The 138,939-nt window shown below is 46.7% G+C and overlaps 9 protein-coding genes and 2 pseudogenes across 24 annotated transcripts; 5 read left to right on the top strand and 6 right to left on the bottom strand.

Annotated features, from left to right (window-relative positions):
- Positions 1–5,201: 5,201 nt before the first annotated feature.
- Positions 5,202–11,963, bottom strand: Nlrp6 (NLR family, pyrin domain containing 6). The gene is made up of 8 exons (NM_134375.5): positions 11,807–11,963; positions 11,000–11,271; positions 10,727–10,762; positions 8,764–10,516; positions 7,925–8,017; positions 6,727–6,897; positions 6,484–6,651; positions 5,202–6,061 (listed from the first exon to the last, which is right to left on the bottom strand). Exons 1-8 carry the CDS (start codon positions 11,833–11,835, stop codon positions 5,938–5,940), a joined length of 2,646 nt encoding a protein of 881 aa, NP_599202.4. The 5' UTR covers positions 11,836–11,963; the 3' UTR covers positions 5,202–5,937.
- A 26,210-nt stretch (positions 11,964–38,173) lies between these two features.
- Cox8b (cytochrome c oxidase, subunit VIIIb) lies at positions 38,174–39,634 on the top strand. Its single transcript, NM_012786.3, has 2 exons — positions 38,174–38,341; positions 39,484–39,634. Exons 1-2 carry the CDS (start codon positions 38,231–38,233, stop codon positions 39,583–39,585), a joined length of 213 nt encoding a protein of 70 aa, NP_036918.2. The 5' UTR covers positions 38,174–38,230; the 3' UTR covers positions 39,586–39,634.
- A 287-nt stretch (positions 39,635–39,921) lies between these two features.
- Psmd13 (proteasome 26S subunit, non-ATPase 13) lies at positions 39,922–52,199 on the bottom strand. Its single transcript, NM_001108925.2, has 13 exons — positions 52,083–52,199; positions 50,992–51,070; positions 49,063–49,097; positions 48,896–48,951; positions 48,615–48,658; positions 48,352–48,438; positions 46,509–46,680; positions 45,569–45,648; positions 45,368–45,493; positions 43,441–43,503; positions 41,106–41,186; positions 40,879–40,995; positions 39,922–40,377 (listed from the first exon to the last, which is right to left on the bottom strand). Exons 1-13 carry the CDS (start codon positions 52,175–52,177, stop codon positions 40,282–40,284), a joined length of 1,131 nt encoding a protein of 376 aa, NP_001102395.1. The 5' UTR covers positions 52,178–52,199; the 3' UTR covers positions 39,922–40,281.
- A 102-nt stretch (positions 52,200–52,301) lies between these two features.
- Sirt3 (sirtuin 3) lies at positions 52,302–74,744 on the top strand. Of its 11 annotated transcripts, none has more exons than XM_063286528.1 (7): positions 52,302–52,320; positions 61,060–61,248; positions 61,326–61,558; positions 62,689–62,789; positions 68,982–69,143; positions 73,316–73,525; positions 74,305–74,744. In XM_063286528.1, the coding sequence occupies exons 2-7, from the start codon at positions 61,202–61,204 to the stop codon at positions 74,323–74,325; spliced, it is 774 nt and encodes a 257-aa protein (XP_063142598.1). In that variant the 5' UTR covers positions 52,302–52,320; positions 61,060–61,201; the 3' UTR covers positions 74,326–74,744. The 11 variants fall into 11 exon arrangements, with proteins under 11 accessions (XP_063142598.1, XP_063142595.1, XP_063142599.1 ...); XM_039107846.2 differs by lacking the exon at positions 52,302–52,320 and adding an exon at positions 52,344–52,482; XM_063286513.1 differs by lacking the exon at positions 52,302–52,320 and adding an exon at positions 52,570–52,697.
- Positions 74,745–75,344: 600 nt separating this feature from the next.
- Ric8a (RIC8 guanine nucleotide exchange factor A) lies at positions 75,345–81,651 on the bottom strand. Of its 2 annotated transcripts, none has more exons than NM_001100520.1 (10): positions 81,337–81,651; positions 81,001–81,048; positions 80,321–80,911; positions 79,933–80,024; positions 79,311–79,461; positions 77,936–78,031; positions 77,694–77,838; positions 77,471–77,615; positions 76,551–76,670; positions 75,345–76,183 (listed from the first exon to the last, which is right to left on the bottom strand). In NM_001100520.1, exons 1-10 carry the CDS (start codon positions 81,418–81,420, stop codon positions 76,063–76,065), a joined length of 1,593 nt encoding a protein of 530 aa, NP_001093990.1. In that variant the 5' UTR covers positions 81,421–81,651; the 3' UTR covers positions 75,345–76,062. The 2 variants fall into 2 exon arrangements, with proteins under 2 accessions (NP_001093990.1, XP_038963752.1); XM_039107824.2 differs by having other exon boundaries at positions 75,399–76,183; positions 81,001–81,147; positions 81,337–81,477.
- Bet1l (Bet1 golgi vesicular membrane trafficking protein-like) lies at positions 81,411–85,406 on the top strand. Of its 2 annotated transcripts, none has more exons than XM_063272012.1 (5): positions 81,411–81,549; positions 82,545–82,673; positions 83,723–83,814; positions 84,039–84,095; positions 84,237–85,406. In XM_063272012.1, exons 2-5 carry the CDS (start codon positions 82,655–82,657, stop codon positions 84,402–84,404), a joined length of 336 nt encoding a protein of 111 aa, XP_063128082.1. In that variant the 5' UTR covers positions 81,411–81,549; positions 82,545–82,654; the 3' UTR covers positions 84,405–85,406. The 2 variants fall into 2 exon arrangements, with proteins under 2 accessions (XP_063128082.1, NP_062241.2); NM_019368.4 differs by lacking the exon at positions 81,411–81,549 and adding an exon at positions 81,741–81,899.
- A 2,158-nt stretch (positions 85,407–87,564) lies between these two features.
- On the bottom strand, positions 87,565–90,846 carry Cimap1a (ciliary microtubule associated protein 1A). 3 transcript variants are annotated; one of them, NM_001108924.1, is made up of 7 exons: positions 90,642–90,772; positions 90,111–90,227; positions 89,778–89,978; positions 89,303–89,404; positions 89,020–89,147; positions 88,218–88,358; positions 87,565–87,885 (listed from the first exon to the last, which is right to left on the bottom strand). In NM_001108924.1, the coding sequence occupies exons 2-7, from the start codon at positions 90,217–90,219 to the stop codon at positions 87,796–87,798; spliced, it is 771 nt and encodes a 256-aa protein (NP_001102394.1). In that variant the 5' UTR covers positions 90,220–90,227; positions 90,642–90,772; the 3' UTR covers positions 87,565–87,795. The 3 variants fall into 3 exon arrangements, with proteins under 3 accessions (NP_001102394.1, XP_006230625.1, XP_038941313.1); XM_006230563.5 differs by having other exon boundaries at positions 87,570–87,885; positions 89,026–89,147; positions 90,111–90,233; positions 90,642–90,846; XM_039085385.2 differs by having other exon boundaries at positions 87,570–87,885; positions 89,026–89,147; positions 90,111–90,233; positions 90,426–90,792.
- Positions 90,847–90,988: 142 nt separating this feature from the next.
- Positions 90,989–125,616, top strand: Sec61g-ps3 (Sec61 translocon subunit gamma, pseudogene 3; annotated as a pseudogene).
- Scgb1c1 (secretoglobin, family 1C, member 1) lies at positions 91,791–94,231 on the bottom strand. 2 transcript variants are annotated; one of them, NM_001107561.1, is made up of 3 exons: positions 92,926–93,010; positions 92,320–92,519; positions 91,791–91,964 (listed from the first exon to the last, which is right to left on the bottom strand). In NM_001107561.1, the coding sequence occupies exons 1-3, from the start codon at positions 92,978–92,980 to the stop codon at positions 91,932–91,934; spliced, it is 288 nt and encodes a 95-aa protein (NP_001101031.1). In that variant the 5' UTR covers positions 92,981–93,010; the 3' UTR covers positions 91,791–91,931. The 2 variants fall into 2 exon arrangements, with proteins under 2 accessions (NP_001101031.1, XP_038934839.1); XM_039078911.2 differs by having other exon boundaries at positions 91,794–92,519; positions 92,926–94,231.
- LOC134478892 (protein transport protein Sec61 subunit gamma-like) lies at positions 97,899–107,601 on the top strand (annotated as a pseudogene).
- Urah (urate (5-hydroxyiso-) hydrolase) lies at positions 107,652–111,048 on the bottom strand. The gene is made up of 4 exons (NM_001134507.1): positions 110,812–111,048; positions 110,305–110,444; positions 109,176–109,311; positions 107,652–107,977 (listed from the first exon to the last, which is right to left on the bottom strand). The coding sequence occupies exons 1-4, from the start codon at positions 110,869–110,871 to the stop codon at positions 107,888–107,890; spliced, it is 426 nt and encodes a 141-aa protein (NP_001127979.1). The 5' UTR covers positions 110,872–111,048; the 3' UTR covers positions 107,652–107,887.
- Positions 125,617–138,939: the final 13,323 nt, after the last annotated feature.

The raw sequence follows: 138,939 nt of genomic DNA, 5'->3' as shown, positions 1-138,939 counted from the left end.
TATGACAACATTGTATCATATAGACATTTACCATATTTTATGTATCACATGTATCTATGATTATACATCATATACATTTACATATTATATATTTATGTATCACATCTTTACTGAATGGTATTCATAATATCTTCTATGTACTTTTTGTCTGTCTCTATTCTAGGTCTAGAACACCAGGCCCAGAAAGACACGTATGGTGGTTTGTTTTTTTGTTTTTTTTTTCTTTTTCTTTTTTCTTTTTTTCGGAGCTGGGGACCGAACCCAGGGCCTTGTGCTCGCTAGGCAAGAGCTCTACCACTGAGCTAAATCCCCAACCCACGTATGGTGGTTTTAATTAGAAATTTCCACCATAGATTCAGGTATTTGAACACTTGGTCGCCAGTTAGTGGCACTGAGAAGGTATAGGAGGTGCAGCCTTGCTGGAAGAAATGTGTCACTGGGGATGGGCTCTGAAAGATTCTATCTTTGCACCATTTCCAATTTGCGCTCTCTGATTCATGCTTGCCACAGAAGACGTGAGCTCTTAGCATCCTGTTCCCACCACTGTGTCTGCCAGTTGCTGCTCTGCTGTCCTGCCACAATGGACTCTTATTCCTCGGGAACAATAAACAAAAATAAGCACTGCCCTCCTTCAGTCACCTTTGATTATGTTTTTGTTGTTGTTGTTTTTTATTCTTTTGCTTAATCACAGCAACAGAAAAGTTGCTACCAGGAATGGGTTTTTTCTTCAAAGAACCTGACCACGATGGGTTCTGGAATGTGGAAGACTTTGGAACTTTGGCCTAGAAAAGTGGTTGAATGTGAAAGAGCGTACCCCTAAATGGGGAGCCGTGTCTCTCGCTCCGATCGCAGGGTGGGGTGCCCCCAGGAATCACGAGGAGCCATTCTTGATGTAACAGCAAGAGGTAGCTTTATTAACGAGATCCCAGGTCTTAGCGGGATCCCGGGTCGACACATATCTCACACAGGAGACAGAGGAATCGACCCCGAGCTTCCAAACTCGGGGGTTTTTATAGGGGAGGTAAGGGGCATTCGCGCGGTTACACATGATTGGTCAATTCAAATGGTGCACAGTTACTTTCGGCGCGAAATTACATCAGCAAGGAGTACGCGCTCTCCAGCAGCTCGGCAGGCAGGTGGGGTGGCTCATCTCACTCAGGGGGGTAAAGGAAGGGGAGGGGGTGGCTACGGATGGTCAGTGTCCTTGGGGCTGATAGCTGGTTTGGCAAATCCTGTCTCTGGCTCTCCCTCAGGCACGTCCGGCCCTGCACATCCGGACTCTGACAATGAGCAACCTTTATGAAACTCTAGTTCTGCACATCCGGGCTCTGACAATGAGTAACCTTTATGAAATTCTAGTTCTACAAATGCTCTAAGTGGCACTTAAAGAGCTGTTCTAGGGCTGGAGAGATGGCTCAGCGCTTAAGAACACTGACTGCTCTTCTAGAGGTCCTGAGTTCAACTCCCAGCAACCACATGGTGGCTCACAACCATCTGTAATGAGATCTGGTGCCCTCTTCTGGTGTGTCTGAAGACAGCTACAGTGTGCTTATATATAACAAATAAATCTTTTAAAAAAAAGAGCTGTTCTAGTCAGACCCTGTAAGACAGCAGTACTGAGAACAGTTTAGATTGTTGAGGCCCAGCTCAAGAGATTTCAGAGGGGAAAAATGTTGCCAACTGAGCAGAAGAATTTTTGTAATATTTTGGCAAAGAATCTAACTGCCTTCTGCCCTTGTCCTAAGAACTTGTCTGAGGTTAAATTTTAAAGTAATGGGCTCATTTTTCTAGTGGAGAAAATTATGAGACGATAATATTGAACTGTGCACGGTGTTACTGATAGCACTTATGCAGATGTCTACAGTGATAAAGGGCAAGTGGGTCAAAAATAATTACAAAATGCATAGTTTAGACAGGGACACCGAGAAATCTAATGTAGCCCGGGTTCGTGCTAGAAGAGAGACTGTAGTTGGTTTTTTGTTTGTTTGGCTGGTTTTGGTTTTTTAAGATAGGGTTTCTCTGTGTAGCCCTGGCTATTCTGGAACTCACTGTTTAGATCAGGCTGACATCCAACTCAGATTTGCTTCCCTCTGTCCTGAGTGCTGAGATTAAAGGTGTGTGCTACTGAGACAGTTGAGGAGTGGACCACTCTGCCCTGGAACAAAGAGAGGGGTGCCCCTAAGACAAGACCTTACCCAGCTAAACTTCCAACTAATCAATTGTCTGTTCCTAAAAAGCAACTTAAACAAAAAGCGTCTGCTAATGTGATCCATGCCAGTCCTGGCAGTTGTCCCTGTGGCACTCACTACTCTTAGAGTATGAAGGACATAAGTGTAAAGTCGTGAATTCTTTTTTTAAATTTTTATTTAGTATGAATGGATGTTTTGCCTGCACATATGTCTGTGCACCACATGTGTGCCTACAGAATCCAGAGAGAACCCTGGATCCCATGGAAAGAGCTACAGACAGTTGTGAAATATCTTCTAGGTGCTGAGGATTGAATCTGGGTCCTCTGGAACAGCAGACCTGACTGCTGAGCCATCTCTCTAGTCCCAGGCGTCATGAATTCTTACTTGGCAGTTTCAGAGAGACCCTGTGGCTGGGCAACATGTGGCAAGGCAGTCTCTACAAAGGGACAGTGAGAGACCATTGTGTGAAGCTACGAAACTGAAGCCTGGGTTGCAGGGGAGACCTAACGATGTTGGAGATCCAGAGTTGCGAGATATTTGCCAAGGAGAGCTACATACTGGAAGTCTAACCAGCCCAACACAAAGACACATGTTTCAGGCAACAAAAACTGGAGGGGCAAAACAATCTACGCTCTTTAAAACTTTAGTCCCAGGGGGAGGGAAAAAAAAAAAACTTTAGTCCCAGACACTTCATATTGGGTTACAGGATTGAATGTTTTCTCTGCTGAGCGATGGTTTTGCTTTGGCCTAATATTCTGTCACTATGCCAAATTCTTCCCTTTTGCAATAGTAAGGTGTATTCTGTGCCATTGTATGTCAGAAGTTTGTAGATTTTGCAGATTTTCATTTGCAAGTTTCAGATTTTGCAGGGGACTAAAAAGTTGCCTTGACTCTCAGAAGAGAATTTGGACTTTTAAACAGTGGTTAGACAATGAAGGACTATGGAGTCTCTTGAAGTTGGACTAAATGTATTTCGAATTATCATGTGACCTGGAGCTTAAGAGGGTCAGGGAGTGGTGCCGCGTGGCTTGAATGGAGAGTGTCCCCCACAGGCTCAGGCATTTGATCACTTGGTCCCAGCTGGCAGTGAGCGCTGTCTGAGGGAGGTTTAGGAGGTGCCTCCTTGATGAAACAGCACAGAAGACAGCTTTGGGAGCTTGAGTTCTTTCTCTATTTCCAGTGTCTTCTCTCTGCTTCATGCTCGCCTTGGAAGATGTGAGCTCCCAGCTTCCCGTTCCTGCGGCCATGCCTGCCAACTGGTGCCATACTTTCCTGTCAGGGATTCGTCTCCTTCTGGAACCATGCGGTGATTTCAATTATAAATGTCCCATGTGGGCTTGGGTATTTGTCTTAGTTGCAGGCCTACTGCAGTGAAAGAAGCACCATGATCAAGACAGGTTACAGAAGAAGGGCTGTAATCGGGCTTTGCTTGGGGTTTCTGAGGATTAGCCCGTGATCATCATGGTGAGTAGGAAAGCAGCAGGCACGGTGCTGGAGCAGTAGCTGGGACCTTGCTTCTGATCTGCAAGTTGGAGGTAGACAGAGAGCAAGGGTGGGCCTGGCATGGGCTTCTGACACCTCAACCCCTGCCTCAGTTCCAATGACGTGTCTCCTCCAACACCACACTTTCTGATCCTTCTCAAACAGTTCCACCATGGGAACTAGACATTCGAATATAAGCCTCTGAGGGCTTCTCATTCCAACTCTCAAAATAATTTCACACTTAATTTTCAGTTGATCGCACTGTTTGGGGGAATTTTAAGGGGTATGGCCTGTTTAGAGAAAATAGGTCACTGGAGGTGGGCTTAGAGCATTTATAGACTTGTCCATTTCCAGTTCACTCTTGGCTCTGTGCCTGAGATTCAAGATGTGAACTCTCATCTTCTGCTCCAATTGTCTTGTTGCCATACGTCTCAGCTATGCTGGCCCCTTAACCCTCTGGACTGTACGCTAAAGTAGACTCTGTACTCTGTGCATTGCTTCTGGTCACGGTATCTTATCACAGTAACGGGAAACTAACTAAAGCAGCAGGGTTTTGTGTTTTTCATTTTGGGGGTGAAGGGATGAATTTATGAAGGGATTGTGGAGGGAATGTACCCTGAAAAGTAAAGGGGCTCCCTGCAGAGTGCTCTGAGCCCAGCAGTGCTGGGCAGAGAAGATTCAGTTTTGAGGTATCCATGGCTTGCCCTAGCTCTGAAGGCTAAGCCTTTCTTGCAGACTTTCTGCAGTCAGGTCAGATGCCAAACCCATTTCTTCAGTGGTGGAGTGTGGATTAGACTTTGGCCTGTATTTGTGTATAGGAAACACCATGTTAACACCTACTTTGACACCTTGACAAGCATTGCAGAGACCAACAAAAGGGAATCCAAGAGAAAGTTTATTATGTTGGGAGAGATCCACCGTGTTGTGCCAGCTCCCACCATCATGGAAGCTATTGTTCTTCTGGCTCCTTTCCTGTGCCTCTCAGGCAGCAAGTGGGTTCCTCTGGGCTAGAGCCCTAAGGTTTCCGGGACGGCATTCTTCCAAAAGCCAATACCCAAAAATCCACACTGGAATGGTGATCCACCTATCTTCCGCCTCTAGAGGGTAGAACTCTGGGGTGCAGGGGTGGGGGACCACATCCACCCATAAGACAACTGGGTGCCAGATCACAGACGAGTGACATCATTAAACAACATGCTCAGTTACTGAATACTTGTGGTTGTAAAAATATAAAAAATAAAATGCTGTCTTTTATCCCCATTAGGTCTACACTGCAATGCCCCACAATATCTGCTAGATATCTTAATTCTCAGTCAGCAAAGCCTCTCACCCGCTCTGCTCCATCCCATATCACACTGCTGAAGGCCTCTCTCTAAGCCTGGCAGCAGTCTCTCTACCCATCTAGTTCCCAAGGCAGGTTTCCATGCCAGAAACGCACATCCCAATTCTGTGGCGGCCCAGCGTCTCTAGCCCGCTGCACACTTTCTTACGTTTAAATCGCTACATAAAAGAGCACACAACACAATAACCTCTGATCCAATTGATAAGATATATTTGCCCACCTAAACATACAAAGCCCCATACACATCCATCCCTTAAGAACATTCATAACAACCTGTAAAGGTACAGCGTGGGATCTTATTGGAATCTTAACATCAGCTTCCACATTGTCCCGCCATGGCTACTTTCTCTGTCCCTCCTGTCTCTTTCTCCTTTCCAGTCCAGTCTCCTCCTCTTCCTTCAAACGTTTCTCCCACCCATCCTTTCTTCTCATCCAATGACAGGCCTCCTTCTATCTTGTACCTGCCCTCATTGGTATTTTACAAATTAAATAGGGAGAAGGTTCTGGTGAAGTCACCCGAGTCCTGAGTACAGACTAGGCAGCCGTCCTTGGGGCAGTGGAAGTAGCATCAAAACACAGAGAACTCCAGGGCAAGCCACAACAAATACTTCTGTTACTGTTGGGATTATCTTCAAGGGACAGATTGGTGGGCCCAGAAAGGGAGGTATTGGCGGTTATGGGGCTGAGGGAAGACTAACCTCCGAGTGTCCGGGGCAGGACATGTGCCAGGTCTATATCCAGGGGCTCTTAAGTGCCTATATCTACCTGGGTCTTTTGCTTGCCCTTCTGTGGCTTCTTGGCTTGAAAGACTTGCCTGGAGGGAGAAGCTGGCATCTACTTGCTTTTGAATGGGGAGACATATTCAGAAGAACGTTGACTTCAGCAATATCCTGTTCTGGACTCCGGGGCTCAGAAGACACTGCTTCATCCCTTCAGAGGCTGAGGATGTGTGCCCAATTTTGAATGTATGATGGCCAGATCTGGCTTTAATGTCTTCACAGCTTGAAGCTCTCTCAGTGGATTCTCAGTCAGCTCCACAGAAGTCAGACTGCAGCCACATGTGTAAGACAGGGGGAACAAGGATCAGTCAGGGGCAAAGGCCGACTGCCTGTGGGGAGAACCCAGGGCTTGAGGTGAGAGCGGGGTGGTTGGCACTGCTTGCTTAGGATATAACAAGTACAAGGAGGCAGTCGGTTGGAGTCTATTAAAAGCTGAGGCCCTCTGAGGGGATACAGAAGAGAGCTATGCTCAGACTGTGCCCACAGCTTAGGGCCCTTTGTTTGAGAGCAGGAGCTTTGGATAGGGCCTGCAGAAGGTAGGTCTTTATGGGCTGGTCACCCAGAGCTGTGTGAGCTCAATCATGATCTGTGTGATCTGTGTGAGGTCTCAGAGAGGACGCCGCCAAAGCACCTTCTCCCACTCAGGGTTCACTGGCTCTGTCCTCAGGACCATGCGTCCCCCTGCCTTTACCTGAGGGTCTTTAGGCCACATTTAGGGTGCTTCAGGGCTGAACACAGAGGTTCCACCACAGTGCCAGGCAGCTGACAGCCACTGAGGTCCAGAGTGGTTAGGACTGGGCTCTGCTGGAGCACAATGACCAGGTAGTGGATCACCTCTTGGAGGCCAGGCATCTGTATCCTGTGGGGAAAGCCAAACTCAGGGGTTGCTGTTGGGATGGTTCCCTACCCCCATCCTTCCAAAACCAGGCCTTACCTGAGTGTCTGCACCTTGCATTTGGGCCAAGCCAGGCCTTGGCTTAGTAAACGCAGGCCTGCCTCAGTGAGTCGGTTCTGGAGGAGGCCCAGCTCCCTTAGGGAAGGAGCTACCTTCAGAGCCTCAGAAAGGTCTCGACAAACTGCATCAGGGAGTTTGCAGTGTGACAAGCTGTGGTCAAGAAGCATGGAGACTGTAAGACTGGCCACTTCTCTACCTCCAGCTGAACAAACTAGCTATTCACTGGCAGACTGATGTTCAGTCAAGAAATCTACAGTTCTTCATAATTTGGTTCGGATGGGCTGTCAGTCATCCCCAATGGCTGAGCAGTCATCCCCAGTGGCTGAGCAGTCATCCCTGTGGCTGAGCAGTCATCCCCTAGTGGCTGAGCAGTCATCCCCAGTGGCTGAGCAGTCATACCCAGTGGCTGAGCAGTCATCCTCAGTGGCTGAGCAGTCATCCTCAGTGGCTGAACAGCTCTGCTATTTCTGATTTATTTATTCTTTCCCATTACAAATTATGAAGTGAGCACCTCTGTATACTTGGTTTTCTGGTAGAATTCCTGAGCCCAATGCGACTGCCTTTTCGGCTCCGTTTGTTTTATTTTCACGTTGCTGGGCCCTGACCCCCACAGAGCCAGTTTTCCTCCTCATCCTCTATCAATGCATCATCCCTGACTGTCTGCTTCGACATGGCCTGCCTCTATTGGTTCCTGTAATTGTCCTTACTCTTCGCTCACTGAGGATAGCTCACAGTAATAGAAAACCTAGCATATCTTAAGAACTATCTCCGTGGAGCCTCAGTAAATCTTACACTAATCCTGTGAGCTGGGATCAGCTGGGTATGTTACAGGGAGGACACCAGTGCATGGGCAGACTGACTTGCTGCAAGGCACAGAGAGGCAGGGTGCACCAGCTTCTGAGCTCCCTCAACACTTTCCTGCATAGGGGTGGCCGGGCAGTGTCCTTCAGCACTTAGGAGCTGTCTTCAAAAGGAAAACACTGTTGCTTTCTCTGCCCGTCTCCAAAGGCAGTGCAGCTTTCTGATTCCCACAAGGTCTTGCACCAGCCCTCACCTGACAGCCCCAAATAGTGGTGAAAGCCAGGTAGGCCTATGTCCTTACCCTTCCCTAGAAGGCAAATTCTGTCCCTGTCCAGACCACCCAGGTGTAAATCCCCTCCAGAGCATGGTGACTCACGTCAGAATACTCAGACCACATTGCTGGGTAATCATTGCCTCACAGAGTGGACGCAGCAAGGAGGCTGGGGGTTGTTTCCCGGTGCTTTGAGAACTGGAGGGAGAGAAAGAACAAGGTTGACGTCTGTAGCACCCCTTCCAGGCCTTTCTGGAAAGGCCTCAATCCTTCCTGAGGTTCCAGAACATCATTTATCTCACATCCCTTGCATCCTCTCCCCCAACCAATTTGAGCAAAACCCAAGTGTGGGCTGCAGATCCCAAGGACCAGGTCCTGCCATTATCCTGGTGTATACTCTCAACAGTGGGCGAGCCTTGGGACAAGCATTGTGTAGAGCTGAGCTCATAAAAAACAAATGCCCATGTCGGTGAACCTAGGATCAGGTGGACGATGGGCAAGGAAGAAGATATGAGAATAATGTGGTCAATGGGGGTGCCTTGGGGCCAGTAGTTGGACCCAAGTGGTGGAGGCAGAGTAGGCATTGAAGACAGACAGCAAATAGTGTTGGGATGGAGGGAGCGCCAGGTACAAGGCTCAGCACACAGAGGACATGGCATATTCCAGAATGTATGAGAAAGTGCATCAGAGAGGGGGCTCGGTTGCTTCGTGGACCTACGCTGGCTGAACTTGGAGGGTTGCCTTGATCTGCATGACTGAGAGTACTCGTGGTGAGGTCATTTGAAGAGGAATAGAGACGGCTGCCTTGCAAGGGATGGGTAAAGCAGTCCTGAGGTCCGCTCTGCCATCTGGGTTACCAGATGTGGAATGCTTCTCAACCCAGTGGGCATGGGCGTGTGGGCACAGGTAGCATCGGCGAGGACGACCTCACCCTCTAGACTCACCCCTTCAGCCGGTTCATGAAGCTCTTCTTCTTCTTCTTCTTCTCCTTTGCCGCCACCAGTCCACAGCTCACCAGTCTCAGAGCCTGGCCGTCCGGGCAGCACTGCACGCAGTAGCTCAGAACCTCAAGGTCCATGCGGGTCAGCCTAACTCGCTCCAGTACCATCTCTGGAAGGCTGCTGAGAGCCTGGCGAACAAAATCATCCTCTTGTGTCTCATACAGGCAGTACAACAGCTCCAGTCCAAAGTTGAGTTCCTCCTCCTCTTCTTCCTCCTCCTCCTCCTCCTCCTCTGCTTCCTCGTCCTTCAGCTCATCCTTCTTTTCTGCTCCTACTGTCGCCACCTTGGGTTGGCTTTGTCCTTGTACCCACCGCAAGGTGTCCTGTTTCACACGCCCTGGCACCACACAGCCAAAATGGTTTCCAATGTCACGAATCCTCTCTGTACTTAGCAGTCCAAAGAGGAATCTAGTGGTGAGTGCCAGATGACCACGCAGCCCCGCGTCAGAGTTCAGGAGCATCTGCACACTTCCTGCGGAGTTCCCTGGGGCTCCCTCAGCGTCTAGTAGGTATGACAATGCAGCCAAGAACTCCTGGAAGCTCTGGTCAATGAACTGGTAGGTGACCACAGTTTCTAGCACTCCTGGCAGCTCCTTCTTGCTGAGAAACATTGTCTGAACTTGGGAACCCTGAAGCTTCAATCTCTCCAGGTCCTTTTCTGAGAACTGTGCTTGATGCTTCAGGATGCCCTCCCGGGCCAGGCGGCACAGCATTCGCAGCTCTCCCTGAACCCGGGGTCCATTGGTACCTGCAGACTTCAGCATGCTGGTGATGAAGAGCAGGTACACAGATGTAGTGGTCTTGGAGGTACGAGACAGATCCCGGCCCAGCTCCATTTGCTGCAGCAGCACGGTGCACACGATCCAGCACACAAACGGCACAAAGCACAGTGCGTACAGCGTCTCATTCTCTTTCACGAAGCGGTAAGCGCGCTCTGCCTTCCTCTCGTCCCGGAAAAACTTGAAGAAATACTTTTTCTTGTCTTTGTCTGAGAAGCCGCGCACTTCTGCGCACTGTGGTGAGCAAAGTCTGCCCTGCAGCCTCCCGAGGGTGGCGTTGCGTGAAGTCACCAGCAAGCGAGCCGATGGTAACAGCTCCTGGCTCAGCAGCCCGCTCAGCACTCTCAAGCCACTCGTAGCCTCGAAAGGGTCTCTGCAGGGAGTGGCTTCTGGGGCTGCTAAAGTAGGCAATTCGTCTGCACCGTCCAGGATGAACAGTAGACGATGCGGTTGCGCTAGTATCCGCCGCACCGGCGCGGTGCGGTCCGGGCACTGTTCCAGTATCAGGTCCGCCAAGCTGCGCGTACCTGGCCGCTCCAGCAGCTCGCCGCACGGCATGAAGAAGGCAAAGTCCACTTGGCTGTGGTATAGCTTGCCTCCTGCCCAGTCGTAGAGGATTTTCTTGGCGGCCATGGTTTTGCCGATGCCTGCCGGGCCCTGCAGCACCACGGTCAGCGGCCGCGGGCCCTCGTCATCATTTCCTCGGAAGAGCCGATTGAAAGTGTGTGTGTCCGAGCGCCTTGCGCGCTCGGGCTCGGGCTCCCCCGACGTTCCCAGCAGCTCGTCCTCCCCGGCGCCGCTCCCCGGCGCAATGAGCAGCTTGGTGAAGCGCTTGTTGATCTTCACGGAGCGGGCATTCCTCTCCTTCACCTTAGCATGCTGTCGTAGCACGTGCTCGCGGTACTTCTTCTTGTACTCTGTAAGGTGTAAGGCCGGGGAAGGCAGGGATGGGCTTGCCGCCACTCTGGAACCAACGCCCTGCCTGTCTAAATCTGGGCTTCCTTTTCTCTATTGTGCCATAGCTTCCTCCTCCAGCCATCTCACACCCAAGGATTCCCAAGCTGCGCCAGGAAAATTGGGCTCCACGAGGAGCCCAATAAGGACCTTGTGTGCCCCAACGAACTTACCCGACACGGTGAGAAGCGCCGAGCTGGAGCCGAGCCCTGGAAGGCAAACCTGATATGAGGCTCTCTAAGCATGAGGGATGTGGCAAGGAATTTGCCTGGGAGCTTCTGGAACTATCCCCCTGTGCATGAAACTTTGGGCAGGTTCCCGGGAAGGGGAGGGAGCGGTACAGTCTCAGGAGGTGGTAATGTGGACAAAGTTGATCTTCACAAGGAGAGCAGGAAGGATCAAGGTCAAGTCACCGATTCGACCCCATCCTCCTCTACCCAGCTTACTCTGCAGCTGCTGCTCCTTGAGTCGCAACGACACATCTCGAATATCCGCCTTCTTCAGGATCTTTCGGGTCACATCTACGGCTGGCTCTGGCGCATAGAACTCAATCAGCTTGTCTGTGAGGTCCACAGCGTCTGAGTGCTCCAGTCGCCCCCACGGGATGCTGCGGCCATCCAGGGGCGCATCCCGGAGCTTGTGGCGAAAACGCTTCAGCTGCTCCTGGCTCAGATCCTGCAGTGCGGCCAGAAGCAGTTCCCTTGCCACCGCCTCCGAGCTGGGGATGGGCAGGGTTATCACTGAGGCGACCTGAATGGGACCTGTCCCTGAACCTCCCGGGTCACACATCGCACATTCTCCACACGGAGCCCCAGGACAATAATATATTGTAGAGACCCACCCGGGTGTCCCAAGGCTTCACCTCAAATTACTAACTGTGGTGAAGGGGAACACCCCATGGCTAATGGTTTTCCTGCATCTTTCCTTTCTGGCCACACCAGATAAAGTCAGTTAAGGTCCCTACCTGGGTCTGTGCTCTCCCGTGTCACATCCTCTGATAGGGCTCTAGCACTGGCCAGGCCCTAGTGAGGGTCCTGAATTCTCTGCTCCAAGCTCATACATAGCACCCTTGAATGAGTCCTTTCTGGACCACCTGCAGCAGGGGCTAAGTCTGACTACCTTGTGAGGAGCAGACTCATAAATGCCCTCGTTTGCAGGGTGGGCATAAAAGATGGTCTTGAAATCCTAGCACAAAACAGGCTGTAGGGGTGAGGCCACTTAACTTGAAAGTTCTCCCTGGAAACCACACTCACCTGGAGCAGGAGGCTCCAGCGGCATCCATGGAGTCTCAGGATCTAGCTCTCAGATGCAGAGGCTGGGAACAGAGGTGAGCCTTCCTGGGCTAAACTGGTCTCATCCTGGGAGTGGCGGTGTTTCTCGGTCTTGTTCATTCTAGCTCAGCGGCGTCTTGCTGACAGTCAAGAGGCTCCCACACTCAAGCACAGTTTGTAACATCATATATGTGCTGGACTAGTGACCTTTGGTTTTCTTTTATTTTATTCTATCAATACTCCTCCCGCTGGGTGTGGCGTCCCATGCAGCTGTGAGATGATTTAGACTGAGTGGCTGACTTAAAACCGGGTCTTCAGAAATGGCCTTATGGTGCCTTAAAATTTGCCAACAGGGTGTGAAATTCAAGGGAGCAGGTGTGTGTGGGCAGGATAAGGGTGGATAGAGAAGGGGAATCAGGCCCTCAGCTCTGTAACCTGTTAATCCTCCCATGTCCAGCTAAAGGACAGAGATTGGATGTTTTTGACCCTAGGACCTGCAAGTGACTGCAGGGAAATGGAGTTCCACTGTGGTGACAGGGACGTGCATATAGGCAGGCATATATATCCCCACATGGCTAAGTTAACCCTGTACTTAGGTGACTGCTGTAGTAGACTAAATAAAGTCCGTGGAGACACAGTTCAGACAGGCATGGCTGTGTCGCTCTGCAGCGCATACATTTATTTATTTATTTATTTTTATAAATTCTCGAGAACAAGTTTGCTTTGTCCCCTTGTCATCATTGTAGAAAAGGCAGAGCCAGGACCTGTGAGACGGCTTGTAGGTTAAAGGTGCTTGCCTGACAACCAGAGTTCCATCTCTGGAACCCATGTGAAGGTGGAAAGAGAGAACCAGCTCCACAAAGTTGTCCTCTGACCTCCACACCCTAACCATGGAATGCATTGCACCCTCCCCTCCAACAACAAATGTTTCAAGGTGATGGAGGGAGGCTGGAGAGATAGATAACACTTAAGATTATCTGTCTCATGTGCAGAGACTACACTCTGGTTTTGAGAACCCACATTAGGTAGCTATCAACCACCTATGACTTCAGCTTCAGGTTATTCAACTGTCTCTGCAGGGACTCACGTGTGTGTGTGTGTGTGTGTGTGTGTGTGTGTGTGTGTGTGTGTGCGCGCGCGCGCACGCGTCTAACACACATGTCTAAATAAAAAGGAAGAAATACAAAGCCAAGCTGGTCTCGAATACACCACTCAACAGATGTGTGACCTTGTACAGTTTGTTTAACCTCTATGCCTTTATTTCTTGTTCTGGGAAGTAAAACACTCACTCACAGGGGGTTGGAGAAATGGCTCAGCAGTTAAAACACTGACTGTCCTTCCAGGGGACCCAGGTTCAATTCCTAGCACCCACACAGCAGTGTAAAACTATCTGTAAGTCCAGTTCCAGTAGACTAGACACCTTCTTCTGGACTCTGCAGATGCCAGGAATGCACATGGTGCACAGGCATACATGTGACAAGAAACACATACATATAAAATAAAAAAAGAAGAAACGCTTCTGTATTCCTATGACATGGTTTGAAGTATCAGATGGCTCAGCCTGTTAAGCAGCTTCACTGTAAGTCTGGCATAAGCTTGAGGAACAGAGTTTGAATCCCCAGAACCCATTTTTAAAGGCATGGTAGTCACCAGATATGAAGTATAACAGTGACAGTCTCTGGGTGACTCTCCCACACTGTTCCTTAGAAGTTGTGTTTTCGAAACTTGAGCCTCGGGACCACAGGTAAGACCAACTTGTCTGCTGCAAGAGAGCTGCCTGGTGAGATCGGGACACACAGAGGCAGAGTTCATCTAGGACCAGGCACGTCCTGTGTTTGCCGGAGGTCCCACGCCCGCAGATCCCGGGCCCGCAGCAGCTCTCTGCTCCCAGACCCTGTGGGAAAGACACCTCACTGCCTGATCAGGTGGGCACTCCTGAGGCTGCAGAGCAGAAGAGACCACCAACACTGCCCACCCCTGCCCACATCCCTGGCCCAAGAGGAAACTGTATAAGGCCTCTGGGCTCCCGTGGGGGAGGGCCCAGGAGCGGCAGGACCCCTGCCTGAGACACCGCCGGAACCTGAGGGAAACAGACCGGATAAACAGTTCTCTGCACCCAAATCCCGTGGGAGGGAGAGCTGAACCTTCAGAGAGGCAGACAAGCCTGGGAAACCAGAAGAGACTGCTCTCTGTACATACATCTCAGACGCCAGAGGAAAACACCAAAGGCCATCTGGAACCCTGGTGCACTGAAGCTCCTGGAAGGGGCGGCACAGGTCTTCCTGGTTGCTGCCGCCGCAGAGAGCCCTTGGGCAGCACCCCGCGTGCAAACTTGAGCCTCGGGACCACAGGTAAGACCAACTTGTCTGCTGCAAGAAAGCTGCCTGGTGAACTCAAGACACAGGCCCACAGGAACAGCTGAAGACCTGCAGAGAGGAAAAACTACACGCCCGAAAGCAGAACACTCTGTCCCCATAACTGACTGAAAGAGAGGAAAACAGGTCTACAGCACTCCTGACACACAGGCTTATAGGACAGTCTAGCCACTGTCAGAAATAGCAGAACAAAGTAACACTAGAGATAATCTGATGGCGAGAGGCAAGCGCAGGAACCCAAGCAACAGAAACCAAGACTACATGCCATCATCGGAGCCCAATTCTCCCACCAAAACAAACATGGAATATCCAAACACACCAGAAAAGCAAGATCTAGTTTCAAAATCATATTTGATCATGATGCTGGAGGACTTCAAGAAAGACATGAACACACTTAGGGAAACACAGGAAAACATTAATAAACAAGTAGAAGCCTACAGAGAGGAATCGCAAAAATCCCTGAAAGAATTCCAGGAAAACACAATCAAACAGTTGAAGGAATTAAAAATGGAAATAGAAGGAATCAAGAAAGAACACATGGAAACAACCCTGGATATAGAAAACCAAAAGAAGAGACAAGGAGCTGTAGATACAAGCCTCACCAACAGAATTCAAGAGATGGAAGAGAGAATCTCAGGAGCAGAAGATTCCATAGAAATCATTGACTCAACTGTCAAAGATAATGTAAAGCAGAAAAAGCTACTGGTCCAAAACATACAGGAAATCCAGGACTCAATGAGAAGATCAAACCTAAGGATAATAGGTATAGAAGAGAGTGAAGACTCCCAGCTCAAAGGACCAGTAAATATCTTCAACAAAATCATAGAAGAAAACTTCCCTAACTAAAAAAAGAGATACCCATAGGCATACAAGATGCCTACAGAACTCCAAATAGATTGGACTAGAAAAGAAACACCTCCCGTCACATAATAGTCAAAACACCAAATGCACAAAATAAAGAAAGAATATTAAAAGCAGTAAGGGAAAAAGGTCAAGTAACATATAAAGGCAGACCTATCAGAATCACACCAGACTTCTCGCCAGAAACTATGAAGGCCAGAAGATCCTGGACTGATGTCATACAGACCCTAAGAGAACACAAATGCCAGCCCAGGTTACTGTATCCTGCAAAACTCTCAATTAACATAGATGGAGAAACCAAGATATTCCATGACAAAACCAAATTTACACAATATCTTTCTACAAATCCAGCACTACAAAGGATAATAAATGGTAAAGCCCAACATAAGGAGGCAAGCTATACCCTAGAAGAAGCAAGAAACTAATCGTCTTGGCAACAAAACAAAGAGAATGAAAGCACACAAACATAACCTCACATCCAAATATGAATATAACGGGGAGCAATAACCACTATTCCTTAATATCTCTCAACATCAATGGCCTCAACTCCCCAATAAAAAGAAATAGATTAACAAACTGGATACGCAACGAGGACCCTGCATTCTGCTGCCTACAGGAAACACACCTCAGAGACAAAGACAGACACTACCTCAGAGTGAAAGGCTGGAAAACAACTTTCCAAGCAAATGGTCAGAAGAAGCAAGCTGGAGTAGCCATTCTAATATCAAATAAAATCAATTTTCAACTAAAAGTCATCAAAAAAGATAAGGAAGGACACTACATATTCACCAAAGGAAAAATCCACCAAGATGAACTCTCAATCCTAAATATCTATGCCCCAAATACAAGGGCACCTACATATGTAAAAGAAACCTTACTAAAGCTCAAAACACACATTGGACCTCACACAATAATAGTGGGAGATTTCAACACCCCACTCTCATCAATGGACAGATCATGGAAACAGAAATTAAACAGAGATGTAGACAGACTAAGAGAAGTCATGAGCCAAATGGACCTAACGGATATTTATAGAACATTCTATCCTAAAGCAAAAGGATATACCTTCTTCTCAGCTCCTCATGGTACTTTCTCCAAAATTGACCATATAATTGGTCAAAAAACGGGCCTCAACAGGTACAGAAAGATAGAAATAATCCCATGCGTGCTATCGGACCACCACGGCCTAAAACTGGTCTTCAATAACAATCAAGGAAGAATGTCCACATATACTTGGAAATTGAACAATGCTCTACTCAATGATAACCTGGTCAAGGAAGAAATAAAGAAAGAAATTAAAAACTTTTTAGAATTTAATGAAAATGAAGGTACAACATACCCAAACTTATGGGACACAATGAAAGCTGTGCTAAGAGGAAAATTCATAGCGCTGAGTACCTGCAGAAAGAAACAGGAAAGATCATATGTCAGCAGCTTGACAGCACACCTAAAAGATCTAGAACAAAAAGAAGCAAATACACCCAGGAGGAGTAGAAGGCAGGAAATAATCAAACTCAGAGCTGAAATCAACCAAGTAGAAACAAAAAGGACCATAGAAAGAATCAACAGAACCAAAAGTTGGTTCTTTGAGAAAATCAACAAGATAGATAAACCCTTAGCCAGACTAACGAGAGGACACAGAGAGTGCGTCCAAATTAACAAAATCAGAAATGAAAAGGGAGACATAACAACAGATTCAGAGGAAATTCAAAAAATCATCAGATCTTACTACAAAAACCTATATTCAACAAAACTTGAAAATCTTCAGGAAATGGACAATTTCCTAGACAGATACCAGGTACCGAAGTTAAATCAGGAACAGATAAACCAGTTAAACAACCCCATAACTCCTAAGGAAATAGAAGCAGTCATTAAAGGTCTCCCAACCAAAAAGAGCCCAGGTCCAGACGGGTTTAGTGCAGAATTCTATCAAACCTTCATAGAAGACCTCATACCAATATTATCCAAACTATTCCACAAAATTGAAACAGATGGATCACTACCGAATACCTTCTACGAAGCCACAATTACTCTTATACCTAAACCACACAAAGACACAACAAAGAAAGAGAACTTCAGACCAATGTCCCTTATGAATATCGACGCAAAAATACTCAACAAAATTCTGGCAAACCGAATTCAAGAGCACATCAAAACAATCATCCACCATGATCAAGTAGGCTTCATCCCAGGCATGCAGGGATGGTTTAATATACGGAAAACCATCAACGTGATCCATTATATAAACAAACTGAAAGAACAAAACCACATGATCATTTCATTAGATGCTGAGAAAGCATTTGACAAAATTCAACACCCCTTCATGATAAAAGTCCTGGAAAGAATAGGAATTCAAGGCCCATACCTGAACATGGTAAAAGCCATATACAGCAAACCAGTTGCTAACATTAAACTAAATGGAGAGAAACTTGAAGCAATCCCACTAAAATCAGGGACTAGACAAGGCTGCCCACTCTCTCCCTACTTATTCAATATAGTTCTTGAAGTTCTAGCCAGAGCAATCAGACAACAAAAGGATGTCAAGGGGATACAGATCGGAAAAGAAGAAGTCAAAATATCACTATTTGCAGATGATATGATAGTATATTTAAGTGATCCCAAAAGTTCCACCAGAGAACTACTAAAGCTGATAAACAACTTCAGCAAAGTGGCTGGGTATAAAATTAACTCAAATAAATCAGTTGCCTTCCTCTATACAAAAGAGAAACAAGCCGAGAAAGAAATTAGGGAAATGACACCCTTCATAATAGACCCAAATAATATAAAGTACCTCGGAGTGACTTTAACAAAGCAAGTAAAAGACCTGTACAATAAGAACTTCAAGACACTGAAGAAGGAAATTGAAGAAGACCTCAGAAGATGGAAAGATCTCCCATGCTCATGGATTGGCAGGATTAATATAGTAAAAATGGCCATTTTACCAAAAGCAATCTACAGATTCAATGCAATCCCCATCAAAATACCAATCCAATTCTTCAAAGAGTTAGACAGAACAATTTGCAAATTCATCTGGAATAACAAAAAACCCAGGATAGCTAAAGCTATCCTCAACAATGAAAGGACTTCAGGGGGAATCACTATCCCTGAACTCAAGCAGTATTACAGAGCAATAGTGATAAAAACTGCATGGTATTGGTACAGAGACAGACAGATAGACCAATGGAATAGAATTGAAGACCCAGAAATGAACCCACACACATATGGTCACTTGATTTTTGACAAAGGAGCCAAAACCATCCAATGGAAAAAAGATAGCATTTTCAGCAAATGGTGCTGGTTCAACTGGAGGTCAACATGTAGAAGAATGCAGATCGATCCATGCTTATCACCCTGTACAAAGCTTAAGTCCAAGTGGATCAAGGACCTCCACATCAAAGCAGACACACTCAAACTAATAGAAGAAAAACTAGGGAAGCATCTGGAACACATGGGCACTGGAAAAAATTTCCTGAACAAAACACCAATGGCTTACGCTCTAAGATCAAGAATTGACAAGTGGGATCTCATAAAACTGCAAAGCTTCTGTAAGGCAAAGGACACTGTGGTTAGGACAAAACGGCAACCAACAGATTGGGAAAAGATCTTTACCAATCCTACAACAGATAGAGGCCTTATATCCAAAATATACAAAGAACTCAAGAAGTTAGACCACAGGGAAACAAATAACCCTATTAAAAAATGGGGCTCAGAGCTAAACAAAGAATTCACAGCTGAGGAATGCCGAATGGCGGAGAAACACCTAAAGAAATGTTCAACATCTTTAGTCATAAGGGAAATGCAAATCAAAACAACCCTGAGATTTCACCTCACACCAGTGAGAATGGCTAAGATCAAAAACTCAGGGGACAACAGATGCTGGCGAGGATGTGGAGAAAGAGGAACACTCCTCCATTGTTGGTGGGATTGCAAACTAGTACAACCATTCTGGAAATCAGTCTGGAGGATCCTCAGAAAATTGGACATTGAACTGCCTGAGGATCCAGCTATACCTCTCTTGGGCATATACCCAAAAGATGCCCCAACATATAAAAAAGACACGTGCTCCACTATGTTCATTGCAGCCTTATTTATAATAGCCAGAAGCTGGAAAGAACCCAGATGCCCTTCAACAGAGGAATGGATACAGAAAATGTGGTACATCTACACAATGGAATATTACTCAGCTATCAAAAACAACGACTTTATGAAATTCGTAGGCAAATGGCTGGAACTGGAAAATATCATCCTGAGTGAGCTAACCCAAACACAGAAAGACATACATGGTATGCACTCACTGATAAGTGGCTATTAGCCCAAATGCTTGAATTACCCTAAGTGCCTAGAACAAATGAAACTCAAGACAGATGATCAAAATGTGAATGGTTCACTCCTTCTTTAAAAGGGGAACAAGAATACCCTTGGCAGGGAAGAGAGAGGTAAAGATTAAAACAGAGACTGAAGGAACATCCATTCAGAGTCTGCCCCACATGTGGCCCATGCATATACAGCCATCCAATTAGACAAGGTGGATGAAGCAAAGAAGTGCAGACCGACAGGAGCCGGATGTAGATCGCTCCTGAGAGACACAGCCAGAATACAGCAAATACAGAGGCGAATACCAGCAGCAAACCACTGAACTGAGAATAGGACCCCCGTTGAAGGAATCAGAGAAAGAACTGGAAGAGCTTGAAGGGGCTCGAGACCCCATAGGTACAACAATGCCAAGCAACCAGAGCTTCCAGGGACTAAGCCACTACCTAAAGACTATACATGGACTGACCCTGGACTCTGACCTCATAGGTAGCAATGAATATCCTAGTAAGAGCACCAGTGGAAGGGGAAGCCCTGGGTCCTGCTAAGACTGAACCCCCAGTGAACTAGACTGTTGGGGGGAGGGGGACAATGGGGGGAGGGTGGGGAGGGGAACACCGATAAGAAAGGGGAGGGGGGAGGGGGATGTTTGCCCGGAAACTGGGAAAGGGAATAACACTCGAAATGTATATAAGAAATACTCAAGTTAATAATAATAATAAAAAAAAAAGAAGTTGTGTTTTCTGGTCTACCAAGAACGCTGGGTTTCTAAACCTCACTCAGTTCTGATTCTACTTCACCAGCCCTTAGCACTGTCTTTCAAATGTTCTTTTCGTTGTCAGAGAGACCGAGACGGCTGCGCCTTAGACTGGAGACCGGTCCTGCTTTGGCTCTTGGGCATCTGCCACAGGATGTCTGGGACCCGGGACCCCGAGACTGTGGCTAGACTCCTCCTCTGCTTTAGAGGAGCCCTGTGAACTTTGTGTCCCATGCACGCTCAGGATTGCTGGTAACGGCTGTGGGAGTCCAGTTCCAGGGGACCAGCCGGCCTTCTCCTGATCTCTATGGACACCAGGCACAGGCATACATATATGACCATACACATAAAATAATAGTGATTTAAAAAAGAAACTAGGAAAGCAAAGGCAAATTAAGTTCAAAGTAATTAGGGACCAAAGACAATAATAAATACCAGAGCAGAAATCAATGAAACTGACAATAAAAATTAATAAAAATCAAGCTGGTTCTTCGGGAAGAATATCATAAAATCCTAGCCAAACAAAGGTAGAAAGAGGGGATCAGATAGAAGTTACCAGAATTAGAGCCGGAGAGAGTTGATCACAATTGATTTCATGAACTAAAGACTATTCAAGGAGCACTGTGGGCAACCTCTGTCTATAAATTTATCAAATGTGCCAGTCTTCTCCCTCTTCTTGTTTTGAGACAGGGTCCACTATGAGCCCCGGTTGACCTGGAACTTGCTATGTAGATCAGACTGGTGTTGAATATAAGAGATCCACCTGCCTCTGCCTCCCAAGCGCTGAAACTAAAGACAGGTACCACCAAGCCTGGCTATGCACCAGTTCTTTTGAAGAATAAAATCTTCCAAACCCATACAAGTGGTGGTTTGAATAAGGTGTCCTCCATAGTTTTTAGTTTTGACTGCTTAGCCCCCCTTTGGCAGCCCTGTATAGGCAGGATGCTGGAGGGAAGAAGCATGTCACTGGGGATGGTTTAAGAGCTATTTCAAGTTCTCTGCTTGGTGCTTGCAGTTTAAAATATGACCTCTTCGTTTCCAGCCTCAGCTGTCATGTCTGCTACCTGCTGTCCCCAACATCGTGGATCCTTGCCTTGGTCATGGTGTTTTATCACAGCAATGGACAGATTACTAATATAGCTTTATCCATTGATAAACAAAATTGGTCAATATTTTGTAACTTTCCAAACATAAGCATAGGCTGCTATTGTTTCTGATGAATCCTGTGAAACAGTTGAAGAAGTGAATAAGAATTTTCTAAATTCTGTGTGTGTGGAGGCGTTTGCCTTTAGTCCCAGCACTCAAAGGCAGAGGCAGGCAGATCTCTGTGACTTTGAGGCCAGCTTGGTCTACAGGGCAAGTTCCAAGACAGCTAGAACTGTTACACAGAGAAATCCTGTCTTAAAATCCGAACCAAACCAACCAAAGGAAAAAAAAAAAAACCCCAAAAACCAAAACCAAAACCAAAACAAAAAACAAACCCACAAAAAAAAAAAAATCAATCAAAAAAGCAAAACAAAACAAAAAACCAAACCAAACCAAACAAAACCAAATGAAACAACAAAAAACCCTAGGCCACCACCACAACCAACAAGAAAAGAATTCTTGGGTTGGGATTTAGCTCAGTGGTAGAGCATTTGCCTAGCAAGCGCAAGGCCCTGGGTTCGGTCCCCAGCTCCACCCCCCCCCCAAAAAAGAAAAAGAATTCTTTAAATATTAGGGAGAAAACACTTCCTAAAGCACTGAATGAAGCCACTAATGCCTTAATATGAGAACCTAACACAGATCTCAAGACAAGGAAACTGTAGACCACTGTCTCATGGGAACACAGATGCAGGTCCAACGGCCGGCCTACGGTTAAGTATAATAAATCCGACCCACCTGTGTAAATAAAGTATATAGTACAATCAAGTGGGCTTTTCTCTGTCAACAAAGTCTGGTTTAACATTCAGATATCTGTTAAGTCCTTGCATCACATGGCGGTACCAATAGAGGCAGGGAAGAATTTGAAGCTGTTGTGTAATCTCAGTTTTCAGGATGCAGAAGGATGAAAACGGAAAGTTTGAGGCCAGCCTTGGCTACTTAGTAAAACTCTGCCCCAAACAAGTGAAAACTTAAGAACAATTCTTAACTTAAAAACAACTTTTTTTTTAGTAGAGTAAAACTGAAATGGAACTTCCTCAACTTTGTGAAGACGATCCGAGAGACACCTATGGTCAACATCATGCTTAGTGTTGACAAACTGGAATATTCCCCTGTAAAACTGAGACTAAGACAAGGCTTGTCTCTTATCTTCATGCCACACAGTAAAACCCTGTCTTAAAAAAGAAGGAGAGGGGGGTTGAGGATTTAGCTCAGTGGTAGAGCGCTTGCCTAGGAAGCGCAAGGCCCTGGGTTCGGTCCCCAGCTCCAAAAAAAGAACCAAAAAAAAAAAAAAGAAGGAGAGGAAGAGGAAGAGGAAGAAGAGGAGGAGGAGAAGGAGGAGAAGAAGAAGAAGAAGAAGAGGACGAGGAGGAAGAAGAAGGAGAGGAGGAGGAAGAAGAAAAGACAGACTTGTAGATTGTAATAGTAACACATGGTGGTGGCCTATGATAAATCCATGTTCTCACACATTACTGGTTGTTGTGAACAATGGCATAGCCATCTTAGAAAACAATTTTCTAAAACATTTCTTAAAATGTCAACCTGTTGTTGGGTGTGGCAATGCATACTTTTAATCCTAGCACTTAGGAGGTAGAGGTAAGAGGCGCTCTATGGGTTCAAAGTCAGACTGGTTTGAGAGTTCGAAGCCAGCCATGTTCCATAAGTGAGATGCTCAGCTCAGCAAACAAACCCACACTGAGCTGTTCTCAGAAAGCGGTATGTTTGTAGTTTGCAAGTGACGGTATTTCAAAAGGTTTTTAAAAACAGAACCAGCTTTATATTGTCAAAAGGCCTAAGGCCCATGTGGTCACCCAGACTCCTCAGATTCCTCTTTCCTTGGCTTCTGCGTTCTTCCCCTCAGCTGAGGCAGCCTTGGTGGAGAGGGCAGGGCTGTCTTCTGGTGAGGCTCCAGCGCTAGAGCTGGTCCACCTGCTCTCATGGTGCCTGTGAGGCTCCCAACATTGGCACTGGCCAGGGCCTTTGCAAATAAAGCCAGGCCACAGTGGCTCAACATTGACCCCAGCTTTTCCGGTTTCACTGTGGGTCCTTCTCCTTTGAGTTCTGATGATGGAACCCAGGGCCTTGTGCTGACTGTATCTTTACCCCTTTTGTTTTTAAAAAAACTTACTTGGGCTGGAGAGATGGCTCAGCGGTTAAGAGCACTGACCGCTCTTCCAGAGGTCCTGAGTTCAATTCCCAGCAACCACATGGTGGCTCACAATCATCTGTAATGGGATCTGATGCCCTCTTCTGGTGTGTCTGAAGACAGCTACAGTGTTGTCTTCACTTTACTTTAAAATAAGTAAATCTAAAAAAAATTACTTATTTAAGTAATTTTAAATTACTTTAAAATTTAAAGTATGCTTTTAAGAGGGCAATGATCCCACCCTCTGTGGCTGACTGTTGCACTACAAGATGAAGGTAGATGCCTGGAAAAGGAGGCCTGGGTGAGGACCTCTGGCTGTGGTGCCACCCTGGCAGCAGCTGAGGAAAGTTTTCGAGATGTTTTCAAAAGGCTGTTTCTGGTCTGCAGTTACACAAGGGTTTCCACAGCTGAAACCCAGTGATCACAGAAGGCCCGGGAAGACTCTGTCTCCATGCAGCAGACCTACAGATCTGTAGCTGGACTGTCCACTCAGCTTGGGTGACAGCTCTGTCACCTGACATTAAGCCAAACAATTGGGCCTGAGCAGCATAAGGTCAGGGTCTAGTATGGCATCTGGGGCAGCTCCCTCCTCTGGGGACCAAACCTCAAGCCAGTGGGGAAGAAGAGAGGAGAGGGGCATGGCATCCCTTCCCTGTAGGTCACAACCAAGAATCACACAGGTTGCTTCTGCTTGTATCAGACCAGAATTACTCCTGGCCTACAAGACATGTGCCAGCCTGAATGTCATGAGTCTAGCTCCCTCACAAACCTGTCTCTCAAAACGTCACAATTCTGACTCCTTCTGGCTTCTCACTCTTGTGCATACTCGATGACCCCCATGGTTCCACTCTTGAGGAGTCAACATGGGTTCTAGCCTGAGTGGCACTGGAGATGTACTCCCCAGCTCAGGTGTAGTACGCTGCTCGAGAGGCAGCCAAGAGCCTGGAGGATAGTCCAGGGAGACCCACATATTCTGAATAGTCTCATGGAAAAGGGTATGGCCTCCTCTAGAACACTTGGTCCAGCTTTCAGCCTCGGGGCACCATGGTACCTGCATCCAAGCATCTTTCAAGATCCCAGAGAATGTTCCCCAAGAGAAACCTTGTCCTCAGAGCTCACTTTCATGCCTCCTCAGACGGTCTCCTCTGTCCTCTCTCCCACCCTACAAGGAATGCCAAGTAGCCTCAACGGGAGGAACTCATGTCTTCAGACAACCTTGGTCTGAGCTATAGCTCTGTGGTAAATCCTAGCACATGCCTGGACTTGATCCCGTGAACCCTAGAATGGCTAAATAAGTAAATTAGTAAAACAAATAAAATAAAGGACAGCATCAGAAAGAAGGAATCCATGTTTCAACCCTGATGGGCCTTGAGGATAGTACACCAAGGACATAAACCAAACACAGGACAAGTACTGTAGAGTTATTCTAGAAGTTTCCTGGAATCTTCAGAGCTATAGAAACAGAAAGTGAGACTGAGTGCAGGAGCTGGGAGGCTGGGGGTGTGGTGGGGGGTGGATTAAGTGTTTAATGAGGACAGAGTTCAGCTTTTGAAGATAGCAAGTTCTAAGGTGGCAATGGCCTCACGGCACTGTGAATGCACTTTCCAGACACTGAGCTGTGCACTTAGATGTGGGCAAGATGGAAAAAGTGTGTTTTTATTCTATTTATATTTATTTGTGTGGATGTTTGTGTGTCCACGAGAGTGTTGTGGTGTGGGCACACATCCCACGGTGTATGTAGAGGTCAGAGGATAACTTGCAGGAGTCAGTTCTCTCTGTGATGATACGCAGAGAGAGTTCTGGGGATTAGATTCAGGGAATCAGGCCACAGCGGCCTTAACTCACTGAGCCATCTTGCTGGCTCAGAAACTTTTCTTTTTGCCAGTATTTTTTTTAAGAAAAAAATATGTACATATATATTATAACTCCAGCTCCAGGGGACCTGATGTCCTCCCATGTCCTCCAGGCATGGGTACACACACATACCCTACACCCAAACTCATAAACTGAAAATAAGCAAATCTTTTTAAAAATATGTAAGAGGTCATGGGTTTCATTACAGGATTCCTTTGTTTTTGTTGATAGTCTCCCCAACTTCCCCTGTCTGCTGCCCCTCCTCCTACCACTGACTCTGCCTTTGTGTCTCATGTTCTGTTATTTTATTTTTATCTCTCCACACACTCTTCTCCTCCTTAGGATTGCTTTTCTCCTTCTCATGGTTCCCTTTCCAGCATCTTGACCTCTAATCTAGATTCCCTCATCACACACACACACACACACACACACACACACACACACACACACACTCACACGAATCAGGATCCACAGAAGAGAAAACATGCAGTATTTGCTTTCTAAATCCGGGATACTTCAGATAATAATTTCCAGTTATACCTATCTTCCTGTTAGTGGTATGATTTTATTTTTCTTTAAGACTGGGTGAAGGGCAAACTGACACCCAGAGAAGGCATGTGGGATAACAACAGCACCCACCACCTGGAGATGTGAACACAGGGAGGCAGCCCTCTGAAGGCCAGCGCCAGAGGCCAGCGCAGAGCCGGCACTCAGTGCAGGTCAGCACTGCAGTTACACTACGGGTGATAACTGAAGACCGGCCCCTAGGAAAGGGGTAACCTGGGATATGAGCCTCACACTGCCCTTTGCCTCTGGCTGGCCAGGGGCAGTGACAGCACAGACATTTTTCCATCAGCCCTAGGGTTCAGTGGCAAGGGAGGTGCATCAGGCCACACACACACAAGATATGCTGAAGCCACTTAGTGGTTCCCAAGTGCTCCAGATAAATAAAGCTGTGGGGTTCTTCAAAAAAAAAAAAAAAAAAAAAGACTGGGTGAAACTCCTGCTATGCTATTTACTGTAATCGGATCAAATGTAGCTCCTTGGTAGACTGCATGCTCTATATGCCCCATACCCTAGATCCTGTCCCAAGTACCACGAATGAATAAAAAATACAAGAGGAGCCATTATACACGCAGTCTTGTTAATTATTAGTTTGGGACTTCTTCCCAGGGCCCCTGCTGCATGTCCGACCAAAGGCTGTAACCAAGACCTTGGGTACAGTAATTGTGCTATCCCACTGGGAGAACAGGGCCATAAAGTCGACGGTTATCACCCTCAGAGGGCAGGAACAAGTCCATGCCTGTCTTTCACTTAGTGCTGGCTGGCAAGGACCCTGAACCCTCCACAAAGTTGAATTAGTAATCACCATTGCCAGCAAAGCACCCTCCATCAACTGGCAGTTCCTGTGGGTGGGGTCCATGGGCAGGTGCTGTCTTTATAGGGATCAGACTTGAAGCTTCTGAGGACAGACATCCTTGTTTGCCTTAGCAGGTGAACAGAAGAGAGGTTCCTTTAAAGTGCCCTGGGTCAGTCCCTTGTACGTCTTAGGACAAAGGGTGGGAACAAGTGTCCTGGTGCTGTCCTGTGCACCAGGACAGAATGCCCTCAGGGTGCACAGAGCCTTTCACTGGGATAAGGGAACCACACCTCCCCACCCCCACCCCATGTTGTATAGCAGGACTGAGGATCTCCAAGCTGCTAAATTTATGGGGACTCTTCCTGTCCCCATACTGGAAAACCACTCCAAGAACCAAACTTTAGCCTCCCCTTCCTCACAGAGCTGGGTGCTCAGGGCCTCTGATTTGTCCTCCACCCCTTGGGGTCTTCTGGGCATAGTGGTCGCCATCTCATCCCAGAATGGCACTGCAGGATGAAGGCATCCAGCTTTGTGCACCTGTTCTGAGAGTGTCCCCACCTTAAAGCCCTGAGTCCTGTGTCTTCCCATGTTCACCAAGGTGCTCTGTTCCTTCCTCTCCGCTTACACCCACTTCACCCCTAAAGGCTTCTGGCGCCTACCCAAGTTCCCCTTCTAATGCTGCTGAGCGGGCAGCTGGAGATGGCTTGGGGTTCTGACGCTCATTGCTGATCTGAGACTCGTGAAGTTCTCCTGACCCGCCTGGAGTGATGACAGTTCCTCTCTTTGGTCATGAGTTTGAAGGAAGGAATCCTGAAGCAGCTGAGACCTGTTCCTGAGTGAAAAATGTCCCTCACCCACACCATATAAATCAGCTCAGCAACCACAAAACCCTTAGCAAAGAACATCTTAGAAAATCTTGTCTGGATTTGACAGTAAATGCTAAGATATTAAAAGCATCGGAGAATGGCCCATAAGAACCTCAGTAGATACAGAGCTCATCATATAACCCCTGAAGCCACATGAAGGTGTTCTTCTCTGTCCCCGCACATCTGTATGGCATGGGGATGTGCATTCATGTACACAGTAATAATAATAATAATAATAATAATAAAAATAAAAGTATAAGTTATTGGAACCAATGTTATTGCTTGATAGTAAAGGGTCTCTGTGCTAAGAATTTTATAAACATTTTTTACAATATTTTAAATGTAATTAATGCATATGAACTACATAACTCCTCAGTTGGAGGATGCAATAAAGGAACAACGGGAGTTCGAGATCACCCTCAGCTACATAGCAAGTTCAAGGCTAAGCTTGACTTCACGAGATCCTGCCTCAAGATAAATAAATAAATAGTGATAGCATGAGACTGGTCCCCATAGGCTCAGCTGCTCGAATGCTTGGCCCCCAGTTGGTAGAACTGTTTGGAAAGGATCAGGAGGTGTGGCCTCGTTGGAGGAGGTGTGTTAAGGACAGTGTGCTCTGAGGTTCCACATGTCCACATCATTTCCAGTCAGTGCTCTTCCTTCTCTCCTGTCCCTGCCTGCCCCCTCCCCCTGTCCCACCCTGTCTCTTGCCTGCAGACCAGATGTAAGCTCTCAGTTACTGCTCCGGAGCCATTCTTGCCTGCCTGCTGCCACGCTTCCTGCCATGATGGCCATGGATTCTCATCCTCTCAACTCCGAGCAAGCCCCCAACTAAGCGCTTTCTTGTAGAAGTTGCCCCGGTCGTGGTGTTTTAACAGCGATAGAAAAGTAACTGATACATTGAAAGTATTTCATCAGAATAAAAACCAGTGTGCATAAAAGGACACTGGAAAGACAAGAAAGCACAAGAAAAAAAGAAAACTTTGAATCTATCCACCTGCCATGAGATTAATACCCAGATGACACAAATAATGCCTCCCAGTCAGTATCAACGCCACCCCCCACCCCAACAATCAAATTTAAAAATGGGTGAAAGGGAACTGGAGAAATGGCTCGGGAGTTAATAGCACTGCTCCTCTTGGAGAGGGCCCGGGGTTGTTTCCCACATCCACATGGTGACTGACAACCATCTATAACTTCAGTTCTAGAGGACTCGTGCCCTCTTCTGGTCCCCATAGGCACTGCCGTATGCCTGTGCACACTGGGGCAAAACTCTTATACACTGTCTTAATCAGTGCTTCTATTCCTGGGATAAAACACCATGACCAAAAGCAGCTTGGGGAAGAGTTTACTCCATCTTTCAACTCTCAGGTCGTAGTTTGTTGCTGGGGAGTCAGGGCAGGAGCTCAAAGCAGTAACCTGGAAGGGCGACCTGAAGCAGAAGCCATAAAGGGATGCTTCTTGCTGCCTTGCTTCCCATGGCTTGCTCAGCCTGTTTCTACAGCTCAGGTCTATCTGCCTAGGGTTAGCATGATCCACAAAGGGCTGGGCCTTCTAACAATCGCCAGTCAAAAACTATCCCATAGGTTTGTCCACAGGCCAATCTAGAGGGGGTACATTTTCTTAATTGAGGTTCCCTCATCACAAATGGCTCCAGTGGTATCAAGTTGACAAAACATTAGCCAGCACACACACATAAAACAAACAGTAAATAAAAATAAAAATTCTGAGCAGTATGTGCTCTTTAAAATACTGTTGTTATTATTATACGTTTTGATTGTTTTGCCTACGTGTAAGACTGTGTACTATGTGTGTCCCTGGTACTGGAGAAAGCCAGGAGAGGACTTTTGAACCTCTGGAACTGGAGTTATAGACATTTTTGAGCTGTGAAGTGGGTGCTGGAAATCAAAGCCAGGTCCTTTGGAAGAGTAGCCAGTACTCTTAACTGCTGAGCCATCTCTCTGGACCCTAATAAAGTATTTTTTAAATGGGGAAAAAGAAAAAGGCAACAGACTTGAAAGGGCATGTCTACTGGGGGAAGACCATCGTTACAAAAATAAAACAGCAGGACATGGTGGGGTATGCCATTAATCCTATCACTTGGGAGGCGGGGCAGGAGGGAGGGGGCAGGGAGCAGGGGGCAGGGGGGAGGGGGTAGAGGCAGAAGCAGGCAGATCCCTGTAAAGTTGAATTCAACCTGATTTATATAGTAAGTTCCAGAACACCCAAGGATAACATAGAGAGACCTGGTCTCAAAATAAAATAATATAAAATAAGGCACAAACCAAACATGGGCAAACCTTGAGTCAAGGACAAAGGAGCAAATGTAGAAATCTCTGACTACATAAGTGAAGCACACAACAGACACATTCAGAGATAAAAAGTAGTGAGAGGTTGAGACCCGAGGATTGCTTTGATTTAGAGGCCAGCCTGGACTAAAGAGTGCTTCTGAGGCCAGCCAAGGAAGGATACATAGTAAGACCTCAAGCAAACAAACACCAAATCAACCTAAGGGTGACAACAAAAAACCCACAAAGAAACCACACAGCAACAGCCAAAGCAAAACAAAGAAAACCTGGAAGTGACAGAAAGCAGGGAGAGCCTGGAGTTACTGCTTTATGGGTAAGGGATTTCTGTTTGAGGTAATAAGAGTTTGATAAATAGTAGTAATGACTGCACAATATTTTGGGTACAGTTAAGGCCACTTAAAATGGCAAAAACATGCTTCATGCTTTCACCGTCACTAACGCTCCCAAGCACAAGCGCACTGGCGACCTCCACTGTTGGAACAGCATCTGTGTTTCTGCACAAGTCTACCCAAACCCTCCCAAACCGCAGCAGTTCCTCTGTCCAGAGGAACTGTTTCCTCTGTTTCTGTCACTGTCACGGCAGGATGTGCTGTCAGTGTGAACTTTGCTGAGCGCGCTCAGTCTCTTCACCCTGCAATTTGCCTTATTCTGCAGCACGCTGTGCACCCTGCAGTTCCCGGCACTTGGGCACACACACGCAGACTTCTCTGAACCCTGACCACACCCCATATTCTGCTGGTGCTCTCCAAGATCAGACAACAGTTCCACAGCGCCACCTGCAGGCCGCAAAGGAGAATTCCTGGGTCGCAGGCAGAGCTCATTTTATGACGTCAGTATTCCTAGATATTTGTGGCAAAGTGTTGGATTTCTCCTCCCTCCATAACACCCTATTATTTCTGTTCCCCAAACAGATTCACAGCACCCCCCTACTCTTCCTTGGCTTATACCTGAGCTAACATTTAGGAGAACAAGGTTGTAAATGTGGTTGTCCCGCCACACATCTTTTCTCCTCAACCCTTTCCCTGAGCAAATTCCACAGATCCTGTGACTCAGCTCTCCACTGTGCCTCTATTTTGTTTTATTCACAGGCACAGTCCCTGGTAGGCTGTAGAAACACAGGCTGGGTTGTTGCACAAGTGAGCCTAGTGGCTCCAACAGTCAGGGGATGATGGATTTGCCCTTGTACATTTACTTTTGGTGTTGTTTAATGGAGTTTATTTGGCTTACGGCCGGGAGCCATTGCAAGAATGGTTGCAGTGGGGGCAGGAGTCAGAAGCGTTTACATCTTCAACTGCAAGCATGAATCCGAGACTGACATTTGAAATGAAGAGACATTTTAAAGGATTTATTCATGTGTATGATTGTTTGGCCTACATGTCTATATGTGTACTGCGTGTATGCAGAGTGCCCATCAGAGGTCAGAAAAGGATGTAGAACTGGGGTTACATGGCTGTGAGCCATCATGAGGGTGCTGGGAATACCAGCTGGGTCCTCTGCCAGAGCAAACAAGCGCTTTACTACTTAGCCATCTCTGCGGCCCAAGTGCAGACTTTTCAATCATATAAGCAGTGGCTGTATGTATCAGTTTTAAATAATACACATGAAATAAGAAATTAGTTGTTATTTTTATAAATTAATATGAAGAACTAACATAAAAACCCCATAGCTTTGTTGGTCTGATTCTGTCCATGTTCAAGCCTGCCCCAGTCCTCTGTGTCCTCTGCATGCTTGTCTTAGAATCCACTTTTAATTTCCCACGGATTGAAAAGTCTTTTGGAATTTTCTTAGAATTGTACTCACTAAAGTCATGGTATAATCTGTGGGAACTGGCATTGGTAAAAGTCACATTTTTTAAAGTTCATGAACACAACTATTTATGGCTTCATTAGCTTTTCTCCGGAATATTTTGTACACTTGTCACGTCTTAGAGTTGATATTTCTGATGTTTCAGAAGCTGCTATTGTCTTGCTGATTTAGATATTAATCTTATCCAAAAATACCCTCAAGGACTTACTTAGAACAATAACGTCTGAATGAATGTCTGACACACGATGAGTCATCACACCACTGAACGTCGCTTCTTGCTTTGGGCAGTGCTGAGCACTCAGAATTGGGCTCTGCTGTGTGCAGAGGAAGGTGTAATGGGAATGGTACCAACTGCAAGAAAACCCTGTCCTAATTCGCAGCTCATCTGTGTACCTAAAACCTTCTTTAAAAACAAAGCAAAACAAGCCAGGTTGTGGAGGTGCATGCCTTTGAGTCCAGCACGTGGGAGGCAGAGGCAGGTGGATCTTTGTGAGTTTGAGGCCAGCCTGGTTTACAGAGCAAGTTCCAGGACAGCCAAAGCTACACAGAGAAACACTGTCTCAAAAAATGAAAAGAACAAAAACAACAAACAAACAAACCAACCCCCAACCTTTTCAAGAACCCAGAAAGCGCATGAGAGATTCGCTTGCTTGTCTGGATCTAGCAGTACCGCCTGGAGCCACACATGGCCAGTCCCTTCACTGAGGGTCTCAGACAGCCTTATCAGCTAGGAAATAGGGCTCAGACTAGTGTGTCAATAGTGAGGGCTCTGCTGGGACAAGTTGCTGGGAAGCGGACCTTAGGCTTAGGAGGAGCACACAGCCTGGCAGATACGGTGAATCACCTGGTGGTCCCGAGAAGGGACCCAGCTCACCTGGATTTGGCTTTGGCCCACAGGAAGGCAGAATTTGCTAAGCGCACTATGTCTAGTCGATGGGTTGGTGGCCACTTGCTGTACAGGAACTGGTGTTCCCTGGTACCTCAGGTGTGCGTGACCGTGGAAGACGGGACGCTCTGCTCCTGCAGTGCGTGGGGCATCCATACAGCATCTGACACCGTTTACCATGTGGCAAACAGAAAAGGAGGATGGATGGGGCTTCATTGCAACGTGAAAGGACAGAAAAGCTACCCTTTTTATGGCTCACTCTCCCCAACTGTGACAGTTCAGTCAGGACTCTGCAGGGCCACAGACCCAGTGGGGAGGAAGAGCAGGAGGAGCAAGGGGAAAAGGAGAGAGGTAGGTTAATTTTAGGAACTAGATTCCTTGATTATGGGACTTGGGGGCCCGGGAGGCTGATGGGGAAGCAGTATATACCCAGGGCAGTGCTAACTTCGCATCTGCACCCGAAGTTGTCTGGAGGTAGAATTCTCTCTTGCTCAAGGATATGTCAGGCTTTGTTTCAATCATGCCTTCAACTGACCACAAGGACCATTCACGTTATGTAAGGTTGTTTGCTTCACCAAAGTTCACCAACTTGCCTGTTGATCTCACTCCCAAAACAGTCTTGCAGAAATATCTAGAATCATGTTTGACCAAGTCCTGGACTTCAGAGTCCAATCAAATTGACACATAAAGTTAACCATTACATTAACAAAACAGGGTTTTGAAGCTCTGTGGCAGGCCCATAGGGCACGTCCCTGTGAAGAGAGCTTGAATCAGTCTGTCCTTCATGAAAGGAAATCATAACATACATGTACAGGGGTTAGAAGTGCTGTGCTGAAAAACGGCACTGACAGGCTAGTGACAGGCTGGGAATAAGGTTACCACAGACAGAAGGCCACAGCTGCTTACTAGATACACAATAGCAGAACAAGATTCCCAGACAGCCAGCAGCTTATTAGATACATTGCCCCAGAGCAAGCCAGGCAGCAAAGGAAAAAGCACACAGGCTAACAACTCCTTTAAAATCTTTGTTTGTTTTTGAGACAGGGTTTCTCTGTGTAGCCCTGGCTCTCCTGGAACTCTGTTGGCCAGGCTGACCTCAAACTCAAAGATCCACCTGCCTCTGCCTCTTGAGCCCTGGGATTAAAGGTGTGCGCCACCCATCACCCAACTTTTTAATGTTTAATTTTATCTTTTAAATTTTTAAAAATTCATTTATTAACTTACTTAGTGTGTGTGTGTGGGGTGCTGCACAAGCCATAGCCTACCTGTGGAGGTCAGAGAATACTTGTGGGAGTCTGCTTCCTCCCCCTACCAAGTCGCTTGCTTCTAGGGACTGAACTCATCACTAGGCTGATCCATCTCTCTGGCTTCTGTTTTATAGTTTTGGAAACAGGATCTTTTGCATTCTAGGCTGGCCTCGTGCTCTCTATGTAACTGAGGATGATCTTGAACCTATGAACCTCCCCAGTGCTGGGATAAGTACCTATCACCACACCAGGTTTATGTAGTGCTCGGGATGCAACCCAGGGGTTTCCACATGAAAGCCCTCAACCAAAGGATTCTCGTCCCTCCCTGAAAAGGCTCATCTTACGTGGGTGTCTCCATATGTGCTCTCGGTTTCTGTTTCAACGTCACAGGGCCTCGGTGTTATCAAGTAGGGCTCGTACCTGGACGACTGGTGGACATCGTTATTTGCTGAGTGCCTGTTGCTCTTCCGGTTGATTTGACAAACTGACAGCAATGGCTTAAGGATGGAAGTGCTTTACTTGGCTCAGTGTTGGAAGGTACCGTCCATCATGCTGGAGAGGCATGGCAATGAGAACAGGAGGTAGCTTGTTGCATTAATCCAGTCAGGAAGCAGAGAGAGATAAAGGCTGACACTCAGCTTCCTCTATTCAGCCTGGGGAGGTGCAGTTCACATTCAGAGCAGATCTTCCTCTCCACTTAAACCATTCTAGAAACATCCACACAGACAAACCCAGAAGCATATTTCTATGGTGGGTTCAGATCCAGTCAATAATTATGATTAACTTCACAACGAGGAATAATTTTTTTACACAGTGGATTGTATAAACTGGAAAGTAGCAGATTAGTTTTGAGTCCATGGGAAGCACCAAGTTTTTAATTAATTATGTACCTAGTGTATGCACCCATATGTGTAGGCCACACACACTGTATGTTATGGTGCACACACTGAGGCCAGAAAAGGGCTTCAGACCCCTCAGAGGTGGAGTTACAGGTAGTCGTGAGATACCAGGCTGGTTACGTGGGTGCTGGACTCTGAAGTCCAGTTCTTGTGATTGTGCGGCAAGCGTTTTTAACCAAAAGCCATTTCTCTAGCCCAACCATCACGTCTTTATGTAAATGAAGACAGTGCTGTGACGTGTGCAATAACCCTTGGGCCTATACATTCTAGTTGTTGAAAATGCTTCCAGGAGAGCCTGCTGTGCCCAAGCACGGTCTTAGTCCAGAGCTGAGTCCCCTCTAGCTGATTTCCAGCTGCTGCTGGCTTTCTTCAGAAAAGCAAAGAAGCGCAGTGTAAAGCACAGGGAGACTATCAGTGACCGCTGGGTAAGGCACCCCTCTGGGGTCGGGGAACACCACCCCATTCCTGCTCATTACCTTCCCCCAGCAGCTCCTGTACTTCCAAATCTGGGCACAGGGTGGTGCCCTGCGTCCACGATTGTCCACTCAGATCTCAAGCAGAGGGGAGCTTCATTTTTATAGGAAGAGTGTTCAGGCTGAAGACCTTCCTAGAGCCTGCACAAAGGACAGGGCCAGAATTTTCTTGACTGCTCCTTGGGGCCTTCATTTTTATTCTGTACTGCACTTTGCTGTTTTCTCCTTCTCCTGACAAAGTCATTTCCTTTAAGTATAAGGCAGACCAAGGAGGAGAAGCAACCACTTCTCTACTCTGAGTAGTAGGACAGAGACCACTTCAGTGGAGGAATGAAGAGGGTTGGGTTGTGCCTGGAGAGTTCTGGAAGGTCAGAAAGTCTGGGGAGGGTATGGGGAAGGAGTGGAGGGCTTCACTGCTGTGACCACTTGGGTTCTAGGGGGATCTGCAGATTCTCTGTGAATTGTCTACTCCCTCCAACCCTGCCCTCACTGAGGCCTAATCCACCACGGCAGGGCTAAGAGATGTCAGGAAGAATGAAGCCACGGAGGGTGGTGGCTCGCTCTAGCCTGTATCCCATTTGAAGTGCCTTTGCAGCAGGACCTGGTCTTACTCCTACTACTGTATTAGGAATGGGGGACAGTGTGGGTCACATGAAAACACTTTATGCTATTTTCCCAACTTTTCTATGAGCCTAAACCTCGTAAAAAACAAAGTGCCAGACAGATCTGAAACAGGAGAGATTCAGCTGTCTTGACATGGCTAACAGAACCTGGAGCTACTCTGAGAAGGGTGGCATGACCTGGGTCTAGGGCAGTCTTGCAATCTGGGGATGTTTCTGCCGCTAGCCTGTCAGAAAATGGCCCAAGTCCTAGAAGGCAGAGATGGAGAGCTGGGCAGAAGCAGGCCCGGACAGGTAAGAGACAGGTCTTATTTGTGAAAGAAATAGCAGTGGAAAACTGAGCCTCTGAACAAATTGCTTGGGTCTACTGCCTTATCCAAGACTGGACCCCAAGGCTGTAATTAAAGGCTTAGCACTGAGGGATTACACCAGAGGAGAGGAAGAGGCCCCCCACAGCCTGAGGCTGGAATCTGGAGCCTAGTACTGGGGGAAATGATATTCAATTAACCTCCCCATTGGAGCCCTCCCTCTGACCTCCTTGGACTTGTCTCCTTGCTGGACTGGCCTGGGCCTGCAGGGTAGGTGGTGTTTAAGGTGTCCCAGGTACACAGCCTATTTTTCTCAGGAAGAATAAAAGTAACGTTCCTAGTAGAACAGACTCACATTGTATGGTCTCCAGCAAGGGTTGTGATCTGGCTAACTTTAGGGTGCAGACAATGGCCAAGGACGAGGCTGAATGTCCCGTGACTACATTTACCATTTGAGCTCACACCAATATTGTCTAAAAGTGACTACGGGGCACATGGGGCCGTGGCCTTTACCAGCCATGACAATACCTTCTGATAATGGAACATTTTCCCGGAAGATAACCCAGCTTTTATTACCTAGTCTAGCTCAGAGCCTGGTGAACGATGGGAACATCATCCATCCTTACATCTTCTTGCCCAACTGATACACATGTACTTACTCATCCATGCATCCACACATCCTACCTGGCTGAACATTCTGCTAGGCCAGAAACTGTTCTGGTCCTAAAGACTCCGTGGAGAACATGGAGTTCCTACTGCTCACGAAACTTCTACTCTAGTCAAGGGAGGACTTGCTGGAGCAGATACACCTCAGATGCCATTAGTGACCTGGACAGATAGGAGAGAATAGAAGGGGGTGCTATGCACACCACTGAGGCCTTGGGGGCTGTGGGAGAGGCGTGGAGCCTGGAGGAGGATGCAGTGGTGATGGCTGATTTACAGGAATTGTCTGAGACAGTGTGTAGAGAGGCCGAAGTAGAAACTTTAGGGGTTAGAGTTTGGGAAGAAGGGAGCTAATCTCTGCGGTGTGGTGCTATTGGTGGGTTGGAAGCAGAGTATGAATTCCAGAGCAAACAGAGGCTGCTGCTGGAGAAGGAAACTTCGGGGTCACAGAACTTGGCCCTGCGGTGGGCAGAACCATCGCTGGTTAGTCTGTCCTGATCACAGTCAGTCTCAGATGACTGAGAAGCTGGCAGTGCTAAAGCACAGTGGGTCAGGGCCAGAGGAGGTCTGGAAAGAGAGAGACCCAAGAACTTGGGGCTGACCAGAGGTCAGAAGACGGATGAGATGGAGGGAATCCAGCAGCCGAGCGACACAAGGCTAACCACACAGTGCTGAAAATGGCCCTTTGCATTTGGTAGGAGTCAGCTGGGCTAAGAGGACAGCTACTGCCTGGGGATAGAGGAGAGGAGCACATGGAAGGGAGAGTGGGGTCTGCAGGGTGATAGCCTTCCAGGGAGCAGGATAACAAGGCACTAATGCAAGTCTGGGGAGAAATGGACAGCACACTATCTGTAGAGAGGCCTGAGTGTTAGAGCTCACCCAGCCTGGTACCCTGACTGGGGACAAGGGTCTGGGGACAGACATGGTTCCTGCCTACAGTTAGCACCCAGAAAGTACCTGGTCTATACTCTATTTTTGTTCCTTTGCAGCACAACTGTGAGGCCATTCACCACGCAGGAATATATGGAGCCCTGGAGAATCCCCCAGCTACGCCTAGACCTATGAAGAATAGAACATGACTACTAGCTCAGTGTGCACCATTTGAGAATGGGAGAGCTGCCTCTCATCCAGAAACCAGGTTGTAGGACTTCAATGCAGGCTCTGTATGCATTGTTGATACCCCAGGATTTCTTTCTTTAACGTATGCTGCATCTCTTGCATTTTAAAGCCTGACTTTCCTGGGCTTATCCCATTGAAGTCTCTTTCTGCAAAGAAGTGAATCCTATATGGAAGGGCCCAGCTCATCACCTACGTGTTGAGGGGTCACAGCACGTTCCTGGGGCAGACTGGCTCTCTCCCAGTTACCAGCTGCTGTCCTTTCTGCCAAGTCTTGTGACAGGAGACAGCTGCAGTTCTCCGCCCCAACTATAAAAAGCCCTAGCTACCTAAGTGAGCAGAGGACGTGCAGCAGACATTCAGGGTGCCTCTTTGGGGCCAAGGAAAGAGTGCGACCCCGAGAATCATGCCAAGGCTTCCCCCTATCCTGCGGCTGCTCCAAGCGCCCGAGAAGTACACAGTGATTCCTAAAGCCCGTATCTCTTCCAAGCCAGCCAAATCTCCCACTTCTGCCATGGTAAGTAACTCCTAAGGTAGGATTCCTTGGGCTTCAGGGCAACAGGGAAGATTAAAGTGATAAAGGAGAGGGGTGGGTGTGGTGCTAGGTTATCAGTATTTTATGCAAGATGGTGTCTGAGTGCCAGAAGAGCACCCTGGCACCACTGCCCGTGGGCCAGGCTCTCAAAGGGCTACAAATGGTGGGGTAGGGACGTCCTCAGACCTCACATACCTCTGGGCCAAGGTCGACAATGACAGAATTAGGGGGCAGAGTTAGGATACAGGACTCATATCGGTTTGTGTTTATTCCTTTGTTATGGGGCAAGGAGGGCTGCTCTGAGGGGAAAACTAAAATGGCAGCAAATCTGATGAAATTTGACATATAAAGTAGGTCTGTCTCACATGTACAAAAGACTCATGCATAGAGCTACGGCTCAGCCCAGACTAAGATTCCTAGTCTAGGCTGAATTTGCTTAAACTCGGGATTAAGGTTAATAGGAAGGACTGGTTTTCAAATGAAGTACTGACTCAGCTTCAAGAAGGCCTGGACACAGGCCTTGTTTTGAGAGAACTCAGGGTGTCACACAGTTGATAGCTCAGAATGTGTCTCTACCTAAAGCTACTGAGAACACAGGGCTCCTGACGGGGGTCATCACTGCACATGGGACACTCAAGGCAGGTGTCCGACCTCACTCACTGTGGCTTCTGAATGGGGCTGCTTTTGAGAAAAGCCCAGTGTTCGTTTGTAACAATGGAAACCTTAGCTGCTCTGCTATTCTGCATAGCCCCCTGGGACATAAGACTGGACAGGAGCTGAGTGAACCTCTGCCTCACTGGGAGCTGCTTCAGCTAGGCAGGATCCTGGTTTCTGAAGCCCAAGGTCGTTGCTCCTGATTTCTGAGGTCACTCTCCCTGCCAAGGACTCCGAGCTGCCAAGCTCTCTGACACGCAGAGCCTGCTTGCTCACAGACTGCCTAGAGAAGCAGAAGGGAAATGGGGACTATGGCTGGTCAACATGCAGAGAAGAAGAGCAAGGGCAGTGACCTCTGGTTGCTTCTGACCGAGACAGAAGCCCCACACAGCAGGATTCTAAGGATGGCCTATGGCCAAGCCCAAGCCTTCTAATGGCCAGTGGACTCATGTTTGGTTTTCTTTCCACAGGATCAGGCTGTGGGGATGTCAGTCATAATCGCTGGCTTCATGGTTCCAGCAGGATGGGTCTTATCCCACTTGGAGAGCTATAAGAGAAGCTCCGCAGCATGAGGAGCTCGGCGCATCCCTGAGAGGCCAATTAAACGCTTCCAGTACCTCCTGCTCGTGTTGATTCTTGAGGGTGGCACTCATAACACCCAGTGCCTTAGTGATGCTCGGCAGCGAGTGTGGATGCCCGAGTCTGAGAGAGCACTGATAAGGACTGCAAGGAGGAACCAACGCCGCCTCCTTGTCTGACAATACAGGGCTCACTACTTTGGTGGCGGTCCTGTCATATAGTGACGGGGGAGAAGGCGAGCCCCCACCAACCTGAGTCCCAGCTTACATGCTCATTTTTTCTTTAGGCACAGGATTGGCTAAGAAGCTAAGTTCAGGAACAGAAGCACCAACAGAACAATGCAAAGGCATTTATTATAGAAGCACTCTCAGACCACACTGGAAAGGTCCACTCAGGTGGATTTGGGTGGAGACTACTCTGTCCCCATTCCCATTCATGCCCTTCCTCATCACCTAGGCCTGGAGCCCCCCTCCCACGGCTTGCGGGCTACAAAAGACCCCACACAGGAGCCTTCTCCAAGTAGTCACACCCCCATCAGTGACAGATCTCTGCATTTATAGCAAGAACAGTTCCCACTCCTAGCAGGATCCCAAACTCCATCCCAAATGAATACAGATCTCTGCTGATGGTTTCGGGGGTCACCTTGCAGGGTGAGGCAGGGTGAGGCGGGTCTGCAGGACCCTGGGGCGTTAGGTGAGGATGTCTTGAGCCTGGTGTTCTACCAGCAGCTCCATGCTCTTCACATCAGTGCACCAGAGCTCCAGACGGTCCTTCATCCCCTTGATCTAAAGGCAAGTCAGGATCACATGGGTGTCAGGCTGCACGGGAGTCTGTGTGGGAGTGCTAAACCTCTAATGCCTTTTGGGGAAATGCTAAGGGCGACAGAGCTGAAGGTGGGGGTGTGATGGAATCACCGTGCCAATTCTGATCACGAGGACATTCTAAAAACTCACATGAAAGAAAAAGAATGGAGGAAATCACAGGATTAAATGTCCGGAAAATATGATAGGGCGTGGGATCAAATCACAAAACCAGGAACATGTCTGTGCAAGCACCAATTTGAGGATTAGGAGGCAGCAGCAGCACAGCAGCACTGTTGTCACAGTAAGCCTGTAAGTGCAGGGCTCAGGCCTCAGGGCTGCTCCCCTAGGCCCCCACAGCAGTAATCCCATCTGCAGCACCTTGTGTGGGACAGTGTCCGCTTCCTAAGTGGCTTCCGTCCACATAAAACTAGGACAGCACTGGTGTACCCAAGTCCACAAAGGGCAGGGGCTCAGCCCCCTTACCTGCTGCAAATCCAGCACTCGAGGCTGCACCCACGTCATGTGAACCCGCTTGTCCACCTCGTCTATGCTGCCTCTCACCAGCCCCACCGAGAGTGCCTTCATCACCAACAGCTCCACCTGTGCAAGGGGCACATGAGACAAGCTGGGAGCACGGTGCTCGCTGAGACCAGGTCTCTGTTGGGGGTGGTAGCATTGCTGCTGCGAACCCCTAAGTCCAAGAACCATACCTTGTTGACAGTGATCTTGGCACTTTTGGCAATTTCCTCAAAAGTGAGTTGTCTGTGGTTGGCAGGCCGTGTGAACGTCATCTGAAAAAACAAAACTATTTTTCTAAGCAAAAGTGGTCATCAGAGAATTGGTTTTTTAAGATTTTTTTTTTGGGGGGGTGGGGAGTAGTCAGGGCTGGAGATAGGGCTCAGTAGTTAAGAGCACTGGCTGCTCTTCCAAAGGATCCAGGTTCAATCCTAGAGCCCACATGGCAGCTCACAACTGCCTGTAACTCTAGTTCCAGAGGATATGACACCCTCACACATACATACATGCCACATATGCAGACAAAACATCCATGTATGTAAAATAAAAAGTTTCCGGTTTCTAGCTGTTGTGAACATAGCTGAGCAGTGTTCTTGTGGTGTGGTGGATGGGGGTGCAGAGGGGGGATGGGAACAGGAGGGATCAGGTGTGGGGAGGATGAAGGGGGAAAGTACTCGGAGAGAAAACTGGAATGGGGGGTGGGCATCCCTGGGATAAGCTAGAAACCTAGAACAATGGGATCAATGAGGTGACCCTAGGGACTCCTAGCAATGGGGGGATATGGAGCCTGAACTGGCCATCTCCTGTAACCAGGCAGGACTTCCAGTGGAGGGACTGGGACACCAACCCAGCCACAAAACCTTAGATCCACAATTTGTTCTGCCTACAAGATGTGCAGGGGTAAAGGTAGCAAAGAAATTATGGGAGCAGCCAACCAATGACTGGTCCAGCTTGAGACCCATATCATGAGAGGGAGTCTACCCCCCCCCACCACTGCCCAGAGAGCCAGGGGCTGGATAGTCCAGAGAGCTAGGAGACAGAACCAAACATGAATGGTGCGCGCACACACACACTCAGTGTAATGATTCCTAACGATATTCTGTTGTACTCACAGATTGGCATGTAGCCCAACTGTCCATCAGAGAGGCTCCACCCAGCAACTGATGTTGTACAGACTCAAGAGTCAAACATTAAGCAGAGCTTGGGGAAATGGCAAGGAAATATGATGAAGACCCACAAATTACCCGACCTGAGCCCATAGGGGCTCAGAGACTGAACCACCAATCAGGAAGCCTGCAAGGGACTGACCTAGGCCCTTGCACGTTTCAGTTGTGTAGCTTGGTCTTCCTGTGGGACTCCTAACAATGTGAGGGGAGCAGGAGCTGTCTGAGTCTGCTGCCTTCCTCTGGGACCCGTTCCCCTGCTGGGTTACCTTGTCTAGCCTGAGAGAAGAGGAGGTACCCAGTGCTACCGCAGCCTGTCATGCCATGGCCTGCTGATAGCCATGAAGGCCGACCCTTCTCTGAAGAGGAAGGGAAGAGCGGATTGGGGGTGGGGTGGGGGGGATGGAAAGTATGGGGATGGGCTGGGAAGGGGAACTGCAGTTGGGTGAGAAAATAAACACAATTTATATAAATAAATATATGTGTATAGCCAGAAGTTGCAGTTGTTCTGTGGGGGTTTGGTTGCACACACCTTTAACCTCAGCTCTCACAAGACAGAGATAGGCAGATCTCTGTGAGTTTGAGACCAGTCGGGTTCACAGCAAATTCCTGGCTAGGGTCAGGATTACATAGTGAGAGGCTGTCTTATTTAAAAACAAACAAAACTCTGAAAATATAGATCATCTTATTAATCCTGTGTTCAAGTACTCAAGCTTTCATAAGGTAGTATCTACTGCAAACAAGGTTTCAATGCTCAGAGAAGCTCAAAGGTCCAAACCAACTTTGAAGGAACTTTGACAAGAACACTCATTCCTTGATGACAGCTGAGGCTGCCAAGTCCCTTGTACAGTGTTGAGCACTGTAGGAAACCGGAAATGCACTCGGCATTCTTCCACAAACTCATATCCTATTGGAGGACACAAAAGCATATGCGCAGAAAGGGTGTCAGGAAGTGAGTGGCAGGAGGGAGCGGCTTTAGGTTCACATGGGCAATGACAACTTACAAAGTGTCTATTGGAGCCTGTCTAAGAGTCAAACTCATGGGCCAGAGAGATGGTTCAGTGGGTAAAGGTGCTTGCTGCCAAGCCTGGCCACCCAGCATTTGATCCTTAGCACCCATCTGGCAGAAGGAGAGAACTGACTCCCATAAGTTGTTCTCTGATTTCCACATGTGTGTACCCCTCTCCCACAAAAGAAAGGTTACAAAAAAAGTGTAAGATCCAAATTCAAACTTAATGAGCAGAGGCAGAAGGGAGGAAACAGGTAAGAGTGGGACCATGAGAGGTGGGAAAGAGCACAGGCGGCCCTAGCTAGCTCGTGAGCACCGTTCCAGCACTGTGGGCAGGGATTCCTCAGTGCTTCTTACCTCCATAAGGCACAACAGCTGGATCTTCCTCAGAAGCTGGGCCTCGTTGGCTGCTAAGTCAGGCTGCAAGGTACAAAAAGACAGAAATGTGGGCTCTGAAACTCTACTATGGTTCAAGCAAAAAATAAACCAGGCAAGCCAAACATTTTACATTGTGGGTAGCTGAGGCTCACTGATAGTTCAGAGTGATACTAAATCCCTGTCTCAGACAAGTTAAAGAAGAAACTGACTGTCTTTCAAGATAGGAGTGTAGGAAACAGGATTTACACTGATCTTCCAAACACCAGCAAACTCAAGACTCTTGGCAGAGGCACCACCAGCCAAGAATAAGTCTTGTGTCTTGAAAGGTTTTGGGTGGCACTGCTGTTGGTCAGTTCAATGCAAGCACAGTTGGCTGAAAGGCTGAAGGCCTAATGGCTTGTGCTGAGTCTAAAGAGCCAGCAATTAATTTGCAACAGATGATCTCACCATGGTGAGAATGAGAGCTCATCTTTTTGCAAGTCTGCAGCTGGCGTGATGTTCCAGCACTCTGGAGCTAAGGCAAGAAGTGCCTCGGAGTTCAAGACAAACCGGAACAACACAGAGACCGTGTCTCAGAATAAAAACAAAAACAGGTTATATGCTGCCAAAGAAAGTTCCATTTCTACAGGGACATTTCTACAGATATCCCTGAATCTTTCTTCTCCTTATAAATTGCTATAGCAAGCTAGTCTGTCTGTCTGTCTTTTTTTTTTTTTTAAATTGGGGTCTCATTCATTATGCTGAGTAGGCTGGTTCTCAACTCTTAGTCTCCAGTGATCCTCTGACCTCAGCAGGGACTAGAGGCACAAATCCCAGTACCTGGCCCCACCTTCCTTTGAGGCGGCATATTTTGCTGACAGGTCAATCCACAATGAGACTACAGTTAAGGCCTGCTGGATCTGGTATTTTCTGTCTTCCCAAAGCCCCTTCATTCATTCCCACCCCACTCCATTACACACGCTTACTTACACACATGCACACACACATTAATTAGCTACAAGTTTTTATTAAACACTAGGAAAATCCAAAGTTTCAGGAAATATGAGAACATAACCATAGTTCCTACCACACTTAGTATTTTAGGACTATTTACTTCTAATGATTTCATTTTAGAGGAGATGCTACAGAGCTGAGGAGAAGGCTCAGAGACTAGAGTGTCACACAGACGAGAGGACCAGATTTTAGATCCTCAGGACCCAAGTGAATGCCACCGGGGCTGGGTGGCATGGCTACTCACTTGTAACCCCAGCCCACAAAGACTGAGACGGGCTCTCCAGAAAAGCTGTCTAGCAAGACTAGCCATACAGGCTAGCTCTGGGCTTAAGTGATAGAGCCTATCTCAACGAATAAGGTGGAATGTGACGGAGAAAGACTCCTGATATCAACTTTGTGTCCCATATGCATTTGCACAAACGTTAATGTGCACAAACACACATATGAATGCACACTACGCACATATGCATGAATAAGAAAAATGCAAAGTAAAGAAAGTAAGAAAGAAAGGCCTAGCTAACTTATTGTTAAGCACCTTTGGCTAATGGCTACTATTTCTCTTGGCTCTCTCCACTGCTCTGTGACCCTTGGTCACACACACACTCAGCAAATGTGCTAAGTTTCCTTGTCCTGTGTTCTCCTGCATCTCTTCACCCATTCAAGGTTACACAGACACTCTTCCTTTGGGAGGTCTAAGATGCACCTTACCCAGCACAGAAAAGCATATTGTGCCTTTCATGAGCAGCACTGCAGCAACCAAGACCTCTACTGCCCTGTTTCTGAGAGAGCAAGCCTGGCCTACCAATGTCCAGTCTATGCCTAGACCCTCTTGGGTATCTGATCTGGTATGTGTAGGGAAGAGGCTTAGTGAAGCCTTGCTGGAAGAGCAGACACGGGGGTACATGAAACCTACCTGCTGGCCCCAGGCAGACTTCAGTGTCTGGAACCTATCTACATCACCACTGTTGAAAGCATACAGGGTGTCAATCAGCCACTGCCGGTCAGTGTTCCTCAGTGACTCCAGCACAGGATGCATGAGCTGTGGGCACAGAGACAGTTAGCTGGTAAAGTCAGACTTTCCTCCCCCACGCTGTCAAGTGCCAGGCCAACTTACAAGTTCTCCAAAGTTAAAAACTCCCTCTCCGAGAAGTCCAGCAAGCCCCAGTGTGAAGGCTCTTTCTTGCTGTTCTGATACTACAAAATGATACAGCCAGTCATATCCCGGTCTTGTCTGCTTTTATAAATCTCACATAATGAAGCACAGAAGCTGTTCTTAGAATAGTTCTAGTACAAAACTTCATCATGAGCTGCCTCTTCAAAGGCACTAGAACTCAGGTTATGCCAGGAACCATGCATATGTAAATTTTGTGGAAATACCACATGTATACTGTTTAGCTTGTACTATGACTGGAATAACATCCTTTGCTCCCACCCCAACCCCCTGCCCCTCAGCCTGTCATGGTTTTAACAGTCTATAGCTCCTCAGACTGGAATGTGTCTGCTTTCTCCTCTCTTGGCTGCAGTTGTTGCTTTTCTAATGTACTCTTATTAACAGCAATTGAAGCTTTGTCTGCATTTTTAGGAGTTGCCAGTCTCCTCACCACCAACAGCACATTCAAGAAAGTAGTCAAATTTTCTTTCAAACACACTCTCCCTATATTTTCACGCAAACTCTCTGACTACTTTTCCTTCCGTCCTCAGACTCTCCAGAGACTGTAATTTACTCCCACAGGTATGGACTCCTTTCAGAGCACAGGTCTCAGCTATGGGCATTCACCCGCCCTTCACCCTGTGGCAGGTCAGAGAGGTCCATCACTACAGTCTGACTCAGCTACTAATACAGGCCTGCAGGAGTAACGGGGCTGAGAAAGATGAGCCTGCATGGGCTCTGACGCGGTGCTGGAGACGAGTATAGAAAATGTAAATGTACACAAAACTCCCCCTTAAGAGCGATGAACCCCGACAGAGCTAAGACCCACTCCTTTCAGCACCCCATAGCTGCTGTGCTCAGCCACGAATTTCCTGAGTGCTGAGAACTGTGGGGCCTGGGTTACCTGGCAGATCCTTTATGTCTACACAGCCCAGAAACCGTAGGGCATCTTTGTAGTAGGACGCGTGGTTTCCGATTGTTTGATAGTATTTACTGGAGAGATCGTAGAAACGACTGTGAACTGACGTCACACCAGGGAGATTGTTGAGCATCTCTTCAACATCTTCAATGGTTTCCTATACACAAGAAGTAAAAGCGTCTTCCAACTTACAAGATCTTTCAAGTAATAAAAGATGGAAAAGTCTGAGCTACCAGGGCAAAGACGGATAACATTAGTTAAATTGACTATGTTAAAATAGAGAACTTTGGTTAATCCAAAATACAAAAGAAAATACAAAGACAAGCTGTAGACTGGCTTTAAGCTGTAACTCCATATCCTACAGGGGTAATGAGCCAGGAAATAAGGACACAGTAGAAAAAGACAGTAACAGGCAATTAACCAAGTAGACATGTGAACAGAGTTGCTGGTAAACCACTACCAACTGAGAAATCAAAATTTAAACCACCACCACATGACCTCCCCTGGGTCATGAAGAGATAAATAGTGTGAAAATAGCCACGGCTGCCAATGGGGAGCCACCCTGGGTGGTATATTACTGTTTTCCAGCATATGTATCTGGTCTCCTACAAAAGGATTGAGGTCATGTATTCTAACTGCTCTTCATGCTAGCATTTCTGTACCTGGTCTCCTTGTGCATGGGCAGTCCCCTCGGTGTGTGAGTGAAGGGGCTACTGTGAGTTGTACTACAAAACCTTACAGGTACCTCTGCAGCTCCCCATTGGCAGCCGTGGCTATTTTCCCAGCCAAGTGGACTATATCCCTTCCAACTATAAGACAAAATAAACTATCCCCTAAGTCCCTTCTTCTCAGGTATGAGGTCATGGCAATAAGAACAGTAACTAGTACACGGGGCCTGAGATGGACCTATGGGGGGCTAGCATGGTCTGCCTATGTGCTGTTCTACTCTCAGACTGGCTGAAGTCTAAGGGTGCCCGTTGCAGCACTCCTCACTGTGTCACAGATAATACCTCCGAACAAAATGTAATCAGGATGGATGTGATCTGGGACTAGGAAGCAATAAGTAAGACCTTTTTAGGGCAATGAAAACAAACTGTCAACTACCACTTCTGATATTTTTGTTAACATTATAGTTAACAAAAATAAGCCAAAACAAAAGCACACACAGTCTCTAGATAAACAAGTGGACCGACAACATTATGTTGGCTCACTGCTACCATTATTATGCCTGTCTCCCAAACTGGACAACAATGCAAAGGGGCACAAATGGAGCTGAGGAGATGGCCTAGTCATTGAGAGTATTTGTTGCTGCTGCAAAGGACCTAGGTTCAGTTCCTGACACCCACATGGCAGCTCACATCTGGCTATAACTCCAGTTCCAGAGGACACAATGCTCTCTTCAGGCCTCCACTGGCACTGCATGCATGTGATGTAGATACACCACAACACATAAATGCAGACAGAAACCTTTAACAATTCAAGAGGGAGAAAGAGAACAGAAACACACTGCCTGGTATGATGAAAGCCCACAGGCTTTGTACACGGAGACCACACGGAGTCCTGGCTGGACAGACAGCTGTGGCCACACAGGGGATCTTTAAGAGTAAATATCTTATCAGCAGTTTAACCCTGAATGGGAAAACAAAACAAAACCCCAAACCAACCAAACCAAGCAGAGGGTGGAATAGATCAGACAAAGGTGGCAGTAAGTAAACAATGGGGACAGCTTGGTTAGCCTAAGACAACTCTGGCTTTTTTTCTCCTTGTAACTTAAAATATCTTCAAGCAACAGGCAAAGAGGAAGAATGCCTGCATTACTCTCTCTCACCTTTGTAGCCTGCAGATCCCCGATGTTCAATTTTAGAGCTCCGATTGCTGTCTTACACAAGATCACGGCTTCATCACTACTTTTTACCTGAAGAGATTAAAAAATTAGGGAACCTCAGAAATTTAAGCACCAAATTTGCAAAGCAGGCTGGCTGCTCCTTGGGCACTGACTTGACTGACACCAGGAGCATGACTTCCGAGGGTGTAGACATAAATTACGAATCACATGAATACCAGAAAATGCTTTGCAAACTCCATACTCACCTTCTCACGAGTCTTTTCCAGAAAAGTAAGAGCCACATTAGGATCTAGAATAGAAACAAGAACAAAGTCAGACCCACAACCAGCAGCTTCTTACCAATTAAGACATCTTTAGGAAAGATAAACAGTAACATTTCTGTTTCTCCCAAAAATCTCCCGGTGTACCCCACAGCGGCCTATGTAGCTCATGTTGTACTTACTGCCTCACCCCAGTGCTGGGGTTACAGGTGTGCAATACTAAACCCGGACAATTTGGTATTTGCTGTTATGAAACAGAGGCTTACCGGTCATCTGTCTAACCACATGAAGAATTATTTCTACCAGGGACAAAGGGTTTACCCTGAAAAAAGGAAACAAACAAACAAACAAACAAAAAAACCCACCAGTTTTTTAGTGTTAAAAGCACTAATGTATTCATTTTCAAAGTAAAAAACTGACAAAAGGGGATTACCTGTGCTCAAATTCACTGATGAAGTTTTCATAGAGCTGCACAACCAAAGATGGAGAATTAGTACAGAATGCGCTTCCCTCTGAAAAACTAGACTCCGAAAGCTGTGTCTAGTTACAGATGAGCACTAAGACTGTTAAGTGCGAGTGTGCAAACCACAATGCCCATCACAAGAGAGCACTGCCTAAACCTTTGCTGAATGATGGGCTTATTTGAGTTCATATAAACGATCACCAATGGATTATTGAAGAAAACCAGAACTCATCGCTTTGAGACCCAGAACACTGGTCTATAAGAACCTTCTAAATAGGGGGGTGTGGTGGCTCACGCCTTTAGTCCCAGCACTTGGGAGACAGAAGCAGGCTAATCTCTGTGAATTTGAGGCCAATCTGTTCTACAGAGCTGGTTCCAAGTCACCCAGGTTACACAGAGGGACTCGATCTTGAAAAAAACCAAACAATTAAAACAAACAAACAAACAAACAAACAAATGAGCAAACTCCTAAATATTAATTCCTACATCCTGCCTTCCTTCCTCCAGTGAATTTCAAGTACAATAGCTGGACCAGTGTGAAGTGTTCCAAATCAAACAGAATTGAGTTCCTTCAGATTTCAGAAGGCTACAGGTCTTCTAAAGGCTCCTACTACCAAGTTTGTTAGTCGGCCAGCACACAGGAGTTATGTCTTCAGGCTAGTACTGTGGACACACCATGTGTGTTACATGCTGAGCTTCCAAGGTGCTCCTGCACTACTAAAGACGACAGAACACACACATGACAACTCATGGGAATCTGAGGAAGCATGGGGAAGAGTGTGTTATTTTTTTCTGCTGACAAAATTTTAAAACGCTCCATTAGCAAGATAGCATAGTGCGAAGTTCCCCTCAACCCTCTCACCTTCAAATGAAGAGGCATTCTCTTTTCTATACTACTCTGGCCAGACATCTCTGAGCAAGTGGAACCCTTGAGCGAAGATGGGCTAGGAGAGCTGTGAAGTGAGGGGAGCCCTTTAAATAGTCCCTTTCCCTACCAATCTTGCTGTGTAACCCAGGTTAGTCCTGAACTAGTGATCTTCCAGATTTAAGCTTCTAAGTGAGGGACTGCAGTTCAGTTTCTGCCTTTCTTTCTCAGTGCTGTTGTGCAGGGCACAGGGCCTTGTGGATGGAAGCGCATACTCCCATTGAGCCATTTTCCTAGATCTAGTCTAAATTTTTAAAAACCAGAAAATCTGTTTCAATGTTGTGATTTATTAGCTGTAACCTATGGTGATTTATCTGTGTCTGATAGTATGAGAGACTTTCATGAAGGGCACAAAGTGACTGCTGAAAGATGCAGCTTAGTGTGATCACCATGACATCTACCCCACCTCCTTTTTTGCCTTTAAAAGTCTATGAGCAGGGGTTGGGGATTTGGCTCAGTGGTAGAGCGCTTGCCTAGGAAGCGTAAGGCCCTGGGTTCGGTCCTCAGCTCCGGAAAAAAGAAAAGGAAAAAAAAAAAAAAAAAAAGAAAAAAAAAAAGTCTATGAGTAGAGTTGGGCACGGCACTGCATATATTTAATGACAGCACTTGGGACGCTGAGGCTGGTGGACTGTGAATCGGATCCTAGTCTGGTCTACAGAGCAAGTTCCAGGCCAGTCAGCTACACAGTGAGACTTTATCTCAAACAAATACACAAACCAACCAACCAACCAAGCAAAAATTATGAGCAGGTGCTGGAGAGATGGCTCATGGATGGTTAAGACTCAAATTGGGTTCCTCGTACCTACACCAGCTGGCTTACAACAGCCTGTAACCCTGGATCTCTTCTGGCATGTGTGTGTGTGTGTGTGTGCCACACACACACACACGCACGCCACCATTAAAAGTAAATAAAAATTAAAATAATAGTTTGTAAGTATACTCAACGTAATCTGACCTGTATGGTAAGTCATTACCTTAATGAGGCCATCTCCTTGGGCAAAGCATGGGTCCTGCACAAAATCAAGCACCTGAAGTGTCAGCTGATGCCATAACCTACGAAACAAAAAGCCCTTCAGTCCCATATACAAATGTGAAGGAACAGATGCCTTCAGCCTTGATGGTCATGAAACACCAAGTACTACCCAGGTTCCACTGCACAGTACAGGAGTTAAAGCAAGTGCCAGCTAATTCAAGCTTATTTCTCGACTGACTCTGCTACCCCATAGTCACTTATCCTCTCCAAGACTCAGTTTTCTTAGTAACCTAAGAAATGGAGAACATTTTTTGAGACAGCTTCAACACCCACTCGGAATGCCAACTGGAAGACTTTGGAATTCTACAGCTATATTTTAACTCCATGCCCTCTTACTTATTAGCTGATCACCTCACAGAAGAATAGAAAACTGACATTCAATCTCATCTGTCAATGGGGAGGATGAAATAAGCTAATACTTAAAAAAAAAAAAAAGAAACCCAATATATAAACCTTTGAGACACTAAAATAGCACATTTTACACCAAGACTAAAGGATAATATTTAATAAAAGAGATAAAGTGTTTTGAAAAACACAGAATGTTGTACCATATATAAGCAGTTACATATTTAACACTGAAAAATTTGTCTTGAAATCACTAATAAGCTTTAACTGCTGGAACCTTACCATGTGGAAAGGTTCTGAAGAGGTGTTTCTTCATAGGAAAGCTCTTATATCAATGTCAGCAACTCTTAATTGGAGGCTGTAGATAATCCCACCATGGCTTCGTACAGGCTACAGGGGCTATGTCTCAGACGGTGTGACACCCTAGCTTCAGAACTGTTTGCTTGTTTGAACTAAGAGCTAGCATCCCAGGCCAGCTCGGGCCTCCTTTAGTTAATTAAGAACATAAAGAAGACAAATCTTAGCAACTTATCATAGCCGGTAAGGCTGGAACGCAGGGAGTCTAGATTCAGAACCCCGGCAACAGCTCTGCTCCTGAGGCTGTCGACCCTTTTCCTCTCTATCCCAGACCCTCCGGACAGATCGGAGCCTCTGGCCCTCTCTTCCCGCCCCAACCTCGGTGCTTACTTCTTCGTGTATAGCTCTTCCAAACGGTGCCAAACGGCGGCCTGGCCCGGCCCGGAGCTCTGACTCTGCTGTAAGAAGGCCGGCACATCCTTCATGATTAAAGAGAGCTGGGAACACAAATACCAGGCAGTCGGAACCGGCAGGGATGGCGGACGGAAGTGCTCACTCACTTCCGGCGCCGCGCCGCGCGGGGCATGCTGGGAGCGTCCCAATAGCCCCACGGGTTGCGGTCGTCAAGGTAACCGCGTTCTTGGCTTCGGCCAAACTTCTCCGAGGTTTCTGGCCTTGCCCTTGAGGCGTTATAGAGGTGCCTGGGTACAGCTGGCCACCGACTGGTCACGCAGCCTCAAGCCTTCAGTCGTGGGTCCTCTGAAACCGGATGGTGTCTGACGAGGACTAGGTGTGATGTAATTCCTGACCGCAGTAAGCGCTCAGAGAGCGTTAGTTATCACCCGCCTGCTCAAGGAGGTCGAGCGCGGTTAAAACAATGAGATCTCCTGATTTGGCTCCCCAGCCAATAAGTCAGAGTCTCACAGACGGAGAAGCTGCCAACACCAGGCATAAACCCACCCTTCGACACATAGGGTTAACGTTCCGAGGGCTGGCCTGGGAACCGTGTGAGAGGTGGAGCGCGGGGGGGGGGCGGGACTTGGCGAGAATAGGGCGGTGCTTGGCCTACGGGGGCGGGGATTCGGATGGCACTTGACCCTCTAGGCGCCGTAAGCCTGCAGAGCATCATGGCGCTGAGCTGTCGACTGGTATTGGCCGCGCTCAGACTGTGGGGTCCGGGAGGTGAGCCACAGCAGGGGAGACACGGGCCTCCGCAGATAAGCTGTCAACGGTGTTTTAGGGGCGGGTAGCTGGAAGCAATTGCGGGAGAGAGGACCCGGCAGGTGCACCCTGTCACAAGGTTCTGCTGACCGGCCATCTGTACCTCATCTCCTTAAAGATGTTTTCCTATGTAGCTGTTTCCATTGCAGCCCAGTCTTTGAACTATTTTACAGAAGTTCATTGTATGGATGTCTTATAATTTATATCACCATTTCCTTATTGAATACTTTCTAATCTTGAATTATTACAAATAACGTGACGAATAATCTTGCTTGCACCCCATTTTGAGCATACATTCCCAGTAGACGGCCTTGTGTAAAGTTACATGGTTTGTATTGTTTTGAGACTGGGTCGCTCGCTCTCTCTCTCTCTCTCTCTCTCTCTCTCTCCCTCCCTCCCTCCCTCCCTCCCTCCCTCCCCCTCCCCTCCCCTCCCCCATTTTCCAAGACTGGGTCTCTTTCTTGTTCAAGCTGGCCTTGGGCTGGCTAGGTGAAGAAGGATGACCTTGAACTCCTGATCCTGCTTGCTTCCACTTCCAAGCTACTGAGATTATGGTCACATGCCACCACATCCAGCTGTTACTTATGTTTTAATTGTCCCCTATAAAGGTGGTGGAGCCAAAAATTTCACCAACAGTCATTCTGTCTGCAAAATAGTTACGTGTTTCTATTGTATACTCTCCTGTATAATCCTGAGAGGGATCAATAGCAGTGATATTTTCAGTTGGAAATGAGTGAGTTTATTAAGTTAGAAAGAAATCATCACATTGCATATTCAAAACAATCCAGCAGAAATCTATTGAGGAAGCTCCTTTAAGGTAGCCAGCTGGGACTTCCAGTAAAGGGAGTCCCTGGCAGAATAGAGTGACCACTTCAGTGAGGTTTTTTTTAGTAAAGCAACAGATAGAGGTAATATCAAATTGGACACTTGTCACATCCAACAGAAACTGATAGAGAAAGTAAAGCCGGGATGGTCAGTTGGAGTTGCCCGATGAGCTTTCCCCCATGTCTGAGCTTCGGGTTTCCTTCCCACGGCAGGCACTTTCCTATACTGGGATAAACAAAATAACCTCCCATGGAAATGGGTCACCTTCTAGCTGTCCTCAAGGGCACAAGTGTTTTCACGCTTGGGCTGTTTTGCTGTTCTCTCTCCATCCTATCACACAGTTAGGGGACCAGCTCTCCAGACTTTGGACTTTGAGACAAACATGGGCCTGATATGGGGTTGTTGGCCTTGCCTTCCAAAGCCATCTTCTCAGTGAGCTCAAACAACACACAACACAGGACAATTTATCATATGATGTGCAAATTTTGTGTGTATTAGTGCTGGGTTTCAAATTCAGGCTTTGCACTTTTCTGGTAGGCTAGCATGGTACCACGGAACTAGAGCCTGGAGTCCTTACATTTTTAGGGCTCACAGTTGTTAGCACCCTATAATGGATGGATATTCAGGTAGACAGTGGTATATGCACTTGATGCAGGAAAGAATTTAGTAAAGAGTTGTTCATTTAAGCTACTGCTACAGAGCTCTTTCTCTATACCAGACTTCTGGGTGCTGAGGTAAAGCAGGGATCAGAAAAGACTAATTTGTGGAAGCATTTCTAATACAAGATCATCTGTGGGACTGTCTGGCTGTCATCAACCCGAACACAGGAGCTCTGGGATGTCTGAGGAGGGGGTACCTTTACAGAACACTTCTTCTGCTCTTGATTTTAGATTTTGGGACTCTTTTATGACTTCATCCTTTGTCTCTTTGCAATGTCTTGGGCAGTACTCAGTACTAGCCTCAGGGTCTCTTCATCTCAGGGACTTTATAGGGGCTGCTTCAGATTGTCCGTAGCAGCTGACTATGATTTGCCTCATGCTCTGGTGTGTGTGTGTGTGTGTGTGTGTGTGTGTGTGTGTGTGTGTGAGAGAGAGAGAGAGAGAGAGAGAGAGAGAGAGAGAGAGAGAGAGAAATATTGCCAGCTGCAGATAGTTTCTGTGATTGCATGACATTTGGGATTCTGGGGACTTTTCAGAGGGTATATAAATGGTAGGACCCCAAGAGGTGGGTGGGTTTTTGTTGCTGGTCATAGTCGGTTAAGTAGTCATGCTCAAAGAAGAAACAAGAAGAAATTAGATATCCTGATGTCAAAGATCAAACTTGCCACAAGGAACTCGATGACCCTAATCAGCAGGAAAAACAGTCTAACAACAACACTGTCCCCTTTCCGACCCAGCTTTATGCGTGGCTCTCTTTCCTTTCCTCTCCTCTCTACCCTTTTCTTCTCTCTTATCTAGTGTTTGGGGTTTAAAAGGGTTGAAGAAAAGGGGTACAGAAGGGTGGAAGAAAGAACCCACAAAGTAGCGAATGCCAGCTACAGGCACTCTAACAGGAGTGAGAGCCAGCACTGCTGCCTTTAAGAGGAGGCCAGTGATTATTTTTGGGATTCAGCAAGGCATTTGACCCTGAGGGATTATGGTACTCCAAAGGGGAGGTCATGCTTCTCAGGCAGAGTATGCTGATTGGGAAAGGGTTACTTAGATTTCGATATTAACACACCCTCCCTTTGTTTGGCTAAACTGAAGGGTTAAAACTATCAGTAGAATGGCATTCTAGGAGAGCTTCTGGGAAAGCAGGCAGCAGGATATGAAGTTGATTCTGTAAGGAGCAAAGGAAGTGACGAGAGCAAACACTGCTAGGATCATCTTGCTAGAAGACAGGCTCTGAAGTGTCTAAAGGTGTGCTTATAACATCTTGATTTCTGGATTGTATTTGAGTAAAAGAGACATGCTCAGATGCCTGTTTTATGTCAATATTAACTTTAGACTAGTCATTTATTTGGGGGAGGGTTGTCAATTTGATCTGTTTGATCTGTTCCCACCAGTGTGGAGAGGCCTCTGTACTGGTGACTGGGGCCATCTGATGGGAGAATTGATCTGGTTCTCCAGCTCTCAAGATGTGAGGAAAGTACCTGTGTCCAGAGGCTGATAGTCTTGAATTCAGAGCAGAATTCCATGGTGATGGGGACATTGCCGCTTGGTTAGATTTCAGGAGAGTCCTGAGTCAAGGCTGTAGACTCAGGAACCTTCCAGGGCCAAGTGAAGCTGCCGTGCCCAGTGTTTCTCTGGCTGCAGAATTTGATGGGGTGGGATGGGGTGGGTGGGAGGCATTTTCAGGCTAGGTTGCAGACTCTGTGCTCTTTGTATTGTACCCCCTCCTCGTATGTGTTTTTAAACAAGCAGGTGTGTGTGTGTGTGTGTGTGTGTGTGTGTGTGTGTGTGTGTGTGTGTGTGGTGTAGAGGCTATAGATTGATGTAGGAGATCTTTCTTTTTTTTTTTTTTTTCTTTTTTCTTTTTTTCGGAGCAGGGGACTGAACCCAGGGCCTTGCGCTTGCTAGGCAAGTCCTCTACCACTGAGCTAAATCCCCAACCCCAGGAGATCTTTCTTGATCACTTAGTTTTTATTTTTATTAAAATCATTTCTAAAAGTTTATGTATTTTATGTGTATGAGTGTTTTCCTTGCATGCATTTCTGTGCACTGTATGTATGCAGTACCTGTGAAGACCAGAAGAAGAGCATGATCCCCTGGGAATGGAAGAACAGTATATGCTCTTAACTTCTGAGCATCTCTCTAGCCCCTCTACCTGTTTTTTTATATTTTTATTCCTTTTAGTTATATGTAGTTGTGTGAATGTCTGCATGTGGATGTGTTCATATGGAGTGCTGGAAGAGGTCAGAAGCTACAGGCCCTCTAGAGCTGAAGTTATAGACAAGACCACGTGGGTGCTAGCAGTTGAACATGGGTCCTCAGGAAGAGCATCAACTGTCCTTGACTAAGGAGCCATCTCTTTAACTCCTGTCTTGTTTTTTGAGACAAAGGCTCTGGATGAATTTGAAACTTAGCAATCTGGCTAGGTTGGTTGGCATTTAAGGCAACTCCGGAGCCTTTGAGAGCTGTGTGGGGAGAGCCCTGATTTGCTGCACACGTGGCCTTGCCTGACTGTATAGGTTTGGCTGCTGAGTCTTGCAAGCTGTCCTGAGGAGCTATTTACCCCAGTACCTCTAGCTCTCAGGTAGGGATTTTTTTTCTAGAATCATTTTTAGAGCCTCGTTTTTATCCCAATTATATCATGGTGTAAAGTCTGAGCATTTTAATGTTCTTTAAACATCATGGTATCTATTACATCCTTGGGGAGTACTTTGGTACTACAGCACGGAGTGATTTCCTTGTTAACAGGCCCCCTTAGCATTAGCATCTGCCTTGCTAGGCTTCAAAGGAGGCCTTTCCCGCTCTGCTAATGAAACTGCCCATTTGCCTTGTTAGGAACTGAATTAGGCAATGGTGATCCGAAATTCTTTTTTTTTTTCTTTTGGTTCTTTTTTTTCCGGAGCTGGGGACCGAACCCAGGGCCTTCTAGGTAAGCGCTCTACCACTGAGCTAAATCCCCAGCCCCGTGATCCGAAATTCTTAAGGAAATTCTAGAGAGTCCTAATATAGATTAAGAAATCTATAACCAAAAAAATTTAGCCCAGGCTTTGTCCAGGGGTAGAGATAGTTTTATGATACTTTCTTCCTCTAGGCTTCTTATTTTCTACAGAAGAGTAAGCTTTATTGTTATTTTTTAAATGTAGTTGGTAATTCTTTGCAATCCCAAGGTCAGAAAGCTATCCCTTTGATATTTTTCTTAGAATTCTTATTGTTCAACACCATGATGCATCATCTTTTGAGATGAGATCTTGCTATGTTGCCAAGGGTGGCTTTGAACTCCTAGTCTTAAAGGGCCCTCCTACCTCTTCTGAGTAGCTTTTGAGTAGCCATGATTACCAATGTGCTTGGCTTATCTCTAATCAATATTTATATATGCTGTGAAGGAGGGTGTCAATTATTCTGTCCGATTGACATCTGTTTATTCCAGCATTTAAATATAAAGCAAGAGCGACACAATGAACTTTTCTCCACTGCGGAGCTCTGGATACCTTTGCTGTAAATCACATCACTATTTCTGTTTCTGGATTCTGTACTCTGTTTTGTGGTGTAAGTCCAAGAACTTCACCTACCCTTTCTACAACTGTCCTTTGCATGTAGGCTTTCTCCCAGAAGAGGCTGTCTTAGTCACTGTTCTATTCCTGTGAAGAGACACCATGACTGTGGCAACTCTTTTTCAAGACAGGGTTCCTCTGTAGCTCTGCCTGTGGTCATGGCAGCACGTCTAAAGGAAAGCATTTAACGGAGACTTGCTTATAGTCAGAGGCTTGGTCAGTCTGTTATCATCGTGTTGGGGAGCATGGCAGCAGGCAGAAAAGCATGGTGCTGGAAAGGTAGCCGAGAGTTTCATCCTGATCCGAAAACAGGGACAGATTGGGCCTAGTATAAGCTTTTGAAATGTCAAAGCCCAATCCCAGTGACACATTTCCTTCAACAAAGCCACACATATGCCACACCTCCTAATCCCTCTCAAGAACTTCCTGGTGCTGAAACAGTCAAATCTATGAGCCTGTGGGGGCCATTCTTATTCAAACCAACATAGAGGTATAACCATTTTTTCCCTTTGATACAGAATTTTTTTTATGAAAAAAGAAATATAAAAGGAAAGAAAAGGACATGACTGCCCCTAGGTATGATGGAGGAGAGTTTATTACAAGAGAGCATAGGCAGAGGCAGGTAGATCTGGGAGAGTCCACAGTGGTCATGACCCTGAACCATGTAGGGAGAAGGGGAGGGGAAGGGAGAGAGGGAAACCAAGTACAGCTTCCAGGAGGCCAACGGTACAAAAGAGAGGCAGGCACCCAATGTCTGGATTATATAGGGAAGAGCCTCTTGGGGGAAGGGCAGTGCAGACTCTGAGTTGGAGAGTTCAGGTGAGATGTGGCAACCATAGTGTTTATCGATAGGGACTGAGGTGCTGGGAGAACCTGGAGGGCAGATCTCTGCTTTGATATGTTAAATAGACATCTCAGCCTCCTGACTCAGGTTTGAAATTGAATATTTTTATTTATTTATTTTGCTATTTGATACAGAGTCTTTCTGTGTAGTCACAGCTGGCATAGAAATAACAGGGATCTGTCTGCCTCTGCCTCCCAAGCACTGGGATTAAAGGTTTGAACCACCACACTGGCCCTGATACAGAATTGTTTTCCTCTAGATAAGACAAGAAAGGGTGATACAGGAAGAAGTGGGGATAGTGGCACACAGCTTTTTGCCTTACACTTGGGAAAGCAGAGGCAGGTGAGCTTTGAATTGGAGACCAGTCCAGTCTACAGAGTGAGTTCCAGGATAGCCAGGGCTACACAAAGAAACCATGTCTCGAAAAATAAAACAATAAAAAGAAGAGGCAAGTTCAGAAAGCATAGAGGAGACTGGAATGGAGGGGAGTTAGAGTCCTTGGAGTTTGTCTTTAAATTCTAACACAATCTCTAAGGTTTATTTCCTATTGTTTTAACATTAATTAAAAAAAGTTTTGCTCATTTCTAAACCTTTATTTCACAGAAATCAGCAGTTTTAATAATTTCTTCCCTGAGATGCTTTGAAATTCTAATTAGTTTGCCTATTTTTGCCTTTTATTCCCTGGGACATCTGGTTTTGCACAGAAAACAAAACCAATTTAGAAATATCAAGTGTTCCCCATTGTTCAGATACTTTCAAGTTGAACTATTGTAATTCTCAACCTATGACAGTTGGAGTACTGACTGGCAGGTGTTCTCCAAAGCCTGCTCCTTCCTCGGAGCTGTCTCTCCGTTAGTGCATTTGTCCCTGGACCTGGCGCCCGCTTTGCTTGCTGCTGGGGTCTGCATTCGGGCTGTTGTAAGTAGCCCCTTGCTTCTCACTGAGCAGTTCCGCCCACTGTATTTTGTGCTTATCCGGTGTGCTGGCAGGAAAGAAAGGGTGCCTAGGACACAAAGCGATTGCCTCTTATGTATTCTTCCCAGCTGGGAACAAGGTTTCTTCCAAGGGAACAAAATCTCTTGTCAGAGGCTTCTCTGTGAGGCTGTTGTGCTTCTTGGGGGAGTTTGAATCCTCTGCCCTGATGGACTAGAGAGAGCAAGTGCCTCTTATCTTAACCATCTTTATGACTAGACCCCCACAGGAGTTCTAAACTAAAAGGAAGGGCCAGGTTGCAGTGAGGAAGAAAGGAAAGTGTGAAGGCTGAGAAACAGATTCTGATAAACGTTCTATTACAGATGTTCAGATATTCTGACAGTTGCTCTGCAAAAGAGGCGGCCAGTACAGTACTCAGTGAGATAAGCCAGTGGACCATCAACCAAACCAAGGCAGGCCCAGACTCTGGACCCCAGGGAGGACTCTCACGCATCTGTCCAAGAAGGCAACATAGACAGTTGGACACAAAGGCCTGTTCTGGATCCTGATGACTCCTCTGATGGGATGGGATCATCTATGGGCATCTCACTCTGAGTGCCTAGACCTTGGACACAAAGCACAGCTCTTGCTTCAGAGCGAATAAGGCATAGATTATTGTGAGCCCAGTATGAGTGACCATACTGGAAACATGGACTCAGATTACACGAAATAAAGTCTCACTTAGGGAAGGAGTCATACAAACTTTCAGTCACAGAATAAAAGACAGTCAGAAATTCATGTATTTACTGAATACATCAGGGGAACATCAGGTAGGTGGGTTAAAGTCAAACAGTAAAATCTGCTGTAGGTTTCAGATACTACCTAATGAGAGTCTAGCTCCTGGATTGGTGGAAGCTTGTATTCTTTGAAGTCAAGACATTCCAAAGGTCTTACTTCATAGTCAGAAGGATGTTACCTATCCTATCCAGGGGACTAAAGGTGACTCAAGATAAGTTTAGCTCTGGATCTGCAACATTCCAACTCTAAAGTTCCAACTGGCCAAGCAGCTGTGGTTTTTCAGAGCCCTCTAGCTCACGCCATTGATGATGGGACTGTGTTGGTTCCTGGATGTAATCAGTGAACCTGTCTGTAAACCAGAAATGTTTTGCCCCCAAGTGAATCTCAATTCCTGATGCGAGATGGTTCTGTGATTTAGTTGGTAGTCATGCGTGTTGGGAAAGTGGTTGTTTGGATGCACTGGAGAGGCCAGGTCCACCTTTGATGGTGGGAAGAGTCCAGCCGAGGTCACTCTTGCTAGCCTAAGACTGTTGCCTGCTGCCTTTCTTCTGTGCTCTTGCCGTCAGTATTACAGGTGGGAGAAGGCCCATATCCCTCTCTGTGGGAGCCTCAGGCGGCTTTGGATGTGGAGGACACAGTGAGAAGAAGCTGTCTCTGCAGGACGTAGCTGAGCTGCTTCGGACCAGAGCCTGCAGTAGGGTTGTGGTCATGGTGGGGGCTGGCATCAGCACACCCAGTGGTATCCCAGACTTCAGGTATGCTGCAGTTCCCTTGGATGCCATTTCCTCACTGTCTTCTGTAGGGCGGCTCAACCTTTCCCTTCTCTCTACAGATCCCCAGGGAGTGGCCTCTACAGCAACCTTCAGCAGTATGACATCCCGTACCCTGAGGCCATCTTTGAACTAGGCTTCTTTTTTCACAACCCCAAGCCCTTTTTCACGTTGGCCAAGGAGCTGTACCCTGGGCACTACAGGCCCAATGTCGCTCACTACTTCCTTCGGCTGCTTCACGACAAGGAGCTGCTTCTGCGGCTCTACACACAGAACATCGACGGGCTTGAGAGAGGTGAGCCTTGGCCCCTTGCATGTCTGTGCCTGTTTCTCAGGCCGTCCATGGCCTAGTGTTTATGTTGGCCCTGGGACTGTTGCTAGGCAGCTGGCTATGCCTTTACCACTTCTGTGTTTGGGGCCACATGGAAACCTCTCTGCAGGCCTGTCTCCTACACACCTTCTGGGTTCTGAGTTTAGATGGAACTAAAAGTCTTATTATTTTGAATCTAGTGTTTCTCCCTCTCTCTCTCTCCCTCCCTCCCTTCTCTCACTGTCCCTCCATCTCTGGCTCTCTGGCTCCCACCTAAGGAACCCTTAGGCCTTTCTCTCAGTTCCCATGTACGACACATGGCCAGTCCTTATTCTCTGTTCCCTCCATCTCTTTCGCCCTCAGATTATTTTCAGGCAGATCCCTCACATCATGGCGTTAATATAGAAACAATGTCTAGATGTTTATGGATATCTATGAAAGATAAAGCCTTGTTGAAGCACAACTCTGATGCCGTTGTACTGAAGAGCCTCCAACATTTCAGTGTTGTCCCAGTCAGTGACATCTTGGCTCAGCTTCATACCGAGATAGCAATGGTTAGAGCCTGAGTACCCTGAGGGAGGTGCTAGTGCTTCCCCAAGATGCAATCTGCAGGCCCATGGCAGATCCACCCACTCTGCCATTCTGTGGGGTGCTGTGGTCTGAAGTAAGACATCACATTGCAGGGATAGAATCCTGTGAGAAGGAGTCTACAGCCCAGCACCAGAGGCAGTAGTGGCTACCCCAAGTTCCCCTAAGCAGAAGGAATGGTTTTAGGGGAAGGTAGGAAATTCTTGGCTTTGGGTTTAAGCACTGCAGTTACCAAAGAGCAGTAATAAACTTCATGAGGACTGTTTGTTGTTGAGGAGGTTCTGCTACAGCCCCCCCATAAACCTCGAATTTACTCCGTCGTAGCTCAGGCTGTCTCGGAATCTCAGTTTTTTAGCCTCAGCCTCCACAGTGCTAGGGTTATGTGTTTGAGCCACTACATGCAGCTAAGAAGTCTTTGCTCATATACAGGTTTTTGAAACCTAGTTTCATCAAGCCCAGCAGGTGTGCTTGTATACTTGCATAGCCATCCCAGAGGCTGTGACACTGAGATTTGCTTTGGATTTCAGCATCTGGTATCCCTGCCTCAAAGCTGGTTGAAGCTCATGGGTCCTTTGTATCAGCTACGTGCACGGTCTGTCGAAGGTCCTTCCCAGGGGAAGACATACGGGTGAGTCACCTCCCGAAATGGACTCTGCCTTCTGCAGTTCTTGGGGGTGGAGGATCTTATAATAGTTTGTTTTGTGCTTGTTTATTTGTTTGTTTTTAAAACAGGATGCCCACGGAGGTCTGAAACTCACTAAAATAGCTAGGCTGGCCGGCCACGCAACCCTAAGGATCTGCCTGTCTCTGCCTCCCCAGTGCTGGGATTACAAGTGTATCTTACCAGGCTCGGCTCTGCTCGCTTCTTTGCTTGCTTGTTTGTTTCCGACAAGGTGTTTATTTTTGATGAACGCTTGTGTTGCTCCTCCCTTTTGGCCATTGAGAATGTGGGTGTGGGTGTGCCGACAACTCTTGGAGACCCTGCTTTCGATTCTTTTCATTATATTCATAGGAGTGAAATTGTTAACGTCTGTGGTGAACCTGACTTAAATTTCTGAGGTTTCCTTGACCTTTCCAAAGAGGCTGACCCATGTACATCCCTGCCCTTTGTCTCCTGCTCCTGCACTGCAGTTACGCTGATGACTTTGTCCACTGTGCAGAGCATTGGGCAATGCTCAGTGTTGTCAGGTTGTTTGGTTGGCTGGGCTTTTGGCAACTATCATAGTTTTTCTTGTGTTTTCTTCTCAGTGTTTAAATGTTCTTTCGTTTATGAATTTGATCCATTTTGAATTAATTTTTGTATACAATACATGCACAGTTCCAACTTACCAGCTGAGATGAAGTCAATCTAGTCTAGAACAAAGAATTACATTTATTTGAAGCTTCCCCCAAGCCCCAAAACAGGCTTTCTCTGTGTAGCCCCGGCTGTCCTGGGACTCACTCTGTAGACCAGGCTGGCCTTGAACTTCTTTGGATCTTAGTATTCTGATCTCAAAGACAATTCAGGAAGTAGAGAATGTGACATCTGATCGTGACCCGTTTTCATAGCTTAATCTCAGAGGGTTTGTTTTGGGGTTGTGAGAGGTGTGAGGGGTGAACTTGTCTCCCGTGAAGCCTTGTTTGGCATAGTTCATGAGGTCTGCATGTGCTGGTGAGTGCATGTTCGTCTGCAGACCTGCCTGCCACCTGCCTTACAAAGACACACATTCCATTTAAGGACTCACAACAGGCTGTTCAACTGGGACTTTCTTCCTTAAAGAATTCATCTTTTCACTGTACCTATCCACTTTTTTTTAGCACTTTAAAATTTGATATTATTTGTTTTATGTGCATGGGTGTTTAGCTGGATGTATGTCTGTGCTCTGTGTGTGTGCATGGTGCCCAAGGCTAGAAGGGGAGTCAAATCCCCTGGAATTGGAATGTGGACAGGCTGTGAGCCACCATGTGTGTGCTAGGAATTGAACTCAGGTCCTTTGGAAGAGCAGCCAGTACTTTAAACTCCCCTGTTTCTCCAGCTTCTCTCAGGCTCCCCTCAACCCACTTTGTGACAGGGTCTCACTCTGTAGCCCTGGCTAGCTTGGAACTTGCTATGTAGACCGTGCTGGCCTTGAACTTGCAGAGATCCACGTGCCTCTGTGTCCTAAATTCTAGGATGACAGGTGTGCACCACCATGCTACTATAGTGCCCAAACTATACTTCCTCCCCAATAATAGGCTTGATATCCTTTTTTAAAAGTATTGATCATGTATGTAGGGATTTGTTTGGGGCTCTCTGCTCTGTTCTATTGAGTTGTCCATCTTTTTTTTTTTTTTCTTTTTTCTTTTTTCCGGAGCTGGGGACTGAACCCAGGGCCTTGCGCTTGCTAGGCAAGCGCTCTACCACTGAGCTAAATCCCCAACCCCTGTCCATCTTTTTTTATGCCAGCATCACTGCTTTGGTTACTGTAGTTTGTAGCAAGTTTTAAAGTCAGGAAAGGTAGTGGTAAATAATAAAAAAGATACACTATTCCGTGCTTTTGTGGGCACCAGAGGGCCTCATGGCATCTGTGGGGCATTTTCATCTCAATCAGCAAAATGTCTCGACCTGACTCTCTAAGTTCCCAATTTCCATCCCACACTGCTGTCAGCTACTCTCTGGCCCCAGCAGCGGCTGCCCTCTTGAGACTCTGCTGCGAAATCTGCTCATATTGCCAGCATCCACCCCTTACGGTTATAGTCACAATTCCCAGTATCTCAGTAAAATTGACGCTTTAGAAGCTTGTAATTTATCAATCAGATTTTTATTAGTAAATCCTCACTTCACAAAAACATCCCCACAATAAACTCACAAGCAATTGATAATGATATAAACTGCCTACCTAGACAAGACAAATTGCCTATAAAAATCCATCCCTTAAGGATTTTCATAGCTACCTGTGGCCATTTAAGGCCACGCGGATCTGGGTCGTCCTCCTCTGCCTCCATCTTGGTTCTTCTCTCCTCTCTCTCTCCTCTCCAAACTCAGTGCCCGCCTTACTTTTTCACTGCCCAACCACAGGCCTTGCCTTATCTTGTGCCTGCCCTCACCTGCATAAAGACATCAATTCACAAGGAAATATGAATTAAAGTTCTTTATTTCACGAATGTGTGTGAGTGTGTGTGTGTGTGTGTGTGTGTGTGTGTGTGATGTACAAGGTCAGAAGAGGGCATTGGATCCCCTGGGACTGGAGTTGCAGATAGTGTGAGCCACCGTGTGGGTGCTAGGGATCAAACCCAGGCCCTCTGCAAGAGCAGCAGTGCTCTTAACCACTAGGCCATTTCTCTAGCCTATGCAATATGAATTTTAACAAGTTTTAGGATGGCCATGTCAGCTTTTGTTACTACAAGAAATACATCAAATAATAAACTTAGAAGACAAAAGGTTTATCTTGGCTCCAGTGTCAGAGATTCTGGCCCATGTTTCCGGACTGTGACAAGGTAGCACTCCATGATGGGAAGTGTTACAAAAGTGCCCATCCCATGGTTACAAAGAAAAGAGAAGAAGGAAGAGGGAGGGGTCCACTCCCCTTTGAGGACGTGCTCCATATGACCTGTTCTCCAGTGAGTCCTGTCTTCCACGGGTTCTACCCCCACAGCAGTACCACAGGCGAGGAGTGCGTCCTCAGCACATGGCCTTTGGAGATCAGCTTTTTTGTTTTGTTTTAGAATCTTTGGAGTTTTGGCAGAATTAAGTAGGAAGTCAGATAGTTACCATGCACCCATACTTTTACACGTACAGCTTCCATCACTGCCAGCATGCCCACCAAAGTCAGATACCTTGAGCTGATGGACTCACGTGGAGTGGACAACACACTCCTGGAGCCCGCAGTAACCTTAGTGTGGCGTTTTCTGTGGGTTTGGACTACTGCCGCTCTCCTCAAGCTCCTTTGGGTTCTTCGTGTTCATCTTACGTCTACTTCAACCCTTAGCAACTCTGATCTTGTTTTCTTACTGATCTGTCTTGTCTAGAATGTCATAACATTGGGATCATACAGTATGGAGACTTTCGTACTGGCCTTTTTCGCTTGGCAGCGTGAGTTAACGGACAAGACATTGTTCACCCCTCACACACACACCTGTCACAATCCTCGAATAAACCCTCTAGGATTAAGCCTTGAAAACAGCCACCATCAGACCGCCCATCCTCTATGTATTTTTCTGGCCCAACAGCTGACTTCTTATTAGTAATGTGTAATTAGTCTAGATTTGCCATGGTTCATCCACTCTGCAATGTGAATGCTTATGCTTTATGCATTTGCTTTATGCAGGTTTTTGTGTGAATGTAAATCTTCAAATTCATTGGGTAAATATTAAACATGATTTTTGGATCACAGTAGAAGTGTGATTAGTTTGGTAAGAAGAACTAGGGCTAGCTATAGCTTAGTAGTATATGTATGGATATAGCTTAGAGAGCTTGACTAGCTCATGTGAGGCCCTGGGTTCAGTTCCCAGCAACACACACAGGCATGCATGCACATACACCCTGTCTTCCAAAGTTACTATGATACTGTGCTTTCCAACTGGCAGCCAGAACCCCTACTGCTCCATGTCCTCATCAGTATTTTTTAATTATCCATGTTCAGGATCCAGGTCAGATCTGATCAGTGATACCTGTTGATTTAATTTTCAATTCCTTGGTGGTTTTTAATGGTGAGCATCTTTTCAGGTGGTTGCTTGTTATCTTTTGTTCTTTGGGGAGGTCTTTCTCTTTCCTGTCCTTCTCTCTCTCCCCTCCCTCTCTCTCTCCCCTCCCTCTGTCTCTCCCTCCCTCTGTCTCTCCCTCCCTCCTCCTCCTTCTTCTTTCTCCCTTCCTCTTCGTCCTCTTCCTCCTCCTCCTCTTCTTTTTATTTGTTTTGTTTTGTGTTTTTGTTTGTTTTGAGACAGGGTTTCTCTGTGCAGCCCTGGATGTCCTGGAACCAATCTGTGGACCAGGCTGGCCTCAGACTCAGAGGTCCGCCTGCCTCTGTCTCCTAAGTGCTGGGATTAAAGGTGTGCTTCTCCACCACCCAGCTGTGGTTTGCTATTTTCAAAATTGATTTCTTCTAGTTGAACTTTAGGAGTTCATTGTAGGAGCTAGCAGGATGGCTGCACAGGCAAATTTACTTTTTTTTTTTTTTTAAGATGCAAGGCAGTTTAAGACCAAGGCAGTTTTAAAAAAAGACTTTTTGTTGTGGTTCCAGAGGGATAAGAGTCCATCCTGGTTGGGGCACAAGGCAACAAGAGGCAGGCATGGCTGCAGGAATAGGAAGCCAAGAGCTCACATCTTTAAAGGCAAGCATGAAGCAGGGTGAGGATAACTCTCAAAGTCTGCTCCCACTGCTATGTCTCCTCCAGCCAGGCAGCACCTCCTAAACTTCCCCCTAAGCACTGCAGCTGAGGCCAGGCGCTCCAGGGCCTGGCCCTATGGGGTCATTGCTTTTTCAAAGTACCACAGGGAAGGTGCTTGGTGCCAAGCCCGACAACTGAGTTCTATCCTTGGGCTTCACATGCTGAGGCAGAGAAACAGTCCCTACATGCCAACTTACATGGGCATCATGCCCTATACATACAAAATAAAAGTGGAATAAAAAGGTTCTTTTGGTATATTTTAGTTAATAGTTCATTATCAGATACGTCTTTTGTTCTCTCTCCTCTCACCAGTTCGCAGTCTCCTTTGGCTTTGGAGTCCTAATAATCTGGGAGCTCTCTGACTTCACTTTCCTTCTTCCATGCCGAAATTGGCTCTCCTAAATCCATTAGCTAATCATGTTTTCTGCATATTTTTCAGACTTTTTCCTTAAGAATTTGCAGCTTCCCTGTGTTGTGTTTCCATATGCGTCCCTTTGATTCATTCTGCTTCTGTCACTGCAGGGGAATCCCCAGCCAGGCTCACCTTAGCTGCTCATCACTTCCACCCCCTTCCTCCCCTCTCCGTGTTCCCGGAGTAGATGAGCATTCACCTTCTGTCCGGCAGTCCAGTCGTGGCTTCTCTGCAGTGTACGCTGTTGCTACTGCTTGTGTTGCATTCTGGTGATTTCTTCTGGTCTATTTCAAGCTTATCAATACCTTGTTGTGTTGTAGAGAATAAAGTTCTTTCATTGGAATTTATCTTTGCTTTTTACTACCAGAAGTTCTATTTGGTTCTTTTAAAAAATAATCCATAATATTCAAAAATTTTCTTTTCCTAGATATCTTAAGCTGGCCATTTTCCCCCTTTTAATTTAAACACAATATCGTTTTATTACCTGTAGCTTATAATGTCTGGCACCTGTTAGCAGTTGTTTCTACTCATTCTTGCTGAATTTATTCTGCTAAAACCTACTTAGTTAGCTATAAATCTTTATTTTACAAGGATGTTTCTGTGGCCTTGTCAGAAAGTGTATTGCCTCCTTTTCTGTTTGGCGTGAGACATGGTCTATGGTCAGTTACTAGAAATTGTCATCTACTTTATCTTAGCCTCTGAGGAGGCAGTCTGTGGCAGCGCTGGTCACTCCTGACAGTGTCAGCAGTGAGTTGCAGCTGACATCTAGGGTGGAAGCAGAACACTGGGGACAGGCCCGTGCTGCCTTTCTCACTGTGTTCAGGATGCCTACAGAACACTCTAAGGGCTGTGGGCCATCCGAGGTGGAACCTACAGGAGAATTTGTGGGTAAAACTAGGACTTGATTTGACATATTTCAGAACACCCCCCCCCCCAATTTAAGAAACAGTTGACAAAAATTGCTAAAGCCACATGTGGTCTATGACAAAATTGCCTTGAAAAGCCATTGCCTTTCTGTCTTTTAAAAGTCATCTTCCTCTCCCTTCCTCTCTGATTCCCCAGGCTGACGTGATGGCAGACAGGGTGCCCCGCTGCCCTGTCTGTACTGGCGTTGTGAAACCTGACATTGTGTTCTTTGGGGAGCAGCTGCCAGCAAGGTTCTTACTACATGTGGCTGATTTCGCCTTGGCAGATCTGCTACTCATTCTTGGGACCTCCCTGGAGGTTTGTTGAAATTCATGTGGGGATGGATGGGAGGGGGGTATGGAGGGCTAGGGCCTGGTTGATGGTGCTACCTTTTTAGGTGAGTAGAGTCTCTCTGGTGGTGACACTTGGGGTTTGAGAGCAATGGCTATGTAGGAGGTGTAAGGGCGTATTAAAAGGTTAGCCATGAGGCCGGGCTGAAGGACTGATCTTGGCACAGAGCTTGTACTATGGGATGGGAAGCACATGGCAGTCCTGAAGTGAACTTTGGTGGGAGGAGGTTTGGCTGCGCATCAGCAGTTAGCTGGTGGGGACCAGTGGGGTTGGGGTCTACATGTGGTATGTTTGTGGCTCTGTATGGAGGTGACCACTGGAGGGGTACAAGCTGTTGATCTGCATCAGAGTCTGAATGCCAGGAAGTTTCCAAAAGGTGTAAAGAGGGAAGACCACGGGCTGGAACCCATCCATGTGTAGACACAGGGGCAGAAAGTCCAAAGGCTGTGTTCAGGAGGCCAGATGTGCGGAGGCCGAGGTCTGTGCACTCAGCCTGTTACTGTTCCTGCATGATGTGAACCAGGCCAGTCTGGTGCTTTATACCACTAAAGTGAGACTCAAAACTAAGGCACCATTATGGATGGGTGTACAGAAGGGAAGTGTGAGAGTGAAGGAACAGTGTGGCATGGGCTGAGGAGGGGTGAGCCTTATCAGTAGGTTTCAATAAAGAGGTAGGACTTCCCGCTTAAGGTTTGGTGGGGCACCCCACAGTGGCCGGCAGTGAGGCCTGGGCTGTGGGGGTGACCACAGGGAAGCCTGATGCTCTGCTTTCTGCTGAGAAGGCTCCTGTGGGCTGTGCTGTGAGTTGGCCAGGACAGGGCTCCACAAAGGCCCTGCTGCTGGGCTTGGATGGTCTTGGCAGATGGTTAGATAAACCAGCAGGGGTCCAGGACTGTGGTGTAAAGGCAGAAGGCACTATGCCACGTAGGACGTGGGAGAGAGTACGCTACCACAGGACTACGGTGGGGCCTGTTCCCATCGCATGGGTCTGAGGACACCAGCTCAGCCTTACACAGGTATCTGGTAGCAACGCTGGAATACCTTTTAAAAGTACATGGTCACGAAATGCGGGCGTGGGAAGCAGAGTCAGGAGGGACCTGAGGAAGGAACTGGGTGAAAGGTGAGCAAGCAGGAGATTCCAGAGTGCTGTGATAGACACAGGTTTGGAAGGAAGGACAGACTTCCAGAGTGCTGTGATAGACACAGGTTTGGAAGGAAGGACAGACTTCCAGAGTGCTGTGATAGACACAGGTTTGGAAGGAAGGACAGACTTCCAGAGTGCTGTGATAGACACAGGTTTGGAAGGAAGGACAGACTTCCAGAGTGCTGTGATAGACACAGGTTTGGAAGGAAGGACAGACTTCCAGAGTGCTGTGATAGACACAGGTTTGGAAGGAAGGACAGACTTGGGTGGGGGTAGAGGGGCAGTCAGGGGTCAAGGGTTGGGCCTCTGGTCTGTGGTCCTCAGTATATGGGCCCAGTTCTTCTGATTATGGCGCTATCAGATAAGGATACTAAGGCCATCAGTCACCTTTATTTTTGAAGTAAAATGAAAATAGCCATTTCTCCCTGATTATAAATGTACCATCTGATTTCTTTGTTTACTTTGAGACAGGGTCTTTCTACATAGCCAATCTGTCCTGGAACGCAGTATGTAGACCAGGCTGGCCTTGAACTCACAGAGATCCCCCTGCTTCTGTATTCAGAGTGCTGGAATTACAACCACTCCGAATACAGAGTGCCCGCCAACCGTATGCTTCTACTCATTTCTGCCAGGTGGTGGTGGCACACGCCTTAAATGCCAGTGTTTGGGGCACAGAGGCAGGACAGCCAGGACTGTACAGAGAAAACCTGTCTCAGAAACCAACAACCAACCAGTGACTCATTTACAACAGCAGAGGCAAAGTCAAGAATCAACTTTATTTTCTTTTAATTTTTATTACCTGCCACATTTTGCTACCATATGTGGGTGTTATGTCTGCACATATTTTTGGTGCCTGTGGAGACCAGAAGAGGGCATCTGAGCCCCAGGAACTAGATGTGGAGGTAGCTGTGAGCTGCCATGTAGGTGCTGGGATTCTCTGGAAGAGCAGCTAGTACCCTTAACCTCTGAGCCATCTCTCCAGACCTAAGACTCAGCTTTAAAGACCAGCAGCTACTAATATTTTGGCCTATGTCGTCTTGGGTATCTTTTCTTGGGAACAAAGGGCAGCCAGAAGCTGCGCACTGTGTTATGTGGGTGGTGTGAGCGTCCACCTGAGCAGCCTTGCTAGTGCCCTGCTAGTGTGTCTTGTGAGTGTGAGGGCAGACAGGACAGGCCTCAATCCATTACCAGTGTGGGGTGACAAATCTACAGTGTTCTATACCCCATGTTTGTGAAAAAATAGTGACATGCTAGACTGCGTAGCGCTCAGGAGCTCTACTGTGTCTGGACCTGTAAGAAAATGTCTCTAGGCAGTTTCTCATTGGTGGACAGTAGAGACACACAGTAATTTGTGTTGTCTGCCTGCAGTGACTCTCCTTGTATTTACACCTCTGCACATCTTCTGCAGGGCAAATGCTGATACTTGGTAAAGAGTCCAGTTTCTCCTATATTCACCAATATGAAAATGACCTATTTTGGTTTTCTGCCAGTCTGAAAAGTAATAAATAGGTATGAGGGGCTGGTGATGTGGCTTTGTGGGTTGCTTGCCTAGCAAGTGCAAAGCCTGGGTTAGTTCCCTCCACAGGCGCTGTGAGATCTTAGATCCCCACTTGTGATCATGTACCATTTGTTAGTTCCCTCCACAGGCGCTGTGAGATCTTAGGTCCCCACTCGTGTTTATGTACCATTTGCTTTCTTTGCCTAGTTGTACCCTTCACCCACTTTCCTCTGCGCTGTAGATTAGCAGCATAACTGATGTGTATAAAGCACCCCACCATACACTTTTCCACAGTGGCTCTATGTAGACGTCAGTGTGGCAGTGCTCAAGTCACCTCTCCTCTCACTGAAGGTTCACGTCTAGAACACCTTTCCCTCCTCACACCTGCAAACCCATTTGTCTTTATTCTTATGAACTTTAAAAAAAATTTGTTTCTATGCATGTGTAGGCCAGAAAACAATTTGTGAGACTCCATTCTGTCCTTCAACTATGTGGATTCTGGGGATCAAACTCGGCTTGTCAGGATTGGTGGCAAGCTCCTCACACACTGAGCTGTCTTGGCCTTCCCTTACTTTTTAAGAGCTGTTAAGGTCTTTTGGCCTGTTTTGCCTTTTATTGAAAATTATATATATGAATATTTGCCTGTATGTATGTATATATTTATGTACATATGTATGTGTGTATACCCTGTGGGTCTGGTACCTATGGGCAGGATATTGAATACTCTAGAACAGGAGGTACAGTTGTGAACTGCCATGTGGGTGCTGGGAACCAAACCCAGCAGCAAGTGCTCTTAACTGCGGAGACATCTTTCTGGCCCCTTATTTTGTTTTGAGGTGAGGGTCTGGATGACCTTAAAACTTGCTGTGTAGCTGAGGATGACCTTGAACATCTGACCCTGTCTCCATCTCTGACTGCTGGCATTATAGGTGCACCACTCTCATACTTGCTAAGCAGCTGTGTTGTTCACATTTAATCTAGAATCCATTTCAAAGTTCCTTGGTGAAAGGTAAAAACTGGCTTGTCCCTTTAGATAAGAGCCAGGCTGGTATCTCCCCAAATGCACTCATTTCCCAGTTATTCTTGGTGACAGTAGCATTGCCCTTTAGGACACTGATGGGGACCCAGGAGGTGGGACAGTAGCAGGCTGGTAAAGGATGCTTGCTCCTCTATGTCCTGAAAGTATAGGGGGTGCTCAGAGCAGGGACAAGGCTGTAGAGTGGACGATGCTTGGATGCTTGCAGGCAGAGCACACAGACAGGGAGGAAGGACGGAGTATGGACAGGTCAGGGTTTGTGTTGGCCCACTGAGCAGAGAGAGGCTATAGATGGGAAAGAGATCACCCAGACCAGAGTGTAAACAACCTTCAGAAACTAAGTGGCAGGCTCTGTGTCACAGTGTCAGCTTTCTCTCCAGCTCTAAGGCCTCAGTGACTGTAGTTCTCAACGTCTTCATGTGCATGGACGCCCTGCCCTTCACTTCTGGGTTATCTTTCAGGTGGAGCCTTTTGCCAGCTTGTCTGAATCGGTACAGAAATCAGTGCCCCGACTGCTCATCAATCGAGACTTGGTGGGGTCCTTTGCTCTGAGTCCTCGAAGGAAAGATGTGGTCCAGCTAGGGGATGTAGTCCAGGGTGTGGAAAGGCTGGTGGACCTCCTGGGGTGGACACAAGAGCTGCAGGATCTCATCCAGCGGGAAAATGGAAAGGTACGAAACTCAGCTCTGGGCTAGTCCGCGCATCCTCTTCTGGTCACTGCCCTCAGCACACGGTTTAGGATGGCTTTCTGCTTCCTGCTCTACAACTCTGCTGGGACTTGGGTCTGTGACCTAGGGGAGGGCAAGGGCTGAGAAGCGGACATTCGCTGCACCCTGCATGGGACAGAGTCAACCGGGGATGGTTTGTTAATCAGTGTTGTTACCCATTACAGCCATTGGGACTAGGAAGCCAGGGAACACTGTGTTCTAGGCTTTACAGTTCCTGTGAGTCACAGAAAAGAATCTTCCTGTGAGAACCATGTTATATGTGGTTCTTATAAGCAGGTGAAGCAGTGCCCAGAGGATCTCACCCAAATGTATCACAGTTATGTTATGTGGCTCTGGGCCTTGGCCTGTGGTCTCCTCACTTTCACTGGCAGAAGCTCCCAGCCTCTTGTTTAGCCTGAGCTCTTAATGAAACTGGACCAAACTGAAGCAGGACATATTGAGAAGGAGCCTTGGCATGTACTGCTTCCACAGATGTAACCACCAGGATTACATCGTCTTGTTCCAATGTTAGGCTCTTAGAGCTAAATGTACGCAGGTGCCATTTATTAGAAAACAGTCTTGATTTAGCTGCCTATGCGCTAGGCCTTCTGGGATCCCTTTTCTTCTTCAAAGACAAAAGTTTGTTCCATAAAGTATTTTTGCTTGACTTCAATGACTGATCCATGTGTGGGATATGCTAGCCTCTCGGCGTGTGGTAGTAACTGCCCTTCTGTCTGTTCTAGCTGGATGGACAGGACGGATAAGACAGACTATGGCTTACTTCTTCACCTGCGGGAAAGTCGCACAGGAGATCATCCTATTCCCAGGGAGACCTCATGTCTGAAAACAGCTCCGACAGGTTTACAAACATGGGCCAGACCACAACATGTGTCCTGGGCAGTAGTCCCAAGGCTGCCTTTGTTAAGGCTGACCAGGGACCTTTACCCTTGGGGCCATGTGTTACCATACAAAGGAGCTCCACGTGTGTGCTCTGTCCACCCATCACTGCTGAAGCTTGCAGTACAGTGCTGCTTTCTGACAGAGGCCTTAGTTACCAAGAGGGCAGGGCAGCATGCCCATCGCTAGACAGCTGATACGCTAGGCTAATCTAGCATGTTGGTCGGTAAAGTGGCATCTTTAACTGAAAAATCATTTTTCGCATGAAATAAATTTAGTATAAAAATGTGGCATCCTTTCATTTGTCTCTTTGGGATAGTAAGTGTTGACATATTTCAGGTTGTGTGGGTATTCTCCTCTGGATGACAGAATTGAGCCCATTTTTCCCTTGGCTTACCCTGGTGTTAACTCAGGCCCCTCTCATACATTCCCTCAAAAATACCCCGTCCTTTAGAATCCCCATCTGCCCAGGCCCCCTCCCCCGGAGCTGAGGACTGAACCCAGGGCCTTGCGCTTGCTAGGCAAGCGCTCTACCACTGAGCTAAATCCCCTCTCTAAGGCACTTCCCACTACTCCACCCAGACTTCTTCCAGTAACGATGCTAAAGCCAACGGCAGGCATTACTCTGGGAAACCCCACTGGGCTCCTGTTTTCCCGTCCTGTATGTGGTTATGACTAAGCACAGGCTGCTTCCTCCCTGACTCCTACTCAGAAAGTTTAGGCTGTTTGCAGGTAGAAGCACCCCATTACTGTCACAGCCCATTTTGACTGCGGCTGACAGTATGTAGCTGACCCAGCAAGATTCCAGGGATTGGGGTCTTGCCTTCTATCCTTGATCTTCAATGAAAGCAGATGTGTAGTGGTCTAGGAAATCTTGAATGTTAAATAGAATGAAATCAGTTTCTATTTAATATTCTTTCACCCGGCTACTTCACAGATATACAGTCTTGTCCCAAACTCTTTATTCTGTGCCTCAGAAATCTCAGATTTTTACCTTGTCTTACAACTTTTGCCTTCATCTAATTACTAAACCAGTGGTTGTCACTGACTTAGTGGTCACAACCAGTGAGGCTTGGGTATGTGGATACTGCAGTGGGTGGCTGAGCCAGGACCAAGAATTTAGAAGAGGCCACTGACCCTGTGCTCAGTGGGGCCAGAAGCAGAAACCATGATGCTTGGTGTGTTTTCTGACATACTTAAACAATTTCAACAGATTCTAGAATGTTTGAAACACAGCATATGCCCCACATACGGGCTCTGGGCTGGTACCAGCCCAGCCATGCTTACACCGTGTGCACCCTGCTCAGCTACCGCCCTCACACATGCACGCTCATTTATGTGCCAAGGCAACTCTGCCCATGGCTGCAGCCACATCCAAGAAACAACTTCACTTGTGGAAATGAAAGGTGGGTTCCCTGTCTTCACAGAGGATAAGACTACCACAGTCCTAAACACAAGAAACTGGACCAAAGGCAGATGACAGATATGTGAGGAGTAGAGAGAACGGCTCCCCAGCTGGAGAGGGGTGTGGCTTCTCGAGGCAGCACCCCAGGCATGTCTGGAAACAGCACCAGTTCTGAAGGGGAGCAAAGTGGCTGCCATCTTCAGTCGGGGTCTGAGTCGGGGTCTGAGGAGAGCTGTCCCTCCATAGTTTCACACATCGCATCTTGCAGAGAAGTGAGGTGACCCCTGGGACTCATCCCCATGGGTTGGATGAGTCTGTGCCTGCAGGGAAAACACAGTGTGGTTGGGGAGGGACCTAGTGTGCAGGGCAGGGGCTCTTGCTCATTTCTTGGCTGCTGCTTGGACTGCGTTAACTATTAACTAGGCCTGGATCCTAACCACCACCTAATTAACTTGGAGACATTAGCCAGTCCTTCACATTCTTGTCCTCATTTTCATCCTCTAAAAAAGAGGGCTCAATGCTGACTGTACCCTCCTCTCTCTTTGCCAGAAGGTTACCTCTGGGGCAAGTTATCTCAAATGCCCAATACAGCCTCACTAGGATCTGAATCTCTAAGCCATTCTCCTTGGGCTCACAAAACAGAATCATTCCCATGTCTTCTAGCTACAAGCCTTCCTCATAACATACCTGGAGAGCTTGTCAAACATGTTCACTAGCTTCATGGCCTCATGTTCCTTCTGCTCCTCTGTCATGCCTTCCATAGGATTAGGCGGCTTCTCCTCTACCCTTCCAGTCACAGGGTTGATGCTAATTCCCAGGAACAGTGTATGAGAAATGGGTTAGTGCTGCTATAGGAAAAGCAGTGCTCAGTGGGGCAGCAAGTCTCCATCTTCATGCCTAGGGCTGGGTTAGCAAGAACCCACCTTCATGGTTTTGGTTTTGGTGGTGATGGGACTTCAGAAGGGAGATCCCCCTTGAACACCAGGCAGACAACTCTTGCCCAAGACCTACTGGATCCCAGAGAGCTCACTCACTGGGCCTCAGTACATGACTTGTCATCAGAACCCAAGTTTTTTTTGTTTTTTGTTTTTTGTTTTTTTTTATTGAGTATTTCTTATATACATTTCGAGTGTTATTCCCTTTCCCGGTTTCCGGGCAAACATCCTCCTCCCCCCTCCCCTACTTTATGGGTGTTCCCCTCCCCATCCTCCCCCCATTGCCACCCTCCCCCCAACAATCTAGTTCACTGGGGGTTCAGTCTTAGCAGGACCCAGGGCTTCCCCTTCCACTGGTGCTCTTACTAGGATATTCACTGCTACCTCTGAGGTCAGAGTCCAGGGTCAGTCCATGTATAGTCTTTAGGTAGTGGCTTAGTCCCTGGAAGCTCTGGTTGCTTGGCATTGTTGTACATATGGGGTCTCGAGCCCCTTTAAGCTTTCCAGTTCTTTCTCTGATTCCTTCAACGGGGGTCCTGTTCTCAGTTCAGTAGAACCCAAGTTTTTATCCATTCCTTATCCTGTCCTACGTACTACTGGCTGTGGTTGAGGAGGGGCAGATAGGGGGATGGGGGTTACGAGGGAACCCAAGTGTACACTAGGAGCACATACCTGGCCTTAGCTTCCCTGTACTCCTCTGTGTCGGTGTCCTCATCCTCTGAGTACTGGCCCTCGGGCCGGCCCCCAGCCATGAGGCCCCTGGCAGCCAGGAGGCCAGCAGCATTCCCGTAGCCTGTGTACTTGATGAATCGGGGCACTGAAGACCAGGGCAGAGGTCAATGTGTGAATATGGCTGTGGCAGGGGAGGCCTGGGGCTTGGGCTCCCCCAACTCACCACTCTCAGAGCATAAGACAAAGAGGAACTCAGCAGCTACTCTCTTCACATCTGTATCCAGGTGTGTCATGAGGCGGACAAGCTTGTTTCGGAGCAGGTCCCCCACCTCAGGCCGAGTCCTCACATCCCTCAGAGGGGGCAGGACCTAGGGAGGCAGCTGTCTCTAAGTGTTGGCTTGGAGCAGCCAGAGCCCTATATAAAGGATCCCCAGGTCCCCCAGATCCGTCTCATTTTTCAAGTACCTGGGCCTTCAGGAACTTCCTGGCAGGACGGTGCATGCGGGCACATTCTGTCAACACGCTCAGCACCGGTGCCACACACTCCTTCAGCCTGTGGGTCTGCAGAAGGGCTTCTGTTACTGTCATATGCTCCCCAGGCGAGATGGGGCTACACTGCACCCTTCACCAGAGGTTCTGACAATCGCTTATAAAGAGGCCATGCTGTAGAAAGTTAGCTAAGGGCCAAAGACAGTGCTGGGCGTTTATTAGTTTAAGAAGGTATGGAAACATTAAGCCAGTCATGGGGGTACCAGCCTGTAACTCCAGCACTTGGGAGACAGGAAAAATCAGAAGTTCAAGTTCACCCTTGCCTGCACGGGGTCTAAGAAGAGAGAGTGATGGAAACCAGACCTACTTCTGGAAGTGACTGAAACTTTGTGACTTGGGGGCCAACAACTTGCTTCTTCAAAACCAACTGTTACAAGTATGAACCAGGGCCAGGAACAAAACAAACGGAATTTGAAGCTGTCCGCACACCTGAGGTACACCCTGCCCTCAGGAAACAACAAATAGCAGATTTCCTATTCAAAGTGCCTCCCGGACAGCAAACAGTGCACCTATCCCTTCTCTGCCTAATGCCAGCAGCTGCAGCAAGAGGAGCAGGCAGCTGATCGAACTCACTAAGCTTAGCAACATGGCTCCTCAGATGGAGTGAATCTCAATCTAGGGCTTTCAGCTGTGGGGGCTCCACAAGGATAGGCTAGACCACCCGCTCTCTGTATGTCCCATGGAAACCCATAGGAGTCAAGAAACTGGGTTATGCCTCTTTAAGATGCAGAGGACAGCTGGGGGATGACGGTGACGTCGGTGCACATTTTTAATTCTAACACTCGGGGCAGAGGCAGACAGATCTCTGTGAGTCTGAGGCCAGCCTGGTCTACAGAGTGAGTTGTAGGACAGCCAGGGCTACTGTCTCAAAAAAAAAAAAAAAAAACATAAAAAATAAAAAATGCAGAGGGACAAAACTGATGTCACCTCTGGCTGCCTATATATAGAAACAGTTGGAGGCTGAGGGTCACAAGCAAGAACCAAAGGCTTCTGAGAACCACTTAACAGGACCACAGAGACCTAAAAGGTAACTGTCACCTTAGTAGACCCTGAGAGGCTTGTTTTTCTTTGGTAATCAGCAGCAGCAGGGTTCACACACATGGTGTGTCCGCAAGCTTCTGAGAGGACCTGACTGAGCGGCCACCATCTAGCTATACCACGGAGAATCAGAAGACCTGTCCTGGATATACCATCAAGCTGAGCTCTACTTGCCAGTACCAATGGTGCAGAAACAGTAGCCATAACTGGTACCCAAGCCCCTGGGCATCCACATAGCAGGTCCCCCTCCTACCTGGTGCAGACGCTTCTCTAGGAAGGCAAGGAGGGCATTGATCACATCCATATTAACTCCCATAAACTCTAAGGATCCTTCGTGTAGCTCCAGAGCGAGAAGGACATCCAAACATTTGAGGGGCAGGTTCCCCAGGAGATTCACGGTGTGGCTGGGGACAGACAGAGGCCTTGACACAGTAACCATATTTAGCACAGATACAATCCCTGGCCCTTCTCCTGGGGTACACATGATATGTGGGCCCGAAGGATAGCACTGAGGCAAGGGCAGTTGGTACCCCAACTCGAGTTTGGTGGGGAAACACTGTAGACTCTATCTGCACCATTCTGTCTGAGCTGAGATGCCAAGCAATCTCTCAGTTTCGAGAGACTGGCTGAGGCACCAGCAAGAGACCATGCGGCCTCCACCTAAGGCCCTGTCTCTAAGTTCAAAACTCTTCTTAGTCATACCCTGAGTTCCCTAGGCTCTCTGAAAACACACCGGGATCCCGTTCCCCATGATGTCACACTCAAAGGTGGGGCCCGGGCTCCCAGGTGCTTGAGTCACAGCTAGGGTTAAGGACTTCTGTACCCATACCTAGGCAACTCCTGCCATCCCCAACATAGTAAGTCCTGCTCCTCACCCATGGAACTCCTCTGTGCGGTCTCCAGCAGCATCAGCCATCACACAGTGCCGCAGAAGGGTCCCCAGGTACCGGTAAAGGGCAGCGTCCTCCTAGCCAAAGACGGAAAGGGGCTCCCGTGAGAATAAGACCCTATTCTTATGACCCAAGGCCACATGGTGATCACTAGGCCCTGTCCACAGCACACTTGGTCACCTGAAGCATTATGGAGAATACCCGTCCCCAGCCCCATGCACAACACAGCTCAGAAACCTTGAGTTCCTGCCTAGATTGTCCTCTAGTCCTTGCCATATCCGACACCCTGCAACTTGAGGCACACAGGGAAGCAAACCCACAAAATGCCCCAGCTGAGCTGAGTCCCACCCATTGACTTCAGACTACAACCTACCTCATCAACCTCCCTCTTAACAGAGTCGTAGGTGATGTTAAAGAGCACTTTGAGGATTTCCATGGCCCGCTCTGTCTCTTGGGCTGGAAGTATCACCAGAGGGTTTTCTTTGGGGGCCACACCCAATGTCAGTTCCAGCGCATCGGTCAGCAGGCGCACGCCATGCAGCTCCTGAAACAGCTGCTGGCGCACATCAGTGCGAAGGGCTGTTAGCAGGAAAAGGAGCCTTAAGTCAAAGAACTGGACTTCGTGGGGATAGCTCCTTTTGCGGTACAGTCCCACACGTTCCGCTAGCCTCACCACCAGTCGAGCCTCTGCTGCTAGCATCTGTGCTGTAGGACTGCTGAGCACAAGATTACACAGGCATTTGAGAGACTCGAGGAGGACATCCATGTCTGGGGGCTGTGGGATGGGCTCCTCTGAGATGGCAATGTCGGCATAGCAGGCTAGTGCGTGTAAACTCTGGCGGCTAGCAAATGAGTCCAGGCAGCTGCGGTCTCGGGATAGGATTCGGATAGTCTGCAGCCAGGTGACACGGTGTTTTGGTGACAAGCCCTGCTCCAGTACGGAGACCAGCAGCTTTGCGAGTCTCTGTGGGAAGGGACAAAAATGGTTCCACTAGGCCCTCTTCTTGGGGCAGCCCGTGCTTGCCCTAGGAACCCCCTTGGGCTGACACCTACCTTCCTGTCCTCCTGCTGTGCATCATCGAAGGTGAAGCTCTGGGAATGCTGCAGGGAGACCCAGGAAGCTCAGTTCCACACGCAGGTAGGACCTGTGCTCCTCGAGAAGCAGCAGGTCTGCTTCTACCTCTGAAGCAGCAGCCATCGCTGTGTACGTAAAGCAAGGCCCACCCTCGCCACCCATACACCTGACTACCACAGAGGCACCGCCGTGGCCCAGCCCACCACCCACCGCCCTGCTCCCTGCCACACTCGCACGCACACCCCAGCCGAGTGGCGAGCAACCGGCTGCTTCCTCACTTCCTGCAATTTCCTCGGCAGCTGGATGCCTCTCACCTCTCGGTTAAACGACCGCAGAGCTTCTGTCACCGCATCTTCCTCTCCCGTCTCCAAGGCATCCGCAACTGCCCGGGGCTCCATGGCCCCTGGCACGGGGTGCTAGAAGACTTGGGCTGGGAAGACGCAATCGGCCAAACCCGGGGACTCCGCCCAGGTCCGGAAGCCCAGCGTCCACGCGTGAGGAATGCTGGGAGAACAGCCGAGCCTAGGGTGTGTACAGGCGCGGGGCTGGCCTCCGGCTTAAGGTGGAGCAACCCGGCTGTGGCCGCTGAGCGGCTTGTCTTGGAGCAGCGATGCTAGCTAACTAAGCAGTATCCTCCTTTTGAGCCCTTCTCTCTAGCCCGACTTCCTGGCGGGCGGGGGTGGGGAGTGGGGTGTGGCTTGGCCGGCGCGTAAACCTTTCTCCTTACACTCTTGTTCCCGTACTGTGATAAAAGAGGGAGCGCCGGCTCCTGGCCGCTTAGTCAGTTGGGGAAGACGATTCTCGCGGTCATCTTCCTGATGCTCATCTTCCACGGGAAATAAGGAAAGAGAAGTACGACTTGGATGGTCAAAATAATGTACGTGGTTAGCCGGGCATAGTAACGCACGCTTTTTTAAATTTCAGCACTCGAGAGGCAGAAACGGGCAGACCTATCTAAAAACAATCAAAAAACCAAACCACCAAAATAATGTGGTTATCAAAAGAAAAGGGCAATTGCAGAGTGTATGAGGAAGGATCGGAGAGAAGGAAGTGAAGAACACCGGTGGAAAAGCGACTCCCGCGGGAGGAGCAACGGAGGGGCGGCTAGCCGCGGCGTGTCTGGGGTTAGAAGCGTAGGAACGTTGTATAGTGGGGAGCCAGGTCTGCATGCCACTTAGCTTAAGGCAGAGTCGGTGCACCCCACGGTGACACAAGCAATGTTCCAGAGGATAATGCCGCCCGCTGTGCTAACCGGCGCTTGCCTCTACTCAGTGTCAGGTCCTTTGCCAGTCTCTTTCGCTTCTGCTCGTCCTCCCCATCCTGTCGTTCTCACTTGGGGACTTTGCAGCGCCCGAGGTACCCGACCCTCGGCTCCAGGTTGGGGTCTGAGCTCCTGCTCCGGGTAATACCCACAGCGCGGGACTAATACTGCTGACCAATCCGTAGGCCCGAATGCTGGCGGCCCGCCCTTCCCTTATTTACATTCCAGTGTAGAACTACAAGTCTGTTTCTTCCGCTTCAGACTCTTCTCCCGGAAGTTATTAGACCTGAGGCGGAACCGGAAGACCCAGGTAGTGGTGCCACGTCCGTCGCTGTGTTGCCTACTCCCCGAGTGGGACCTCGGAAGGCGCGATGGCAGATTGGACTCGAGGTGAGCGCACCTGAAGGTAGTTGGGATAGGAGGCAAGGTCTAAGTCTGGAGTACGAGCCATCAATTTTTCCTCGGTGGAGGGATCTGCGTGGGATGGCGCTTACGTATTCCAGGAAAAACAGGGCCAGATTTCAACTGGCACTGCCTTGGAACCCAAGCCGGCATGACATCAGTTTGTGTGTATGGTTGATGCCAAGGGCTGGAAGCAGAAGGTCCAAGCAGGGACTTACAGGGCTCAAGTGCCTCGTTTCACACACACCCTCCGCCCCCGTGCCTGTGTTCAGTCTGACAGTTGTGATACTGAGGCTTCTACTATACTAACTATGTAGTGGTTGGTAGGACACAGCCGTCTGTCTTTTAGAGTCTGGTCGCCCCTGTTTGCTGGTGCTGCTGGCTTTCCCCTTAGGTGGGTCATATCGAGGCTGGATTTTTATGCTTCAGACCAGTGCCAGTCACACTTAGGCAGGTGATTCTCAACTACATACCGTGACAGAAATTCTTCATGTCTAGTCTCTGTCCGTCGGAGTAAGGTTTCCACAGGAGAGTGCTCTGGGGCTTCTAGAGATCCTGTGTGGGTTGTAGCAGTAGGGATTGGTAGTTTCTACAGTAAAAGGCCTTTCTTACACTTACCTTGGACTTGATTCCTAAGTCATCCCCACACAGCCTTCCTGTCACCTGCTTTGTTGTTCTGTTCTGTTTTCCCTATAATCCCTACCAGATTGAGACCTGTCCCATACTCTCAGATGGTGATTTCAGCTAAGGCAATATTCATTTTGGTCCAGGAACAGTATACAACAGGGTAGTGTAGATTGACCTGCTGGTTCCCTGTCTCTGCCTGGGCATTGCACACAAGTACTCCCATGACCCATGCTTCCTGTCTGGTGTGTAGGTGGTCTACCTGTTGGAACATAGGGTGGAACATGCTAAGTGAGCAGAAGGATATGGGTGGAATGCCCTTAGAGGTCTCACCAGGCCAGGCTCCACTGGAGCAAGGAGCCAAGGACCACATTTATGAGTGAATTCTACCCTTCAGCCTCTTTGTCTTGCAGCTCAGAGTTCTGGTGCTGTGGAGGAGATTCTAGACAGAGAGAACAAGCGGATGGCTGACAGCCTGGCCTCTAAGGTCACCAGGCTTAAATCGGTTAGTGGTGGCCCTTTTCCCTTCCATGAGACACTTTGGTGAGTGGGGCTGAGTGGGTAGAAAGGAAGCCATGCTGTCCGTGGGTGTGCTGACTGAGGAATGCTTCAGGTAATACCTTGGCCTTTTTAGCTTTTTCTAGTAATAGGTACCTAGCAGAATCTGAAGGGAAGATGGGCACTGCACTCTGTGTCCTTGCTTGACTGTGCCTTCTGTATCCCAACCAGCTGGCTTTGGACATCGACAGGGACACGGAAGACCAGAACCGATACCTAGATGGCATGGTAAGTGCCTGTATTACGTACAAATCATAGTCAGCTCTACCCCCATGCCGCCTGCTCTTCTGCCTCTAACCCTTCAGCGCTAGTACAGTTGGGCCGTCACAGATCCCAGCTCTATGTGATCCCGTTGGGTCTCTCCCGCAGGACTCAGATTTCACAAGTGTGACTGGCCTACTCACAGGGAGTGTGAAGCGCTTTTCCACGGTGGCACGGTCTGGGCGAGACAACCGGAAGCTTCTGTGTGGTATGGCTGTGGTCTTAATTGTGGCCTTCTTCATCCTCTCCTACCTCTTGTCGAGGACAAGGACGTGAGCCAGTGGGAGCCAAGGGCAGCCAGACTCTTGTCCACCTGGTATCCTGGCTTCCTAAGGACCTGACTACAGAAACAATATTCCTTTGAAATTATCATCACGGGTCATTCGTCTTCCTAAGTCAGGACGACTGCGGCTGCCTCTGTCGTAACGAGCTCCTCTTGGCTTGTCCTGTGTATGAAGGAAGAAGAAAAAGGCAAAACCCAGTGCTACTCCCTGGTGCTAAAGACACTGGCAGAGTCAGAGCCATGTTGTATGAGAATGAGCCAGTTCTATTGAGAGCATCTGAGAGTGCTGAATGCGCCTACCGTGGCCAGTGGCCACACTCCTCAAGGGCCTTCTGTTGTGCTCTAACCTGTTTATGTCTGGTTTAAACCATGTCCGTGTTCTTGAAGAGTCTGAAGCTGACACCAGAAGGGAATGTGGCCGTGAGCCCTCTCCAAATGATGGTCGTCGGGATGGGGTTGACAGTGACACCAGGCTGAGACTGCTGGTCAGGAATGGACCTGTGCAGTCTGGCTCAATTCAGACCCCAGGGAAGAGGCAAACTGTGGATAGAGGAGCAGACTGCAGTCCAGAGGCACTGGTCTAAGATCCTTCTGGGCTGTAAGACCATGTTTCCAGGAGCACAGATGTGTGTCCTTGGCATTGAGAATCTTCCCAGTATCAAAGATGCCTCCATCCCTGGGTAGCTTTCAGTCAGGCAGTGCTGGAGTGGTCTCTCTGCTGGGAATCCTTATGGGGCTGGAGGCCACCCATGAAAGCATTTGTGTAGTGGGAACTTGACCTTGTACTGAACCTTGCCCTACCCCGTACAGCCAGTCTCCCTTGTGAGGGAGATTGAGCCACCTCCTTGTTGCACAACTCCATAGACTCACCCGCTCTGCCGGCCCTCCCTGCCACTGTGGCCAGCCCCATTTGCACACAAACTGACTTGCGGAGCTGACAGGGCCGACAGGACCTCGCACCTTTTGTTTTCACATAAAATGTCTTTAAGAAATGAGCCTTGAAGTTCCGTGCCCTTCTCTGACTGTATTCATGTCTGTGTTCTTCTCTCTCCCTCTCCCTACACTGGCTTACCCTCTACCTATGAGGCCATACATGTAGCTCATCGGCCCATAACCACTACCTCTGAGTTCTAAGCCAGTATGATTCTGCCATACCCTGGCCTCTTAATGCCAGTCGCAGTGCCTTGCTGTAGCACCAGGTACCCATCCCCTTATCATTTTCTCTGAACACGTTGACCTTATTTGGCCATTGCATTGTGTCTGCCTGAGCCCCAAACCTTATGGAGGAGGAGCGCCTGTCCTCTGTTTTGCCTACCCTGCAACCTTTACAAGGTAGAGCTCACTCCACACTGCTGCTCTGTGGCTTTGCTGTTTGCCCACACACTTCCAGCTGGACTCTTCTAGCTTGTCCCTCATTCTGTGGCCTCCCTTCGTAGCACTTCGTTCTTGCCTCCCAGCGTCTGCGAACAGGGCTTTGGCTTTGCCCTCTGCTTGTAACCAAGCAGAGTGATGGCTGCCTGCATCATTCTTCGATCTAGACCCACAGCAAGACTCCCTGGAACCATGAACTGCTGACTTGTACTTTCTGGGAATGTCTCCCCGGCACTTTGCTGTTTTGTTTCTGTGAGGCAGTGGCTTGCCGTGCATCCCAGGCTGCTCTTGAACTATGTGGCCTAGGCTGGTCTCCAGCCAATGATCCTCTGGCCTTAGGCTCCTGAATGATGACATTACAGGCATTCATGCCTGGCTTCCTAAGGCACTTGGAACAGCCAGCGCCCTCTTCTCATGCTGGTGCAAACCAGATCTAACTTTCTGCTTTTGGCGGTAACCTCCTCCAGAGCAGCGACCTTGCCATCCCTCTGAGACATCCGCACTGCAACCCCAAACGTGGCTAGTGTTCTTGGGTCTGCACCCTGCTCCATCGTCCCCATGACTGTAGTTCTCCAGGTACTTTGAGGATCGGCGTTGTAGCTCCTGTCACATTCAGTTCTTGTTCTTCCTTGCATGACTCTTGTGAAGGGGGGTACCAGCTCCATAGCTACTAGGTCAGACCAACTTCCTGAAGGTCATAACCTTACCCTCCAACCCAGGCCTGGCACTAATGCATTGTTGGATCCTGAACACCAGCCAGTGGAAGAAGTGCTGGTACCAGGTGAGGGGCTGTGAGTGCAAGCGACCAGGTTCCTCCTCTACTTCAAGGCCTTGGTAATAAAGACTTGTAGCCAGTGCATTCCTCATCCTCGTTTCTGAGAAATTTGAGTTATTTTGAGTCAAGCCTAATCTGTGGCTGGCCTTGGGCACTGAAGTCTACCCTTGCTCATCCTCCAAAAATGCCGTATCTCCCTGGCTTTGGGCAGGACAGCCACCGACCCACCAGCTTCCTTCTGTGTGACCCTTCTCTGCCAATCTGAGGGTAGGGTGGTGATAGTGTTACCTCCTAAGGGCTGAGGGACTAAGAGCAAGTTGACTGGGACACCCAGGCTTGTGCAAGTAAAGGCCCCCACCAGGTGTGTTGTACAGACTGCTTGTTTTGACTGACCTGCTGCAAAGCTGAGATCATACTGCACCCCTGTTTCCCGAAGCTGGGCCTGAGACTCTGAGAACCTCTGCAGACACTGTCCTCAGGGCCAGCTGAGATGCCAGCTTTCCTACACACATCCTCCTACTGGTTGCCATGGAAACAAGTTCCCCTGAGGTTTGTACTTAATTAACAGTAAAGAGGTCATGTTGAGGAGGCTCAGTGGAAATGGTTGTGTTTGGCTGAGCCCAGGCTCTCCTGGCAGGCTGACTGGAAGTTGTACCCACTTTGAAAGCCTGGAGGCCTGTACTGACATGAGCTGCCCTGCCGTGAGGTGGTTGCAAAAGTTTCTTCATAACACACACACACACACACACGCACGCACGCACGCACGCACGCACGCACGCACACACAGCACATCGGTCAGCACTCTTGTACCCCATTTTCAAGCTGTTCTGGATTCCCGGCTTGCAGAGGCAGCCTGGGTGTAGGGGAACCTGTGAAGGGAAGCTCAGATATCAGGTGGAACTCTGAGCCTCCAGACCTTTCTAATTTCTCTGTCGGCCTCTCTAGGCCAGGGAGCCAAGACAGGACCTGTCTGGAGAGGCTTTGTCCTTTTCCCAAGATAAACCCTTGCGAATGCAATCTGTGGTTTATTTAATAATTTGGACATGGCAAGAAACAAGATTAACAAACAAGAGATAGCATAGAAAAAAATAACTTGTCAAAACCGTCCAAACTAGCGTGCTCTGTGATGCAGGCCCAGGCTGGCAGCAGCCCCCATTGGTGAAGTGCCCAATCATTGCCAGCCCAGCACATTTCTGTGGGAGGATCTAGTCACAGACTGATGGGATGGAGAGCAGGAGCTATTCCACATCAACCACCAGGGGTGTCATGTAGTCAGAATGCTTGATGCCAAAGGTGACTGTCGGGGCACAGGGCTTGTTTAGGGTCACCTAGGAGGAGGAAGAGTGTGAGGAGGAGTGTTCGAAGCCTGGGGCTGCAGTGAGGGGCTCAGTTCCTCCTGAACTTGAGCCCAAGGTTGCCAGTGTAATGGTCATGCTGTGTTCTGTAGCTGTGTTACTGGGGACAGTGGGCTAGTCCCTGGGGATGAGGCTACAGCTCAGGTTTGCTGTGACTGAAAGGTTACTGTGTGGGTCACTGCCGCAGTTGTCCAAGATCCTAACGGTACATTCCCCCCTCCTCACACACTTGCAGAGTGTAGGCCCTCCCTATACATATGGGATCATTTCCCCTGACCCTTATCTGACCCTTCTAGTTCCTGAACCTTTTCAGGGCTGTGGGCTCCTGGTCCTGGCTTCATGGTCTTATCCCCTGGGGGCTCCACACGGGCAGCCATGGTGTACTGTGGAGCCTTGAACTTGGTCACTTGAACCTCAGTCTGACGGTATGCTGCAGGACCTGGAGTCTGGAAGATGAAGAGGGCTCAGACAGGCTTGGCTTTCCCAGGGCATAAGGCCCCAGAGCATAGGGTTAGGTTTGATTCACCAAAGGCATCCTTAAGCTGCCCGTCAGCCATGGGACCAAACACTCTTCTGTTTATGGGGTAGGATGTCACTATCAGTCTCACTCTCACTGTGGCAGTGGCATTCCCAGTGGGTCAATCCATACCTCGTGGGTTATGTGCAAGGCCCCTTTCCCTGTTGGGACACTATCGTCTTGCTCTTGAGGGCAGAGGCCAGGGGCTGGTGAGGTCAACATACTCCTGGGCGTAATGTGCCCAATAAGGGGCTTTGCACTAACTGTTAATATGGGCAAGACATTTCTTCCCCTAAGTATCTCAAGACTCTGTTTCCCGCCTTGCTTCCATATCCTCTATGTAAAATTAGTGTTTGCTCTCCGGGCAGAACCCTACAAACACCTTAATTTGTTCTCAGTATTATCACATCTCCCAAGTTGGTCTCCTGCCCCTCCCCACTACTGTCTGTATCCTGAGCATGTGGAAGGTATCCAGAGGTGAAGGGGACCCAAGAGCTTCTACAGGGCAGTTGTTGGCTGGGACTCGGGGGTCTTGGGGAAGAGGGTCAGAAAGGTCATTGGGGCCAGGCCTTGTATTCAGCTGGGGTGACCCTTGCCTTGTGCAGGTCATCGCTGAAGCTGCCCAGCTTGCTGCGGCCCTTGATGGAGAAGGAGGGCTGGGAGACCTTGCCCACCGTGTGGGGCCCCATCACCACAGGCAGCATGTATGCGGCAGGGCCTGCGGGCGATGGGAGCCTCAGGCTGGGACAGGTCCGCTACCTCCCATCTGCGATGCCCTCTTCCTTTTGAAGTTCTCTGTTGGGCTACCCTTCCTCCACCCCTGCTGGGACCCCAACTCCATTCCATCGGTTAGTTGATTGGGCTGCAGCAGACCTGGAGTGCTGTCCACTCGGAAGGTCTTAGTCCGGGCAGAAATGGAATGGCTGGGTGCTGAGTCGAACACATGCTTGGTAGATTTCTCTGGAAAGTAATCACCTGGAGAGGAGGGAGGGTGTGCAGGAACAACAAGCATCTGGGGTTCCATATCCCACCCCCAACACTTGGGTGCCCATGAGGGATGTCCCAACAGTTAAGACACAAGGCTTCTAGACCCCAACATTGTGGTTGAACAGATTTGGTCAGGGATGTCCACAGTAGAAATACTGGCTCCAGGGCTGTTTTGAAGCAGTGAGCATGAGATCTGGTGTGGGCCTTGTCCCTGGACTCCAGGTAGAGTAGGATTGGTGGGCTTCAGGCTCTGCTGTTCAGGCCTGACAGTGTCTGAGAAGCAGGAGAAGTGAGGCTATCTGGCCTTCACATAGCTGGACATGCGTATTAGAGCCTGGAGCAGAAGGTAGGGGTCACTCACCCGGGCCGGGGGTCAGCAAGGTCTTTGTATGGTAGCGCCCCAGGATGGAGTAGGCAGGGCCAAGGTCCTTGCCAGTCCTCAGGATCTTGGGGTTCACACTGTAGCGAGGCCCTGGGGAGCAATTCTCCGCCAAGAGCATGGGGGCCCCACGGAAGCTGTAGGCCGGTGCTCGAAGCTTGGTGGGTGTGTGCTTCACAAAGCCTGTGGGCACAGGGGCTCAGGGCTGCTGGAGCCAGGCATCCTTCTCTCTGACGAGAGTTCCATCCCAGGCCACACCAGTCCTGGCTTCTTCCCCTGTCCCTAACGAGCCCGCCCGGCCTTAGGCAATCTTACCCGTGGTAGGTGGAATCAGGTACTTGGGTCCAGGACTGGTGTAGAGGGCCATGATGGGCCCCCGGGGACGATGGGGCCTCCAGGTGCCCACCCATACCTCCTCTGCCATGGCTGGCTCTGTCCCTGGACGAGAGGGTAACCAGGTGCTGGGGTGCCCTCCCTGGTGCATCTCATTCCTGGCCCTCATGTTCCCAGCCCTGGTGCTGCTGATACTGCATCTTGCAGACCCAATCCTTGCCCCGTGAAGACATGGGAGTCTCAAGCTGTTACAAGCAAAGGGAGCTCCCCATTTGGTGTGGTAAGCTCACCCCTTACCCAGCTACAAGATATGGGTGGGAGTCATGACTTCAGGACAGGCCCAGAGGAGATGCTTGTTCTGGCCCTGCGCTGACTATTCCTTTGGCTCTGAGGGAGCTTGGGCTGGTCAAAGAGCCCTGGGTGCAACTTTTCAAAGAGCTGTCTGACAAGGGTCCAGAGCTTCTTGGCTGAGCTGTGTCATGGACAGGAGGGGAGCAAATCGAGAGGCCTCACCTCCTCCGTGCAGGAATGGGCTTAGAGCAGCTTAGGACCTAGCCTCCTCACCGATGGCCTGTCCCCCTGGCGTCTGTGCCAGGCAATTCCCTAAAAAGGAGCATGGAGAGAAAGCTTCTCTTTCTCCCCCAGTTTTGAGAATTGGGGAGGGGTCCCTGCCCCTGAGCTCTAGAATGTGACTGTCCCACAAGGAGTTCTAGATCATAGTGTGTGTGATGGCGACAATGGCTTCTACCCAAGGCCTCTCTTCAGACCTTCCCCTTTCTAGAGACCCTGCTTTTGGGGAACTAACCCTCCCCAGGGCACCCCCATCCTCTCCCCGGACCTCTCCTTTAAGGGCTACGCACGTCTCCAGTGACCACATGCCTCTCCAGGAACTCCTACCTCTTCAGGGAGTCCCCAGCTCTCCAGGGAGCTCCCGCTGTCTCCAGGGAATGCCTCTTCCAGAGACCACCCCGGACTCCTCAGTGACCCCCTTACTTTCCAGGTTCTTTAACTCTTTGTGGTGCCTGGGTCAGATGTAGATACAGTGAGGTTGCAGGTTTCTCCTTAGCTTTGGCCCAGTCCAAGCCACTGATTTGGGGAAACTGGGGGCAGGGCTTTCTGATTATTGGGGATCTCAGAGTGCAGGTTTACGTTGAGACTGGGTTGATTGTGGTGGGCATATGCCAGAGAGGTTGCTTTCTCCCTACAGCTTCTTGGAGCTCTCTGTCCTTTTAGTTTCCCTCCTGGCAAAGCCCACCTCTCAGGACCCTGGTGTCCTCATGAGCAGTCAGGGTTTCCACACTTGACCTCAGTAAGGGTCTGGCTCTTAAGGTTCTGGCTCAGGTTGGACTCTCTTTCCTGGGTAAGTTTGGGAAGAGAGGTTTTCAAAGCTCCCAGAACCTATGTGTCAACTGGCTGTGCTCTTGCCTTATGTTTTATGCATAAGCCCTGCCAGCCTGCCTTTGTGTGTTAGGCTCCTCTATCCTGCCACTTTAGGCCCTGTGCCCCAGTGTTCATGTGATGTCCCGAGGTCGAGGCCGCTCTCACACATTGCTTCTGCAACGTGACCCTCATAAGAGTTTGTACCTCTTGGTGTATCTCTCAGGGTGCCCCTGAAAGGACTTTTTTGTGTGTCCTGGCTTTCAGGGAGAGAGAGAAGCTAGTGCATGGACTGCATTAGACTTTATTGATTTAACAGTTCGAGGGTGAATTTACTGGTGAAGAAGCACTGGTCTTAGCACATCCATGGCCACGTGTACGGCTGGTCCTATTGCTCGCAGAGGTCAAGCCATGTTTCGGGGCTGCTTATGTGTCCTCTTGAGCATCTAGCACTTGCACCTGAAAGAGAAATGTGTGGGGACCAGGAGAGCTGGTAACCAACAACCAGAGCCCCCAGTCCCAGAGGCAGACAGGGCTGTGCACACCAGCGGAGTAGACAGGTTCCTGCGCACTGTGGTCTACCCCTCCTAGCACCTTGGGGAGGGATTGTGTGCACATGCACTCCCTAAGTGGGACATAGTTCTTGGAGTGGGAGAGCAGTTCCAAGAGATGTTGGAAACTTCTCTGTGAGGTCTCCACCTCTGCCTCCTGATGGAGATCTAGGGATCAGGGAGGCCTGGTGATCAGGTATCATGCATGGGTGGGTATGGAAAGAGCTGCAGACGTTTGGGGATGGGAGTCCCAGCCCGATTACCAGCAGCTTGACCAGTTGCTCCTTATGCACCGGCTGCAGTTCATCAATGCAGGACTTGAGCTCTGTCAGCGCTGCCTTGGCCATGTCATTGACATTGTACTTGCCCAGGGGCCCTTCATAGAGCTCTTCTGGGGTCCCCACCAGGAGTGTTTGCAGGAATTCCATGAAAAACTCATTGTCATCCTCTGCTCTAGTCAGCCCTGTATTGCAAAGGGGATACAATGGCGAGGGAGGGACTTGATCTCCTGTCCTTCACTCCCAGGGTGACCTTCTGCAGATCCCTTCCCCATCACCACTAGTGGGAGCTGCTGTGGTTTCCCCTCTAACTTCCTGACCTCACCAGGGAAGAAAAGGGGGATTTCCCCCCGCCTGGGTTAACTGGATCCAGAGGGCCAGGTCAGATTGGATTGAGCCAGGGTGGACAGCATTGGCCTTGGTGGTTGGTGTTAGGTCAGGGTGGGTTGGGATAGGACTGGTGTCAACAGATTCCCAGCGCTTTGGGTGTGGGGTCAGTGACACAGGTAGGCACCGTCCACCTGGTCCCAGGATTCCAGCCTCTTGGTGCCCCTTACCTACCAAAGTGCTAGAAATAAGGCCCAGACTTACCACAGATGCAGAGCACGGTTAGAGCCACCAGCAGAAGAGCGCTGCTCCCTTTCATGATGACAGTCACAAGAACTGCTTGGGGGATACCAGGCTTTTATGCTGTAGAAGATGGCTTCTTGCCCAGAGGCGGGGCATACCTCACAGGATCTGGCAGGACAACTGGGCCGGGCATGTCACTGTGCTCCACCAGGTGCCAAGAAGTGCCAAACTTGAGTGGATCATAAGGGGGCTGTTGGCAAACATGTTGGGGTAAGTGGAATAAATCCAGGTCTGGGTAAACCTAGTGCTAGTTAACATGGAGGAGCGCCAAAGGTCATGGGTGGCTCCATGGTGCTGTGAAAATTTCTGGGATGGGTCTAGATCTCTGTGGTTGGGACCTCCACTTCTGCTTAATGAGCTGCCTGTCCTAGTCTGTGCTCAGGCTGAGACCACCCTACTACTACAGGCAGGAGAGGAGCGTGGGAACGTGAGGTCAGAGGGGTGGGGGCCTCTCAGGGTGGAGGACGCAGAGCCACAGGAGGTCTGAAGTTTGGAGGCAGTTCATTCAGCTGAGGTTGGCCTGAGAAGAGTTGCAGCTGCGCGTCGTCCCGCCTCTCTCCTATCCTCTGCTGCCACCTGGTGGCATGATGGCCTTTCTTACATGGTGCAGGTTGCAGATGTGCTCAGAATTCTGCAGAATTCTCCCTCTACCCACTGTCAGAGTGGGCCTCACCATCCCATGTCTGAGCAGGGCATCACGGCCTTCATCAACCCACCCTTTCTTTGATTGTACTTAGCCTTGCGTTTGCTCTGCCTGGCATAATCCCCGAGCCTTGCTCTATGCCCTTCAAATACTGTTCCAGTGTTCGGAGTTCTCGCCTTCTTAGACTCCTGCTTATAAGGAATATTCTCTAACCTTTGTTAGCATGAAACTAATCTATAGTGATGGAACCTGTTTGTGTGTGTAAGTCTACGAATGTGGGAGCAGTTGTGCAATGCGGCATCTGTCACCACAGTCAGTGGAGTGCAGATGGGCCTCCTCAGTGCTGTGGCGCTCACCTTGGGTCATCTTTAAATTCTGGCTCTGGGGGCTACATAGATAGCTTAGTGTGCTGGGGATAGCATACCACGACAGGGACTGCCAGCAACAGGCTGGGATGGAGACATCTTAGAGGCCTGCAGCAGCTCTTTGTAAAAAAATAAATAAAATAAAATAAAATAAAATAAAATAAAATAAAATAAAAGTTGTTCACATTTCTCCTAACCTTAGCCCTGGACAGTGGCTGTAAAGATTTCATTTGTGCATGACTGCTTTTCAGTTGGCTTTGGTGTGCATAATTATTCTATTATATCTGACTTTCCTACTCCCTTCTCCTGCTGTGGTGAATTCTGTGAAACTAGATGTTCCTTGATGTAATGATTCTTAAACAATTAAAAATTGAGGCATAGAAGTACAGCACAGCACAGCCCTAATGGCCCAGGTACGTGCTGTGTGTTCTCATCTTGGAAACAATGTAATAACTGCATAATAGTAGCTCCAGATTAATGCTTGACTTGTAAAGAAAGTTTGACGAAATTATTAGAAAATGAAATAGAGCCAACATTGGGAGCCTGAGAAAGGTAAAAGTTATTGAAGCTATGAAATAAATTTTGCACAACATTTGAGAGTGGTTCCTGGATAAGAAAGTATGAAGGAATCAGAGAAAGGACCAGAAGAGCTTGAAGGGGCTCGAGACCCCATATGAACAACAATGCCAACCAACCAGAGCTTCCAGGGACTAAGCCACTACCTAAAGACTATACATGGACTGACCCTGGGCTCCAACCTCATAGGTAGCATTGAATATCCTAGTAAGAGCACCAGTGGAAGGGGAAGCCCTTGGTCCTGCCAAGACTGAACCCCCAGTTAACGTGCTTGTTGGGGGGAGGGCGGTAATGGTGGGAGGATGAGGAGGGGAACACCCATATAGAAGGGAGGGGGAGGGGCTAGGGGGATGTTGGTCTGGAAATCCGGAAGGAGAATAACAATCAAAATGTAAATAAGAAATACTCAAGTTAATAGAGATGGAAAAAAAAGAAATAAAAAAATGACATTTCAAAAAAAAGAAAGTATAGAATATATAAAATTATATACTAGTAAAACTAAGTCAAAACACTGGGACCCTTTGGAGAGTCATTGTGGGCAATGTGCAGAAGCAGAAAGTTAGCAGAACCACTGAGCTAAGGGTTAACTTGATTCTTTCTGGCCACTGCCTGGCAGCTTTGTCCATGTCATTTATCACTAGAGCTTCACAGGAAAATGCAAGTAGCTGACCTCGGAGCTCTGAGCTCTGAAGTATAATAAGTCAAAAGTTAAAGTTTAAATAATGATAAGTTTGCAATTATTATTATTTTGGCCACAGGCCTGGGAATAGGGGAAGCTTGAAACTTTGGGGAACAATTGTAATTCTTAGTTTTTTGTGAGATGTGGTTATTCTTTTGACTTTGATTTGGCCATGGTTATATAATATCCTTTTTCCTACCTGCTTTTATTTTATTTACTTTTTTTTCTTTTTTTTTCGGAACTGGGGACTGAACCCAGGGCCTTGCGCTTGCTAGGCAAGCACTCTACCACTGAGCTAAATCCCCAACCCCTTATTTACTTATTTTTAAAGGAAATATTGACATTTATTTTTTAAAATCTTACATTTTTATTTTTTCCATTTTTATTAAATTGGGTATTTCTTATTTACATTTCAAATGTTATTCCCTTTCCTGGTTTCCTGTCCATCAACCCCCAACCCTTCCCCCTCCCCTTCTATATGGTTGTTCCCCTCCCCATCTACCTTCCATTACCACCCCCACCCAACAATCCCCTACACTGGGGGTCCAACCTTGGCAGGACCAAGGGCTTCCCCTTCCACTGGTGCTCTTACTAGGCTATTCACTGCTACCTATGCAGTTGGAGCCCAGGGTTAGTCCATGTATATAGTCTTTGGGTAGTGGTTTAGTCCCTGGAAGCTCTGGTTGCTTGGCATTGTTGTTCTTATGTGGTTGCAAGCCCTTTCAGCTCTTTCAGTCCTTTCTCTAATTCCTCCAACAGGGGTCCCATTCTCAGTTCAGTGGTTTGCTGCTAGCATTGACCTCTGTATTGGACATGCTCTGGATGTGTCTCTCAGGAAAGATCTATATCCGGTTCCTGTCAGCATGCACTTCTTAGCTTCATCCATCTTATCTAGTTTTGGTGTCTGTATATGTATGGGCCACATGGGGGGGGGGGGAGGCTCTGAATGGCCATTCCTTCAGCCTTTGTTCTAAACGTTGCCTCCCTATCACCTCCTATGGATATTTTTGTTCCCCTTTTAAAGAAGGAGTGAAACATCTGCATTTTGGTCATCCTTCTTGAGGTTCATGTGGTCCCTGCACTGCATCTTGGGTAATTCGAGTATTTGGGCTAATATCCATTTATCATACAATGTATGTTTTTCTGTGATTGGGTTACCTCACTCAGGATGATATTTTCCAGTTCTATCCATTTGCCTGTGAATTTCATAAAGTCATTGTTTTTGATAGCTGAGTAATATTCCATTGTGTAGATGTACCACATTTTCTGTAACCATGTCGGTGCAGGCGCCGACATATCCATTCCTCTGTTGAAGGACATCTGGGTTCTTTCCAGCTTCTGGCTATTATAAATAAGGCTGCAATGAACATAGTGGAGCACGTGTCTTTGTTACATGTTGGAGCATCTTTTGGGTATATGCCCAGGAGAGGTATAGCTGGTCCTCAGGTAGTGCAATGTCCAGTTTTCTGAGGAACCTCCAGACTGATTTCTGGAATGGTTGTACCAGTTTGCAATCCCACCAACAACAGAGGAGTGTTCCTCTTTCTCCACATCCTTGCCAGCATCTGCTGTCCCCGGAGTTTTTGATTTTAGCCATTCTGACTGGTGTGAGGTGGAATCTCAGGGTTGTTTTGATTTGCATTTCCCTTATGACTAAAGGTGTTGAACATTTCTTTAGGTGTTTCTCAGCCATTCGGCATTCCTCAGCTGTGAATTCTTTGTTTAGCTCTGAACCCCATTTTTTAATAGGGTTATTTGTTTCCCTGCGGTCTAACTTCTTGAGTTCTTTGTATATTTTGGATATCCCATTTGTTGATTCTTGATCTTAGAGCATAAGCCATTCGTGTTTTGTTCAGGAAATTTTCTTCAGTGCCCATGTGTTCTAGACAATTCACCACTTTTTCTTCTGTTCGTTTGAGTGTATCTGGTTTGATGTGGAGGTCCTTGATCCACTTGGACTTAAGCTTTGTACAGGGTGATAAGCATGGATCGATCTGCATTCCTCTACATGCTGACCTCCAGTTGAACCAGCACCATTTGCTGAAAATGCTATCTTTTTTCCATTGGATGGTTTTGGCTCCTTTGTCAAAAATCAAGTGATCATAGGTGTGTGGGTTCATTTCTGGGTCTTCAGTTCTGTTCCATTGGTCTATCTTTCTGTCTCTGTACCAATACCACGCAGTTTTTATCACTATTGCTCTGTAATACTGCTTGAGTTCAGGGATAGTGATTCCCCCAGAAGTCCTTTTATTGTTGAGGATAGTTTTAGCTATCCTAGGTTTTTTGTTATTCCAGATGAATTTGCAAATTGTTCTGTCTAACTCTCTGAAGAATTGGATTGGAATTTTGATGGGGATTGCATTGAATCTGTAGATCGCTTTTGGTAAAATGGCCATTTTTACTATATTAATCCTGCCAGTCCATGAGCATGGGAGATCTTTCCATCTTCTGAGGTCTTCTTCAATTTCTTTCTTCAGAGGCTTGAAGTTCTTATCATACAGATCTTTCACTTGCGTGGTTAAAGTCACACTGAGGTATTTTATGTTATTTGGGACTATTATGAAGGGTGTAGTTTCCCTAATTTCTTTCTCGGCTTGTTTCTCTTTTGTGTAGAGGAAGGCTACTGATTTATTTGAGTTAATTTTATACCCAGCCACTTTGCTGAAGTTGTTTATCAGCTTTAGTAGTTCTCTGGTGGAACTTTTGGGATCACTTAAATATACTATCATGTCATCTGCAAATAGTGATATTTTGACTTCTTCTTTTCCAATCTGTATCCCTTTGATCTTCTTTTGTTGTCTGATTGCTCTGGCTAGAACTTTGAGAACTATATTGAATAAGTAGGGAGAGAGTGGGCAGCCTTGTCTAGTCCCTGATTTTAGTGGGATTGCCTCAAGTTTCTCTCCATTTAGTTTAATATTAGCTACTGGTTTTCTGTATATGGCTTTTACTATGTTTAGTTATGGGCCTTGAATTCCTATTCTTTCCAGGACTTTTATCATGTAAGGGTGTTGAATTTTGTCAAATGCTTTCTCAGCATCTAATGAAATGATCATGTAGTTTTTTTTTTTTTTTTTTTTGGTTCTTTTTTTCGGAGCTGGGGACCGAACCCAGGGCCTTGCGCTTCCTAGGTAAGGGCTCTACCACTGAGCTAAATCCCCAGCCCCGATCATGTAGTTTTTAATCTTTCAGTTTGTTTATTACGTTGACGGTTTTCCATATATTAAACCATCCCTGCATGCCTGGGATGAAGCCTACTTGATCATGGTGGATGATTGTTTTGATGTGCTCTTGGATTCGGTTTGCAAGAATTTTATTGAGTATTTTTGCGTCGATGTTCATAAGGGAAATTGGTCTGAAGTTCTCTTTCTTTGTTGGGTCTTTATGAGGTTTAGGTATACGAATAATTGTGGCTTCATAGAAGGAATTCGGTAGTGCTCAATCTGTCTTAATTTTGTGGAATAGTTTGGATAATATTGGTATGAGGTCTTCTATGAAGGTCTGATAGAATTCTGCACTGAACCCATCTGGACCTGGGCTCTTTTTGGTTTGGAGACTTTTAATGACTGCTTCTATTTCCTTAGGAGTTATGGGGTTGTTTAACTGGTTTATCTGTTCCTGATTTAACTTCGGTACCTGGTATCTGTCTAGGAAATTGTCCATTTCCGGCAGATTTTCAAGTTTTGTTGAATATAGGCTTTCGTAGTAGGATCTGATAATTTTTTGAATTTTCTCTGATTCTGCAGTTATGTCTCCCTTTTCATTTCTGATTTTGTTAATTTGGACGTACTCTCTGTGTCCTCTGGTTAGTCTGCCTAAGGTTTTATCTATCTTGTTGATTTTCTCAAAGAACCAACTTTTGGTTCTGTTGATTCTTTCTATGGTCCTTTTGTTTCTACTTGGTTGATTTCAGCTCTGAGTTTGATTATTTCCTGCCTTCTACTCCTCCTGGGTGTATTTGCTTCTTTTTGTTCTAGAGGTTTTAGGTGTGCTGTCAAGCTGCTGATATAAGCTCTCTCCTGTTTCTTTCTGTAGGCACTCAGAGCTCTGAGTTTTCCTCTTAGCACAGCTTTCATTGTGTCCCATAAGTTGGGTATGTTGTACCTTCATTTTCATTAAATTCTAAGAAGTCTTTAATTTCTTTCTTTATTTCTTCCTTGACCAGGTTATCGTTGAGTAGAGCATTGTTCAACTTCCATGTATATGTGGGCGTTCTTCCCTTATTGTTATTGAAGACCAGCTTTAGCCCGTGGTGGTCTGATAGGACGCATGGGATTATTTCTATCTTTCTGTATTTGTTGAGGCCTGTTTTATGACCAATTATATGGTCAGTTTTGGAAAAAGTACCATGAGGTGGTGAGAAGAAGGTATATCCTTTTGTTTTAGGATAGAATGTTCTATAAATATCTGTTAAGTCCATTTGGTTCATGACTTCTGTTAGTCTGTCTATGTTTCTGTTTAATTTTTGTTTCCATGATCTGTCCATTGATGAGAGTGGGGTGTTGAAATTTCCTATTATTATTGTGTGAGGTGCAATGTGTGCTTTGAGCTTTAGTAAGGTTTCTTTTATGTATGTAGGTGCCCTTGTACATGGAGCATAGATATTTAGGATTGAGAGTTCATCTTGGTGAATTTTTCCTTTGATGAATATGAAGTGTTCTTCCTTATCTTTTTTGATGACTTTTCGTTGAAAATTGATTTTATTCGATATTAGAATGACTACTCCAGCTTGCTTCTTCAGACCATTTGCTTGGAAAGTTGTTTTCCAGCCTTTTACTGTGAGGTAGTGTGTGTGTCTCTGAGGTGTGTTTCCTCTAGGAAGCAGAATGCTAGGTCCTCATTACGTATCCAGTTTGTAAATCTGTGTCTTTTTATTGGGGAATTGAGTCCATTGATGTTGAGAGATATTAAGGAATAGTGATTGTTTTTCCTGTTATATTCATATTTGGATATGAGATTATGTTTGCGTGCTTTTCTTCTCTCTGTTTTGTTGACAAAACGATTAGTTTCTTGCTTTTTCTAGGGTGTAGCTTGCCTCCTTATGTTGGGCTTTACCATTTATTATCCTTTGTAGGGCTGGATTTGTAGAAAGATATTGTGCAAATTTGGTTTTGTCATGGAATATCTTGGTTTCTCCATCTATGTTAATTGAGAGCTTTGCAGGATACAGTAACTTTGGATGGCATTTGTGTTCTCTTAGGGTCTGTATGACATCTGTCCAGGATCTTCTGGCTTTCATAGTGTCTGGTGAGAAGTCTGGTGTAATTCTGGTAGGTCTGCCTTTATATGTTACTTGACATTTTCCCCTTACTGCTTTTAATATTCTTTATTTGTTTTGTGCATTTGGTGTTTTGACTATTATGTGACGGGAGGAGTTTCTTTTCTGGTCCAATCTATTTGGAGTTCTGTAAGCTTCTTGTATGTTTATGGGCATCTCTTTCTTTAGGTTAGGGAAGTTTTCTTCTATGATTTTGTTGAAGATATTTACTGGTCCTTTGAGCTGGGAGTCTTCATTCTCTTCTATACCTATTATCCTTAGGTTTGATCTTCTCATTGAGTCCTGGATTTCATGTATGTTTTGGGCCAGAAGCTTTTTCCGTTTTACATTATCTTTAATATTTGTGTCGATAATTTCTATGGAATCTTCTGCTCCTGAAATTCTCTCTTCTATCTCTTTTTTTTTTCGGAGCTGGGGACTGAACCCAGGGCCTTGTGCTTGCTAGGCAAGCGCTCTACCACTGAGCTAAATCCCCAACCCCTCTCTCTTCTATCTCTTGTATTCTGTTTGTGATGCTTGTATTGACGGCTCCTTGTCTCTTCCTTTAGTTTTCTATATCCAGGGTTGTCTCCTTTTGTGCTTTCTTTATTGCTTCTATTTCCATTTTCAATTCCTTCACCTGTTTGATTTTGTTTTCCTATAATTCTTTCAGGGATTTTTGTGATTCTTCTCTATAGGCTTCTTGTTTATTTATGTTTTCCTGCGTTTCTCTAAGGGAGTTTTTCATGTCTTTCTTGAAGTCCTCCAGCATCATGATCAAATGTGATTTTAAATTTAGATCTTGCTTTTCTGGTGTGTGTGGATATTCAGTGTTTGCTGTGGTGGGAGAATTGGGCTCCGATGATGCCTTGTAGTCTTGGTTTCTGTTGCTTGGGTTCCTGCGCTTGCCTCTCACCATCAGGTTGTCTCTGGTGTTACCTTGTTCTGCTATTTCTGACAGTGGCTTCACCATCCTATAGGCCCGTGCGTCAGGAGTGCTGTAGACCTGTTTTCCTGTTTTCTTTCAGCCAGTTATGGGAACAGAGTGTTCTGCTTTCAGGCATGTAGTCTTTCCTGTCTACTGGCCTTCAGCTGTTCCTGTGGGCATGTGTCCTGAGTCCACCAGGCAGGTCACTGGGAGCAGAGAAGTTGGTCTTATCTCCGGTCATTGGCCTGAAGTTGCTCCTCGGGGACTGCATTTCATCTCTCTGTGAGAGCAGCAACCAGAAGGACCTTCCCTGTCTTTTCTTGGGTCCCTGTGCATAGGGGTCCCAAATGGCAGTAGGTGTTTTCCTCTAGAGTCAGAAATGTGCGCAGAGTATAGTCTCTTCTGGCTTCCCAGGGGTGTCTGCCCCTCTGAAGTTTTAGCTCTCCCTTCTACAGGATTTGGGTGCAGGGAGCTGTTTGACTGGGTCTCTTCAGATCTGGGCGGTGTCTGGAGCGCAGGGGACCTGCAGCTTGAGTGTCCCTATCTTCCTGTTTCCAGAGGCCCTATACAGTTTCCTCTTGGGCCAGGGATGTGGGCAGGGGTGGTCTGTCCTGCCCTGCAGTCTCAGGAGTGCCCACCTGTCTGGGCGATGAGCTCCCTTCCCAAGGGGTTTGGGAGCAGGTAGCTGTGGGCTGGGATCAGTGAGGTTCAGGCTCCAGCTAGAAACCGGAAGTGTCCAGTCCCAGAGGAATTTTGCCTGTGTGTCCTGAGTCTACCAGGCAGGTCACTTGGAGCCAAAAAGTTGTTGTTATCTCTGGTTCTGGGCCTGAAGTCGCTCCTCGGGGGCTGGGTTTCAGCTCTTTGTGAGGGCAGCAACCAGAAGGGCCTGACCCGCCTTTTCTCGGGTCCCTGTGCACAGGGGTCCCAGATGGCGCTAGGCGTTTTCCTCTAGAGTCAGGAATGTGGGCAGAGTGTAGTCTCTTCTGGGTTCCCAGGCGTGTCTGCCCCTCTGAAGGTTTAGCTCTCCCTCCCACAGTATTTGGGTGCAGGGAGCTGTTTGACCGCGTCCCTTCAGATCCGGGCGGTGTCTCCTCATGTTGCATCTTATACACCCTCTGATCATCCAGTCTCTCTCCCTCGAGTACCTGAGTGCTGCAGCCATTTGGCATCATACTTCCTGGCCTACATCATGTCCAGACACCAGTATTTCTTGTATCACCATTACAGTTACTCCTTGACCAATACCATCTGCCTTTCCTACTGTCTTGTTCTGGTTGGCCTTTTTCAACTTGACATAAGCCTAGACATATCTGAGAAGATGGCATCCCAGTTGAAGAATTGCCTCTATCAGATTGGCCTGTGGGAAAGCCTATGGGGTATTACCTTGACCACTGATTGATGGGAGAAGTCTCAGCCCTCTGTGGGTTGGGTTTGTCTCCTGAGCACCAGTGGATCAGAGACTAGGCAGATAGATTTGGGATCTAAGTTTAGTTTTTAGTTTTTATTTGTGTGTGCATTTTTGTGAATGTTTGTGCGAGTAAGCGAGCACACACACACACACACACACACACACACACACACACACACACACGGAGACCAATAGAAGGCAGTTGATCCCTTGGAATTGGAGTTATGGTTGGTTGTGAGCCACTTGATGTGGGTTTAAGACCCAAATTCCGCTCCTCATAATTGAGCAGTAAGTGCTTTCAACCACTGAGCTATCTCTCCAGACCCAGTTCTAAGTTTTTATACTCAGTTTCCTTTCCTTTCCTTTCCTTTCCTTTCCTTTCCTTTCCTTTCCTTTCCTTTCCTTTCCTTTCCTTTCCTTTCCCTTCCCTTCCCTTCCCTTCCCTTCCCTTCCCTTCCCTTCCCTTCCCTTCCCTTCCCTTCCCTTCCCTTTTCTTCTCTTCTCTTCTTTTCTTTTCGAGATGGGTTCTTTGTGTAACAGCTCTGGCTGTCCTGGAACTAACTTTATGGACCAGGGCAGCCTCTGTCTTCCAAGTTCTGGGACTAAAGGTGTATGCACTACGTCTGGTTTTGAATTGTCTTTGGTTGTAAGTAAAAGCAAAGTGATGATCTGTGATGTATCAGATTACAATTTTTGCAAATGTGCAAATATGCTACATTTGTTAGATTATAGAATTCTTTGTAGCCATCTGCACATCTTCTGATTAGTTTTCTAATATTCATTTATGGATTTGATCTGCCCAAATGAAAACCATGTTGCACTGAAAACTCTTGTGGAAATTTGTTTTGAGACAGGAGTTCTCCCTATGAAGTCCTGGCTGTCTTGGAACTTGCTTTGTAGACCAGCTGGCCCCGAATTCTCAGAGATCCTCCTAATCTACCTCCTGAGTTCTGTGATCAAAGGTGTGCACCACTATGCCCAGGCTCTTGTGGAAATTTTAACATCATTAAAATACTGAGGATATAAACCAAGTCCATTTCTCTATGCTGTTAAAAAGTTGGGATCAAACTGACTTTGTTCAGAGAAACATTCATTTCTACAGTCGTCTTGTAGAAGGCTGTCTTCTGAGCCCACCAGCCATTACCACCTTCATGGGAAGCAGCTATGACTATTCATGAATGATCCTCAAGGTTGGTCATGTTGACCTTCCCTATAGAAGAGTGAGGGTCCTCAAAGCCTCACCTGAGATCTCAGCTACTCCTTCTGAACTTCCCTGCCAGCTGTATGTAGCGTGTCCTAGTTGCATGTGGTTGTGTGCTAGAATACATAGAGTGTGGAAGAGTAACGGGAGGGAGTCCATCTACTCAGCTCTGGGTATGTCAGGGTCCATGCTGGGCAATGCCTTGTTGGTCAAACAGCTGTTCTAGTCACCCACACTTCTGTAACTAACTCCTCACCCATGCCCTGTATGTAGGCCCAGCAAACTCCCTGGATTGCCAAGTTGAACCTGTGTGGAACGTACTTTGGTCTGTCGTTGGCACCCATCTGGGGTGCGTAGGTGTAGGAAAAGTTCATGTAACAAGTCTTGGCAGAACTTCTCTGGTAACCAGCATAACTAAAACCGCACTGGCAGTTGCTTACAGCTAGTTTTGACATTGGAATGGCTCATCTAGGATGCAAGGCACTGCTTTCTGTGGCAGTCGCAGTGCTGGTACACTTACAGGCACATGCTTCTCACCAGCTGGTGCCGAATTTATAATGGCGCACTGTTAAAGTGAAGGAGACAGATGGTCCACTGACTTTAGAGCTCAAGATTCCCTCCATGGTGGCTGTGCCAAAAGAAAACAGCACAAGGAATTCTCTCCTAAGTTACGTGTCTCTACCCTCTCAAACTGCCATCCCACAAACATGGATCAGGTAATGCAGTTTGTCGAGCCAAGTCGGCAGTTTGTAAAGGACTCAATTCGGCTGGTTAAAAGATGCACCAAACCTGATAGAAAAGAATTCCAGAAGATTGCCATGGCCACAGTGTTTGGATTCGCTATCAGGGGTTCATCGGCTTCTTTGTGAAACTGATCCACATTCCTATTAATAACATTATTGTGGGTGGGTGAGTCCTTTCTCATCATGGGACTGGTGAACCAATGAGGGGGTGACAAGCTCATGAAGTAAAAAGTTGCCTGGATGCTTTGTGGTTTTTGTTCCTTTCCTCCTTCCTATGACATTTTCTATTTCTAAATTAAAATAATTTCAAAATAAACATTTTTCCATAATAGGAAAAAAAAAAAAAAAAGAAGACAGCACAAGGCTAAGCCTCAAATCACACCTGTTGGGAATGGAATCCTGCACAGGACCATACACCTCAGAGCCACTCATTTCAGTGACAACAAAACTGAAAGCAAATTTATTTCAAGTCACCATCGTATTCAAGTAACACACACGACAGGAACTGACACGTCATCAAGGACATTACCTGGCATGGGAAGGGTTGGCTAGGGTTCTGTGAGTGGGTGGTCTTAGTAAACCTAGTAGCCACATTCTTGGTATGAGCTATGGAGTTTTACAAAAAGGAGCCCAAACTAGTTTCTGTGCTCTTAGTTTTGGTGGGGGGTGGCATTTGAGACGCGGTCTCTCTGTATAACCCTGGCTGTCATGGAACTCATTCTGTAGACCAGGCCGCCCTGGAACTCAAGAGATCTACCTGCCTCTGCCTCCCAAGTGCGGGGATTAAAGGCGTGTGCCATCACCGTCAGGCTGGATTAACCGGTATTAATACTTTCAGGCTTTAGCTCAGGTTTCCATAGGTGTTTGGTCTCAACATCCTCAACCCTACTTTATAGAAAGATACTTTATATGTAAGATAATGAAAATCTGTTCTGACAACTTTTTGAGCAGATTTAACATAGATTTACTGAGGAAGTGTGAGAAAGTACTCCATGAATTGGGCATTTGCAAGGGAGAAATACTGCCTTTGCTAACTGTAAACTTTGTGCCCTCTCTTTCAAAGAACTCCTTGGGAAGTGTGTTAGCCACAGGCGGAGGCAGAGAAAGCTGAATGCTTTCAGAACCTTATTTCCAAATAAATTCTTGTCAAGGTCATTCAACAAACTCTCCTCACCCCACTGACCTCTCCTTCTGTGTCTCCTACTACTTTATTTTGCCTCTCTTCAAAGCCCTCTGTTAGCCACCATTCCTCCATGGTTCCTCAGTTGCCAGTGAATCACCCCCATTGCAGCCCATTTGTCCCTGTGACCAGCCAAGTCCTCCTTTGGAAGCCAAACTCTCTCAACCTCTCCACACCAACTCCCCAAACCTGTTACAGACCCTCCCTCTCACTGTTTGCCAAGAGCCTATGTTCCTAAAATATCCTATGTTCCTAAAATATTTCATTTTCAGAACCCATTTGGACATCCCAGAAAAGACTATTCTGATGTTACAAAAACCTCTCAAATTGTTCTCCCCAACACAACCATACCCTGGTTTCAGGTAACAGATGTTCCCCATTTAACCTTATATAGCCAATTTCAATTTCCATGGCTCCTCTAAAAATTTCTGACTCCAGATAAGTATTCCTGACAACCAACAGCCTAGTTTTCCTGTCTATTGCTTATCCAAGAGGGCTGGATCTCTCCCACTTTCCTTGGTTTTGGGACTCCTCTTTCTGACCACCAGGACCACAAAACTAACAGTTTCAAATGTACATCCAAGATAAAACAAATCTTTTCTAAACTCCTTAACTTTACCTCTGTTCCTAGTCTGTCTGCCTCCACAGATTTCAAATCAACTGTAGACTGCTCCAGGAACTCCAGCCATTTCTGCTCCAGCCATCCTGGCCCAGCCTTACAGACTACACTTTCCTGTGGTACACAACTGAAACAGCCTACTCTTTCTGTCCTTGACCAGCAACCCAGCTTCCTTGGGGAGTGGAGCCACTTTCCTGTCAGACTCAGCTCAATGGGCCTGCTTCGAGGGGAGCCAACTAGAGAGGACTGGTAGAAAATAAAGATGTCGATTGCCTTGTACCTGACTGACAGCCAAGCACTTATTTCTCTTCTCTATTCTTAATAACTGTGAACTTGTAATTAACCTCCTTTATAGAGAGATGCTGAGATAATAGGACTGAGGTAAAACCTAAGACTCACTGTCAGTGGCGAACTTCCTGCTCTGCTCTTTGAAGGGCCTCATGAGTGGCCCATATCCCCATGCCCAACTCTGCATTGCCCCTGTGACCTCAGCTGTTTCTCCTCAGAGGCCTCCTCAATCAACTGGTGTGACGGTTAGGATTGTCAACTTGACAGAATTTAGAATTATCTGAGAGAGGGGCCTCTGGGCGTGCCTGTAGGGTGCTAGCCTATGTTCATAGATGTGGAAAGACACATTAATTGTGAGAAGGGCCATTTCCTGGGCAGGGGATTCTGAGCTGTATAAAAGAGAAAGCAGTTGACTACTAGCAGTGCATTGCTCTCTCCTCCTTATCTTCCTTCCCCTCCCCCTCCTCCCTTTCTCTTTTTCTTTTTTGGCTTTTCAAGACAGGGTTTCTCTGTGCAGCCCTGGCTGTCCTGAATTACTGCAGACCATCTCTGTAGACCAAAGATCTACCGGCCTTTGTCTCCCAAGCACTGGGATTAAAAGCATGCGCTACCAACTGCCTGGCATTGCTCTCTGCTTCTTGATTGTAGCAGCAATGTGACCAGCTCCCTCAGCCTTCCTTTACTGTGACTTTCCTACCACGAAGAACTGTAACTTGAACTAATGCAGAATAAAACCCTTTCTCAAATTGCTTCTGTCAGAGTATTTTATCACAGCAGCAGGAAAAGAAACTAAGATACTTGGGGCAGAAGCAAAGTTCTGGTTTATTGTCCCTGTCCCAGTGACAGATGTGGATTTGCAGGTGTTGGAACTCTCTTTATTGACACCAACTCACAGCTTCCTACTATAAAACTCCAGAATGTTCAGCAAGCAGCAGCTTCATGTCCTTTGATGAGGACAAAGCCATGATTTGTGTGGGTGGCTAAGTCTGGGAAAGGAACCGGCAGACAGATGGCTTTCCTCGGGTAACACGCTACTTTAACTCCCCCGGTAGGTGGTGTAGGACCATGGGCTCAGCAGCAGAGGTACGTGGAACTTCTGGGTCTCCTTTGTAATAGTGAAAACAACCTATGAGAAGCAGAGAAGGCACTTAAAGGCACTGAAGATGGTGAGTCCTTCCTGCAACAGCCCCTGGGTCTTCCAGACAGCAGGAGTTCTGGTGCCTGGAAGCTGGAGATGCTTAGATAAAATCTGATGTTACCGTTTGAATAGTGTCTCCAACAAGAGATGCCTTGTTGCTAGTTGGTGGGCTTTGGGGAAGTGATTTGATCCTGAGGGATCTGATTGGATCAACTGGTTAAACTCTTGGAATTAACTGGATCCGTCATATGATGACGTCATTAGTAGTGTACTGGCTGGTTTTGTGTGTCTGCTTGATACAAGCTGAAGTTATTGCAGAGAAAGGGGCCTCAGTTGAGGAAATGCCTCCAGGAGACCCAGCTGTAAGGTATTTTCTCAGCTAGTGATCAAGTGGGGAGGACCCAGCCCATTGTGGGTGGTGCCATCCCTGGGCTGGTAGTCTTGGGTTCTATAAGAGAGCAAGCTGAGCAAGCCAGAGGAAGCAAGCCAGTAAGTAACGTCTGTCCATGGCCTCTGCATCAGCTCCTGCCTCCTGACCTGTGTGAGTTCCAATCCTGACTTCCTTTGGTGATGAACAGCAATGTGGAAGTGTAAGCCAAATAAACCCTTTCCTCCCCAACTTGCTTCTTGGCCATGATGTTTGTGCAGGAATAGGAACCCTGACTAAGACAAGTAGGTACTGAAACTTGGAGGTGGGTCCTGCTGGAGGAAGGTCTCTGAGCAGAGTCTAAGGGAACCATGTCTTTTCTTGTGTTCCTTTCTGCTGCTTGTCCACCGTGAGGTGACAGCTCTCTTTCACATGTACCCACTGCCATAGTGAGTGCACAGAGCATCATGGGCTGAAATAATGAGACCAAATAAATAATTCTCCCTTATGCTGCATCAGGGCTGTAGAAGTTACTAACACACCCAGTGTTCCTGGGTCTGGGTTCAGATGAGAATCTGTCTACAAAGGAAGAAGAGACAGCCTCAGTGTGGCCTCTCCCTCCCACCCACCTGATCCAGGGGCAGCTCAGTGTGTCATCATGAAGTATCATGGTGCCTTAGGTCCCTGGACACCTTCTGAGAGCACAAAGGAGATGAGTTCACTCGCTTGTTACCACCCTGGGAGAGGTAGGGCCAGTCTGACCCTGGTCTGGTCAAAGTGAATCAGGGTCCAACTGCTCTACGCACCCATGGCACTCACCTCTACATATGGGTAAAAGCTCTCTTGACCCCGCTCTTTCCAGTAGCGCTCCGTGTCGAAGGACAGCTTATAGGTGCCTGGCTTCATCTGGCTTTGTGTCAGGAGCCCAGGACAGCGACCATCCAGGTTTGTGTAGCTATGAAGAGACAAGTGAGAGAAGAGCTGAGAAACCTCCCTCCCTAGCTTTTCTGATCTGCATGCCAATATCTACAGATGATTCCCACAGTCTCACAGAAGGAGCACAGACGCGGCCAGGATAGGGAGGGCAATGGTTCCTAAGGATATCGCCATGCTGCCTATTTAGGAAATCACAAAGCAGAGAAGCAAAAGATAAAACCTCAGGTTTGTGAAAGACTGAGCCAGGAGGGGACAAGCCACGCCCTGTTCTCACAGGCAGGTCAGAGGGAGGAGATGTGTGAGCCTGTCTCCCTTAAATAGAACATGCTCTCAAGGCCACAAATCTACCAGCTTCGGCTGGCTAAACCTGAAACAAGCCCCCAACAGAGCATGTACCAGGGGCATGGCCAGGGCCAGGACCAGAGCCTGGCTCACTGAGGTTGAAAGGCCCAGTCCTGAACCAGAGTAGGATCTTGGTTTTACCTCAGTCCTATTATCTCAGCCTCCCTCTGTAAAGGAAGTTAATTACAAGTTCACAGCTATTAAGAGTAGAGAAGAGAAATAAGCGCTCTGCCTTCACCCTGGCACAAGGTGATTGCAGTCTTTATTTTCTGCCAGTCCTCTCAGTTGGCTCCCCTTGCAGCAGGCTGAGTCTGACAGGCAAGTGGGTCCCCTCCCAGCAGGCCCACTGGGCTGAGTCTGACAGGCAAGGACCCAACAAAGCTGTCTCTGACATCCTATGACATTGTCCCAGGTATGCACATCTGGTGAAAAGGCTATTTCGTCACCATCCCTGTTATCTGAGATGAGGAAAAGGAGGCTCAGGGATCAAGAGGGCAATGGTCAGTCCTGCCTTCCAGCCCCCAGTGGTCACACAGGACCACTCAGTGTTGTCCTGGTCTTACTACTCCACCTCAGTACCTGCCTAAGATCTTCCCCAGGGGGGGACCCAGGAAGGGCACTGCTGCTGGAGATAGTACTTACGGATTCCAGCCCAGGAACTGTCTCCTACCTTGTTCTCAGCTCCATCCACTGCTGACTGGGGGCCTCCAGGCGGCACAAACGTAGGCAGAGGCCTTGGGCAGGGAGCCCTGAGGCAGTATCTAGTACATGAGTAGTCAGGGGACTGCTTTCTGTAGCCATGTTGCCAGCCTGAGCAGAGAGAGTGAGCGTGATCACCTCGGCGCCAGTATGTACAGGCCCAGCTAGCTGCCTCTTCGATCTTGTTGCGAGGAAAGCAAACAAAGAGCTCTACTGCCCAGAGGCAGGCTGAGTTGCAGGATAGGATGCCAAGTGCTAAACAAAGCTGACCTGTGCCCTCTTTTGCCCCTGCCTGGACACCACCCTCTTTCCCTTGTGTAAACCCTTCAGTTTCAGCAGGCCTTTAGTGTCCGAGAACCCAGCTGTCTGATGCCTCTGGCACATATGTCTCCTAGGAACAACCCTGCTCCCAAGCTCCCACACCCGCCTCCGTCTCTGTCTCCGTAGGTATCAGACGGGGTACAAGCCAACTCCTTACCTGTGGCCCGCCTAGGTGTCTCTGGAGCGTCATCAGTCGCGGGGCGGTCCTGGAACTCATGCCCTGCCCTGGAGCTCTGGTCTGTGCAACTCTGATAGTCACCCTGCCAGCCTCAACAAGCTCCTCTGGTCAGCCAGAACCTGCTCCACCCAAGGCCCCGCCCCAACTCCTGGGGCCACCTATTTGAACTCTTCTGGGAAAGCCACTTCCTTCCGCCAGAAGAGCCCTGGCAGCCTCCTGGGTTTTTTGGGCCTGAGGGGGTGTTGATTTAAAGGAAAAGAATGGACCCGGTTGGGAGCTTGCTGTGGGGAGGAGTCGGGGAAGGGGGTTGCTGGGGACCGGTAGTTCTGAGAGAGGCGGGGCCAGTGGGGCCTACTGCAAAGACTGGTGGGAAATTGGTTAGGTTGCTGGGTCAGGGAAAGGGAAATAATTGAGTGGTTAAAACACAGAGGATGCTCAGAGTCATTTTGATTTGCATTTCCTTGGTGATTAAGGCCATTGAACATTTCTGGAAACAGCCTAGAAGCTCCTCAACAGAAGAATGGATAAAGAAAATGTGGTACATTTGCACAATGGAATACTACTCGGCTATTAAAAACAATGACATCATGAAATTTGCAGGCAAATGGATGGGACTAGAAAATATCATCCTGAGTAAGGTAACCCAGACCCAGAAAGACATACAAGTGGATATTAGCCATAAAATACAGGATAACAACGCTACTTACAATCCTCAGACCCAAAGAAGGTAACAAGGAGGGATCAAGGGAGGATGAATGAATCTCACTCAGAATGGGGAGTAAAATAGACATCGGAGGTGGATGGATGGAGGGAACTGGGTGAGATGAGGGTGGGGAGGGGAACAGGAGGGATGAAGTGTGAGGAGGACTGAGGGAGAGAGAACTGGGGGAAAGAACAGAAATTGGGGGCGGTGGTGGGCTGCTCTGTTTGAGCCACCTCCCCATGGCATGCTCCTCCTGGGTTCCACTCTTTTCCTGTAAGTCTACACCCTTCACGTCCCCAAACTGAGCAAGTTTCCAGGGCTCATCTGGCAAAAGGTGGCTTTCTTTGATGTGTTCAAATAGGGTCAAGGGAAACTCTCAGGAATCTATGAGGGTGACCCTAGCTAAGACTCCTGGCAACAGGGGATGTGGAACCTGATATGGCCGCCTCCTGTAACCAGGCACACTTCCAAATGGAGGGATGAGGACACCAACCAACCCACAAAACTCTCAACCCAAAGTTTGTCCTGCCTACAAGGCCTTCTGGGGTTAAACATGGAGCAGAGATTGAGGGAATGGCCAACCAATGAATCACCCACCCTGAGACCCATCCATGAGAGAAAGCCTACCCCTGGCACTGTTAATGATATTCTGTTATACCTGTAGACAGGAACCTAGCTAGCATAATCATCCTCTGAAAGGCTTCACCCAGCAGTAGATGGAAACAGATGCAGAGACCTACAGCCACACATTAGTCGGAGCTTGGGGAATCTTGTGGAAGAAAGGGAGGAAGGACTAAAGGAGCCAGAGAAGTCAAGGACAGCACAAAAAAGTCCTACAGAATCAACTAACCTGGGCTCATAGGGGGTCACAGGGATTGGACTGCCACTCAAAGTCAAGCATGGCATGGACCTAGGCCTCCTACACATAGGTAACTGGCGTGCAGCTTCGTCTTCGTGTGGGTCTCTGAACAACTGGAGCAGGGGCTGTCTCTCGCTCTGCTGCTTTCCTTTGGAACCTTTTCCCTTAAGTGGGCTACCTTGTCTACTCCTACTGCAACTGGATATGCCACGGCGGGTTGCTATCTACAGGAGGAGAGACTGAGAGGAGAGGAGGGAGGGGAAGCTGTGATCAGGATGTAAAGTAAATAAATAAACTAATTAATGGGTGTGGGGGAAAGCACTGAGGAAGAGAGTTCAATTCTGGGACCCAGGAATTGTAATAGGGGAAGTTGAGAACTGACTCCACAAAATTCTCATTTGATTTCCATTCAAGAGCTGTGGCACCCCCCCCTCCAATCACACATACAATACCGAGTTAAGTTTTGAAAAAATTGAGGCATCAGTTGGCCCACGTTCGCCTTCTCGCTAATGTTGGATAAGGCCACACTGAAGAGAGCAGGAAAGATTCCTAGTCTTTACTGCTGATGGGTCATGTGCCTTGCCTCAGTTTCCTCAAGGGTACAGAGCAGTAAGCACTCCTAGTATGGTTGAGGTTCCAAGCAAAGTTGTCTGACTCCTCAAGACCCTCTGCCCATTCCACGTTTTTGGTACAGTTGGGTGGGAGGGCAAGGCTGTCTGAACCTGTGACTTTACCCTACTCCTCTGTGACAGGGTTATATAGTACATGGAACACATTCTCAAGGTATCCTGTGACCTGTGAGAACCAGAGGTGGGCTGCTGTGGTAACTCAGCAGGTAGAGGCTTTCGATGTCAAGCCTGATGATTGGAGTTTGATCCCAGGATCCTACAAGGTGTCAGAAAAGAACTGACTCCTTAGAGCTGTCATCCTATCTCCCTGATTCCTGCTGTCCAGAGAAGAAGCTGAGAGGCCATCCTTAGAATATTTCTAGATGGGTCAATGACCACCTTAGACATGACAAGGTAAACTGAGGTAGGGTGTAAATTTGTCAATTGATCACTCAGCAGACTTTTCTCTGAGTGAACAAAGCTTGATTTTTCTGTGCTAGTGACTCACTCCCTGGGGCCATCAGAAAATTCAAAGGGGCTGATGGTAAACTCCCTGGGGCTGGTGGTAAACCCTCAGGGGCCAGGGGTAAGGGTGCATGGGGAAAAAAACCACACATGTGCACATGTATGTACACATGTGCACACACACATGCACACACATGCACATACACTTGATGGGTGAAGCAAGCTCCAACAGACTCCAATAACTTTACATATACATACAGATACATTTGGTAGGCGGAGCAAAGTTCTGACCATTTTGCACACACGCACACATTTGATGGATGCGGCAAAGCTCCAACAAATTTGTTTTTATCCCAGGGTTTATATATCCCAGCAAAATCTTCCAAGCAGTACACAAATTGAAAGAATAAAAGGAAAAAAAACCCCTAAAGTTTTACAAAGTCCCTAAAGTTTTACAAAAGCTATGGGAACATAATAAACCTCTGAAACTTTGCAGGAAGAGGGCCATTGGCCAAGGACATCTGGTACTTGATAAACGATTCTCAGAAATTTAGAGATAGGAGCTGTCAGATGGGCAGGGACGGTTCCTTGAATCCAGGTTGTAATTTAGAGATAGGGTCTGGAGCTGTCAGATGGGCAGTGATGGTTCCTTGAACCCTGGCTGTGGTAAGCTGATATTTGCTTAAGTTTAAACGAGCCAACCAGGTGCATTCTCTCGCTCCCCTCCCCATCTGCAGTTTTTATGCTTAAAAATTCAAGTGCAGTGGAGCTTGGGGCTCTTCTCCTCTGCTCCTGCGTGAGTTATGGGTTGGGCCTCAGTGCACTGAATAAAGCCTCTTGCTGATTGCATCAAGAACCGCCTCTGGCTGGTGATTGGGGGGCGCCGATATCCCGAGTGACCGAGTGTCTCCCTTCAGGGAACTCTTTCAAAATCACAATGTGGTTACATTGTATTTTTCTTTAGGTGGACAATTACAATGAGTATATGTAAGACAAACACATTCTCCAATACTCTCTGTGATGGTTTCTATATGCTTGGCTCAGAGAGTGGCACTATTAGAGATGTGTCATTGTGGGTGTGAGCTTAAGGCCTCCACCCCAGCTACCTGGAAATCAGTACTCTGCTAGCAGCCTTCCAGTGAAGATGTAGGACTCTCAGCTCCTCCTGCACCATGCCCGCCTGGAAGCTGCCATGTTCCCATGTTGACGATAATGGACTGAACCTCTGAACCTGTAAGCCAGCCCCAATTAAATGTTGTCCTTTATAAGAGTTGCCTTGGTCATGGTGTCTGTTCACAGCAGCAAAACCCTAACTAAGACACCCTCACCTGATCAAATGTTTTACTTAGTATGGATTAAAAAACCAAATTATTCTCAAGAGCTCACATTTATAACTAAGCAATTTGTTACAGATTAACAAAGTGTAAGCAAGAAAGGTAATTTTCTCAGTATTTTTTCTTTTTACTGGCAGTCTGCAATTTGCAGTGACAAAGAAAGGATCAATTGTTTTATTAATTTTAAAATGTAATCTTATAAAAATATTAAATGAATCACAAATCTAAACTTTTATATAAAAACAACCAGCCATTTCTACTTTAAGTCCTCAGGGTACACACTGACTCATTTACAATTTTAATTAAATCATATCAGGAAGATGAGGGTAAAAATGGGTACATGAATTAATCATCGCCTGGATCACCAGCCCAGTTTAGCAAGAGAGGCAGGTCAGGTAGTACTAGTTGGGCCACCATTGTTCTTGTTCCCTGACCTCAAAAAATCCCTAGCTCAGGTATTAAGAATGTGCATTTCTGAATTTCAGATTGTTCCCTAAGATTTTTCTATGTCAAAGCAAAACCATCTTGACCTAACTTTACTGGCAATCTACTTCTCCAAATTCTTTCTAAGGGTGGTGGATGAATCATTAATCTACTGCAGCAGTAATGTTTGAAATAGATCAATCACTATTATTGTGAGTGCCAATGAGACTGCCCAGTGAGGGGCTGGAAGCCCCATAGAGTTGTCACATAAGCCCTGGACTATGAGGGATGTGATGTGAGGGCAGCAAACAGAGCAAAACTCCGTAGCAGTATGAAGTCCTTAGGGCATGTAGTCCTTGGGTCTCTGCCTCTCCAAGGCTCACCCATCATGGTTGTGCTAAATGGTAGACCACACTGCACGAGTTCTAAAGCTGTTTTGGAGTTCCTCTTGCAGGGATCTCAACATAGAAGGATGCATAGGAAGTTGAAAGTGGTGGCCACTGCCCAAGATGAGCTTTTGTGGACTATGACCCTTATTTTACCTCTTTACCTTTTGTGCTCTTGGTGCCTTTCCCTTTAGAGTCATTTATTTTCATTTTATGTGTGTGGGTGGTTTTATGTACATGTTATATCTGTGAGCCACACGTTCACAGTGCCAGCAGAAGCCAGAGGAGGGGGACTGGTCCTCTGGAACTGGAGTTACAGACCACTGTTAGCTGCCACGGGGGTGGGAGGGTGTTTGGAAACCAAACCTGGGTTCTCTGTAAAAGCAGCCAGTGCTCTCAGCTCCTGAGCCTTTTCTCCAGCCCCTCTTGGCACTTTTCAATATGGTCTCAGGTCACTTCTTGTAAAGTCTCACATGTAAATAAACTGCAAAACAGCAGTCACCTCTTTTTGAAAGTTCTCTTTAAACCCTCCCTAAAAGAGGGCCTGATGCTGTCTACCTTGGACAGAATGGTGTAGAATGGGGGTGTAGAAGGGTGGCAGAATACCACATTGTTCTGGGCCTCCTGTTACCAACCAGGCTCATCCCCCACAGAAGGCTCTGCCTATCAGGGCCCTATGGTGCTGGTAGGCGAATTTGAAAAAGAGTCCTCAGTATTTATTTATTATGCTGGGTATCAGAGCCACAGCTGTGTACATGCTAAGCACAGGCTCTACCGCTGAGCTTTACTCCCATCTCTGAGGCCTCGCTTTTAAGGGAATTAGCCACCAAAATTTGTCATAATAAACACTTTGACCTATTTTTAGATGCAAACAAAAAATAATAAAATATGAAAAAATTGGAAAACATTCAAACTTATAAAGACACCTGCAGCATAGACATAAGATGTCTAGTTACAGCATTCTGTCAGATAATAGGTCTTTTTTTTTTTTTTTTCCGGAGCTGGGGACCGAACCCAGGGCCTTGCGCTTCCTAGGCAAGCGCTCTAACACTGAGCTAAATCCCCAACCCCCAGATAATAGGTCTTATAAACAGAAAGAGATACTTGGAGCTGGCAATTCTTCTCCCATAGCGTATCATGGTTTAATTACTTATCAAAGGGCCAGGGAACCAACACAACAATAGAGCAATTGCCTAACAAGGCCAAGGTCTGCAAAAATCTCAAAACAGAAACAAAAAAAAAGTAAGATACACATATCTGGATCTTTTCCATTTTTCCAAATTGAAACCACCAAATGGAAGCTTGTTATTAGGGGAAATTTTCAAACATACAAAACCAGAACCAATACTACATCATTACTTTGTATCTGTCTGTCCATCTGTGCAACGCTCAGCATTGGTTATCTGTTACTGCACAACAAATTTCTTTACACTTTCCCATAAAACAGTATATGTCTAGCTCCATTTCAGGAAGCCAGGAGCCCGGCTTGGCTAGATCTCTGCTCCAGGGTCTCACAAAGACACAGTGTCATACAAAGACTTCCAGGGAGGGTCTGCTTCTATGCTTGCACAGCTGATGCAGGAATCTTTCTGGATAACACTCGAACACCAAAGAGAGTGGAATTGAGGGGTTGTCATCAGCACAGCGAAGCCAGGGCAGCTCTTGAAAACCTTTAACAGGTCTAGTCTGTATTCTTGTTTCATATTCTAAGACCAGAAGGTGGGGTGGGCAAGCAAGGGAGATTTTACAGACGCCTACGTGGCAGTCAGCAGGTTGTTCACGGCAGAGACCCAGTGTTTTAGCTATTTCTCCAGGTCATTTTGTTCCAGGTAGCAAGTTGAAATCATGCTTGGCAAATAGACAGTATAAGCAGTGCTTTAAGTAAATCACCATGTAATTCAATCTATACTTGGGTATTCCCTACTTTATTCTATGTCTCAGTTTGTTGGCAGGATTCATTTCCTGGTGGGTATCATATGGAGGCTTCTATTTTCTGGTTGGTTGATGGCTGGAGAGTGTCCTTGGCTCTTGCCCAATGGCTCCCTCCACAGGCTGTTGATGATACGGGTGCTTGATTCTCCTGGCAGGAGGATCTTTGGCTTCAGATAAGGAAATCTTATATAACATCACCACAGAAGTAGCATCGTGCCATCTGTGCTCTTGGTTAGAAGCACACCCACTCTCAAGGAAGAGCTTATGCAAAGGCTTGCCTCACTGGAGTCACCACACTACCTACCTCCATCCTTTTCCCGGTGGTAACACTTATGGGGCATCCCTTTTCGAACAGTGCCCATTCCCTTGATGTCTACAGTAGCACCCTTCTTGTGGATTTGCATGCGTGTTGCCATAGGAACAACTCCGTGTTTCCTAAAGGAAGGCCTAGAGAACATAGACTGAGTGCCTCTCTCTGTTTGTGTTCGTCATTTTGGTGAGTTAACTGGAAGATGGCTGCCAGGGCCGAAAGGCAGAGGGCGGGGCTGCTTTTTTTTTTTTTTTAAAGGCAGCTTCTCATTTTGTAGCCTTGGCTAGCTTGGAACTCTCTATGTAGACTAAGCTGGCCTGGAACTCATAGAGATCCTCCTGCCTTTACCTCACAAGATGAGATTAAAAGTGAGTACCACAATACCCAGCTTAATTTTGAAAAAATACTTTAAGAAATCTTTAAATTAGACAACTTTTTTTTCCCAATAAAAAAGAACCTTAATTAGGAATTTGTGTGCTGATACATACCTTTAGTTCCAGGCAGAGACAGGCAATCTCTGTGAATTGGAGGCCAGCTAAGCTTTATAGATAGACCCTATGTTAAAAAACCAACTAACCAACCAACCAAATTATTTTAATGAATAATTAATGCCACTGTCACAATCAGTTCTGAATCTCTTCATCTTTGAGCAAATTAAGAACTCTGTCAATGTTAATGGTTGATGTATTATTTCTGCTTCTTTTAGGACCTGATGACATTTGATGATGTGTCCATTAACTTTTCTCTAGAGGAGCGGGAATGTCTGGACTCTGCTCATCGGGACTTAGACAGGGATGTGACGGTGGAGAATTACAGAAGCCTGCTGTTTGTGGGCTAAGACAGCCTCCCTCAGGGGTGTACTGCCAACGCTAGTTAGCTTCCTTTGGGGAAGATCTCCTGCTTACCGTGTATTCCAGATCGCTGCCTTTCAGGAAGAAATGAGGTATTTGTTGGTATTGATAAGAAAATATTCATGATGTGCTTATAACCCACTCTGTTTCTTGAGGTGATACACACCCTTCATTTATGGTCTTATTAGGAACTCACTGGTTTAAAATACTGTGACCTACATCCAAAAATACACTGCCTTCCCTTTGCCTTTGATTTGGTAGTAGCCAGAAGTAGATTCTAGGATTTGCCAGTTTGAATCCTTCTGTAAGTATTAGACCAGGTTTGAAAAAAAAAATCAATGTTTGGAGAAACAGATTTCTAGAATCTTATTATATCTTTTAAAAAAATAAATATTTTATGTGTATTGAACGTGTGTCTGAGTCAGTGTCTGTGTGGCCATATGTGCAGGAGCCCACGGAGGTCAGAAAAGGCATTGGATCCTGGAACTGGAGTTAAATGTGGCTATGAGCTTCTGTGTGGGTGTTGGGGACAGAACCCAAGTCTGTTGCAAGAGCAGTAAGCGCTCTTAGCTGCTGAGCCATCTCTCTAGTCCCGTTTAATCTTTTTTCTTTATTAATTACAACTGTTATAGAGATGTCATTGCTTAACTTTGAGACTCCCAAGAACTGTATTCTGTTTTCCCATAAACAAGTCTTGCCATCTGTAAGCCGTGCACGGTTACTGTTGTAGAGCAAAGGAAAGAGCCTTGTGTGGAGCATTAAAATACACAAGACAGTAGATGTATGCCCAGGTCCTTCTTCAGGGACAGGTTCCTGGGAGAGAGTGGACCGGGGAATGAGAGGATAGAGTGGATAGAAAGCTGGGCCCAGGAGGTCCTGCATAAGCTGCTGTATAACCAGGCAAGCTTATTAAGTACAGCATCTTAGGTATTTTTTTGTATGAGAGGAATGGGCCCAGGTCAGCAGAGAGCTAAATCAGGTGTTGGCAGAGAGAACACGGGATACCTCAGACACAGCTGTCTTAGGAGTGATAACCACAGCCCTTTGGGGGAAAAGCAATGGCAACAGTATTTCAGAGGCCTTGCTTTGGTTCTCCGGCTGTTACAGAAGGGCCTCTCTGTATCAAACTTTGAAACCTCTTAAGTCTCCTCCTTTCTGTCTAGTGATCACCCTCCATACTCATCAAACCTCACCTCTGTGTTAAGCTATCTTGATTACTATAGCTTAATGTTTCACAATGATGACGGGATGTCATTATAACAGAGCAGGATGGTGCCCCTGTGCTATTACTGAGTTCTTCAGGGATCTTTGAGGTTGCACATAGGTTTTACAATTGCCTTTTCTAGTTTCGTACAAAAAAAAAAAAACCCAAAAAAGTGGTACTGGGATTTTGATGGCTGTTGCATAGACTCTTTAGATCCGTTTTGGCAGAATACATATTTTTATTAATGTTTTCCAGTTTTTGAGCAAGACCATTTTCTATTTAATTGCCACGAATTTGTTGATTTTCTGATTTTTCTTTCATGATTGACTTTTTCCTCTTTAGTTTTTATTTTTTCCTTTGTGGTTAGAAAAGAATTTCAGCATGTTAATATCCATCTTGGCCGTTTTGGGCACAACACTTGGTGTATCTGGGATGCTTTTTTTTTTTTTTTTAAAGATTTATTTATTATGTAGAAGTACACTGTTGCTGTCTTCAGACACACCAGAAGAGGGCATCAGATCTCATTACAGATGGTTGTGAGCCACCATGTGGTTGCTGGGAGTTAAACTCAGGACCTCTAGAAGAGCATTTAGTGCTCTTAACTGCTGAGCCATCTCTCCAAATCCCTGGGATACTTTTTATTTGTTGTATATTTTGAAGGACCTTTTCCCATGTCCCGACTCCCATGCTATCTGACTTTATTTCTGCTATAAGCGAGGGATTGAATCCTATTATTAACATGTTGCTTTTCATATTTTTCAGTTCAATCAGTGTCTGTTGCTTATGTTTAGAGTGTATAACATGATATGTGTGTATATGTGTGTCTATATGTATATATGTATATATACATATATATGTATATATGTATATATATGTATAAATATATATGTATATGTATATGTATATATATATATGTGCGTGTGCATATATACATATTTCCAATATCCTAAAAAATGGTCTTTTTATTGTTTATAGTTTGTTTGTTTTACTTTAATTGTAGTTTAATTTAACTTCATTTTATTTGAACAAGGTCTCCTTCTGTAGCCTGGATTTCCTGGGAACTTGTGACAACTGTTTTGCCCAGTACTAGAATTACAGGCACAAGCTACCAGCCCAGCTCCCACCCTTGCCCCCATATATTCTTCTCTTGTCTTATTAGAGCTTTAGTCTTGAAGCATATTCCGTCTGTGTAGGAGCTTTAAAATGTAATTGATACAATGTAATTGCAGCCACTCTGCTTTTCTGTGATCACTTATTATGGGCAGCTCCTTTTTTATCCCTTTGCTTTTGGCCTTCTTGTGTCTCAGGCCTAAAGAGTTTACTGGTGGCTCCTATTTAATCTTCATTGCACTGCACGTGGACCAAAGGCCATCAAAAAAGTTTACTGTAGACAGCATATGATTAGACATTATTTTTTTATTTTATGAGTATGAGTACTTTGTCTGCATGTATGTCTGTGTGCCACTTGTGTGTTTGGTGCTCATGCCAAAAGAGGGTTTTAGACCCCTGGAACTAGAGTTACAGATGGTTGTGAGCCACCGTGTGGTTGCTGGGAATTGAACTCAGGACCTCTGGAGGAGTTGCCAGTGCTCTTAACCACTGAGCCATCTCTCCAGCCCCATGATTAGAGTTTTGTTTTTCTTTAGAGGTTTAATCCCTTCAGTGAATTTATATATTTTGACTAGGAATTAAATATAAAACAATTTTTATTTAACAAACTTACTGAAAAAGCAATGATTATATTATTTTTTATAATTGTTTTTCCTATTTTTCTTACTTTTTGTCACTGACTTTTTTATTATGTTTTTTTCTATTTCCTTTTTATTCCATGTTTATGTATTTGTTCTTCTCAGAGAACTTTAAAATTTCATATGATTTGTGTAACCTTCCAGCATTATTTTATTCTTTAGTGGTAAGAACTTCCTCGAGTAGTCAAGGGTAGGGCCTTTCCCGGCTGCATGACCTCCTAAGTGCTGCGATCACCTGGGGTGTTCTGGAAGGTTTACAGGCAGATTTGTTTAGCATGTTGTTAGCTGTGGATAATGAGTGCCTTGGCTTTGAATGGGCTTTTCTGCTGTTCACATCTGTCTGCTGTGATCTCATATATTGTATGTGCAAAGTGTTTTCACCCCTGCCCAGTCATTTGTTTTTTACTTCTTGCAGTGTTATTTTCTCGTTATACCCAAGACTTTTCATCAAAGCAGCACATGAAGTATTCTTTCCAAGAAGAAGTACACAGAAGACCTGACAAGTGTGGCACTGAGAGCTTCCATCTAAGGAAACAGTGGAGCGTGTGAGGAAGAGTGACAGTCAGGAAGTACTTTCCAGTGGACCCTGTGTGACAGCTAACAATAGCACGGAGAAAAGTGTCTCTGCCAACAGAGACCAAGAACAGACAACATCTCAGGTTATGGCAGTTACTGACGAAGAACCCTACCTTTCAATAAGCGAACATTCCCAGCCACATTTGAAACATACCTTTCCTCTGGAAGGAAACTGGGAATGTCTGAAAGAGGGCCTGGGTCACGACACGACCAGTAAGCTGTTTAAAATGCAGTGTGGTATTGCACTCTTATTCAAACATTTCTGTAGCTAGACTAGAAAATGAATGTATTTCTGAATGTGATCACTTTGAGAGCTCTTCTACCAAAAATGCATTGTTTTCTAGTCAACAAACAACTCTTTGTGCCAAAATATACAGTGTCAATAAATGTGGGGAGGATTTTTCTTATCCATCCTTGTTAAACACAGACACAACGATTTGGGGAGCAGAGAGCATGTGTGATGAGACTGCCCAGAGTGTTTGATGGAGCTGTACCCTCAATAACTGCCGGGATTTCTATACTGGAGAGAAAACTTACGAATGCACTGAGACACATAAGAACTTCAGTCATGGTTCAGATCATGGGAAATGTATTTCTTTTCCAGAGAATGTTTACAGAGGTAACAAATTGGAGAAGTCTTTCATCAGAGCTTAGAAGATCTTCGGAGTTCCCACCTTCAAGACGAGGCTTACAGCAGTGAAGAATGCGTCCTGACTTTTAGTCAAAACTCAGATCTCATAGGACACCTGAAAACTAGTAGAGCCAAACCCTACAAATGTAAAGAGTGTGGCAAAGCTAACAGTTGTTCACACCTTAATGTACACCAGAGAGTTCATACTGGAGAGAGCCCCCTTGAATGTAAAGAGTGTGGCAAAGCCTTTCTTGACTGTAGAACCTTAACTTACCACCGAAGGACTCACACAGGAGAGAAACCTCATGGCTGTAAAGAGTGTGGCAAAACCTTCAACGGACATTCAAACCTCAGACGACACCAAAGAATCCACACTGGAGAGAAACCTTGCAGATGTCAGGATTGTGACCAAGCTTAGACCCCAAGCTCTCATCTTATTCGACACCAGAGAGTTTATGTTGGAGAATGTGGCAAATCCTTTATCAAGTGTCCCACTCGTAGACAGTGTCATGGCATTCATCCTGGACTGAAGTCCTACAAGTGGAAGGAGTGTGGTAAAACCTTTGTTCATATTTCAAATCTTACTCAACACCAAAACATTGGGACTGGAGAAAAGCCATTCAAATGTAAAGAGTGGTTTAAGCCTGAAACAACATCACATACATAGTTTGTACTGGAGAGAAGCCCCACAAGTGTAAAGAGTGTGAGAAAGCCTTCACTCAGATTTCAAAACTTACAGAGCGTACTGGAGAGAAGCCCTGTGAGTGTAAGGAATGTGCAAAGCCTTTCACAAGTGGCCAGTGTTCGAGTACTACCATAGAACTCATACAGGAGAGAAGCCCCACGAGTGTAAGGAATGTGGCAAAGCTTTCACCAAAGGTTCGGATCTCAGAAGACATCAGAGTTCATAGGGCAGAGAAACCTTACAAATGTAATGAGTGTGGCAATGCCTTTACCACGAACTCAGGTCTTAGAGCGCATCACAGAGTTCATACTGGAGAGAAGCCCTACCAAGCCTTCAGCCGTTGTTCACACCTCACTGTACACCAGAGAGTTCACACCAGAGAGAAATGGGATACAAATAAAGTATGTGGCAAAGCTTTTCCCAGGTGTTCAAGCCTCAGACATCATAACAGAATTCATACTGGAGAGAAGTGCTCCTCATGTAAAGGTTATGGCAAGTGTGCGTGTGTGTGTGTGTGTGTGTGTGTGTGTGTGCGTGTGTGTGTGTGTGTAAGCCTGAGGTCAATATCGTATGGTTTCCTCCGTTGCTCTACCTTTTTGTCTTTTTAAATTACGTTAAACATTTTGTTTTGTGTATTCATGTGTGTGTATATACATGCAGGTGACATGGTTGGAGGGTTGGTTATGCCCTTTCACTGCGTGGGTCTTGCGGATCTAACTCAGAGATCACTCCTGGCTGTGGTTCCTTTACCTGCTGAGCCTCCCCTTATTTTTTGATACAAGGTTTACATTTTTAAAAAAAGATACATTTTTATGTGTGTAATGTGTGTCTGTGCATCACATGCACTGCCCACAGAGGCCAGCAGAGAGCGTCCGGTTTCCCCGCAGTGGTCACAGGCAGTTCTTAGAGCCATCTGGGAAGCAAATGGCTGGGAAGCAAGAGCAAGTGCTCTTAACCACTAAGCCAACTCTCCAGTCCTGTCTTCAAACATTTTAAAATAAATAACCTATTTATATACTTATTTATTTGTGTAAGCACACACAGTTATTATGTACAGAGTTAGAGGACAACTGGCAGGCGTCAGTTCTTTCTGCTGTCTGTCTCAGGGATTGGACTTAAGTCATTTGGCATTGTGGCAGACACCCTTATCTTGAGCTGTCTCACAAGTCCTGAGCCAGGCTTTCTCGGTGAACCTGGAGTTCACCAATTGGGACCAGCAAGCCTTCAGAATCTTAGTTGTTTACACCTCCAGAGCTGGCACCATACAAGTTGTGCTGCCATGCCTACCTTGTTTCTATATAATTAAGAAATATTTGTTTTGTGTCTTTGCCCCATCTACTGCGAGAATGAAGACCATTCTCAGCCATCAGACTGTTGACACTCCAGAAAATGTCGACATCACTCTGAAGGGTGCACAGTCATTGTGAAGGGCCCTAGGGGAGCTATGTGGAGGGACTTCAGTCACATCAGTGTAGAGCTGAGTCTTCTACGAAAGAAAAAGAAAAGGCTCCGTGTTGACAAGTGGTGAGGTAACAGGAAGGAGCTGGCCACTGTCAGAACCATCTGCAGTCACGTTCAGACCATGATGAAGGGTGTGACACTGGGCTTCCGTTACAAGATGAGGTCTGTGGATGCTCACTTCCCTATCAACATCGTTATTCAGGAGAATGGGTCTCTGGTTGAAATCCGAAATTTCTTGGGTGAAAAATACATCCGGAGGGTTTGGATGAGGACGGGTGTTGCTTGTTCTGTCTCTCAAACCCAGAAGGATGAGTTAATCCTTGAAGGAAATGATATTGAACTTGTTTCAAATTTAGCGGCTCTGATTCAGCAAGCCACAACAGTTAAGAACAAGGATATCAGGAAGTTTTTGGATGGCATCTATGTTTCTGAGAAGGGAACCGTGCAACAGCCTGATGAATGAGACCTCAGTTTCCTAGCTCCAGAAACAAGATCCTGATCACAAGTACAATTTGGGCTCTATGGGAACAATAAAAGACTTATATATTGAAAAAAGGAGAAATATTTGTTTTGAGACAGGTTCTCTGTAATTCTGGGTGTCCTAGGACTCATTATGTAGACCAGATTGGCCTCAAACTCATAGAGATCCACCTGCCTGTGCCTCCCTAGTTCTGGGATTAAAGGCATATGTCACCATACCTGGACTATGCCCAGCTTTGGGTGTGGGTGAGGGGATCTGGATTTGGGTCCTCATGTTTGAATAGCATCTGCTGTCTCCATTGTGTTACATTGAAATATATAACTATTACAATATAACGGTCAAGTTTTGGACTAAAAACCATGGAAGAAATAAATAGCGCGTCTTTGAGTGGATGGGTTTTGTGTTTACCTATCTTGATGGTGACTACTGACACGAAAGACAATTCAAGTCACTTCCTGCTGTGATTCTAGACCTGTATTAGTGTCCTTTCCTTACATCCTTCTGTAATCTGAGGAAAAGAATGGAGACCTCGTCTTCCTGAAGTATGTGTGGGATAACTGGGTGTAACTAAGAGGCTTAACCCTAGCTTTCCTAAGGTCCTACATTCCACAAATAAAGAAAATATCCTCTCCATTCCTCACAGATGCCATTTTGATTCTGCAAAGTCCTCATCTTTAGTCCCATGGGCAGTGAAATAATTTCCCAGTTGTAACAGCCCAGTCTAACACTCTCTTTTCTAAAGGGGTTAGAGTTTGTTCTAATAGCAGGATGATTCATATGTCTAATTTAATTGCTAAAAGGGTTGAATGTACTGCCCTTAGTTCTCAGTATAATTTCTCAGTGCTCAGTTCTGTGAGCATACAGAAGACAGGGCCTATGGGCTCCATCTGTGTCCTGATACTTAAGATGAAAGCATTCAGGGAGTGTGTGGGAGGGGCAGCAGAAGGGCTCTTTAGTTTCTCCTCAGCATAAGGGAGCAGGCACAGAGATTTGAGGCACTGAGGCCTTGGACCTTCCAGAGGTCAGACCAGCACTTTGGGGACTTTTTACTGAATGCTAATTTCTCCTAATTTCGCCGTTTCACATGTCTCCCTGACTATAGCTATTGCTATAGCTTTGACTGTAGTCTTTTGAGTCCATCCTGTATTTTCTACTGAGTTCTGCTGATCTTGCAGGAAAATACAGTTGGACAGGGAATTTCAGGCAGCTTTCCTTATTTACAGAATAAGCAATTGAAGGGTGGTATAATTCAGTTTCCCCTGGGCTGGGTGTGGTGGTGCATGCCTTTAATCCTAGCTCTTGGGAGACTGAGGTATATGGATGTCTGAGTTTGAGGCCAGCCTAGTCTATGTAGTACCTGAACAGTTAGTGCTGTGTAGAAAAACCCTGTCTCAAAAAACAACAAAAAGCTCTGAGGCCATTTTTAAAAATCTGCTCTCCCACGTGTTTTAACCTCTTTAGGCCCTGTTTGTATTGATTTTCTTCCTAAGCCGTTGGAGGTGTAATCTGCAAGCCAATAGTCCTAAAGAATCTTCACAGCATCTGTCCTCATCTGTACAGTGAAACCAGGACTGGGAGACACTAATGGAGTCCCCTAATCTTGAGTCAACTCGGTGAAGGGGACGGTGAAGGGGACGGTAAAGGGGGAAGTTAGTGCACCAGAGCACTTCTAAGATCCATTCCCAGCGTGGGACTGGTTCTGGTAACCCACACCTGTCAGTCTGGTCCCCACCAGTTTCTCTTATACCTCAGACATCCCTGATGTCTCCCTTCTAGGAAGTGCACTAATTCCCTTCTCACCTCATCAATAAATGGAAAGATCACGGTGAGAAGCACCTTCAGCCTCAGAGGTGGGAGTCTTCCTTTGGAAGCAATATAATGATTTAAGATCCTATCATTTGAAGTGATGTAAGCTTAGAGGGGAGCGGGACCCAGTGCCTCTCAATGGCCTGAAGAAATGATTGGCCAGCAGGAAGATGCTGGACCGATTGGCCAGCCATGCACTCTGGAAGCTCCTGGTCAGCCAGTGAAAGTGCATAGTGTTTGAGGTGGAACAGGAGGAGGAGGAGCTACTCCTGCTCTGGGTTGATTTGTCTCTACCTTTTTTGAATTGGATATTTTCTTTATTTACATTTTTTCTACCTTTTGGAGGTCGCGGAAAGGACAAGGGCGAAGATGGATAACGGGAGGGAGAAATGAAAGGGTGTGGATTGTTTTCAACTGATAATGGCTGCCCAAATACCTTTTAAAAAGGTTGTCCATTTTTATTGGTGACAATAGAGACAGCCATTCTTTTTTCCCATGAGAGTTGTGACACAGCGCCACCCTCTTGGCCTCTGGTGGGTCTGTATAAGCCCTGTACTGGTGTCACTGAAGGTCACTGAATGCTGTAGGAAGGTGGTCTTCAGATCAGTCTCTTTTAAGTCCAGGTTTTTTTTTTTCTAAAACTTCATTGATTTTTAATTTTTTGGTGTGAATTTTACATCATGCGCCCAAATCCCACTTATGCCTCTGTCCCTTTGTATCTGCCCTCCACCCTTGTAACCTCCCTTCCCAAAGGAAACCACCACTGACAACCAAAAACCAAAACCACCGTGCCCTGGAAGCTGTAGTGTGTTGGTGTGTCGTGGTGTATTAACAGTATACTGTTCTGCCCGAGCGGCTCTATGGTTTGAGGCCTCTGGTTTCTGCTACGACATCAATACTGGATCCTCAGGAGGATCCTCTAGGATATCTGTTGTTGCCCTGGGACATAGGGATCCTGCAGCTTTGGTCCTGCAGGTCCAGCCCCTTAGGATCCAGCAGTTCACAGGGGGAAAACACGGGGGTAGGGCAACTCAAAGTCCTGGATCTGGGCTTGAGTGGTAGCTGAATTAGTTCTTCAGCCTGCCAGCTCTCCGGTGCCACCAGGGCCAGGTCTCCTGCTTTGCCCAGGCAAGGGGCGGGACTAACTCTCCCATGCTCAGGTCCTCTCTCACATATTCATGCCACCAGAGCCAGCTCTAGTCTGACCCCCAGTGGAAGTTGCATGGCCAGCTCTCCCGAAGGCCGCAGCCATCAGGGGCAGGGCCATTCTGAGTTTAGGTCAGTAGGAGGAGCTAGCTAACCTGATGGGGCTGGTGAATGGTATCTAGGTTACCCAATGGCTTGATTTAAAGAACTGGATACAGTCTTAGCTGCTTGCCTTCCTTCCTTCCTTTCTTTTTTCCTTCCTTTCTTCCTTCCTTCCTTTTTTCCTTCCTTCCTTTTTCCTTCCTTCCGTTTTTCCTTCCTTCCTTCCTTCCTTCCTTCCTTCCTTCAATTTATATTTAGATTTTGATTTAGAGACAAGTACAAAGAGAAAAGATTATTCTGTCAGAATCCTGCCACTAATGAGGAATAACAGAATAAAGATGAAAAATTCAATCTCCTCAGTGGTAAAATTCATGAAGTCTCCTTGGAGTCAGCTGAAGATCCCTTTGCCCACTCCAGGGGTAGTTTAAGAGGTCAGAGCTATCTGAAAAAATTCTCTTGCTCTCTCAAACACCACGAAGCTGAGGGGGATCCCTTCCTGAAATAAGGGAGAAATAAATCAGTTTGGGATTTCTACCATGCCCAGACACACACACTTATTCCAGGATTGGGGAGGGTCTGGAAGCTCAGCCATTTTTCCTACCTTTTCATGGTCAGTAGCTCTTAGAAGAAATCCTTGACTCTAAGACCCCCAAATGGGGGTTGGGGATTTAGCTCAGTGGTAGAGCGCTTGCCTAGCAAGCACAAGGCCCTGGGTTCGGTCCCCAGCTCTGAAAAAAAGAAAAAAGAAAAAGAAGAAAAAAAGAAAAAGAAAAAGAAAAAGAAAAAAAGGGAAAAAAGACCCCCAAATGTTACTGTATAATGGTCTAGATCTGGTTCCTTTTCTTTGCCAATTAGAGAATTAAAGGCAGGACCAATCTTGAGCACAGCAGGTAACAGCAGTGAGAATTTCAGACACATCAGACGTGAGGTTAAAAAGTGTGACTGAAGGCAAAGACGCACACAGCAAGGCTTACGTAGCAACCCCTTCCAGAGCACAACGGGGTTTTTAAAAGCTGAGGTTCACATGATCATTTCATTAGATGTTGAGAAAGCATTTGACAAAATTCAACACCCCTTCATGATAAAAGTCCTGGAAAGACTAGGAATTCAAGGCCCATATCTAAACATAGTAAAAGCAATATACAACAAACCAGTAGCTAGCATCAAACTAAATGGAGAGAAACTTGAAGCAATCCCACTAAAATCAGGGACTAGACAGGCTGCCAACTCTCTCCCTACTTATTCAATATAGTTCTTGAAGTCTTAGCCAGAGCAATCAGACAACCAAAGGAGGTCAAAAGGATACAAATTGGAAGGGAAGAAATAAAAATATCACTATTTGTAGACGATATGATAGTATACTTAAGTGACCCCAAACGTTCCACCAGAGAACTACTTAACCTATTAAACACCTTCAGCAGTGTCTGGGTATAAAATTAACTCAAACAAATCAGTAGCCTTCCTTTACTCAAAGGGTAAACAGGCTGAGAAAGATATTAGGGAAATGACACCCTTCACAATAGTCCCAAATAGTATAAAATATCTTGGTGTGACTTTAGCCAAGCAAGTGAAAGATCTGTATGACAAGAATATCAAGTCTATAAAGAAAGAACTTGAGGAAGATCTCAGAAGATGGAAAGCTCCTCCATGCTCATGGATTGGCAGGATTAATATAGTAAAGATGGCCATTTTGCTAAAAGCAATCTACAGATTCAATGCAACTCCCATCAAAATTCCTACTCAATTCTTTATAGAGATAGAAAGAGCAATTTGTAAATTCATTTGGCATAACAAAAAACCCAGGATAGGGAAAACTATACTCAACAATAAAAGAACTTCTGGGGGGATCACCCATCCCTGAGTTCAAGCAGTATTACGGAGCAATAGTCATAAAAACTGTATGGTATGTGTACAAAGACCAGCAGGTAGATCAGTGGAACAGAATTGAAGACCCAGAAATGAACCCACATACCTATGGTCACTTGATCTTTGACAAAGGAGCCAAAATCATCCAATGGAAAAAAGATAGCATTTTCAACAAATGGTGCTGGTTCAACTGGAGGTCAGCATGTAGAAGAATGCAAATTGACCCATTCTTAGCACCCCGTAGAAAGCTTAAGTCCCAGTGGATCAAGGACCTCCACATCAAACCAGATACACTGAAACTAATAGAAGAAAGAGTAGGGAAGAACCTCAAACACATGGGCACTGGGAAATTTCCTGAACAAAACACCAATGGCTTATGCTCTAAGATCAAGAATTGACAAATGGGACCTCATAAAACTGCAAAGCTTCTGTAAGGCAAAAGACACTGTCATTAGGACAAAACGGCAACCAACAGAGTGGGAAAAGATCTTTAACAATCCTACATCTGATAAAGGGCTAATATCCAAAATATAGAAAGAACTCAAGAAGTTAGACTACAGAGAGCCAAATAACCCTATTAAAAATAGCTTACAGAGCTAAACAAAACATTCTCAGCTGAGGATTATCGAATGGTCAAAAAGCACCTAAAGAAATGTTCAACATCCTTAGTCATAAGGGAAATGCAAATCAAAACAACCCTGAGATTCCACCTCACACCAGTCATAATGGCTAAGACAAAAAACTCAGGTAGGATGCGGAGAAAGAGGAACACTCCTCCATTGTTGGTGGGATTGCAGACTGAGACAACCATTGTGGAAATCAGTCTGGAGGTTCCTCAGAAAATTGGACATTGCACTACCTGAGGACCCAGCTATACCTCTCTTGGGCATATGCCCAAAAGATGGTCCAACATATAACAAAGACTCATGCTCCACTATGTTCATAGCAGCCTTATTTATAATAGCCAGAAGCTGGAAAGAACCCAGATGCCCTTCAACAGAGGAATGGATACAGAAAATGTGGTACATCTACACAATGGAATACTACTCAGCTATCAAAAACAACGACTTCATGAGATTCATAGACAAATGCATGGAAGTAGACAATATCATCCTGAGTGAGGTAACCCAATCTCAGAAAAACACACATGGTATGCACTCACTGATAAATGGATATTAGCCCAAAACCTCGAATTACCCAAGATGCAATCCATAGACCACAGGAAGCTCAAGAAGAAGGATGACCAAAATACAGATGCTCCCGCTACTTCTTAAAAGGGGAAAAATAACCATAAGAGGGAATATGGAAGCAAAGTTTAGATCAGGGACTGAAGGAACGGCCATTCAGAGCTTGCCTCACATATGGCTCATATATATACAGCCACCAAAACTAGATAAGATTGATGAAGCTAAAAAATGCATGCTGAAAGGGACCAGATATAGATCTCTCCTGAGAGACACATTCAGAGCATGTCCAATACAGAGGTCAATGCTAGCAGCAAACCACTGAATTGGGGGGAATTAGAGGAAGGACTGAAAGAGCTGAAGGAGCTTGCAACCCCATATGAACAACAATGCCAACCAACCAGAGCTTCCAGGGGCTAAACCACTACCAAAAGACTATCATGGACTGACCCAGGGCTCCAACTGCATATGTAGTGGAGAACAGCCTTGTTGGGGCACCAGTGGAAGTGGAAGCCCTTGGTCCTGCCAAGGTTGGAACCCCAGTGCAGGGGAATGTCGGGGGGAGTGGTAAGGGAGTGGATTGGGCGGAACACACATTTGGGGGAGGGGGTGGGGATGGGGAGCTTATGGACAGGAAACTGGGAAAGGGAATAACATTTGAAATGTAAGTAAAGAAATACATCTAATAATAACAACAACAATAATAATAATAATAATAATAATTAAGCAGCTGAGGTTCATTTTCTCCTGAGTGCTGGGAGTGGGGTGTCTTAAGAGTCTTTTGTGGCCAGGGATAGGCCCTATTTCCTTAATTTTTTTTTTTATTAACTTGAGTGTTTCTTATTTACATTTCGAGTGTTATTCCCTTTCCCGGTTTCCGGGCAAACATCCCCCTAATCCCTCCCCCTCCCCTTCTTTATGGGTGTTCCCCTCCCCATCCTCCCCCCATTGCCGCCCTCCCCCCAACAATCTAGTTCACTGGGGGTTCAGTCTTGGCAGGACCAAGGGCTTCCCCTTCCACTGGTGATCTTACTAGAATATTCATTGCTACCTATGAGGTCAGAGTCCAGGGTCAGTCCATGTATAGTCTTTAGGTAGTGGCTTAGTCCCTGGAAGCTCTGGTTGCTTGGCATTGTTATACATATGGGATCTCGAGCCCCTTTTCCTTAATTTCTGACTGCTCAGTTTAAACAAAGAAATGGAAGTTGTTAGACCCACAGCTTTGGGTTAAAGGGGGATAGTAATGGGGGAAAGAGCCTGCCAAGCCTTTGTCTCAGATCATGAGGGTGAAGGAGTATGCCACCATTTTCTGTTTCTTTCTCTCTCTGTCTGTCTGTCCACCAGTGGTCTAACTCCCAGTCCTTAGTTTGAAGGTTAGGGTTAGAATTAGGTTTGGAGGATTAGGGGTTAGGTTTAGGGTTACTTAGGCTTGGCTTTGAAGGTGAGGAGGGTTAGGGTTAGTGATAGAGGATTAGGGTTACGGTGCTAGGGATAAGGGACTAGGGTATGGGGTCAGGCCTCGTGGTAGAATTAGTTTTCTATTCCTGGACAAAACACTGTGACCAAGACAACTCACAGAAGAGTGTACATTGCTGTAGTGTTAGAGGGTGGGCCTACGGCACCATGGCAGGAAGATGGCTGTCAGTCAGTGTGGTCCTGGAGCAATAGCTCAAAACTACTTCCACATGCACAAAGGCAGAGGGAAGGAGGATGGGCTTTGGATGACACGGGAATGACAAGGACTTTTGAAACCTCCAAGACCTCCTAGTGACACACTTTCTCCAACAAGGAGCAATCCTTCCCAAACAAGCCTACCAACTGGAGAGCAAGCATTCAAACATGCTCATTCAGACCACCATAGGGAGGCATGGGGTTTAGGTTAGGATTGTGGGGTTATATGTTTGCTAACCTGCACCAATGCTGTTGTCCTCCCCGTGCTAAGAGCCATGGAGCAATTAACTAATTAGTGGAACGGAGGCAGGGCTCCAGACAATAAAGTCAAAGAACAACAAACCTGAGGATTACAATTTTTTTTCTCTTTTTCTTCTTCTTTGGTGGGGGTGTGTTCAACACAGGGTTTCTTTGTGTAGCTTTGGTTGTTCTGGAACTTGCTCTGCAGACCAGAATGGCCTTGAGCTCAGAGATCCACCTGCCTCTGTCTTCTGAGTGCTGGGATTAAAGGCTTGCACCACCAACTCTGGCTCAAGATATTTTTTTAAAGCTATAATGTTTCACTTTTAGTCAGAAAGTAAAAATTTTAATTCAAGTTAATAGTAGTCATGAAGAAAAAGGAGGAAGAGGTGGTGGCTTTCTCAGACAGCTCCCTAGGTGTTTTCATGAGGAAACAACACACTTTTTTTGCCTGCCTGCCTGTATTTGGTAAGGTGTTGCTCAGCAGACTCTAACTCAGCCAAGCATAAAAACAAGTAGTCAATTTTAATCTCAGTAAGATGTTTATATACATATGCATGTTTACACACACACACACACACACACACACACACACACACACACCCCTCATTGGGACTATTTTCCACCAGGTTACTACAGATCACCACTCTTATTTCCAGGAGAACAGTAACCCCAATATTAATGCTTCCATTGAAATATTAGAGGTTAACTAGGATTGGAGTCAATACTCCTTATTCCTTGGTGTTGGCTGACACATATCTGTTCCGACAGTCTAAGAAAACACTCTTGCAGGGTCATCTTTCTATGCCCCACAGTGCTAGGATACGAAAAATATCTGTGCACATAGCTGATATTGAATGAGGGTGGGATAATTACAGCTGTATGCAGGAGGATGTATATGTCTATGTGTGTATATGTATATGTAAATGTATATGTATATGTATACACACAATGAAGTTTGAAAGTCTTCTAACTTCTAATCTTTTTTTTTTCCTTTTTTTCTTTATTAACTTGAGTATTTCTTATTTACATTTCGAATGTTATTCCCTTTCCCGGTTTCCCGGCCAACATCCCCCTAACCCCTCCCCCTCCCCTTCTATATGGGTGTTCCCCTCCCAACCCTCCCCCTATTACCGCCCTCCCCCCAACAATCACATTCACTAGGGGTTCAGTCTTGGCAGGACCAAGGGCTTCCCCTTCCACTGGTGCTCTTACTAGGCTATTCATTGCTACCTATGAGGTCAGAGTCCAGGGTCAGTCCATGTATAGTCTTTAGGTAGTGGCTTAGTCCCTGGAAGCTCTGGTTGGTTGGCATTGTTGTTCATATGGGGTCTCGAGCCCCTTCAAGCTCTTCCAGTCCTTTCTCTGATTCCTTCAACGGAGGTCCCGTTCTCAGTTCAGTGGTTTGCTGCTGGCATTCGCCTATGTATTTGCTGTATTCTGGCTGTGTCTCTCAGGAGAGATCTACATCCGGCTCCTGTCGGCCTGCACTTCTTTGCTTCATCCATCTTGTCTAATTGGGTGGCTGTATATGTATGGCCACATGTGGGGCAGGCTCTGAATGGGTGTTCCTTCAGTCTCTGTTTTAATCTTTGCCTCCCTATTGCCTGCCAAGGGTATTCTTGTTCCCCTTTTAAAGAAGGAGTGAAGCATTCACATTTTGATCATCTGTCTTGAGTTTCATGTGTTCTGTACATCTAGGGTAATTCAAGCATTTGGGCTAATAACCACTTATCGATGAGTGCATACCATGACTTCTAATCTTTTTAAAGATGGTAGACCATATATAGTTTAGTGTCATAGGCACAGTTATTATTTTTTTTCCAAGACAGAATTTCTCTGGAACTCACTCTGTAGACCAGGCTGGCCTTGAACTTCTAGATCTGCCCGCCTCTACCTCCTGAGTGCTGGGATTAAGGTGTGCACCACCACTGACCAGCTCATGGTTATCATTTTTTAGTAACCAATTTATGGTCCAGTTTTCTCATCTGAAATGTAACAGCACATGACCCAAAATTTTCAAATGATTAAATTCTAACGTGTGTTTAGGTTGGTGATTTGTTTGTTGCCCACATTACTTAAGGGTTAACTGCAGATACTGAAATATCATGAAAGTGCAGTCTATCCAACAGTGCACAGGAGGCTGGAATGAACAAAAACTTAGCCCAGGGAACATAAGATCACTGGGTTCATAAACCCTTTCTGCAAAGAGCCATATAAAACAGTAAATATCTTACGCTTAGCCCTATGCATAGCTTACTTATCGCAAAAGCTAATGGTTTGTATTTGTGTATACTTTACCTGTTAAAGTTGAACAACCAACCGTTAGATCATGGGCCTAGCTCAAACCAGCAAACCTGGTTAGCCAAGCTGGTAACATGATAAAGTGAGTGCTTGGAAAGGTCACACAAGAAAATGTGAGCTATGTAAAAACTAATGAAAACATGCTGCTCCATACTTAAAAATCTTGACAGGGTTGGCTTGGTGGGGTTGTCACGGCTGGAATTATTGTAACCACTTGGCACACTTCCAGCTGCAGGCGTGCAGCCAATCACAACATCCCTAGGTGCAACTGGTGCCATAAAACCATCTACTTGACTCTCAGTCATGCATGGAGACTTAGTCCCTTGTTCCAGAGGCACCCGCAGGTGGGGTTAGGGATTGGGTTTAGGGTTAGGATTAGGATTATGGTTAGGGGTTAGGGCTAGAGTTACAGGGTTAAGGTTAAGGTGAGAGGGTTAAGGTTAGTGTTAGGGTCACAGGGTTGAGGTATTAGGGTGTTAAAGTTATAGTTAGCATTACTATGATTCAGGGTTAGGTGTTTCAGTTAGTTTGAGATTCTGGTAGAATTAGTCTCAGGTCTTGGCTCAGGATTAAGGTTAGTTTTATCAAACTCAGGATTAGACTCTGGATTAGGGTTGAATTTATGGTTACATTCGAAGATCAGGACTAGGGTGAGGTTTATGCAGCTCAGAACTAGGTTTAGTGGTAGGGTTAAAGGTTTATAGTTAGTTAGATTAAAGGTTATTGCTTGGTTGGGTTTAAGGTTGAGATTGGGGTTAGTGCTAGGTTTAGAGTTAGAAAAAGTTGTAGGGATAAAGTTAGGGTTAGATTCGGGATTAGGGTTAGAGAGTTATTGTTATGTATGGGTTAGGCATTAGGTTTAGTTTAGTGTAACTCTGCCCAAACCACTGAGTGTCTAACCCTTATCATAACTCCTAATAATTACCTTAATCTTAAAAATCCAGCTCTTTACCGTGGAGAGCTCTTGGGGCCACTTCTAGGAAATTGGCAAAAATATTTGACATTGGGCTAGGACAAGAAAATAAGCTCAAGAAAAATACAGCCAAGGAATGTATTCCTTGTATCTTGATCATCTTGATACGTCACTAGGAACAGTGACCTTGGGACCTTTGTTTATCCCTTATTTGTTCCCTGACTACTTTGTTTATGCCTTAGAAGTGGTCATACTCTTCGCATGTACCTAGAATGATATAAAAGAGACTGGAGAAATAAACACACCCTTCACCATTTGCTGGAGTCACAATATAATGTTGTCTAATTGTCTTTTTTTTCTTTAATCCTTGCTCCCTCCTCGAGACCCAGTTGACTGACTGAGCTGGCTTGGTCACCAAACACTGAACCCCTAATCCTAACCACCAACCCTTATTTTAAGTCTCCAATCCTTTCCTCCTTTATCTCTACACTTGATTTATTAAACTTAAACATTAAATTTCACTCTACAGTAATCCTGTACATCTAACCTCTAACCCTAATCCTTTAATCCTGATCTGTTTAACTAAAACCTTAATTCTAAGCATAACCCTGACCTTAACTTTAACTCTGAATTGTATAACCCCAACTTAACCAATAGCCCACCTCTAGTTTGAACACAGAGAGGCAAGAAGTGCATTCTGAGATTGGTAGTTTATTTTGGTGTAGGTGTTCTTTTGTTGAGATGTGCTGGGCGGTGGAGGAAAGGAACTTGCCGATAGTTCTGAGGAGCTATAGCAATTAAGCTAACGAAAACCACGGTATGGTATAAGGCAGAGAGCAAGGGAGAGGGCTCAGTCTGTGAAGTGCCTGTGCAAGCAAGAGAATTTGAGTTAAAGCAGGCAGAGGTAGAAAGAACAATGGGGTTTACTGGCCGGCTAAGTGAGCACCAAGTCAGGAAGAGATTCTGCCTCAAAGAATAACATAGTAACTGGGGAAGACACTTGCTTCTTTTCTTTGCTGGATAGAGCACCAAAAGCCTCCTAGGTGATTCTAGATCTTTTCAAGTTGGCAACACAACTTCACAAAGCCTTTGCTATACTTTTTTTTTTTTTTTATTAACTTGAGTATTTCTTATATACATTTCGAGTGTTATTCCCTTTCCCGGTTTCCGGGCAAATACCCCCCTCCCCCCTCCCCTTCCTTATGGGTGTTCCCCTCCCAACCCTCCCCCCATTGCCGCCCTCCCCCCCATAGTCTAGTTCACTGGGGGTTCAGTCTTAGCAGGACCCAGGGCTTCCCCTTCCACTGGTGCCTTTGCTATACTTTAATATATTTAATATATTTAAAATAACTTATTTTTAAAATAATATTTTGTTTAACTTAAGTAACAATATATTAATATATTATTGAAATAATAATTTATTAACTTAATAAATTAATGTTTAATATAAAATGCTAACTCAGCTGGTTGGAAACACTTAATACTCTTTCAGTTTTCTTACTGTGAAATATTGTTTTTGGGGAGTCTAGAAAGTCGAATTTAAGGTAGTGGTACCCCAAATGAGTTCCCTTTAGAAGATTTAATACAGACCTTTGTGAGATCATGAAAGACTCAAATCTTTCCAAAAGAGATAGGAGTAGTTCTGTGTAAAAAGACCTAATTATGAGAATGCATAACACTACTATCCTTATTAGTTTAGTTCCAGTAAAATAAACTAGCTTCATAGATATACTTTAATATACTGTATCCTAGAATTGAAGACCCAGAAATGAACCCACACACCTATGGGCACTTGATTTTTGACAAAGGAGCCAAAACCATCCAATGGAAAAAAGATAGCATTTTCAGCAAATGGTGCTGGTTCAACTGGAGGTCAGCATGTAGAAGAATGCAGATCGATCTATTCTTATCACCCTGTACAAAGCTTAAGTCCAAGTGGATAAAGGACCTCCACATCAAACCACATACACTCAAACTAATAGAAGAAAAACTAGGGAAGCATCTGGAACACATGGGCACTGGAAAAAATTTCCTGAACAAAACACCAATGGCTTATGCTCTAAGATCAAGAATGGACAAATGGGATCTCATAAAACTGCAAAGCTTCTGTAAGGCAAAGGACACTGTGGTTAGGACAAAACGGCAACCAACAGATTGGGAAAAGATCTTTACCAATCCTACAACAGATAGAGGCCTTATATCCAAAATATACAAAGAA

The sequence above is a fragment of the Rattus norvegicus genome, chromosome 1 (genome assembly GCF_036323735.1).
Source record: "Rattus norvegicus strain BN/NHsdMcwi chromosome 1, GRCr8, whole genome shotgun sequence".
NCBI lineage: Eukaryota > Metazoa > Chordata > Mammalia > Rodentia > Muridae > Rattus > Rattus norvegicus.
The sequence above is the reverse complement of the archived record's forward strand: the minus strand, read 5'-3'. Positions and strand labels throughout refer to the sequence as shown.

Coding starts and splice junctions, on each gene's coding strand:
- Nlrp6 (NM_134375.5), bottom strand. CDS start 11,835: ATGGATGCCGCTGGAGCCTCCTGCTCCAG. Junction 6,652..6,726: donor TGCAAGGTGCAGACACTCAG/GTAAGGCCTGGT, acceptor CTTTCCCCACAG/GATACAGATGCCTGGCCTCC. Junction 6,062..6,483: donor TGTGGCCTAAAGACCCTCAG/GTAAAGGCAGGG, acceptor ATGTGGCTGCAG/TCTGACTTCTGTGGAGCTGA.
- Cox8b (NM_012786.3), top strand. CDS start 38,231: ATGCCAAGGCTTCCCCCTATCCTGCGGCTGCTCCAAGCGCCCGAGAAG. Junction 38,342..39,483: donor AATCTCCCACTTCTGCCATG/GTAAGTAACTCC, acceptor TTCTTTCCACAG/GATCAGGCTGTGGGGATGTC.
- Psmd13 (NM_001108925.2), bottom strand. CDS start 52,177: ATGAAGGATGTGCCGGCCTTCTTACAGCAGAGTCAGAGCTCCGGGCCG. Junction 49,098..50,991: donor AAGGAGATGGCCTCATTAAG/GTAATGACTTAC, acceptor TTGGTTGTGCAG/CTCTATGAAAACTTCATCAG. Junction 41,187..43,440: donor AGCTGTTGTGCCTTATGGAG/GTAAGAAGCACT, acceptor TTGTTTTTTCAG/ATGACGTTCACACGGCCTGC.
- Sirt3 (XM_063286513.1), top strand. CDS start 52,570: ATGAGATCTCCTGATTTGGCTCCCCAGCCAATAAGTCAGAGTCTCACA. Junction 61,249..61,325: donor AGTGGTATCCCAGACTTCAG/GTATGCTGCAGT, acceptor TTCTCTCTACAG/ATCCCCAGGGAGTGGCCTCT. Junction 73,526..74,304: donor TCCAGCGGGAAAATGGAAAG/GTACGAAACTCA, acceptor TGTCTGTTCTAG/CTGGATGGACAGGACGGATA.
- Ric8a (NM_001100520.1), bottom strand. CDS start 81,420: ATGGAGCCCCGGGCAGTTGCGGATGCCTTGGAGACGGGAGAGGAAGAT. Junction 81,049..81,336: donor TGCGGTCGTTTAACCGAGAG/GTGAGAGGCATC, acceptor GTCTCCCTGCAG/CATTCCCAGAGCTTCACCTT. Junction 78,032..79,310: donor TAGAGAAGCGTCTGCACCAG/GTAGGAGGGGGA, acceptor GCCCTTCTGCAG/ACCCACAGGCTGAAGGAGTG.
- Bet1l (XM_063272012.1), top strand. Junction 83,815..84,038: donor AGGTCACCAGGCTTAAATCG/GTTAGTGGTGGC, acceptor TATCCCAACCAG/CTGGCTTTGGACATCGACAG. Junction 84,096..84,236: donor ACCGATACCTAGATGGCATG/GTAAGTGCCTGT, acceptor TCTCTCCCGCAG/GACTCAGATTTCACAAGTGT.
- Cimap1a (NM_001108924.1), bottom strand. CDS start 90,219: ATGGCAGAGGAGGTATGGGTGGGCACCTGGAGGCCCCATCGTCCCCGG. Junction 89,405..89,777: donor CTTGCTGACCCCCGGCCCGG/GTGAGTGACCCC, acceptor CCTCCTCTCCAG/GTGATTACTTTCCAGAGAAA. Junction 88,359..89,019: donor ATGACCTGCACAAGGCAAGG/GTCACCCCAGCT, acceptor TTCATCTTCCAG/ACTCCAGGTCCTGCAGCATA.
- Scgb1c1 (XM_039078911.2), bottom strand. CDS start 92,980: ATGAAAGGGAGCAGCGCTCTTCTGCTGGTGGCTCTAACCGTGCTCTGC. Junction 92,520..92,925: donor AACCGTGCTCTGCATCTGTG/GTAAGTCTGGGC, acceptor TTTGCAATACAG/GGCTGACTAGAGCAGAGGAT.
- Urah (NM_001134507.1), bottom strand. CDS start 110,871: ATGAGTTCCAGGACCGCCCCGCGACTGATGACGCTCCAGAGACACCTA. Junction 109,312..110,304: donor TGGATGGAGCTGAGAACAAG/GTAGGAGACAGT, acceptor GTCTCTTCATAG/CTACACAAACCTGGATGGTC. Junction 107,978..109,175: donor GCTTTTACCCATATGTAGAG/GTGAGTGCCATG, acceptor TGCTTCTCATAG/GTTGTTTTCACTATTACAAA.